Genomic DNA, 144,179 nt, shown 5'->3' on the forward strand with positions numbered 1-144,179 from the left:
CTTCTAGCTACTTTTTATATAAATGTGGCAAAATTAAAACATTTCAGGCAGCTGGGAAGTAACTGAGAAGAAAATTCAAAAGATTCTGGCGCCTGCATATCACTTTGATCATGAGAGGGAGTTCAGGAAGGGTTAAACCAGTGTTCGGCCTTTACATGCACTGAGTAATGATGATTATGTCAGGGTCAGAAAGGAATTTTCCTCTAGGCGAGATTTTTTTTGCCTTTCTCTGGGTATAGGCCAGGGGTCATGGTGGGAAAGGTAGTTGTGAATTTCCTGCATTGTGTGAGGGGTTAGACATTACTCATGAGGTCCCTCCGAGTTTGCCCCCCAAGGTTGGAATAAAGAGTCAGACACAATGCATTGGAATAAAATTGGGCCACTTTATTAACTAACAGCATAAACAGCAAGGGTTCCCCACCAGCGGCCTGGTCAGGGCTAGGGGTCACCGCGACCACTCCCCTGCCATTAACGGGTGAGAGACCCAGCCCCCCAGCCAGAGCTGAGCGACTCAGCTCCCTCCAGGCAGGCCCAGCAGGGAGGCATGCACCAGAGGGCCCCAAACCCAGACGCACATCTCGCCAGAAAGGCACCCTCTAGCCAAGCCTCCTGGACAGTCTGCAATCTCCAAACCCGGGTCTCCAAACCCCAGGTTGTTCATGCCAGACCCCAAATTCCCCAAAAGGGGGATGCTTCACAGTCCTCCCCTAGCCGCATAGTGTCCTAAACCCCAAAAACCTGCCAACTAAAGTGACCAACTATTTAAAGGCACCTTCCCTGAGCCAATTCCACAATCCACCGCACTGCTATGCAGGGTAGGCGAAAAACACTCCCCAGCAACAGCCAATCAGCTGGGCGTAAAAAATTCCTACCCGGCTCCTCAAATGAGGCAACGAGCCAAGCCTACATAACAGACAGACAGGAGGGAGGGCCGATCAAGATGGAATGAACTGAGGGGAACGTGGAGCTAGCTGTTAAAGCGGCTAGCCCTGCCCCTCTCATTGCGTGCCCAAATGGGTGACTTCTGACTCCTCCCTCCCAGGGAAGCAAACAGCGCAGAAGCAGCCTAGCAGCTACACTGCAAGCTTCAAGCTTCCGATTGTATTACATTGTGCTTTAGTATGGAGCCTGGATTTGGATATTCAGTAAATTTTTCTTTAAAAAAAAAATAGCATCTGATAGTTGGCATTGAAATCGACATGTTACATTTGTTTCTTTCGGTTTTTGATCTGGAACATAAATCATTCTCTACTAGAACAAAATACAAGAGCTAAAACTCCTTCTGAAAACAAAAAAGGAAAATCTGAGTTTAGTAGATGATCTGGGTTTAAAAGAGACATTGATATGGACTGCATATGCCAGCCTCAGTTACCAAGCACACTATGTTCATGGAGTACTTTGCACACTAGAATGCTACTATTATTTCAGAAAATTTCCACAAGCAAATTTTAGATGGAATATCCTTTGACATGTGATAGAAAATGTATGCAGAAGCACTACAAGGACTACAACTGTGGAAAGAATGATTTTTTAAAAAATGGCTACAAGGAACATTTATAAAGGTGCAAGTTCCTATGTAGCCTACTTTGTTTTTGGCATCTCTGGGTCAATACAAATCAGTGTCCTGTTGTACAGTGCATGTTGAAATGCTATTGTGGGATAAAAAACCTAAATTTGATACAAACATTATGATGATGGTAGGCAACCTAAAGCTACAGAGTTGTACAGATCAAGGAACATAGCATAGTAGTTTCTCTTGGAGTCTGCATTACAGCCAGATTTTCAAGTGTCAGATGTGGCCAGTGATGCCTTATTTTCAGATGGGACTGTTTTGCCTTTGGCAAATACTTGGTATCAGCCCCCCATATTCTGATAGCCCCCTATATTTCCACTCCCTACTCATCTAGGCACAATTCTCAGAATTGCATAGTACTGAAACTCAGGGTTAGGTGACCCAAGACTGTGTGGTGGTTTGAGAATTGGACTATGACCTGAAAGGCATAGTTTCAAATCCCCATGAAGAATGAAGCTCATTGAATGATGCTGAGTCAATCATCCTCTCACAGGAATTTGTCATGGCAGTAAATGGAGAAGTGAAGACTCATACATGCCGCTCTTTCTTACAAGTGGGCTAAAGTGCAATAGATACCCATTAACTCCAGAGGTGAGTATTACATTATTTTAATTGTTTATTCTGCCAGGATTGCTCTAAATCTCCAACTTGTTTCTCATAACATTTTTTAAAAAGTCTTTAAAAGTAATGCTATAGGCATTTTTTTTTTTTTTTACATAAACTGATCTGTGAGAGGCTGTTTGGACTATGTGGTGTTTTCATTCAATTCAGCGCCTTAATCCATTTATGTTGCACTTGATTTGTCAACATTAAAATCACAGATTTGGCAAGAATTAATATATGATGTGCACATAACACTCCATCATTAGGCAAACTTTTATTAAAGGAATCTGCAAGATTTACAAAGCATAGTCTTGAAAAGGTTATGTAAAAAAAATCATTTTCAGAAAATTAAAAAAGCAGCACCAAAATATACATTATCTAAGGCATACATTGTTTTAAACACAGCAATGAATTAGTTACATATCTTTTGAAGCAATTTGGTTATAATCAGTACCAAAAATAAAAGCTACAACTAGGTTGATCTTTTGAGTTTGTGTGCCTATTTAGTAGTGTTGCTCCTTCATCTTTTCCTCACAGCTTGAAGTCTAGTACTCTTAAAAGAAATAACTCTTTAAACAATTTATGTTGTAAACACTTGGGAGGCAATCCCTGTAATAAATGTGGTCTACTTTACCATCTATCCTTCAGACTCTAAGAGACAATAATGACAAAAAACACACAGTACTTCATTTGTTCCGTAACTTGAAATTCATGATCTATATCCTGTTTCTTCAAGCTTATACCACTGTTATGTCACCCATCCTGTTTCCGATGTCATACTACAAGAAAATAAAGAGTAAACATATTATGTTTACTGGAATTATCAGTTTTAATGCCACATTAATTCCATGTTTAATTCAGAATGTAAAACCAATAAAATTGGAGAATGTATTAAAAATGTAAGTCAGAAAAGACTATTATTTATTCCAATGCAAAACTAATTTCTCCCCCCAGGTATGTAATCAAAAGAAAGAGTGAGAGACACATCTTAATTTATCTAAAGTTACAGTTATGTCCCCTTAAGACATGAATTCATTGCAGCTGAACTTTTCAATTAAACATTATTCACATAATTCAGTACAACACTGTAATTATTTTCCCCCCTCTCTCCTTTCTTCAATATATCTTTATTGCTACTTTTTATCAGGTTAACTTCATATGTAATAACATCCTCACAAGACTATTGGGATGAGAGAATGGGAGCTGCAACTGCTGAACACTTAAAATCACATCTAGTTAGGACCAATGTTTTTCCCTAAGCTGTGGAGTCTTGTGAACAAAAATTCTACTTTGTGAGCGACTGGCATTAAAGTTGTGAGCTACTGCATAAATTAGTTTGCTCTGGGACCATTTTTTTCTTTAGCTAAGATGAAAATGTTTGAACTAGAGACTAAAAAACTGTGAGCTAGCTCACACTAACTCAGCTTAGAAGGAACACTGGTTAGGACCTGATGTGTTTAAAAGATCCAACACCTTTATATGTTTAGGATCTAGGATCTGGAAATCTAGTCAACAAGGCACTACTAACATGTAATATGAAGACAAACTAATGTCTAAGCTACAAGGTCTTGCTAATCAGCCTCTGAGGGTGCTGAGTGATAACCAAATATTTGAGCCATGTCACACTTAATCAGAATCAGGAATATTAAATCCACTATTAATGGAATGAAATATCTGCCACTTTTTCTTTTTAGGAAGAAAAATCAGGCTATACTAAAAAACAAAATCAGGTTATTGCAATAAACAAATGCCAGATGAATACCCCCCCCCAAAAAAAATCCTGTTTATTTTGTACATAACTTCTAGTCTGCAAGAGAAACGTGCAAAGACAACTAATCCTTTCAATAATATGAAGGCTGATAGCATTCCCTGAAATTTCTCATAAAAAGCTGAACACTGCAAACAATTAGCACAATGCCAGGGTTGGCTAGATTTGCTAACAGATGGCCATATGGATTTTAACAGTATTTTTTCTAGCCATCTAAGCAATCTTTTTCATTTAAAGCAGATTATCAAGGAAACTAAGGCATGGTTAGTACCTCAATTTTGTGCAGGGTCAAGCATGATTGGAATGTACAATCTTGGCTCAGAGGAAACATACTTTTTTTTGCTGTAAAGGAATCTTCTCATGTGATGTCTTTAAGAGATGTCTCAGAGATTTCTCCTTCACTAGAAAGGCAGTGAACTAAGAACCATTTTCCAGCCCCATTCTAGAAACGCTTTTCAAATAGTAAACTTAACAGGGATACTTCAGTAGAATTCTGAGTAGGCTTGGTTAGGACTACACTGTCTGAAGAGTTCAGCCTTTTCTTTAGTTGAACTGACATGACAGTAAACTCTGACTGATCTCTGATCACTGAATAGAACCTTGGCCGTTTATAGCTACTACTGCTTCAGTTAAATTTATGCTGACAGTAAGGAGAATAATACGGTAATTGATTCCTAAACAAAGCATGAATTAACATTATTTCATATGATTTTAAATTGTTGGTGCATTGAGTTTCAACCACACTAATGAATGTGTGAAAAATGAAATCTATTTACATCACACTGTAAATTTTATACCTTCCACCAATATCCTTTAATTGCGCATCGTATTTTATGGGGAAAGGTATATGAACAAAACCTTACAGCAAATTAGTATAACAGAAAATAAATATATCATTTGATTAATTTACAGTATAATCAGTCAACTCCTACTAAATCCATTGATTTCAATGGATATAGAAAGATTAGGACTGTGCTATTAGTAAACTACATTTAAGTAGTACAGTTCTAAATTACTTAGAAGTTATATGAACTTTGTGAGGGATGCAAAAGAAAATTTGGTTGGGTGAATCTAATCAACATAGTTTTAAAAGTTCCATTTGCATTATCTAATACTGTAACTATAATTGTTAATATGAAATGGAAAAAAAAACATGCTAAATTAATCATGATCTGTCACAGTGAAAATGTTTGCAGAGCCCAGCTCCCTAGATAATGAGGGATAATCCGCGAGGAAATCATATTGTCCACAAGGGGGCATCTAGATTCTCTCTCTCTGACTCAAGGATATTTTTATTTTTTTGCATAGTAGTGCTATCCTATTTGAATAATGAGCATTGTTGTTTTAGGGTACTTTAATATATAAGCAAACACAGAGAAACATCAGACACTCAACTGGAAAATTGGGAAACACTGGAAATGAGGATGATTTTACTGGTGGCCCACTTTTTGTTGGTCTTCCGCGTTTAGTGAGAGGTTTCTGAAGACGCAAAGGAATCAAGTCTTGTACACAGCTGTGATTAGACTAGCTATATACATTTATTTACAACTATAATACAGACTAGCAAAATGCTCCGCACACAATTCACCATCCAACCTCCAACAAGTAGCAGAGTACTACTGTACATTTATACATGTCTTCTAGGTAAGTGACCAATCAGGCTTAGTGCTGAGTCATGGTCACATCACTCTGGCTGATGCAATCTGGCCGTATTCCAGATGCCCGTCAGCCAGATCATCTAATGTCAATTAGATCCTTTGCTGTCAGCAGTGGTCTGTCGCCTGCACATACACTGACACCCCTCCTCAGGTGCAGATCACTAGGTTTAACATATCTCTTAGTTTCAAAAACTTTTCCACAGTCACATTTTTAGTGAATACATCAGCAACATTACATTCAGATTTACAATGTGTCAACGTCACCAGTTCTTTATTTACTGCCTCTCTGAAATTCTGATAACGTATGTTGATATGCTTACTTCTGCAGTTTATTCCCTTTGCCATTGCTAAAGGTTGAGCTGCTGTGCTTTCGCAATCTATTTCTACAGGTGTTGGATCTGGTAACTTCAGATCTTTCATTAGTTGAGTTAACCATTCTAGTTGTATAATGGTGTCACTGATTGCCGAGTATTCTGCTTCACAGCTGCTTATGGTGATGTGAGTTTTAGTACTCTCCAGCTTATCAGTGCACCGTGCATGAACACTGCACTACCTGAGGTGGACCTTCCGTCTGGTCTTTCCCCCCAGCTGGAATCACTGTATGCCACCAGGACTTGATTGCTATCAGTACTCATTACTAATTTATGATCCATTGTACCCTTCAGTTACCTGAGTACTCTTTTGGCAGCTATCCAATCCTTCTGCTTCAGTTCTGCACAGTGCTGGCTTAACAGGTGGACCGCCATACAGATGTCGGGTCTAGTCCAATAAGCTAAATATAGCAATGACCCAACTAATGACTGGTATTCTTGGAGAGCCAGTTTGGTGTAGTGGTTAAGTGTGCGGACTCTTACCTGGAGAACTGAGTTTGATTCCCCACTCCTCCACTTGCACCTGCTAGCATGGCCTTGGGTCAGCCATAGCTCTGGCAGAGGTTGTCCTTGAAAGGGCAGCTGCTGTGAGAGCCCTCTCCAGCCCCACCCACCTCACAGGGTGTCTGTTGTGGGGGAGGAAGGTAAAGGAGATTGTGAGCCGCTCTGAGACTCTTCGGAGTGGAGGGCGGGATATAAATCCAATATCTTCTTCTTCTTCTTTTCTACTAAAGCGTCATCTTCCTCTTTTGCATAACCAATAGTCATGGGGCTCTGAACTACTTTGGCTTCAGTCATTCCATATATCTCTAATAGTTTCAGTATTTTTTTCTTTTTGGCTTACTTGATAGTGCCCTTCTGTATTCTTGGTAATTTCCATCCCAAGATAATGTTGTATTTCCCCCAAATATTTGATTTTAAATAGTGTTCGTGTTTCCTCCATAAACCATTCCAGTTGTTTATTGTTCTTACAAAGGAGGCACAAATCATCCACATGAAATAATATATAGCATTCCTGCCCATGTACCTTGTGGCTAAACAGACATAAATCTGCCACACTTTGCTTAAACCCTAAGCCCTCGAGTGCCGTACTCAGGCACTTGTTCCATTCATGGGCTGCCCGTCGAAGGCCATACAATGCTCTATTTATCTTAAGTACAGGCATATTATTTTTATTGGGGAACCCGGGGATTGGCTGCAGGTACAGCTCCTCTTTTATGGTGGCGTTAAGGTATGTGGTCACATCAAAATGATGTACTGCCATGCCACTGATATCATCCTTACATAGTGTTGCTTTTAGTGTTTCGAATCTGACCGTGGGGGCAAAATATTAATCAAAGTCCCTTCCTTCTAGTTGGGTAAATCCTCTAGCCACTAGCCTAGCTTTTTTCTGAAGCATCCCGTCTGTAAGCTGTTTAAGCTTATACAGCCATTTACATTTTTCCCAGCCGGCAGCTCTGCAGGTGTAAATACATTATTTTCAGTTAGTGAGTTGAACTCTTTCTGCATAGCTTGCAGCCAGCCGGCACGCTCTTTATCGTTTAGGACTAGCATGTCTTTGTAGCATTGTGGCTCTGTTGCGTGTACATAATTTATAGCTGTGTCAAACCCATGCCTCTTCAGAGGCACTCCCTTATTCTGGTTGACACTCTGATTTCAGGCTGAGTGCTCTGTGAACCATCAGAGCCTTCATGTTTTACATCCTCTGAACTGTCAGAGCTTTGAGTTCTCTGCTGCTCCTCTGTTGATGAAGTCTCTTGTTTAATATTCACATGCCCCTCCTCACTCTGCTGAGACACCAGTAACTACACCACTGGGCAATTCATTTGCATGTACCCCGCTCCAACTTTTGTCTTCACAGAATGAGGCAGACCTGCTAAATCGCAGCATATTATGCTCATCTGCGAATCTGTATGCCTTCATTCCATTTTGGTACCCCAAGAATAGCAATTTCCTTGCTCTGGCACCCCCTTTTCGTCTTTTATCTAAGGGTACATTGACCCAAGCCTTGGAGCTGAGGATTCTAAGGAAATCTAAGCATGGTTTCTTCCCATACAGCACCCTGTATGGAATATCATTTATTGCTTGAGTCCATAGCCTGTTTATTATAAAGCACGCTGTCTTCAGTGCTTCTCTCCAATCAGTTATTGTTAGCTCGCTATCCTTTAACATAGCGTGGAGCATTGTCTGAAGTACTGCCCCTTTTCTCTCTGCCACCCCATTTTCTGCTGGGGCAGAAACATTAGCAATCCTGTTTTATTCCCTGCTCTCTGAGCCAGAAGGCAAATTGTTTTCCTACAAACTCTCCCCCCCATATCTGTCTGCAAAGCACTTATCTTGCAATTTAGTTGCCTTTGCACATGGTTAGCCCAGTATCTGAATGTTGAACACACTTCTGACTTTTGTTTTATGGCATACACTCAAGTGAAACGACTGTGGTCGTCAACCAAGATTAAAGCATATTTGTTTTTAGATACACTGGGGGCATAAGGGCCGATCACGTCGGCATGAATTAGCTGCAGGGGCCTCTCAGAGACTCTGTTGCTTACTTTGGCCACCGAGTAGGCCTTAGATTTTGCTTGCTTACATACATTACAATCAAGATAGGCACTGCAGGACTTGACCTTTTCATCTTGTAGAATGGCAAGGGTCTTATTAATAGTGTTGTAACTTGCATGCCCCAGCCTTCTATGCAACCTATGAATACATTTGTGATGAGGCTGCTTGTTACATTCAGCTCGTGCTTTCACTCCATTCTGGTCTAGCACATACATATTTTCTCTCAATACACCTCTGGCCAATAGTTTACATGCCTTAAATATTTTATAGTTACTTACATCAAAGGATACAGTAAAGCCTGCCTTTGCCAATGCTGAGACACTTAGTAGGCTTGTCTCCAGACTAGGTACACAAAGCACGTTCACAAATTTGTGCTTTAGTTCAGAAAAGTACACAGTTCCTTGGCAGAGGACCTTGGCCTTTCTGCCATCAGATAGACTCAAGAACCGAAGACTTGCAGGCTCAGTGTCCTCTAGCAGTCTCTCCTCGCAGCAGAACATCTGGGTGGCCCTGGAGTCGATAATCCACGGTGCTCTCTGCAGACCCGAGTCAGTCCTCATCAGTGTCACTTGCTGGTTCTGCGAAGACTTCTGCCTGCCTATCCGTAGCTCAGGGCAACTCCTTCTCAGATGTTTTTCGCTGCCGCAAAAGAAACATTTTTTCTTTACTTGCGAAGCTCTCTCCTTCGGTGACTGCTGCCAGCTAGAGGCACCTCCCACACTCTCCGGCTCTTGCTTCTGCTGGCTTTGACGAGCGTGGGCTGCCTGCTCTCTTAACTCTTGCTGCCTTTGGTCTTCTGTGAGGAGCTTCCCAGTTATGTAGTTTAAAGTAAGTTTATCAGTGTCCTTGCTCTCCAATGCCATCAACAACATATCAAATCTCTCGTGCAGAGAGCTCAGGATTATACACACCTTATCTTCTTCCAGAATTGTTTTACTTCGCTGTTCTAGCTCTTGGAAGCATGCAGATAAGCTGTTGAGATGGTCTCTCACCGTCTCCCTGGCCAGCATTCTCTTCCGATACAGCTTCTTCATCAATGCTATCAGTGAGCCAGCTTTGTCTGCACATAGACGGCCTTGAGCGTGTCCCAGGCCTCCTTCGCCTGCTGGTTTCCTCCGACGTGCACCAAGTGATCATCAGATATATTTAGTATTATGGTTGCGAGAGCCTTCTGATCCCGGACGGCATCTTCAGGTGTGGGGTCCGCAGGAGGAGCTGATACACAATTCCACAGCCCCTCTCGCTTAAGAAAATGTTCTATATGCAACGCCCACACGTTGTAATTAGTAGGAGTCAGCTTATCTATCAGCACCATAGCCGCCACTGTAGCCATCCTGCTCAGCACCTGCTTCTCTGCTACTGCTGTTCTCCTCCACTGAGACAGCTTTCTCCTCACTTCTGAAGCACTTCTGCGTCTTTCTCCAACACACACCTCCTCTACTCACGGCACTCAGGCGCACCGGAAGCGTGCTGGGTCCATAACTCTGTTGGTCTTCCACGTTTAGTGAGAGAGATTTCTGAAGACGCAAAGGAATCAAGTTTTGTACACAGCTGCGATTAGACTAGCTATATACATTTATTTACAACAATAATACAGACTAGCAAAATGCTCCGCACATAATTCACCATCCAACCTCCAACAAGTAGCAGAGTACTACTGTACATTTATACATGTCTTCTAGGTAAGTGACCAATCAGGCTTAGTGCTGAGTCATGGTCACATCACTCTGGCTGATGCAATCTGGCCGTGTTCCAGATGCCCCTGTCAGCCAGATCATCTAATGTAAAAAATTTGCTGTCAGCAGTGGTCTGTCGCCTGCACACACACTGACACTTATTGGTACTAATCAGTGGCTAGGATCCCACTGATCCATTTTTCTAATGATGATACTTTTCTCTGGTATAAGAAGCTTTCCCTTGATACAAGAGGGTCTTTTGAGAGCCAGTTAAGTGTGCTGACTCTTATCTGGGAGAACTGGGTTTGATTCCCCACTCCTCCACTTGCACCTGCTGGAATGGCCTTGGGTTAGTCATAGCTATCACAGGAGTTGTCCTTGAAAGGGCAGCTGCTTTGAGAGCCCTCTGTCCCACCCACCTCACAGGGTGTCTCTTGTGGGGGGAGAAGATATAGGCGATGGTAAGATATAGGCGCTCTGAGTCTCTAATTTAGAGAGAAGGGCAGGGTATAAATCTGCAGTCGTCTTCTTTTTTTGGCAGTGGGAGTCTCTTTGCCTGAGCAAAACTCTGCAGCTAGTACACCAGATCCACAGGATTCACACCAATATTAAAATAATGATGAGCTTTTGCTTTAAAACGCCTTGTTTCATGGCCTAAAAAAGGAAAATTTTCAACAAAGTTAACCAAAGTCAAAAGATATTTGAACAGGAGGTTGAAAAACTCTATTTCAAAGATCAACTGGTATTTCAGCAATATTTTTTATGCTAGCTTGTTATGGTGCAGTTTTTGTTCAGTACCAACATAATACTGTGGTTTATGTTGAACTGACACAGCAGTCAGTCATTTACATCCTCAGAGTTTATTGCTTGGCTCAGCAGGTTGTGGCTCAGCAGACTGCATAAACACAGCACTCAAGCTAATGGGAAATGTTCTCAAAGAGTCTCTGCAGCCCACTGTGATAATTCACTCATAAAATTATGGAACCAGTTCTGATTACAACATACATCGATGATCAAATCATGAAGGAGTAAAATGGATGCTACGGATTAATATTTTAAAATCTAAAAGACATACAACCAAAAGAACATTCTGAATTGTACCTACAGCAAACCAAGTGTGCTTCTACCTAAATCATAGCCTCATTTGGGACAGTTGCTCTCTCCCTAGAACTTCAGACTACATGTGATTATTCTCCAGGAAATATACAGTTCCTATTATTATGAGGCATAAAATAAAGTAACCAAAAGTGCTTCTAATAGATTCCAGAACTTTTGAAATACTTTGAGTTATTTTGTATGAATCTTCCCTCACAATCTCCCCATTCTTTTCTTACAAACCTAAATGATATCCTTCTTCTTTAGCAGTATCTAAAACTCAATTAAAGAATTCAGAGGTGTACACTTGTTATTTTCAAAGATTTTGAAAATGTGTGAGCATAGTTAGCAAACATAACATCATTCAAATTTTCCAAAATACAATTGTTGCAAACCAGCATATAGGACTGACGGGGGGAATCAACCATACCATATTGGTCAAACATCTGTTTAATGTTTTATTTAGACCACACCGTTCTAAAAACAGGTACCTGTCAGACTGCATTCTTATAAAGCAAAGCAGCATCCCCCACCCCCAGTTTGGTTCAGTACAAGACTGGAGCTGGCTGTGAACCCTAGGCCCAGTTCCTAGCCTGAAGAATTATTTGTGACACTGGTGAACACTATGTCTAGGATGAAAGAACTGGAAGAATTCCTCCATCTTAAACCCTTGCCTTTTGAACCAGTTGTTTTTATTCTGCTCTTTATAGAACAAATATGAACCTCAATAAATCAATAATTTATTATGGTCATTGACTAGAAGAATGAAACATACGTTAACAGAGTGTTTATGAGTGCATGCATGTGTGATATATATTTTAACCTCAGTTTAGATGCCTCTCTACAAAACCAAGCACAAGCTTTGAATTGTAATTACTTTTAAAGGGTTCATTACCTACTGTAATTATAAAATACAGCAAAAATAACATTAAAAACATTGTGTTAAGCAGTTTAACAATTAATGACTGTATAAAGGATATTTATTTCCCCAGAAACACTGATAAAAGACAGTGTTTGCTCGCCTTTACAACTTTTCTCCAATGCTGCAACATCAATATACATGTTTATATGCTAATAAATATCTACTTGAACTTGAAAATACATGTTATTTATCCATATTTACAGATCCAAGTTACCTATGCATTTTCATTGACTAGATTTAACATGCTACCATCTGCACTCCTATTAGGATGATGATGATGATGATGATAATTATTATTACTTCCATCTAATTGTAGATTTTTATCCTTGCTCTGTTATCACAATTAAGACATTGGTTCATATATTTTTCTACCATAGATCCTACATACAGGCTTGCTTAGATTTACTGGATCCTCTGTTAGCTGACAAGAAAATGATCTCAGAGCAGGAAACTCTCAAAACCTTAGCAGCAGCGATTGATCAAAAAACTACTGTTTCTGTGATGTTCTGTATTCTACAATGAAAATTAGGGCTGTCCAGTGCATAATTTATTTAAATTCTAACCTTTTTAACTTTTAATAGGACAAATGATATATGGAGAGGTTTTATGTATTAATTTTACAATACTGTTTTTCTGTTTTGGTTTGCTCCGCTTCTGAATACTCTGTGGAACATAATAAAGACTGAACTGATTGATAATGAGGAACCCTTTTTCCCTCAAAAGAAACAGTTTACTGACAGTCTCCTTTCTTATAGGAAGAGCTAGAGCATAATCCAAAACATAATGAACCCTTGAACAAAAAAAGGGTGAGGAACTGGAAGAACTTCAACTCCTTGCTAGATAAATATGAACTACACTTATGATAAACAATAACAATTTGAATTTCTTCTTTAAATTTATCCTATTGTAATTTATTGTTTAGTATGCTGTAGCTCATTCACATCCAACTCCTTCCCTGTGTGAGCAGAAGCAGCACTTCTACAAACCCAGGGACATATTTTAACTGATTTCCCCTTCCCACTGCGGTCCATACTGCCCTAAGGATTCATCAAGCCCAAGATGCTTTTAAGGCAGGGGTGTTGAACTCATTTGTTATGAGGGCTGGATCTGATATAAATGAGATCTTGTTGGGTCGGGCCATGCCAGGTTGGGCCAGGCCATGTGTATGGTACTTTCATAAAGTTTATATCTCTCCTCCCTAATCTTAAATAGGTATTTAAGCTTAGGGAGGAGAGATATAAACTTTTTAAAAGTAGGTATTTAAGATTAGAGAGGAGAGATATAAACTTTATAAAGGACACAGACAAACAAAATAAAAGATGTTTTTTAAAAGACCTTAAAATAAAACATGCTTAAAATGTTAGCACTTGTTGGTCTTAAAAGTACTTTCTTTGTATTTCTTCCATGCAGTCCAGGGAACTGGGCAAAGGAAGCTGTGGTTTTTTCCTTCCTTCCCAAGGGGACCAGGAAGGGGAGGAGCCTTAGTCAACTGAAGGAAGAGAGGCTTGGCTCGGTAGATCTGTTGTGTGATTGAGAGAGCCTGGAAAAACAAGTTCTGCCTTCCTCCCCAAGGGATGAGGCTCAGCCAATGGAGAAAATAGAGGTTTTACTCTGTAGCTCCTATATAATTGAGCAAGCCTTGCAAAGCAAGCTGTGATGCAGAAGGGAGCAAGAGAGAGGGAGAAGGAAGCAGATGACAGTTAGTTGCTCGGGGGCCTGATAGGAGCCCTCCAGAGGCCTGATTCAGCCCCTGGGCTGTATGTTTGACACCCCCATTTTTAAGGAATGCAGAAAGGAGGAGGACACATGTAACATCTATTTAATAAGTGGAAATCAGCTTAGTAGTCTCTACATCTAAACCTCTAGTTTAACAGTGTGATGGCAAACAAGAGTTATAGCTTTCTAAGCCCATTAACATCAAGGGACTTAGAAACCGCTTAGGAACACACTATAATTTACATAAAATGCACAATTAAGTATATCAGATAACTGGATCTAAACCACACATCTGGATCTAAGATTTCTGGCACCTCACAGGAATCTGTTGTCTTTAATAGTAAGTTGCCAAAGAGAACTGTATGCTTTGCCTTTAAAATAACTGGGTGCTTTCGAAAGGATGTTTTGTATGTTATCTACCATTGTACATGCATAAGAATCACATATCATAATCCTGCAGCTGGAAAAAGTTATTTTTGCATCCTGCACTAGTATGTTTTGGTCTAGATGGTCATAACCTTGCTCTCCATTGGTAAATGAGTGGGCCTGCGTGGATTTCAGAATCTTTCATGTATTAGATTCAAAGACTCAAAATATGCTCGTCCTGCTTTCCACTATTTAGTTAAAGAAAATATCTTTGAAGTCTCACTTGGTCAAACTTTGCTGTGTACTGGAAAATTAATAAAACACCTACACTTATCATAGACTGTTTACCAGACTATTTTATTCTTAAAATGTCTCTGCTCTTCATATGGAATTGGAGGTGCTGGGAAAGACCATCACATTCACTTTCAGAAAGGGTAAAAGAAGGTTGGCAGCTACAACACAGGTGTTCAACAGTCTGTCACAAAATACAAGTTGTGCACATAAATATATTTAAATCTTGTGTATCTTTGGTGCTACACTTACCAAGAATCCAGCTTATTAAAGGCCAGTAGTTCATAAACTGAATTCCAACACCTGCATTGTTACTTTTTGTGTGCTGCAGGGGCAGAACCATCTACATTTTGTAAATTTTTCTTAGAACCTATTGTTGCCAGAAAGCCTTAGTTTCCGGCAGTAAACCCCCAACACCTACATAAGACTCTTAATGGACTGTATTCCAAATGCAAGATTGGTCTTTATTCCAAACCCATGATGGCCCTTAGGGTCTGATACAGTATTGGGCCAAGCCAGGCTCAGAGTACCCCTGCTTGGATTACTATACCACAGGTAGCTCCTGCTCACTTCAGAACGTGCTTTACCCCTGGCTGCCAAGCCACAGCAGACAGACAATTGCAGCCCTGTCTTCATGGAAAGAAGACCAGCAGCAGATGTAGAAGAAACCACACTCCTGGAGGGTTCCAAGAGGACAACCTGTTGGAAACCTCCAGGCTACCCAGTCTAATACAAAATAACTGTTGCAGCATTAACCAATGGACAAAAGAATCTTCCTGCACCTATTCAGGACATCTCTTCTGTCAATAGAACATTGTTGGACCAATCTTTCACCATCAGCCAGATTCTGTCACCCATCTCTCTTCCTGATTCCCTTGTTTTCCCTATGTTCCCCCAGAGGTGTCAAAATAACACACATTAGACCTTAAATTGCCTATTCTAGTTTTCTTATTTAGTATATGTTTTACTCAGAGATGTGGTAATCGCTCTCCAGATATCTTTTGTTAAATTTCCTGGGAACCATTAATCTGCCAGGAAGTCCCATCATGGGTTCCTGCCTCAGGTTATGAATTTGGCTATTTAAGGAAGATCCTTCTGCCATTAGGATGTGACTCTTTCCAGACCCTCACCTTGCTGGAAGAGCCATCTCCATTCCTGATCAGTTTGGGTCTGTTATTGCAGGTGATGCTGGTTGTCTCATGCTTCCCCTCTCCCTTCCCCATTTTTGCTGAACTACTGCTTCTCTTCAGGATAGTATTACCCCTCAGTGATACCTCCTGCTAATGCAAATGTCCCTATCTTTTAAATCTATTTTTCTTATTTCTGAACTCCTAGTCTGAGTGTGTGTTTATCTTGTATATTTACGAGTTTTCCCCAATAAAATATAAATTTATCAAAGATTTCAGGTTTTCACGGCTGGTAACTTCATTAGGGTTTTAGAATCTTTCGGGATCAAGTGCCGTGTTCTACTGGAGAAAGTTTTCCTTCCAGACGTTTCGTTCTCAGCTGCGGAGAACATCCTCAGTGGCGTTGCAGCCGGAGCAGGCGCTCTGACCTTCTTGGCTGCTGTGCATTGAGTGGGGCCAAGGCTGCTGGAGAGCTACTATTTCTAGGCTGGAGGGGGTGTGATGAAAGGGCAATTGGTTTGTGGATGCGCCCATTGTTTGGTGGGGCTTCCTGGAAGGGTAGTGATAAGGAAACTGGCTGTTGAATGTGACCATTGTTCTGTGTTAATTGCTGGGAGGGTTGGAAGGGGTTTGAAGATAAGATGGTTGTTGACTGTGCTGATTTTGCTGGTTGTTCTGAGACTTTCTGCAATGTATAGTCTGTAGGGTGTTTTGCAGAGCTGGGTACCAAGATTGGTGGATGAAAATGCCTTCTTCCTTTCTGTTAAAATTGTGCTGGTGTTTGTAAATCTCAATAGCTTCTCTGTTCAGGCGGGTATGATAATGTGAGACCGTAGAAAGGACTTCAGTTCTTTCAAAGTGGATGATGTGGTCTCCTTCTTGAAGTGCATGTTCAGCTACAGCTGATTTTTCTGGCTGAAACAAGCGACAGTGTCACTTGTGTTCGGTGAGACGGGTGTTGATACTGCGTTGGGTAGTGCCAATGTAGACTGCACCACAGGAGCAGGGTCCTTTCTACAGTCTCACATTATCATACCCGCCTGAACAGAGAAGCTATTAAGATTTACAAACACCAGCACAATTTTAACAGAAAGGAAGAAGGCATTTTCATCCACCAATCTTGGTACCCAGCTCTGCAAAACACCCTACAGACTATACATTGCAGAAAGTCTCAGAACAACCAGCAAAATCAGCACAGTCAGCAACCATCTTATCTTCAAACCCCTTCCAACCCTCCCAGCAATTAACACAGAACAATGGTCACATTCAACAGCCAGTTTCCTTATCACTACCCTTCCAGGAAGCCCCGCCAAACAATGGGCGCATCCACAAACCAATTGCCCTTTCATCACACCCCCTCCAGCCTAGAAATAGCAGCTCTCCAGCAGCCTTGGCCCCACTCAATGCACAGCAGCCAAGAAGGTCAGAGCGCCTGCTCCGGCTGCAACGCCACTGAGGATGTTCTCCGCAGCTGAGAACGAAACGTCTGGAAGGAAAACTTTCTCCAGTAGAACACGGCACTTGATCCCGAAAGATTCTACAAACCCTAAAAATATAAATTTGCTTTAGTTTCAAACTTTCATCATTGACTAAGAGGCTCCTGGTAAACATAGGTTATCAACCCCATGCTATTTATGCCAACTTGCCTAACTGACTAAAATTCCACAAATTAACATGAAAACGGCATTTTAGCTAACACTACGTGTAAGATGTAACAGAACGTTTGTTTCCTTTTTATGTGAGAACACTGTATACTTCTATAGGGTGCTTGTACCACTCATTAATTACTTACTAAATGTTTGAGCATATGTATGAGATAATTTTTCCCCACTGAAACAGAGAGTTCACCCCCACTCCTTAACAAAGCTGTTGGTGTACTAAGCTATCTGCCTTCTCATGGTAATGGACAGCAAAGTTTAGTTATTTCAGTATCATCAGTATTTCAATACTAGTTGCTTCCAAACCACAGCTGACAAAGAACAGAGTACTTTCTGGCAACCTTACATTCCATAAAGGAGAAAGGAATTCTTGTCCCTCCTACCTCAACTTTCAAGCTTCCACCCCAGGTCACCGGTTATTTCCCTACATTAATTACTTACTAAATGTTTGAGCATATGTATGAGATAATTTTTCCCCACTGAAACAGAGAGTTCACCCCCACTCCTTAACAAAGCTGTTGGTGTACTAAGCTATCTGCCTTCTCATGGTAATGGACAGCAAAGTTTAGTTATTTCAGTATCATCAGTATTTCAATACTAGTTGCTTCCAAACCACAGCTGACAAAGAACAGAGTACTTTCTGGCAACCTTACATTCCATAAAGGAGAAAGGAATTCTTGTCCCTCCTACCTCAACTTTCAAGCTTCCACCCCAGGTCACCGGTTATTTCCCTACAACATTAACAAGGCTAGCCACTTTCCCATTCATTCAGACCCTAAATATCTATGAGTGTATACAAAATAGGCTTCATATTGCCATGCTGAATTGTTTTGGGAGAATTTGCAGATTTGAATAGCATTTTCTCACAGTCAACTCTAGCAGATTACAGAGGAGGACTGGCCTTCTCCATGTTGTATTGGGGCTAGATGGAAGAATATAAAGTATGTGTATAATGGGTGTAATGTGAGCTATGAAGTTGCCTCTATGAACAGTCTACTTAGGTTTCTAGGCAGCACTACATCAAAGGGAATTGCTTGCTTTTCATTTTTGCTCAAGTCTCTATCATTTAAAGGTAAAGGCAGTCCCCTGTGCAAGCACCAGATGTTTCTGTGTGGTGACGTTGCATCACAATGTTTTCACGGCAGACTTTTTACAGGGTGGCTTGTCATTGCCTTCCCCAGTCATCTGCACTTTACCCCCAGCAAGCTGGGTACTCATTTTACTGACCTTGGAAGGATGGAAGGCTGAGTCAGCTTTGAGCTGGCTACCTGAACCCAGCTTCCACTGAGAATGAACTCAGGTCATGAGAAGCTTGGACTGCAATACTTCAGCTTACTGCTCTGCACTCATTTAGGTCAGCTTAAAAAATGCCAGATTTTTTCTTTGAGACTTGTGCCCAAGCCCAAGAATGTACAATGGGAAATGTAAGAAATTTAGTATTGCCACTAGAATTAACTATTTAGTCTTAACTATATTTAAGTTTAGTTCTGATACCATCTCACACGCCTGCTGTGTTCCTTCAGTAAACTTTGGGCATGATGTATATGATGGGTAAGCAAAACAAAATAGGTTTACTCAAAAATATTTTTGCTGTTTTTCCTAATATTTGTATGTTTCTCTAATATTGAGTTTTTAATTTTGCCTCTCCTGCCACAAGTTCTATGATTGCAGCTGTACAGTGAACAAAACAAAAAAGTCTAAAACTGTGGAAGTTAGGAAAATGGATGCATTTTGGTCTTTAATTTTAAAGGAAAAACAATGGCTAGTGGAAAGCACATTAAAGTTGAACACAAATCAATAAATATTATTTTACAATGCATTTCATGGATAGCTACAACTGAACAAACACACTTTAGAACCTGGCTTTATGTAACTTAGATTCTGAAATCAGAAACTTGAAACACTGCATATATAATTTAACTTGCATTCATAAGGCCTTATTACATTCAGGAACATCCTGGACAGATATAAATTCAAGAAGCCAGGTCAGGCTAACATATAGTCTTGCTTCCTTATTAGCTAAAGCAGAGTAAGTACTGAGGCATCTGTGATGGACTTAGCCCCAACAGAAAACAGTAATGTCCCTTTTTTCATGGCTAGCTGAACACATATTCTAACCCTTTGTTGGAATTTCTCGAAGATAAAAGGAGAATATTTTAAAAGTAAAAAGAACTGGAAAAGCAGCATAATGTCATAAATATGGCCAGGAATATAGGAGAATAAGTTGCTAGTCTTCACAAAAAGGAACTGGGAAAGGAGCATGTCACAAATATGGCCAGGAATATAGGAAAATAGTTGCTAGGCTTCACAAAAAGGATCATGGAGCATATTTTTGTATGTCAGAAACAGAGCTAGCCCTGTCTCTCAGATAAACATGCCGAATAGGGAGTCTACAGGCCCAGAATAGAAGGGTAAAAAACAAAAGAGTAAATCAATAACTTGGCCTTTTGTAGACAAGAAACAATCTAAGTCCTATCAAGGGATCATATATGTTTAAGTCTGAGCACAAAGTATATGAGAATGGCAAGAATGTCCAAACATCACAGTAATGTAGTTCAAAGGTAGAGTGTATTGGTATAGGTGCACTGATTTACAGCCAATAAATATTCATATGAGAAACTTGTAATCATTAATTACTAGACCATATTATAATGGTAGCAAGAATAGACTCTTTTTATATATTTTACAATGGTACTCAAGTATAGCTAAGTTTGTATGGTGCTTTATGGTAGAATTATTTAGCCATCCTTATTAAGTAGGACAGCTAGCTGAAAGATGGTTTTAAAAACCTATAGATATAAGAGTCTGAACTGATTAGGGGATTCTTCTTTTTTAATAATATTTTTATTTTAAAAGTTTTAAATTCACATACATATGCGGGATATACTGGACATAGTAGTGGCAATATAAAATTAATAGCACTATGAGTTCCCTCAGTACAGGAGGGAGAGAGCAAATGAGAACACTTCTTAATCTCCTATTTTGGAAAGAATATGACAAATCTCTTCTCTAACTGCATTCATGGCTACCCTCTTCCCAGCTTCTCACTTTTCCTATAGGAAGAGGCATGTATTTCTTAAGAACACAAATCTAGATAACGACTCTAGATAATTCCATTAGGACAAGCTGTTACTATATACTTCTATACTTCTGTACCCTCATATTCCCTGGGTCAGTTCTTCTTTTAATCATTATAAGTTCACTCAACCCTCCTTAGATCCCAGTTCTTTACATGTTTCTTCGGATGGATCCTGAAATATCTGATGAATCCTGTTGAGTTCTTCCTGACATGTTGCAGCAAACCTCTCCAATATCTCCCTGAGCTTCTTGCTCCATGCTTTCCTCCCAGCCTCTGATTTGCTCTCACAATCTACTACACTGGAACTTTCAAGGCTCAGCTGTTCCTCTGGGTCTTCCACAGAGATGCTTTGGTCTTTACTTTGTATAAAAGGAGGCTTCTGTGAGGGCTTGGTGGTCTTTACTTGAGATGCTCTACTGCCAGCTTTTGGTTCCCCCTTTGATGCATCAACTTTATAAGCAGCTGGTACAGTTGGAGTTAGCACCTTTGAAAGATCATGAAAGAGCTGCAAGCTGTTATCAATGTCATGGAAAGGGGAAGTCAAATCAGCGCTATAAACTTGAGTCTTGGGCTTGTTGGATGGTCGTCTCAGAGAGAATTAAATTAAAAGGCTTGGCTGCAGTATAAAGGTGCTGCAGTGAGTTCAGTTTCTCTAATGTAGAGGAAAGGTTTGTTTGTTCCCCCAACAGAGATATTCTTGGAGAATTTGCAGGATACAGCTGTTCTATTTTATTTGGCACCTTGATCTTGCTTGAGCTGATACAGAAACTTTTGTCTGCATTCTGGAGTAGGCTTGAGTCATTGCCAATTGTTTTGGTAAGGGCTCCAGATTCAAGACCGTAAGTGGTGGGTTTCCTACTTGTAGTCCCTTGAATTAATATCAAACAGTTTCATCTGTGAAGACTCTGGTTGTAAAGATTTCAAAGGAGGATAAAAACTTACACATTTTCAGAAGCACTGAAGGAATTGTTGGCTGGTTGAAAGTTAGGAGGATTCTCCTCTCAGAAGGTGTGTTTAGGAGTCTTTCAGCTCTCTCAAGGTCAATATAACAAGTTCCAGTTAAGACGGCATCAGAATAACAACTCTCTGGAAAGGTTCTTGTTTATTTTAACAGATGCTCCCTGATACCTAGTCTACTCAAATGAAAGAAACAAGTCCTAGATAAGCTGTTATGTAAGTTTCCCTTCCTGCTTAATTAGCAAAGAAACATCTAATATATGCTGCAGAAAATTCTGTGAGAAATCTATAAGAGAAAGAGGACAGTCTAAACCACCATTAAATCATCAGAGAAGAAAATAAAAGGACACGGATGCCTCAGTGAAACAGCCCACTGACCTGAACATAGGGAAGAAGAGGAGGAATGAGAAGAAAAGAATAAGGAGAAACTCAGAGGTTTGTTCTGTGTATAGATAATAATAATAATAATAATAATAATAATAATAATAATAATAATAATAATAATAATAATAATAATAATAATAATAAAATTTTATTTATACCCCGCCCCCCCCCCCGCCGGGGCAGGCTCAGGGCGGCTTACAGGGTGTGGCAAAAGCCATGTTGGACAATAAAACAATTATACATTTCTATACCATTTAAAATTTACCATTAAGTTTACATAATATAAAAGTCTAAAATCAATCTAAAATAATCTCATCTTATTGCTATCTCAATTATTGATGTTAGTGATGGCATGGTGTTTATTTCAAGTAACAACTTGCCAATGAAAGAAATAGTAAGTGATCTTTCCAATTTTCTCTCTCCCCAAAAATATAAGGCTCTGGACCCAGACAGTGAGCTAACCACCCAATTATACATAAATGGTCACCTCTTTAAAGCTGACGAACTTAAAAGGGAGACTAGATTAGCAGATTCAGAACCACCTTGTTCATATTCTTCAGAGATGAAAAACAATTCCTTTGCGAGTAGGTGGTACGAGCAAGACCCATGAAGAGATTCTCTGCTTAAATTTATAGGAGACCACTGCCTCTTTACTGGCAAGACTGTTGTGGCTGTTTTTGAATAATTAAACTGCACTGCTGATAAATTCAACTGCCTTAGGTAAAACTTCAGTGCCTTAACTTCAGAGTGTTGATGCGCCAGTGTTTAGTGAGGGTGGTCTTTAGTGATGCAAAGAATGAAGGCTTGCACACAGCAGTGGTAAAACTACTATATACTATTTATTTACACCTCCACTCTCCAAACCGACAGAATGCTCCGCTGCAACACCACCATACATAACCCACACATAGTAAAGTGTCTCTGTACATTTATACAATTCATCTCCCCAGGTGACCAATCAGCTTGCTGCTGAGTCATGCTGACATTGTCCAGGCTGATGCAATCTGGCAAGTAGCCACCCCCTGTCACCTAGATGATCTACCTGGCAGATCAGTTACTTTCACTTTCCCAGCATGTGCTTAGAAACTGTCATTGTCTTCCATAATACTGACACAGAGAACCTGCACCCCCTCCATCCTTCAACCATAAGAGGGAGAGAGACCTTAATTATACCAAAAATAAACAAACCTCCTGGCTTAAGAACACAGGACATACAGCTTCCCACTGCATGGAGAATGATATAAAAGCTGGGTTGCAGATTTCAAAACCATCAAATTGCATTGTTTATTAAATGTAATTTTGTGAACCATGGGCACTGGATAAATAAAGGAGCAATTCTCTACTTCCTGAGTCAACTTCTGTGTTTAGAAATCTATTATATTGACCCCGAAGAGCTTCTTAAGAGTCTCTTTGCTTGTGACCTTTTTTACTTTGGGTCAGATACTTTTATGGACTCAAATAATTGCATTCCTTTATCTATGCAGCAGTACTGGATGATAAAATATTTTGAGTTAGTCAGTATTAACGATGCATACAGTTACATAGTAATAAAAGATAAAATAAATGCTAAGATTCTCTAGTAGTATTATTTGTGTGATTATAACCATAACGAACCAAATGTTGTTAATATGTACCTCTTGCAGGGAATTAAGTGATCAAATATGTTTATTGCATGTGGCCAAAGAACACTACAAAGTTGATCTAAATAAAGCATATGGACAATAAAAACAACCATAAAGATGCCACACAAAACGGGTTACAAACCTAAAAGATTTTAAGTTTCAAGCTCTGCTTTTGCATGTATTCTCTTGGTGTGTAGTGAGGAAGACCATCAATCTCTACCATATCAAAAAGATGCTGAGCAACCTGTTGACATAAATAATGTCCTGTTAACTTGACAGATTGCATTGTTTGAAAGTGCATGGCTGTAATGGCTGATCTTAGGTTGTAAAGATTTTAGACAAGTAATGTGCTCTATTGTGATCCACTTTGATACATTTGTACCAGGGAGAGAATTTGCAGCCTATTATTATATGTCTATCCATCAAATCATCAAAGGTGCATATCCATTCACAGAGTTTGGAGCCAAGTTTGGAAACCTCCTGGAAGTCAACTAGAAAAGATTATCATTTAAAAATACTCTTATATCTAGTGACCCAGATGCTATCATTATAGATAAGGATAAACCGCAGCATCGGGAGATAGAGAGGCTGAGGCTTTCATCTGTTTACTCCAAAATTAAAGCAACAAGTATGCAAGTCCTTACTGAAGAAAGGCCAAGTCTGGCCCATATCAAGACAACTGGAGTAATCCAATATAGGGAAATTAACTAGATACCTAGAGTTTAATCACAGAATCATAGAGCTGAAAAGAGTCAGAGATCATCTAGCCCAACGCCTTGCTCAATGCAGGATCAACATAAAACACTCCTGACAAGTGTTTGTCCAGCCACTGCTTGAAGACTGCCATTGAATGTTACTCAAGGACACACCTGTACCTGAATCTGGTCTGGGCAGAGTCATCTAGAAAAATTAACATTATGGAAGTACAGCACATTAATATAACTGCCACCCATACCAGTCTCTCTGCCATCTGGCACATCTGGCTGCTTTTCCACAGTGCAACATTATGGCAGCAACCCACCCCAAGACAGAACCATCATCCATATGCTCAATAATCTGGACTAACATTTCTCAAATCTCATTTTCACCAGTTCCTTTTGTATTAACCCAAGAATAGTATTGCAGAAAGTAATTATCAGCTACAGGTTTCATTTGATCACAGTCACAAATATTACCCCATCTTTTAAATATGTATTAATGAACTATGATAGCCATCTATAACCCATCCAGTCCCCTCCCCCCATACTTAGTACAGCCTTCATGGTTTGAGAAAACTGTACTAGGATCTCTAGTGAGTCCATTATCTTTTATTTAGTCCAATTTGAGTAAGCAGAAGATAACAGAGGAAGACCGCAACAAGTAAAAGTCATTCCCCCATAAGACACACACACACAAAACTATGCATCGAAATAACAGCGTAATAGTTTTCACTAATCATTTTATTTCAAGTAGCATACAAATCATGCAACTACAGCAATGTGGAACTGTCCTACAAATGTCAGTGCTTTTTTTAAAAAAACAAAAACAAAAACCACCAGTAAACAACAGCACTAGTTCCAAAGCCAATTCTGCATCAATGCATAATTAAGGCCCTGTATCATTGCTCTAGTAAGTGAGTTGCATGTTAACACTTGAGGCTTAATGGCCCCCAGTAGTTATTGGAATATGAAGCTCTTTATGATCCTTTCAGAATTTTTATTCTGTTGTCTATAAAGAGATGCACCAATCAGAAGAGATAAATATGTGTTAGTAAAAAGAATGAAATGACAACATGAGCAATGGCATGTATCCAACTATCCATGGACTTTGCAGACCAGGACATTCCCACTTTCTCCTGCAGTTGCTACAGTTCCTGTGATCAGCGCACTCTCAGAACAAGAACAGGAGGCAAAATGGGGGTCCTACAGTGAAATAATGGAATTAGTGAAATCACTAGCCTTGTCTTCTGCCTTGCTTCATTCCAGTGAAGAAACTGGATGGTTCAATACAAATGAACACATTTAGAGGCATGGTCCAAAATGTCAAAAAAAGATGCTTTTAAAACTTATCTGCTTTGTTACTAGAAATTATTTTTGTATTAAATGTCCACTTAGTTCTTTTCCCCAATGTAAATATAAAGGCCACATCTTAAAAAGAGAGCATTATCTTGGCATATGTTAGTTTATAGATTACAAAATAGCAGCACATTAAAATCCTCATACTAAATTTTCTATGTAGCACTACTGAAAGCACAGAGAACAGATAAAGCAAGTACTCCTTCACCCAAAGAGTAATTAACAAATGGAATTCATTGCCACAGGAAGCTGTGGTGGCTCCACCACAGACAGCTTCAAGAGGGGATTAAATAAATATATGGAGCAAAGGTCCATCAGTGACTATTCGCCACAAAGTACAGGTAGAACACTAAGGGGGGCAGTGATGATCTGTATTCTTGGTGCTTGGGGGGTAGCAACAGTGGGAAGGCTTCTGGAGTGTTAGTCCACTGATGGACTTCCTGATGACATCAGGTTTTTTTGGTCACTGTGTGGCAGAGAGTGTTGGACTGGATGGACCATTAGCCAGATCCAACATGGCTTCGCTTATGTTTTTATGTTCACATAGTATTTCAGAAAAAAACACAGATTCATGTGGATATAGATTAGATCATGTGGACAGATATACTGCTTCTTGCTTTGGGGGATTCAATCACTTTTTTTTAAGCTAATGGACTCAAACACATGAAAGTGAACTTAAAACTTGCAAAGGGCCACTAAGGTATTTTTAAAATTTAACTGCTTGCTACCTTTAACTAAGAATAGGGATGAGACGATTCCTTCAGGACTACTCCCATTAGAATTTATTTCATCTGTATTTCACAGGTTTTGCTCCAATAATCTTCTGCAAAATGTTGTGGAACTGTGCAAATCCAAGGCTTAGAAAGAACTCTCACCCGGGGTGGAATTCTAGCAGGAGCTCCTTTGCATATTAGGCCACATCCCTAATGGCTCTTTTTTGTAAGCTCTTGGAGGATTGGCTACATCAGGGGTGTGTGGCCTTATATGCAAAGGAGCTCCTGCTAGAATTCCACCCCTGCTCTCACCACATGTCCTTACTGTCTGTGGAGAACACGGACAATGGTGGTGAGGAAGTTGCATGGGTGAACTCTTTGTAATTCAAAAATTGGGGACCCTAGGAAAATTCCCCCTTTAGAACTAGCCCTTTGTGTGTCAACCATACTAAATAAAATTTATGTATCATTTATTAAATTTTGTTGTATCACCTTTCTCTGCAAAACTACAGGCTAAAGGAATGTTTTCCAGCACACAAAAGAACTACAATGAAGGCCTAATTTTTGTGCATGTTGTACAATATCTCAATCTCCAACAACTGACACTTAAATTATCCAAGTGCATTTGTCCATGTTACAACCACACCGTTAACTCTTCCCTAAAGACTTAATCAAATGGCTATTTTTAAAATGTCTGCTAATTGTAGTAAAATGGCCATAATGAAGGAAATATCTTTTCACTGGATTTTTTTCACCTCACAAACTGTTTACAGAACTCCTGTGCCACAACTTCAGTGATCTGAACTCTCAGCTGGAGCCATGATAATGGGTCCAGATAGTGGAATTACATAAATAACTGACCATTTTGATATTGGGGGTGGTGGGAGGGAGCAGTCTTTCAGAAGACAGTATCATTTTCTGAGTGTTCAAAGTACCCTTAACGCTGTTCTCTGGTGTGTTAAACCTCTAACAGCATGTGGGTATAGACAGCCTAAAGAAAATCCATTTACCAAAAGTGTCATTTTGAGAGCTTATAAACTTTATAACTGCAGTGTCCTTCAGACTAGAATTTAAGTCATTCAGAAGGGCCTAGAAGTTAAGTGCTTGGAGCAAAGCCTGTCCCAAATCAGTCTTTACCTAAAACATATAGATCTGCTATGTCAGTTCTTATTAATGTTATTTCCATGCATTTTTATAAACAAGCAGACATCACCAAGCCTACTAAACCCAAGAGCTGAGTTTTAAGGGCATATCATGCTACCCTTCATTCTACCCATTTATATCTTTCATGCAGGTTGACAAATTATTGAATATGCTGAAATTATTCTGATTGTTGTGGCATTATACATTTATATGATATGCTTTGTCTGTTTACATTATACATTTTGTAAAATTCTGAATGGGCAAACACATTTAAACATTACTCTTAATTAAGTTAAATAGCAACAGGAATTCAATGTCTTTTTATTACTCTTTTATTATTGTCCTCATTTAAAAATGAATAGGATACAAAATAAAATCCTATTCATTTGTCTACCTGATAACATTGGGGAAATAAGGATTTCATTATAAAGGGTATCAAATGCTGTAAGTACTATAAACAAGCAAAAAAGGATCTATTTTGAAATACAGGACACTGTTCAGAAGCTACATCCTAAATACCAGCAGGAAAGATCAGAATCAAGTAAAATGGAATGAAGTCAAACAGTGCTGTACTTCCAGAATGATACCTTTTTCTTGTAGCACCCTTTAAGAAAAGCAGTCAGGCACTAGTAAATATTATAACAGGAACCCAATTTAAAATCAAGCATAAAAGTTTATTGGAAAGGCACAGATGAAAAAAGTATCTTTGACAGCATCAGATAATATAAAAAAGAAAACTTTTCAGTATAACAAAAGCTATTTACAACCTTAAGATCCAATTCTGTATATAAACTTAGGAAAAAGACCTTAAGCAGTCTGGTCCTGAATACTAGCTATACTAATATATGAAACCCTCAGAACAAACTTAAAGATATTTGCAGCACAGATTCTTAACTAATCCTTTCAAAGCTATACAGATAAATTATATTTAAACTAGAATAAGTAAGCATTATCAGACCTTGTACTTCACTAGAAGTAGAGTGAATTATATACACAAATGTTGTAATGCTTGTGTCAATTTAAGCATCTACAGCTGACATACTGTATTTATGAAATGAGAAGGGAATGCCAATAAGGCTTTAAATTACAAATTTCTAGTAATTCATCAGTTTATAAAGGACAGATAAAACCCAAGATTAATTTGAGAATTCCCTTAACCTTCCAGATTCTCCCCCACCCCCACATATAGTAATAAAAATAATGTAATACCACAAACAGAAATAATTTTAAATATTTGGTTGGAAAGAGGCATTGAAGATACCAGTGTTTTAACAATTTAAGAAGAAAGCCAAGAGACAAAATACCCTTCTTCCATTTGTACAAAACAGTTACATGTATAAAATTAGCATTAAACACTACACATACACACAAACACCTTTTTAAAATATAAATCCAAATAAAATTTCAAATCCCAAGTACATGCTTGGTTGCTGAGTGGGCAAAATTGCTTATGTGATGCAAAATATTAATTCAGTAATTAAACTTAAACCTGCCTTTTCTTCTTTGCAGAGGAACAATTAAATATACCTATTTTGTGCAGATATGTAAATCTGCTATTTGGTCACGAAAGAAAGAGATAGGTTAACAGCTGTAGGGCCAGCAAGCACAATATCAACCTAGCAGATCATCTGCACGGTCATAAGAAATTAGCATCTTCAATAAGTGAGAAACATCACTATTGGTACATGGTTAAGCAATTAAAATCACGTTGAAATTCATACAGAGTTAATTGCATCTAATTAACTGCAACTGACAACCATAAAAAAAAGTTTGAGGGGAAAAGTTCATAGTCTATATTACAAGAATTCAAACCCAAATTTTCCAGACTTTTACACAAATTATATCAGTCACTATAACAGGGATTAATTATTCACTTCAAAAACTTACAATCACTAAACCACTTACTTCATGTTGACAGGTGTCTCCTAATCAACCAAAACTCACAGCTGTAAGCATTTAGTAAATACCCACTTGGAATTAATGTCACTGTTTCATGCTTAGTCACAGACGTCAAATCCTTCTCAAAGTTTCAGAATTTAGTGCACATGGTCAAAACACAATACAAAGCTGATGAACCAAGCACACTTGTTGATGCTCAGAGATCAATTCTATGTTTAAAAGTGTAGAACTGGAACAAGTTACCGCTTGAACTGAACTGCTGAGGGTCTAAATTAATGCAACACTATACAATTGAGCCATCTTTGCTTTGCGCTGGAATCATCACAGGAATAGCTCCCATTCTACTTAGATTAGGTGCAGCTACCTTTGGTGGTTGAAAGTTTGGAGTTTGAACAGGAAGACGTTCAAACTCTTCATTTGGAACTTTGTTGTACTGCGTCTTGGCATACCCATCCATATTGGAAGGAGACATTGAACCCAGAGAAGAACGATTGCTTCCTATGTAACTACGGGCTGTTGAAGCACGACTCTTTGGAGGAGGAACATCCTCTCTGGAGGGAAAAAGCACATTTGTAAGTTTACTACTTAAATAAAAACCCAGCTTAAAGCCTTTCCACATATAACAGCCCCCTCCCAGATGTTATTCTTAAGGTCATGTTGATATAAGATTCAATCCATCACAAGTGAAACTATATTGTCTCACAAATATGGAGATGTACATGTTGCTGAGGTGGGGGAAAAATTTATCACTCCCTTTTTTCAAGGAGAGACGTGAACTAACTCTGAAGAAGATTAGAAGGTGTTTTTTTCAAAAAGGATAACTGTCAAAAGGCTCACAAAACATCTGGAAATTTCTGCTGAGTAGTATCATGCTGGCATTGTTTCTACTTGCCTGCTTTTAAATGTGTAATGTTTTTTGTATCACAAACAACTGCTGTGGGTACAGAGGAAGACATGTGCCCAAATATTACTAGCAAAGTTTTCAGGTACTTAAATAGGTGTCTGTAATATGCAGCTACATTCCACAATCCATTATCCAACAGCCACAGAAGAATTCCATCTCCCAGCAACAAAATATTGCTGTTCTTTGCTAGAAAATATTCTCACAAATGTGCCAATTTTTTCAAGGAAGATGTCTGATCTCTCAACAAGCGATCAAAATTACAAAGCACTATTCAAAAGTGTCTGACCAATACAAAAGTACTAGACATTCCTAAATGTGAAGGACAAGGAATAAAAAATGCTTGTCAATACCTGTATGCTTGGGGGTAGTTCAACTCTAAGTACTAGTTGCTTGAACAGACAGCAACAAATCATTCTATGTTTCTAGAACTGTCTCTCAAGGACAGCTTGTTAGATTCCAGTTTTAGAACATTCTTAGACACTAGCTTTTGCTTAGAAAGGGTTTTACTGGTCAAGATTCTCCCCCCCCCCCCCAGTCAAGTAGTACCAACATGTCAGAACTACTTTTATTTCTACATAATAACTTTATATTAAGTAGTTTCCTTAACCTTATAAAGTGTCCATAAATCTTTCAAGCTCTACTGACAGCATTTTATTTTTATAAGCAGTTTTGAACTTTCATTTCCCCTCGCGGACAGTGAAGAGAGAGAAAAATGAAATTATGAACAGATCTCAAAATAGCCAATTTGTCTATATTTTTTGAAGTGTCATTTGAAATTATGAGGTCATGTCCTTAGGTACTCATAATGACATACCTGATATCATGATGTACTTCTTTTTCATATTTCTTTTCTCTTTGTTTCTTGAGGCAACAGAAGATGAAAAAAGCCAGTAACAAGAGACCCAGCAAAGTGCCTATGATTGCTCCAGCAATTCTACCAGCTCTATTTGTAGCTAGAAACAGATAAGGCAGACACTACTTGGACATGTTTTATTTTTCTTCATATACTTAAAACAAATACATGCACTTAGTTTAAACTTCAAAAGACTCGATTTTTTCATATATTATGAAAACTTCTCATGTAACTAGTATAATGAAAAACAAATGCATCAAAACATACAAGGTGGCAAACGGAATTTTACAGTTTAATGGTAAATTCTTTTTTACTGCTTGAGCATTGTTATTACTTCTTCATAATCTTCTAATACTTACGAGGGGTCACGTTCAGCTCAAGAGAACATTCATCTGTACCAACTCTGTTTGAAGCTGTACATATGTACATGCCAGAGTAAATCTGAGAAGCATTCTTCACCAAAAGATCACCTGTATCTGTATCTGTATCTAAAAGTACATATGCAAAATAGTAATCAGAAATTTATGGAAAAAACACTGCTTTGTAGAACCAACTTTAAAAAAAATATATATTTCTTTAAAAAAATGGGGGACAAGAGGAAAAAATTCAAAATCCAGCATCTAAGATAGAATCTAAAAAGAAGGAAAAAAGAGGAAAAAATATAACAGTGGTGGCGGCAGATCTACACAATAAGTTTCTTCAAAAGGTTTCCAAATATCTACAAGTCCATACTCAATTGTCATCAGGCTCAAGGTGATGGTGTTGACCTTTGAAGCCTTGAGCAGCCTGGGATTGGCATATCTGAGGGACCATCTCTCCTCATACACCCCCAGAGAGACTTGCACTCCACTGATCAACATCTACTCACTGTCCTTGGGCCAAAGAAATTCCACTAAGCCTCAACCAGGGCCAGGGCTTTTTCTGTCCTGGCCAAGACCTGGTGGAACAAGCTCCCACCTGAAATCAGGGCCCTGTAGATCTTGTTGTGGTTCCTCAAGGCCTGCAAAATGGGAGTTGTTCTGCCAGGCTTTCAGTTGAGATGGTGGGCAATTAACAGGGTTGCCAAGTCCAATTCAAGAACTATCTGGGGACTTTGGGGGTGGAGCCAGGAGCAAGGATGTGACAAGCATAATTGAACTCCAAAGCGAGTTCTGGCCATCACATTTAAAGGAACCTCACACCTTTTTAAATGCCTTTTTCCCCGTAGGAAATAATGAAGGATAGGGGCACCTTCTTTTGGGGCTCATAGAATTGGGCCCCAAAAGAACTGAAACTTGGAGGGTATTTTGGGAACAGGCACTGGATGCTATTCTGAAAATTTGGTGCCTCTACCTCAAAAAACAGCTTCCCTCAGAGCCCCAGATACCCGTGGATCAATTCTCTATTATTTCCTATGGAAATAAGTCTCCATAGGGAATAATAGAGTTCCCAGCAGACATTTCCCTCCCCCCACTTTCTGATGACCCTGAAGCGGAAGGAGAGCCTCCAAACCAGAGGATTCCCTGCCACCACCTAGGGACTGGCAACCCTAGCAATTAATCATCTGGCCTCTCTGCTCAAAGAGTTCCATTTTCTGTTCACAGGAGCACTAGAACTAAGGAAATTGAACATTTAATCCCTCTTTATTCCAGCCATGGGGCTGCACAAGGATGAATATTTTATGCTCACCAACTGATTTTTTTTGAATTTGTGAAATTTTAATTGGTACATTTAATTGTTCATTTGGTAATTTATGTCATTGTTTTCTTAATTATTGTTCTGATTGTTTTTAATCTGATCTGTTGTTACCTGCCCTGAGCCCACTTGGGGGATGGTGGGTTAAAAAAATCCCAAAGTAAATAAATAAATAAAATAAGCAAGCAAGTTATGTTTTCAAATACTGATAAAATCCTCAGCCCATTGATTTACCAGAAGTGGGCATTTAACTCTCCAATGTTCTAATAAAAGGCTTTTAGCTGTGAATAAGGGTATGGAGCCCCGTGGCACAGAGTGGTAAAGCTGAAGTACTGCAGTCCAAACTCTCTGCTCACGACCTGAGTGCGATCCCGGCGGAAGCTGGGTTCAGGTAGCCAGCTCCAGGTTGACTCAGCTTCCATCCTTCCAAGGTCGGTAAAACGAGTACCCAGCTTGCTGGGGGAAAAGGTGCAGATGATTGGAGAAGGCAATGGCAAACCATCCTGTAAAAAGTCTGCCATGAAAACGTGATGCAATGTCACCCTAGAGTCGGAAATGACTGGTGCTTGCACAGGGGACTACCTTTACCTTTTTTTAAGGGCATGGAGGGTCCACAGAATCAATATTTTTTAAAATGCATGGCCACTGCATATGCTGTTTATACTAAACAAACTGATAAACCAGTGATTTAACATTAGAAAATGGAAAAGTAATAAACTCTGGAAAAGCATGTGGAAACTGCTAATGAAGCATCAAGTACAGATCTCTGCCAAATCATTCTTCATTAGGGTTATCTCTATTCCCTTTTGATTGAAATCAGATGCAAAATCCCTGGCATTTTCCTGATACCTCCTATTTTTCCAATCAAAAGGGCTTTTACTTCCACCCACACATTCCATCTATTCTGGGCCTCAAGCAAGGTCTATTATCAGTTGGTCCCCCCACCTCCAATTGTCTAAGGCATATTCTGCTATGGTCCAAAATCAGGCTTTGTCAACAGCTGCCTCCATACCTCAGTGACAGCATTCCAGAACATGTCAGGGGAAGAAGCTTCTACCCTTTTAGCAAGGGTAAAAAAACCCGTTTTCCTACCTGTAACTGATGATCTTCGAGTGTTCATCTGTGCATTCACACTCATGGGATGAAGCACCAGAGCCAATCCCTGATTGGTAATACCAAAGTCTGGGATTTTTCGCCGCCCAACCCCGGTGGGCATGTGCGACAGCCCCACTGCGCATGCTCACCCGGTGGGCGCAAACATCCCACCAGTTCCTTCCCACTGCCGCCTAGCTAAAGTACCCATTACTGGCAGCAGAGGGGACGGAGGGTGGGGAGTGTGAATGCACAGATGACCACTCGAAGATCATCAGTTACAGGTAGGCAACCTGTTTATCTTCTTCGTGGTCTGTGCTTCACACTCATGGGAGATTAGCAAGCTAGGCTTACCTGGTGGCGGGAGCTGGCAGTTATGCAAAAGTAGCGGCTTGAAGGACCAGGGTACCCAGCTGTGCTCTGCGACGCTTCTGGACATCCAAGGCATAATGTCGCATGAAGACATGAGGAGATGCCCAGGTTGCAGCCAAACAGATGTCCGCCAAGGAAGCACCCTTCAGGAATGCTGTAGCCATAGCTCTAGTGGAGTGGCCCTGGCAAGGGATGCTTCTCCAACAGGTAGCAGAGTCTAATGGCCTCCATGATCCACTTAGAAAGTCTCTGCGCAGAGATCATGAAACCCAACCTAGGAGCCGCATAGGAGACAGATTGGGATCCTTTCTAAACGGCTTAGTGCGATGCACGAAAAACAACACCCTCTTAACATCTAGGGCCTGCAAACGTCTCTCTTCTGCAGAAGACAGAGAAGGATAAAATGTAGGCAAAAACACCTCTAGATTAAGCTGGAAACTAGACACCACTTTAGGAAGGAACAAGATGTCCGGAGCCAAAGAAACTCCATCATCATGGAATGAAATGAATGGAGCATCACACCGCAGAGTCACCAATTCACCTGCTCTCCTGGCCATAGTGATGGCCACTAAAAAGGCAGTCTTCCAGACGAGAAGATGCAGTGGGCAGGTAGCCAAGGGTTCAAAGGGCTGCCTCAATAGCCGTTCTAGGACCAACCGTAGATCCCAAGCAGGAGGAGGACTCTTTGACGGCGGTTGAAGCCACAGAAGACCTTTCAGGAAGAAGAAGAAGAAGAAGAAGAAGAAGAAGAAGAAGAAGAAGAAGAAGAAGAAGAAGAAGAAGAAGAAGAAGAAGAAGAAGAAGAAGAAGAAGAAGAAGAAGAAGAAGAAGAAGAAGAAGAAGAAGAAGAAGAAATTGGATTTATATCCCGCCCTCCACTCCAAAGAGTCTCAGAGTGGCTCACAATCTCCTTTACCTTCCTCCCCCACAACAGACACCCTGTGAGGTGGGTGGGGCTAGAGAGGGCTCTCACAGCAGCTGCCCTTTCAAGGACAACCTCTGCCAGGGCTATGGCTGACCCAAGGCCATGCTAGCAGGTGCAAGTGGAGGAGTGGGGAATCAAACCCGGTTCTCCCAGATAAAGAGTCCGCACACTTAACCACTACACCAAACTGGCTCTCCAGTTTGAAGCGTTTTGTATGAGGATGTGTGAAAACCAAAACGCCATCCACGGGATCGTGATGCGCCGAGATTGCAGCTAGATACACTCGAATTGAGGAGTGATTAGGCCCAGCATCCACAAGAGTCAGTATGAACTCAAACACAAGCTCCAGACTAGTATTATGGGCACTGACGCCCTTGTCCTCCAGAAATGCAAGGAACTTAGACCACTTTCCCTCATAGGAGCGGCGAGTTGATAGCTTTCTACTGTTCAACATTACATGCTTCACTCGGTTCGAGAATTCTGGAAGCTGACCCTCCAAGCTGTCAGTTTGAGATGAGGGATGTCATGGTGAAACAGGCAGCCTCTGTGAGCCAATAGGAGGTCCGGCTCCGAAGGAAACTTGTGGTGACACCCTCCCGCCCTGGCCAGAAGGATAGGGAGCCAGTTCTGTATCGGCTACCATGGAGTAATCAAGATGCACTCTGGACGCTCTTGGGCCAGTTTGTGAATCACTTTGGTGAGAAGAAGCATGGGCAGAAACAGGTAGAGGAACTTGTTCGCCCATGAGAGTAGAAGACCATCCCCCAGGGACCCTGGGTCCATTCCCCCTCTGGAACAGAATAGCTCGCATTTCCGATTGCTTGCCGTGGCAAACACATCTTTCCTGGGATGACCCCAGTCCAGGAAAAGAGGTTCTAGAGAAATCCAGTTTACCTCCCATTCATGATGGGAAACCTCCCCCCTGCTCAAGGAGTCCACTTGCAAACTGAGCTCCCCCAGCAGGTAGGTGGCCACAACAAAGGTCTGGGCAGCTATGCAGGACTCCCAAAGCTGCATCACCAGCACACATAGCTTCCTGGACACAGTTCCCCCTTTATGATTTATACAGCTTACAGCTGTCATGTTGTCGGACATCACAGCCACAGTCTGACCATTGATCAGGGGTAGGAATGATCTTAAGGCTAAGTGAACCGCCATGAACTCCAAGAAATTGATGTGATGATGTGCCATTGATGGGGGCCATGGGCCGCCTATGCGGCGATCGTCTAAGTGTGCCCCCCACCCCCATAGTGAGGCATCCATAGTCACCTTGACTGAAGGGAGCGGAACATGAAATGGTGCCCCTTCGCAGAGATTGGACTTCACCTTTCATCAGTCCAGAGAGCGGAGCACCTCCGAAGGGATTTGAAGAACCTTGGACAAGAGATCCCTCACAGGGTTGTATATCCTGATAAACCAAAGCTGGAGGATTCGCATCCGCAATCTTGCGAACCTCAAGACATTGGTTGTAGCCACCATGAGGCCCAAGAAATGTTGGATCTGCAGAACGGAAGCACATCTCACTGTTTGCAGGAGCTGAACCAGGGAGATGATATCCAGCGCCCGCAACACTGTTAGGAACGCCAGATGCCAAGCAGTGTCCAGAACCGCTCCTATAAACTGAACTCTCCTTGCTGGAACTAGGTGAGACTTCTTCTCATTCACCAGAAGCCCTAACTCGCCCAGGAGGTTGAGAATCACTTGCAGATGAGCCCATAGAGATGATTCAGACAACGCAACCACCAACAAATTGTCTATATAAGGAAAAAGGATGATACCCTGGAGATGAAGATAAGCTACCATGACCACCATGGTCTTCGTGAAAACCCTGGGGGCAGTGGAAAGTCCAAAGGGGAGCACCCGGTATTGGAAATGGTTCGTCCCAATTGCAAAACAAAGAAACCTCCTGTGACTGGGAAGGATGCTGATGTGGAAATAGGCATCCTTCAGGTCCAGGGTAGCCATCCAATCTTCTTTGTTGATGAGTGGAAGAATGCTCTGTAGAGTCAGCATTCTGAACTTTTGATAAGCGATGAATTTGTTCAGTCCCCTCAGATCCATAATCAGACGAAGTCCTCCGCCCCGCTTGGGGACCGTGAAGTATCTGGAATAAAAACCCTGACCCCTGTGATGGTTGGGGACGGGTTCTCTTGCTTGCTTGCTGAGAAGATTTTGAACTTCCTCCAGTAGAACAGCTGTTGGATGTGTGATTACCAATCTGGGATGAGAAGGGGGCTGAACAAATTCTATTGCATAACCCTCCTCTATGATGGATAAGACCCACTTGTCGGTGGTAATCCGCCGCCATGCTTGCAAAAATCTGTGGAGATGGATGGGCCCTGAGGAGGGGGGGGTGGAGAAGGGGGAATACCAAAGTCAAAGTCCCTGCTTGGGATTCCTGGTATTCTTAGGCTTTCCCATGTGAGAGGAGAAGGAAGAAAACTTGGCTTTGCCTCCTGCAGTGAAAGAGCTCTTGGCATCGCACTGTCCCGTGCACGGCTTCCAAGATATCTCAGGGGATCTGGTCTGATAGGACTTCTTAGGCCACTGCTTGGACCAGGGACGAGGCTTGCTGGAGCATGAGGAAGAAGCAGGTATCCCCAGGTTACGCAACGTATTAATGCTCTTGTCCATTTCTTGTAGGACTGAGTCAGCAGTGGAACTGAAGAGACCCTCTCCTTCAAAGGGGAGGTCCTCAACCCAGGATCTAGTGTCTATCTGGAGGGCAGTGGCACAAAGCCAAGAGTGACGACGCAGCGTGATGGCAGAGGTAAGCGTTTTCGCTGCAGTGTCCACCATGTGCTTAGAGGCCTGAAGCTGTTGTTTTGCTAGTAGCATCCCCTCCCTCTAGAGGCCTGAAGCTGTTGTTTTGCTAGTAGCATCCCCTCCCTTTAAGAGGTGAAAACTGCTCCCAGAGGGAATATTGATATCTCACCATATAAGCAGAGTAGTTGGAAATCTTTATTCCGAGTGTACCCGCAGAATAGAATCGCCTGCTGAACGTATCAATTCTCTTTGCTTCCTTATCTGGAGGCGAGGAGTGGGTTTTCTTAGCCTTGGAAGAGGACAATACTACCACAGAGTTGGGACATGGGTGGTTAAAAAGAAATTCTGTGCCCTGTTCCTGGATTCTATACATGTGGTCCATATGTTTGGAGGAAATTGGGGTTGAAGCGGGCTTGGCCCAAGGGTCTTTAATGGCCTGCAGGATCACCTTCGTGATAGGAAGGGCTACAGCTGTTGACGTGTCTTTCTGCATAATATCAAAAACCATATCGTCGATGACCATTTGAGACAAAGAGCTCGCCATCCTTTTAATCAATTCCCCATATGATTTTAAGTCTTCAAAAGGAGAGATTGGGCGATCTTCAGCTATCCTGGATTCTGGTGAAGACCCTTCCTGCTGTTGAACTGAGTTGTCCTCTGCCTCATCATCCGAGGTCGACGGAGAGGATGGGGCACTGTCTTCAGATGGTAAGTCTGGTGTGTCTACCATAATCCTAGCAGAGGGAGTCCGCTCGAGGTCAGGGACGCTGGGAAGTGTCTGATTCCTGACTAACTTCGGTGCTGAAGTCAGCATCGATGAGTCCTGTTGACCAGGTGGAGAGTGCGCCGAGACTCTGGAGCAATGAGAAGCTTCAGAATGCTGGTCCCAGTCTGGGTTCTGAGGGGGGTACCATGGGTATGGAGCATGAAAGGGATAGCCCCCAAATGGATATGCCCATGGGTATGGGTCCTAGCTGGGCAAAGGATGCAGCTGCTGAAAGAGGTCTGGAGTCTCACCAAACCGATCAGGCTGAGGTATCAGTGGCAGTTTTGGTGTCGAGCGGTCCTTCGGCTGAGAAACTTCGAGGTCCGACGCCAAACACGGATTGCCACCTTCCTTTGAGTATGCCGACCACTGTGTAAGATCAATCTCCAGATCAGAGCCAGGCAGAGGAGAGTGTTGAACATATGTCGGACCCGAGGGGCTTTTTGGTCGTATCGGTGAGGCAAGGATCTTTTCCGGAGGCTCTCCCGAAACGATCGCCAGGTCCTTCGGTGGCGGAGAAGGGGTCTGCCGATCTTGGCGCCGCTTCTCCTTCCTATGCTTCTTGGACTCAGCAGAGCGAGAGTCCCGATCTCCTTTGGCCTTCTTGGCCGGAGTCAAGGGTTCGGACTGGGATACCGAGCCCGCATACTTGTGGGGGCGGTCGGCTCCCTGGAGTGGCTGAGTCGGTTGGCTCGACAGCAAGACTGGAACCGATGCTGATGTGGCCATCGAAGTGCTGGTTGACGCAGATGTCGACATCTGCGGTGCGAGAGCCGATTTCAACAGTGCCGATAGTCTTGCCACTCGTTTTTTTCTGGTCTGCTTAGAAAACTTCGAGCAATTATGGCAGGATTCCACTCAGTGACCTTCCCCAAGACACAACAAACAGAGAGAATGTCCGTCGGGAGGAAGAATCTTGCTCCCGCACTTAAGACACCACTTGAAAACCCCCCAACACTTTTCCATAGACAAGGGATGGCAGGAGGAGAGGGGGAAGAAAACCCCCAAAGGGTAGCAACAATAAACTAACAGTCTCTTCTACTTCTTTTTTTAAAATAGAACAAGAATGAGAATGAGGAGAAACCTGGAGAGGAAAAAAGGCAAGTGAACTACCGATCAGAGCAACCACGAACGTGTCTATCTGATGTGGTGGTAAAGAAGGAACTGGTGGGATGTTGGCTCCCACTGGGTGAGTATGCGCCAGTGGGGCTGTTGCGAATGCCCACCGGGGTCAGGCGGAGAAAAATCCCGGACTTTGGTATTACCGATCGGTGATCGGCGCTGTCACTTTATCCCATGAGTGTGAAGCACAGAGACCACGAAGAAGATCTGAGCTGTTCCAGAAAGGGTGATTAACATGCGGAATTCACTGCCACAGGAGGTGGTGGCGGCCACAAGCATAGCCACCTTCAAGAGGAGGTTAGATAAAAATATGGAGCAGAGGTCCGTCAGTGGCTATTAGCCACAGTGTGTGTGTGTGTGTGTGTGTATGGCCGCTGTGTGACACAGAATGTTGGACTGGATGGGCCATTGGCCTGATCTAACATGGCTTCTCTTATGTTCTTAAAGCTTTGTGGTAGCAAGAGTTCAGTCTCTGCTGGTTAGGGCATAAATTGTTTTAGCTTTTAATGCTTTATGTGAATTTTATCAAATTATTTATACAGTTTTTATGCTGTTACCTGCCTGAGGTTCTGGGGGAACCATTTCTTATATCCATAGACAGACTATAGCGCTAAAAAGCAATGCCAGAATACAGACTACAGCAACTGCTTTCTATGTCACTGAACAATGTCACTGAAATGTACTGAGATGAAGAAGCTATCCCTTTTCTTAGACAGTTGGCAGCAAAGAAATGTTACACTTACTGCATGTTCTTCGTTCAAGAAGAGGAAGAAGCATTTTGATTCTTCTTCCACTTCATGACAAATGCCCAGTCTTTGACATCAACTACTGAAAAAATATAGTATAGACATTTGTATTCTTATCAGCTACAACAATAAGCATACTTGATATTGAGGTGGCTGGAAGTTCCTCAGTACCAGTGCCTTTCTTCCAATAGTAGGAAATGATGGGAGACCCTTCTTTAGATCTACATTTCAGAGTAAGATCAGTTCCAATCTCCTGAGATCCTTCAACGTAACATTCAGTATTTGTTGGTTTCACTAAGAAAGAAAGTGCATTATTATTTCTTTATTTTTCGCATTTATATCTCGCCCTCCCCACTGAAGCAGGCTCAGCTTATTAATTCTTCTATTAATAAGCTCAAAGCTAGGAATTAATTAACTAACATTGATATTAATCTCAGAAACTGTATGTACACCACAGACCTGCTGTATAAAAGAATTTTCATGTCCTGTAGAATTTCAGTAGTGGCTTATCTATCAGCTGTTAATGTCTTCAAAAGAGATTAAGCTTACTCCCTCATCAACAATATGAGTGCAACTCCACCATCATTTCTGGCATTAGAAGTATCACTTATCTAAGCCTACTCACTACTCATAAAGCTTCTTTTAAAATGCTTATAAATACTGACCAAAGATTAAAATGAGCATTTATCCTAGCAACACTAACTACTCCACTATTAACAGAAGTATCTGAAAGGACAGGTTTCTTACCTGTAACTGGTGATCTTCGAGTGGTCATCTGTGCAGTCACACATATGGGTAATCCGCAGGATTGGCCCTGACCTCGGAGAATTCAAAGCAATCTTGATCGTAGATTTGGCGCGCCTCCCTCTCGTCCTGGGGAGGAGGCATCGTCTGCGCATGCCTGGACGAGGGGGAGGTGCCTAGCCACTCAGTTTCTTCCCGCCGCCGAACAGGTGGAAAAATCTGCTAGATGAGTCTCCAGCAGCGGGGAAGACTGGGTGGGTTTGTGTGACTGCACAGATGACCACTCGAAGATCACCAGTTACAGGTAAGAAACCTGTCCATCTTCTTCGTGGTCTCTGTGCAGTCACACATATGGGTGATTAGCGAGCTATTCCCTTAGGTGGAGGGTGCTGGATCTGCAAGAATATGCGTGGTTAGGCAAGAAACGTAACGAGAGTAGTACTCATGGGCAGTCAGTCGAAGATGGAGCGCAGTACAGCCTGTCCGAAGGACGAATCACGCTGGGCACCAACGTCAAGGGCGTAGTGCGAGGCGAAGGTAGACGGAGAGGACCAGACCGCAGCGGCACAGATGTCCTCTATTGGGATGCCTTTCATGAATGCTGATGAGGTAGCGACGGCTCTGGTAGAGTGAGCTCGTATGTGCTGTGGGACTGGCTGTTTTGCCAGTTGGTAGCAGAGTTCAATGGCGGCAACGAGCCACTTGGAAAGTCTCTGGGTAGATATTTTGCTGCCCATGTTGTGAGTAGCGTAAGTGACAAAGAGTCTCGAATCTTTACGGAATTGCCGAGTTCTGTCTATGTAGAAGGCAAGGGCTCTGCGGACGTCTAGGTTGTGTAGCGCTCTCTGGCCTGCATCCGCAGGGTGCTGGAAGAAGGCCGGTATGGTTGAAGGCTTCCCAAGGTGGAAGGGTGAGACAACCTTTGGCAGGAAGGTAGCGTCGGGGCGGAGGACCACTCTGTCGTTATGAAAGATTGTGTATGGTGGGTCTGCCCTGAACACACAGATGTCGCTGGCTCTCTTACTTGTGGTGAGTGCCGTGAGTAGTGCTGTCTTCCAGGACAGCAGGTGAAGTTGAATGGAAGCCATGGGTTCAAAGGGTGGCTTCATGAGCTGGCTTAGGACGAGAGAGAGGCTCCACGTCGGTAGAATTTGCCGGATTGGAGGATGTAGGCGAATGATACCCTTGAGGAAGGCCTTGGTAGCATGGTGAGAGAAAACTGTCACGCCTTCAATGCGGGGGTGGAAGGCAGAGATGGCTGCCAGGTGTACCTTCAAGGAGGAGTAGGAAAGTCCCATCCTAGAGAGCGCTAGGGTGTAAGACAGAACTTGGGAGATGCTAGCGCAGCTGGGGTTAAAGTTGTGTTGTGAGGCGTAGTGTGCAAAGCGTTTCCACTTGAGTGAATAGGATTTTCTGGTGGATGGCTTCCTGGAGTTCACAAGGACCTGACGGACCTCAGGGGAGAATTCTAAAAACTGATCCTCCAGGTCGTCAGTTTGAATGACGCTGGGTTGTGATGTAGGACCTTGCCGTGTTGTTGGGAGAGGAGGTCCTGCGCTTGCGGGAGTTGAAGGAATGTGTTGTTGGACAGGAGCAGCAAGGTGGTAAACCAGGGTTGACGTGGCCACCATGGAGTTATTAGGATGCAGTTCGTGCGGTCCACCTGTATCTTCTGTAGGACTCTGGTGATGAGTGGAATTGGAGGGAAGAGGTAGTGGAGCGTCCCCTTCCAAGATTAGAGGAATGCGTCCCCTCTGGAGAGTTGGGATGGGGGCCCCCTCATGTAGAAGCGGGTGCACTGGGCATTTGACGGTGAAGCAAATACATCTATCTTCGGAGTACCGAAGACCTTGAAGACCTGTCGTATGTATTGGCTGTTGATGGACCACTCGTGGTTGTTGGTTGAGTGGCGGCTCAGGGCATCTGCCTGCACGTTCTCGATCCCCGGTAGGTGGACGGCCGTGAGAAAGATGCCCTGGCTGATGCTCCAATGTCATAGTGCTAGTGTCCAAAGTCTGGTGGAGGCGGTGCCCCCCTGCCTGTTGATGTAGAAGACCGTGGCGATGTTGTCGGAAGTGACCTGGAAATGCCGGTTCTGTAGCGACGGGAGGAAGGACCTTAGGGCTTTGTGGACTGCAAGTAGCTCTAGGCAGTTGATGTGGAGGGAGCGTTCGTAGTCCGACCATTGGCCTTGAACCGTGAGGGCTCCCAAGTGGGCTCCCCATCCCCACTTGGAGGCATCTGTGGTGACGATCACGGAGGGGGGTGCCTGTTTGAATGGCATTCCCATACGGAGATGATGCTCCATCGTCCACCATCTCAGGGATGTAATGATGTGTGACGGGAGGGTCAGTAGTGTGGATTGGTGCTGTGTGTGAGGGTGAAAGACCCTGACGAACCACATTTGTAGAGGTCGCATGTGCAGCTTTGCGAAGCATAGGACTGCAAGGGTCGCTGCCATTAGGCCCAACATTCTTTGAAATGTGAGCGCTGGTTGGGAGCGGTGACCAATAATTGTGTTGGCTAGAGATTGGATGCTGAGTACTCTGTCCTGTGGTAGGGAAGCTGTTTGGGAGACCGTGGAGATGTCTGCTCCTATGAATTGAATCGTCTGGGTAGGAGTCAGTTTGGACTTTGATAAGTTGACTTGGAGGCCGAGTGTGGCCAGAAGGGAAAGGGTAGTGGAGACGTCCAGTTGAAGTTGTTCTCTTGAGTGAGCGACGATCAGCCAGTCGTCTATGTACGGGTAGACTGATATCTTTTGCTGACGCAGTGTTGTGGCCACCACCGCCATACATTTGGTGAAGACTCTTGGTGCCGTCGAGAGACCGAATGGGAGGGAGCAGAATTGGAAGTGTTGATCCCCGATGGCGAACCTGAGGAATCTTCTGTGATGATGATTGATGGTAATGTGGAAGTAGGCATCCTGCAGGTCTATGGATGCCATCCAGGATTGTTCTGGAATGAGCGGCAAGATTGACTGGAGGGTGATCATGCGGAATTTCTTGTAGGTGATATGAAGGTTGCGTTTGCGGAGATCGAGGATGGGGCGGAGTCCTCCGTCTTTTTTCGGCACCAAGAAGTAACGGGAGTAGAACCCGGTACGATGGTACTGTGGTGGAACCGGTTCTATCGCGCCCTTCTCCAGCAAGGTCGTGATTTCTGTTTGTAGGGGTGCGGATGGCGGTGTGGTGAGAAATCTGTGATGTTTCGGGGTGGATGTGAATTCTATTAGGTAGCCCCTTTGTATGATGGCCAGGACCCATGAGTCCGATGTTATGGCCTTCCAGGCGGGGTAGAAAGGTTGCAGTCGGGTGTGTGAATGAGGGTTTGGCTGAGGGGGGGTATCTGGACGTCTTGGGGCAGGATGGTCAAAGGGACGGTTTGGTGGTAGCTGTGGCCTTCTTGGATGTTTGAGGGCGTGCCCTGTGCTGAAAGGGCTGTTTAGACTGTGGAGGTTTTCGTCTCCATGCTTCCTGTTGTCTTGGGGACCTAGAACTTTTGTAGTAGCTCGGTCTCCAGTTTCTCTGTCTGTTGAGCTGGGGTTGGTGTTGGGAGACCCCTAATCTCTTCGCTCTCTTCCTGCTATCGTCTACGGACGTGAGAATGTCATCAGTAGTCGCGTTGAACAGGCCGAGGCCATCAAAGGGTAGGTCCTCAATCTTGTACTTGATGTCAGGTTGGAGGGATGAGGATCTAAGCCACGCGTGTCTACGTAGGGCTATGGCTGAAGCGAGGGTTCTGGAAGAACACTGTGCAGCGTGGCGCGCTGTGTTGATCTGCTGCTTGCTTACCCTGGCCAGCTCCTGTAGGGCATTAGTGGCTGATTTCTGGGATGCCTCGGGTAGAGAGGGGACCAAGGTATTGAGGTAGTTTGTCAGGTTGTATGCGTAGGCCGAAAAGTATGCCATGTAGTTATATATTTTAGTCGTGGCCGTAGTGAGTGAGTATATCTTTCTGCCAATAGTGTCGAGCTTCTTGCCTTCCCTCTCTGGGGGCACTGGGTGCCTGGTTTGCTTCGATTTCGAGGAGGAATGCACAATCATCGAGTTCGGAGCCGGGTGGCTGAATAGAAACTTTGACTCGGGTGCATGAACCTTGTAGAGGGCTTCCACCTTTTTGGAGGTTGGCGGTACTGATGCCGGTTTGTCCCATGCTTCCTTGAGGGTTTCGAGATGGACGGGGAGCATAGGGAAGGAGGAGCTTGAAGGAAGGTCTGCGTGTACTAAGTCATACACGACGTCCGAGACCCTGGGTGCGTCGGTGTTGAGTTTAATATTCAGTGAGTTTGCCATGTTCGAGAGGAGGTCGAGGTACGATCTAGGACCTTCTGATGGTGATAAGTCCGCTGGTTTGGCTATATCAGAGGCCGGGGAGTGTAGATCTGAAGCAGAAGAATGAGCGGAGTCAGAGAGTTCCGCTTCGGAGTCGTCATCGGTTTCGTGTGGCAGTTCAGTCGGAGGCTCCAAGGGTGGAGGCTGTTTGATGGAAGCGGCCGATGCGGACCTGGTCGGTGATGTTGGTTTCGGTTCGAAGCTAAGGCGAGCGTGTTCGTCACGGTACCGAGGGAGTCCCTCGTAGTCGAGGTGGTGCCTACGTGGGGACGCGTCACGGTATCGAATCCGATCAAATCTGTCGGTGCGGTCCCGGTAGCGAGGAGAGTCGTGATGACTGTGGTAGGAGCGGATTCTCGGGTCCGGGTGGTGGTATGTGTTGAAGGAGGGAGATCGTCGGTGCCTTCTTCGGTCCCGAGGAGACGGTGATCTGGACCTCGAGGGGGAGTAGTAATGGTATCTCTCTCTCCGGCGGCTGTGAGATCGTTGGCGGCTGCGAGATCTTGGTGTGCGAAGCCGGGATGGTATGTCCCTCGGGGTTGAGGGTTCTCTGGTTAGAGAGTGAGCTTCCAATAGTTGAGGTGGGACATCTTGGAAGGCGCGTGAGTCCAGTGTATGGCGATGTTGACTCCTGATGGAGGTGGGTGAGTCGACGTCGAGTATCTGGTCGGGTGGAGAGTTGGGTACTGAAGGAGATTTGGAAGAGATACGCACGATCTCTAGTGGTGTAATAGCCGGCGTCGATGTCGACTTCGACGTTGGTGTCTTAGGGATCGAGCTGGAGCTCACGATCGGGTTCGATGCCGTAGGTCTTGCTGTTCTCGAGCTCGTGGTCGGGTTCGAACTCGCGAGTTGCGCAGATGGGTCGGAGGACTTATGTCCCGTTTTAGGCTTCTTCGGGGCCTTGTTGCCCGTCGGATCTGCGTGAGCGGAGTCAGAGCGGCGGCGCTTCTTGGCATCATCAGACTTTTTGGTGCGCTTGCCGGACTTAAGTTTTCAGGGACCTTGAGCCACGGAAGCTACCGGCTGCGCCATTCCCGCGAGAGGTGGGGAAGATGGCGAGAGTTGTTGTTGTGCCCCGTGGGGCATGGTCAGTTGGAGGGAGGACTCCATAAGATGGCTCCTGAGCCTCGCGGCGCGGTTTTTGCGGGCCTGTTTGCCAAATTGGCTGCAGTGCACGCAGGTGTCCGTGCGATGAGTCTCCCTGAGGCAGAAAAGGCACAGGGAATGGCCGTCCGACGAGGGGATCTTGGAGGAGCAGCGGATGCACCGTTTAAAAGTTATTTTGTCCCTTCCTTCCATCCGCCCGGGGGGGGGGAGGACGGGGAAAAGTCCGAAAAGCAGTAAGAAGGTTTGTTTTTTTTTAATACGATACCAGGAGATGGGAGAAGGATGAAGATCGAAGAAAGGGAACGTTGGAGGAGATTGCAATGAAGAAGTCAGGAGAATCAACGAGGTAGGTGTGATCCGGTCGGCGGTAAAGAAGAAACTGAGTGGCTAGGCGCCTCCCCCTCGTCCAGGCATGCGCAGACGATGCCTCCTCCCCAGGACGAGAGGGAGGCGTGCCAAATCTACGATCAAGATTGCTTTGAATTCTCCGAGGTCAGGGCCAATCCTGCAGATTACCCATATGTGTGACTGCACAGAGACCACGAAGAAGATCAATATTATCAAGTAGCTCAGAAATGTATGTGTGTGTATGTGTGTATGTATGTGTATATGTGTGTATATAAATATATGTGCATGTAGGTATGTATATATTTTGACAGGAGGAGGCAAGGATAAGGGATGGGAATGAACCATGGGTTCATGTGCATGAACCATGAAAATGGAGGTTTGTCTCAGTTCATGGGGTCTCTCAAACCTCTATGAACTTTTCCATGTACCAAACCAGTTTTTTTGTGAGGTTTGTGATGTGGTAGAAAAGCCCCCTCTACGGACTAGAGATGCAACAAGTCTCCAGTTGACTCTCTTCTACCTGCAAAAACAGAGATTAGGGGCAAGCACAGCAAGGGCAGCTGATGATGTCCAGAGGTGCAGAAGTTGAGGATCCTATTGTCCCAAGTGCAAAATGGGGGGACCCAGCCAGAGGCCGAGAGTGGGTGGGTAAAAAACTGGAAAACCAAGACAAGAGGCAAGCAGAGCAAAGACAGCTGATGATTTTAAACCTGTTGGGCTGGTGCCCAGAGGTGCAGAAGTTGAGGAGCCAAGGGTCCAAACAGCAAAAGGAAGGGGAGAAATTGAGGGGAAGTTCCTCAGCTAAGGAACCCACTGGCTGAGTCCCTCCTCTGCTTGAGCAGAAGCACAGGTTCTTCAAAGCACTGAGTAAGCACCAAACAATCCCAACCCCAGTGTTTTCACACTGAGGAATGACTTTCAGTTCCCTTTCTTCTCTGCCTCTAACTCTTCTGTTTGTCTGCTGCAAAGTAAAAACAGCCGCGTTATACCCATTCTGCTCCCTTAAAGAAGAATGGGAGTTCTCTTGTTGGCTGACAGAACCACCTGTTCAGATTTGGAGGCTGCTACTGGTGTTTCTAGGGCTGCAGAAGTCCATTCCCCTATTGCTTTGACAATTAACTGATTGGTGCCAGAGTGTCTGCAACACAAATTGTTGATATGAACCACATAAACTTCCATAAAAACCATGGAGGTTTGTGAAAGGTTCATTGCAGACGTGATCACACGACCCTTGGCTCACAAACCATGAACCGTGTGATTTTCGTGACAAATTTAAGTTCATGCCCATCCCTATCAGGGATAATCCCAGTAGTGTAGCTTTGTCTCAATTAGGCAAAACTTCATCTAGACCAGGGGTGACCAATGGTAGCTCTCCAGATGTTTTTTGCCTACAACTCCCATCAGTCCCAGCCATTGGCCATGCTGGCTGGGGCTGATGGGAGTTGTAGGCAAAAAACATCTGGAGAGCTACCGTTGGCTACCCTTGATCTAGACTATCAGAATCAACTACTCAGAATAAAAGTGCACCAGGAGTGAATGATGTAAATGAATCACATGATATAATTTGTGTAGATTCAGGATAGGAAAAACCAAAGTGGAGAATGAAGTCTGAGCTACAGAAGGATATCTCTAAACTGGGTGAGTGGTAAACATGTGGCAAATAGCTTCAACACGGGCAAGTGTAAAGTGATGCATAATGGAACAAAAACAAATCCTAATTTTAAACATACAGTGCTGGGATCTGAACTGCCTGAGACTGAAAGATCTTGGAAAGCTCAAAGAAAATGTTGATCTAGTATGCGGCAGGGGTGAAAGAGGTAAACTCCATGTTAGGAATTATTCGGAAAATGATTGAACATATAACAGCAATACTGTAATAGCATAGAAAGCTATGGATTAGCCTCATTTGGCACAGTGCCAACATTCATTTCTGGTTGTCATAGCGCTAAAAGGCTACTACAGAGCTAGAAAAGTACAAAAAAAAGTGGCAAACATGATTAGGGGGTTGGAGCACTTTCCATTTGAGACAGGGCTGAAATGTCAGTCTAGAAAAAAGATGGCTAAGGGGAGACATGACAGTTTTATAACATTATGAATGGGGTAGAAAAAGAAGACAGAATCCTTCCTCTCTCTGTCCTTCCATAATATCAGAATCCAGGAGCTCCCAATGAAATTGCTGGGAAACAGGTTTAGGACAGACAAACAGAAGTATTTCTATATTGAATGAGTATTTAAATTGTGAAGTTCACTGTCAGTGGAAGTAGTGATTGCCATGGATATAGATAACTTCAAAAGGGGGTTAGACAGACCCATGGGAGAGAGGTCTACCAAAGCTATTAACTATGGTAACCTGAAAATAGCATCCATGTACAGAGGCAGCAGACCTCTGGATTCCAGTGCTGCGAACCAAAAGCAGGGGATGACCTTAGTCTCAACACCCTGTTTGGCTGTCTAAGGCAGTTGGTGGGCTGGGTTATGAAACAGTATGCTGAACAGGATGGGCCAGTGATCTGATCCAGAAGGCTCTTATGTTCTTATGATGCAAATGAATAACGTGAATTTATTTTTAATACTACAGTTAAGACCTCTATAGTAAAATTTGAGCAGTACATTTACCATGATCTCCCACCTATCTAGATTGTCATTTACACAGTTATCCATTCAACTTACTTGACAAGATAAAATATAAATAGGCAATCTTGTTATTTATAAATATGTGTTCATGGCTCCAGTCCACTGAAGAATAGCAATCTATCCAGTTATTCAGTACTCAACACTTTTATGATGCTTTTGCAACAAAAAATAAAATTAAGCCAAAACAACAACAATAGTGTATGTACATATGTACACTGGTATTATACAAAAGATTCTACCCCCCTCAAAAAAATTGGATGGCCAGGCTAGCCTGATCTTGTCAGAACACAGAAGCTAAACTGCGTTGACCCTGATTAGATGGGAGGCCACCAAGGAAGTCAAGAGTTGCTACACAGAAGCAGGCAATAGCAAACCACCTGTCATGGACGATGATGAAGAGGAACTGTCAGTTGCAGGAGAACCAGCAGCTCCTCTTCATCATCGCCCATGACACCACCACTGTTCATCTCTTGCCTTGAAAACCCTTCAGGCTTGCTCTAAGTCATCTTGGACATAAGTCTACCATATTCAAAAGTCTCAACAAAATCATCTTACCAAGTACTGTCAGCTGAATTCTTTGGGTCTGAACACTAGGAGGTTTCTTCACTTTACACTGATATGTACCAGTGTCAGTTGCCTTTAAATTCAGGATATCAATAGTACCATCTCCAGAAGCTGGATTTGGATTAACAAACTGTACTCGTCCATCCATTTTATACTTATCATAAATTCTGTCTCCATTGTACATAATGACCTGAAAGAAAAGACAATTTTCTTCAAGCCAGTCAAATATATTCATTAATTCAGATCCAAGGTTTTATCTAATTAATATACTCTGAATAGTTTCCTCTATGCCAGAGGTCCCCAACCTGCTAAAGCCTATAAGCCCCTTTGGAACTTTGACACAGGGTGGTGGGGGCAACCACAAAATAGCTGCTGTAGGAGGCAGAGACAACCACAAAACATCAGGGAATGAAGTTAGATATAACTCTAATAGTAATCCTTCAACAATTCAGGCAGAAGCACTGTTTAACAGGGTGTGTTTTTATCTACCCAGGAAATCAGAAGCATTACTGGGTAGAAGCCCCACATTACTCCACCCACTTCTAAAAGCACCTGATGAGTGTCAGAAAAAGGTGCTGGTGGGTGTCATGGCCGCTATATGTTTGGGACCCCTGCTCTATACAGCAGCAGCTATACCCAGACATGACTGGGATACACAGCTGTATTCAATTATTTATATAACTATTACAAATATAAAAAAAAATTATCCTGGTGCTATCTTTGTGAGAAAATTATTTTTATTGACTATTTGACATTATGGCTGTTAACAAGCATATTATAGCAAATAACAAATACTTGTACCTGATGAAGACAGCTTTGACTTTTGAAAACTTATACCCTGGAAAACTTCCTTGGTCTTTAAGGTGCTACTGGACTTATATCAAGCATGTCAAAGGGCCTAGATGAAATCATTTAAATCTAACATGGAAAATGAGATCTACATGACAGCTGAAAATTAAAACTTTTACTCACTGTTTGCTCATCATTTGGTTGCAGTAAGACCCATTCTATGTCTAGTGAGCCTGTATCTTGTGGACCAAAAGTGAATGTACATGGCAACGTGACCTTCTCTCCTTGGGCTCTTGTTATCATGGTTTGTTCTGCTGAAGTTATTGTTACACCTTCACTCAGATCTAACAAGAAAGGTTGTAAAAACAAAAATATTATAATTTATGGTGTCAAATAAAATTACATTACATTATACTAGTCAGTTCCTTGTGTTTCAGTAGATGCCTAAACAAAACGTTATTCTTCTGAGCATGCATATTGCAAACTTCTTGCTTATAGAGGTGTTTTCTGGAGAACGCGAAGAAGATTTTATCTCTTTCCTTCTCCCCAACTACATTAAATAGTTTTCTAATTAGAAATTCTTATCATAAAGTCACAGTTACATGTATCCTTCAACATGTAAAAGGCCAAGTTTATGAATTAATGAAACCCATCAAGTACAAAATTTGGCAAGTTGTATCTTACCACTTTGTTCTGCCAATGACAACATGTCTCCCCAGTGGAAGGTGCCTTGCACTGCTGGGAGACACTACCATTAGCTGAAAGGAGTTGTAGAAAAACCCCCCAATGAAAGTCAGTAAATACTAATACTATATACTGGTATATTACTATCAGCTGAAAGGACTAAAAGCAAGGGTCATTGCGCTGGTGTAATAATGTGCACTGGGTTGTAACAGTAAAGATTACGCCAAAAACTATCAGAAGATGTTTTTTATCTGTTTAAAAAAGTCAACACAGAATGAAGTTCCATCAGCACTTAAACCATTTGGAAGACAGAAATGGAAAAGAGCTGTTAAAAATGGAACAAAGATTCTGTATGCAGGCAAGACACCTTATTGATTTATTTAGCCACCACGACTCCAAACATTTAGGATCTTGCACATGGGATATAAGATTCTTTGGGTTCTAAGAAGGAATCTGCCTGTTTTATTTTTTGATCTATGTATGGCAAGGTGTGTACAAGTCTAGTCAAGCATAACTGTACTGGACTGAAATGCAAAGGCCACATTCAGAGGTCATAATAAATCACACTTTACAATTCACATTTGATCAAAATCTGATTTGGTATGGTATCTATATGTAAGCTCTCTAATAAATTGAGGGTTGTTCATAGATACAGTAGTGTGATGCTAAACTATGAGTGTATTCACACATAATAAACACCACACTTTGCAAATGGATTTTTATTGTTAAGAATGACAAAATCCACTTGCAAACAGTTGCCATATGAAAGCACCCCATGTTTATTTTGGCTGATTAAGTTTGGTTGTTCCAAATGTGATTTGCCATGACGAAAACTGAAATGTTGTTCAATAGCATTATCCCCTGAGCCTTGTATCATTCACCAATGGAAGTATAACAAGGGAATCAAGCTCTTCCATTAGCATTCAGCTATCCTTCCCAGTTTCCACACTTACTGTCTCCTTCACAGTGATGACCATCTAAGCAGGAATGTAAAAGATCTATTTTGTTCTAGAGTACAGTTTAGGGCAATGGGTCTCAAGTTGGGTGGTACTGCCACCTGAAGGACAGTCTGATTACCTAGGGGGCATTTAGAGACAAGATGAGAGGTGTGCTGGAGGTGGGCCCCTTTAACTGTGCTGTTTGTTTATTTACGACTGATAGGACGACAGCACCATGCTGGCAAATGGCACTCTAAGTTTCTGTCTCTGCATAGTGCTAAAATCTGGTGGAAAATATTCAAATATTTAGAAAATACATCACCAGAACCCACTGGTTTAGGGGATATATTAAAGTGGCTAGACAGAAAAGGCCCTTTACCTGTAACTGATGTTCTTTGAGTGCTCATCTCGAAATCAAGTATGTGCAGATTCGAATCAGGGAAATTTCTAGAGCTACACTTAAAAAGATTTTTTGGTACTGACTCCAACCTCTTGGGACAAAGCGTAGCAAAACGTATGTTCAGATAGAATGGAACTGCGTATCTGTTTTGGATAAGATGGGGATATGATGTGACTATACAGATGACAACTTGATGAACGTCAGTTACAGGTAACTAACCAGTTCTTCCCAGTGATGAGTTAAGAGCAGCAGGCTGCACCTATAGGTAGGGACAGACGAGTTTTACCGGAACAAAGCTCAAGAGAAAGCCACAACCTGTCAGGCTGAAACATCAAAGCATAGTGATATACAAAGGTCAAAGGCTGTGACCAGGTTACTGCTTTGCAGACATCTGGAACAGGTATGTTTTGTGCAAAGACCATACATCTCATCATGTCTCTAGTAAATTTACCATCAGGATGATCTTGTAATCTGGGACCAGAATGCAGCTGCGTGAGTCCTGACAGAAATGCCAAGGACAGCACATATCCAATCAGTGCTGCACTGGCTCCCAGTAGAATACCAAGTCAGATTCAAGGTTTTGGTTCTGATCTTTAGGCCTGGAGTTGTCTGGGACCAACATATGTGCAGGACCATCTCTTCCACTATGCCACTGCAAGAGCACCACACTCTACTGGTAACAACTCTCTGGTGATCCCCAGTCTTAAGGAGGTCTGGCTGTCTTCCATCAGGGCCAGGGCCTTTTTGGTTCTGTCTTATATTTATTTCTTCTCAAGAAGACACACTAGGGCTTATTTTCAGGGGATGTCTTATTTTTATTACCGTAAGTATACCTACGCCCGCCTCTCTGTCCAGGCGCTCCCCTTGGGGAGCCGGCTGGCTCCCTCCTCCCCTCCCTATTCCCAACCCCTGGGCAGTCCAAGCCGCGGCCGGCCGGGGGAGCTCTCTCTCTCTCCCTCCCTCCCTCCCCGCAGGGCTTCGGGCGCGCCTTTCGACGGCAGCGGCGACGCGGGCCTTTCCTGCCTGCCTGACGCGAAAGCTGGAAGAAGCGGTGGAGGGGCATGGAGCACAGGGGTCTTTCCCAGCTCCGCCAGCGGCTGTCCTTCTCCTTGGAAAGCGGCCCTGGAAAGCAAGCCCGACGGCGCCACCAGCCAGCCAGCCCGAGCAAGCTGCCTCCGAGGCCGGGCACAGAGGGAGGGGGGGCGATGACCTACTGCGGCCGCAGGGCAGGGCTGGCCAGGTGGCCTGATGGGCTCCCATCGAAGCCGCTCCTTCCCCTGCAGCACCGCAGGGCCCAGGATGGGCGGGGGGCGGCCCCTGGGAGGCAGCCGGACGTGGAGCCCCTCCCTCCCTGCCTCCCCCCACCCTCCGGTGGGTGCCAGGTGAGCGCAGGGGCGCTATAAGGTCAAGCAGGCGGGGATGAGTGCGGGCTGCTACCGACTGCAGCCCCCTGACGGCAGCGGCGGCGGCCCTGCAACTTGGCTGCCCAGCAGCAGGGCCCGCGAGGCACCCCCTCCTCTGGCCGTCTACTGCAGCGAGGCCCTAGGCGCTGCTGCCGTCTACTCTCCTGCTGTGGCGCCGTCGCCATCAGGGGTCTACGGGCTGGACTGCGGGCCGGCGGCAGGCTACTTGTGGGGGCAGCAGGGGGCGGGCTTCCTGCCCTAAGGGGGGTCCCGGCGGCGACGGGGCTGGGGGAGGCGGGCGGGGGCTGGCCGGGCCGGTGGAGGAGCTGCTGCGGCTGATGCAGCCGCCCTACTCGTACTCGGCGCAGATTGCCATGGCGCTGCAGAGCGCGCCTGGCCGCCGCCTCACCCTGGCCCGCATCTACCGTGTTTCCCCGAAAATACCTACTCAAAAAATAAGCCCATCACTAGGTCTTATTATCGGGGTAGGGCTTATATTAACAAATGCATAGAAATGCTGCTAGGGCTTATTTTTTGGGTAGGTCTTATTTTCGGGAAACACGGTATTATGTATATTGCCCAGAGCCTGGCGTGAGCCAGGATGGGCAATTCATTAAATGTAATAATAATAATGTCTACTTTGTCAGCCAGTAACAAACGAGATATGAGAAAGCATCCATTCGCACTTTGTAGAGACACTAAGCACCTTTCTCTCGCCACTGTGGCATACAAAGAGATGGAGGTCTTTACAAAAAGTTAATCTGTTAACATTGGGTATGCAGGGCCTTATCTCCTTTGGAATAATTTTTGAAGAGGACTGGCAGAATGTAAGTTGACCGAGGTGAAAAAAAATGAGCACATTTGGAAAGTGTGGGATCAAGGCACAAGACTACTTTAATCTGGTTGAAACTGAAGCCAGGAATAGATGGCCCAGAGACCACAAAGTTCACTTGCATGCTGGGGCAGAAATTATAAGGACTAAGAAAGCTGTTTTCAACTACAGTAATTGAAGACTGTAAGCTGCCAATATAGGGGTGTGCACAAAAAATGTATTTTTTTCAGATTTGGGTCCACTGGACCCCAAAAATATTGGTATTTCTTGATATTCCCAGATCCCAACATCTGTATGATATTGGGATTTGGGTAAATAATTAGTTTTAATTTACTTTATTTGATTTATATCCCGCCCTTCCCGCCAAAACAGGCTCAGGGTGGCTCACAATACATAATAGAATAACAAAATAAACAGTTAAATTAAACATTACATTAAATCATTTTGGTGCTAATTTCCATACAATTTAAGGATGGCATTCAGTGATCTTAAACATCCTTTTAGATCTAATATCTTGACAGTGGGAAACCCAGATTTATTTAGCAGTTAAAAATACCTTCCCTTCACCCATGGAGTTGCACCACTACTGTAGCTGGCCTCCACAAATGAAGGGAAGGCATTTAAACATTAAGCACCTTCCCTTCACTTGCGGAGGCATGCTGCTGAGGCTGTGCAACTCCACAAGTGAAGGAAAGACATTTTAAAATGCTTTCCCTTCACTCTCTGAAGTCAAACTGCCTTGGCTGCCGTAGCACAACTTGGGAAAATAGCTGGCCTGAATAAAAGCTGAATGATATCGGCTTTTATTTGGGCTAGCTATATCAGTAGCCAGATCAGACTGCCTAATCTGCATCAGTTAATAAATAATTATATAGTGAATACAGTGAATATAAATATGTTTATACTGAACACACACTCCTATGCCAAGGGGCCAAATCAACATTTTATTAACTGTAACAACATAACCTGAAGGATTCACAGGCGAAGAACCTTAGGGTTAAGCAAACTTTAAAAAAACACTGTTTAAGAGTTTTTAAAGGGGGGGGGCACAGCAAGTGAAGAACAGTGAACACAATTTGCTGCCACTTCTTGAACTCTCTTGATGGTATCATCCATTTTGGAGCTGAAAAGACCTTCTCAAAATCGAATTAAACATAAACATTCTCCATAAAAAAGGAATTCCTGTGTATGAGCTCTAGCTTCCACAGATAGTGACAAGAAATGCAGCCAGCCATGACTTACATTGACTTGGCTCTGCAGAATGGAAAGTAGTGCTGAGCTGCTGTTTCATTAACAGCCATGACTTAGGGTACATTGACTTGGCTCTGCAGAATGGAGAGTAGTGCTGAGCTGCTGTTTCATTAATCTGACAACGTTAGTTATTACTGAGTTCATTAATCTGTTTTGTTAATACTGCTAAGGCACATGTAATGTGACGTCTGGTGAGATGGTTCTGGTCAGACTGTTCATGTAAAATTGTGGTGGAGAGATGCTTTGAATCTGGAACCTTCTGCATGCAAAGCAGAGTCTCTTACATAGAGCCACTCTCTGGTTCAATGCTTCTGAAGCAGCCTCCCAAAAGATGACAGGGAGACTCCTACCCTAGGAAAAAAGGGAAATACCCCATTGGTTGGGATGCAAGTTTTTAGTTTTGGATTTAATTACTGTTTCATACTGCTTTTACACTGTTGTTGCCTATCTTGCATCCGTCAATGCCTGGAAGAAAGGCATAGTTTTCTGGTTGACAGTTAATGATCGGTTTTGGAAGAAAGATGGGTGTATAAATATTTTAAATGAATGAATACACAAATAAATATACTCTGGCTATTTCTCTTTTATTTCAAATAGCAGTATAGTGTTGGTATCTGAGTAAGATACCATAGTTCTCTGCCATTGAGAGTCACATAAATGCACTGTCTTTTTCACATAAATAGCACATCCTCAAGCTGTTTTTCAACAGCAGCTTAAAATCAATCTATGCTCTAACTCAAATATTTTAAGCATTAATTATTTTATGGTCATTCTAAACATCTATGACAGAACTATTTATGCTACTGTTGAATTACCTACTCTCACAACATGCTCACAGAAAACAGAATGTATCATTACAGAGAAAACGGTTCTAAGTAGACAGCTATTACCAGAATTGCTCATATACTTTAGGCATCCCACACGATGTAATCAAATCTAGACAGTTAATGTAGACTAAAACTGACAATTGGTGGGGTGTTGTTGAATAGATGCTAGCATCAGGAAGCAGTCACATCCTTCCTTATTTACCCAATAAAAGGTTAGACTTCAAAGGTCAGCTAAAAACATCTGTACATGATACTCTTCGTATCAACCAGAGAACATATGACAGTTTGCTGGGTCATGGAATTCTGTTTTTAGACAAAAGCAGTTTAATATTACAGCAATCTGTGGGTTAATGTTTTCCTAAAATCTAACTGAGTTCCGAGCTCTAATTCTTTTGACAGCTTTTTCTGCTTCATCTCCTCCTAGAACATCAGTATAATCCACATTTGCATGCTGTGTTCAAAAGGATGATATATTAGCAAGATACACTTTTAGTCAAGCCAATTATTAGAACACATCTGTACAATGACCAAAGTGCTTGAGGAGATATTCAATAGGGATATGAAAATATGCACAAATTTTGAAATCCTAAATTTACATTTACAACTCGTGTGCATTTTAAAGAGATTTTAAAAGTGTAACAATCACTATGAAGATATTCTGTAAAGCAAAAATATGCAGTTCTGCATTGATCAATTAGATTTTGATAGTCATCTTGACAAAAGCACAGTCATGTACTCTGCATATTATTTAGCATGTTCCCATGAGAATCAAAACTGATCATTAACTATCAACCAGAAAACTATGCCTACCCCCAGTCCCTCCCTAACGATGGTGCTGAAATAAGTCTTCTCATCAGGATATTTGGCATCCGTCAAGTCCCAGGGATAAAGTTTGTATCACTGGATATGAAACCCTGTAATTCACAAGAACTCAAATACTTTAATACCAGACCTTAAATAGCGCTAAGTAGGAACCATGGAGGGAGCACTCATTTATAGGTACAAACAAGAATGCTGAGTAGGACAGTGCATTTGGGTCTACCAAAAAAAAAATATATACCACCACCCCCCAAAAAACATATGGCTATTTTTGGGTTATATTTTGGCATCCCAAATATATTCAAGTTTTCTTGAGAATTTTTTTTTAAATCCGCCCCTCCCCCCCAAATATATATATATATATCTTGGATATATTTGGAAATTACTGGTAGGTCCAAAAACAGAGAAGAGGAAGGATCATATTGCTCCTACCTCTCAGCTGTTTGTCAAGCTTCTACTGCAGGCCCTTTAAAGTTTAAAGCAGGGGTGTCAAACATGCGGCCTACAGGACACGTCTGACCCATGCAGGGTTCCTATCTGTTCCTTGAGCAACTGGATGGTTCCTGCTTTCTTCTCCAGTTCTGCTTCTGCTGCATCACAGCTTGCTTTGCTAGACTCTCTCAATCACACAGAAGAGATAGATAAGCAAGATTCTGTTCTCTGCATTGGCTGAGACTCCCCCCCCCTCCTCCAAGGAGGTGGGAGAGAACAAGACAGAGCTTGCTTCCTGGTCAGGTTCCTTCAATCATACAAGAGAAAAATGCAAGCCTTTCTTCCCTTCCATTGGCCGAGGCTCCTCCTCTTCCTTCCCTTTGCTTGGCTGTCTCAATTACACTAGAGAAATACAGAGCACCTTTAAGATCAACACAGTTTTATTCAAGCTATGAGCTTCTTTGTGTTTGCATATATTTTATTAGGCTCATTATGCTGTGGCTTCCTAGGTGCAACTGGATTAACCCCCCCCCCCTTTTCATTGTATTCATGCCCTCATAAATCCAGTCTTTTTCAGTAGGAAATCAATGTTTAGATGAGGAATACCAACAAGCCAATGACATGGATGAGGCTGAAAGTGCGTGTCCAGATCAAGTTCACCCAGCACATTTCCTTTGTAGACTGGGGGTTTTGAACCTAGGCTTCTCAGACAGCAGGCTCATACTGATCACTATAGATGGCTGTCTAATTTTTTCACTGCCTCATAGGAGTTGCATTTTTTTTTCCTGGGAAGACTATAGTTTTGTAGACAAACAAATAGCCATCACTCTGTGTCATGATGCCTTCACATGTTCTTGACCAGCTTACAAAGCAATTTACGTACAAAAGCTTGCAAAGACCAGCCATCTCATGTTTCCCCCTCAGTCCTAGGCTCGAAGTACTGAGCATGACATCCTGTAACGAATGTCAGTAAATCAAAAGTAGGTTTGCAGCTTACAGGTACACACCTATACAGCATATTCAAGATTGCTACAGCACAGACATTTTGATGCATTAATTCAGAGCAGAGGTGTCAGTTATCAGAGACTGTTAAATAAATAAAATATGGCAAGAGTTATAAGGAAAAATATATTTAATTGTGCTTGTTTGTCCTTTATAAAGTTTATATATCTGCTACCTGGCATTACATTTTATTACACACATGACCTAGCTCAACGAGGTCTCATTTATGTCAGATCCAGCTCTCATAACAAATCAGTTTGACACCCCCGGTTTAAAGGGACTGCAGAAGACAGCCCAAGGAGCAGGATCATCTGTTCTTAGGAGAGATGGCTCAGCATGGGGCTGGCTTATTGCATGCCCTGGTTTAAACTGGGATGCAGGAAAAGCCATCCCAACCAGGATCTGCTTGCCTCAGGGAGTGATCTTCCCAAGGCATGCAGATCCTGGATCTGGCTACTTCTGGAACATGGTTTAAACCAGGCTGAAGGAAAAACAAAGCCAGCCCCAGGATAAGGCTGGTTTTTTAAAAAATCAGTATTTTTCTTCTCAGGTCTATTGGACCCCCCTAAAATGTTTGGTTTTCAAAAAAAAAAATCCTCCTGGATCTGAATACCATGCTGGTATTGGAACCTCAAATTGTTCAGAAACACACACACACAAAATTTGGGTTCAGTAAACTCATACCAAAAATACTGAATTTAAGAAACTTTTTTGTTGTTCAGTTACATAGTCGAGTTCAACTCTTTGCGACCCCATGGACAAAGTCATGCCAGGCCCTCCTGTCTTCTACCATCCTCCGAAGTCTGCTCAAATTATTGCTAGTTACATCAGTAACGCTGTCCAGCCATCTCATCTTTTGCCGTCCCCTTCTTAGAATCATAGAGTTGGAAGGGGCCTCCAGGGTCATTTGTCCAACCCCCTGCACAATGCAGGAAACTCACGAACACCTCCCCCTAAATTCACAGGACCTTCATTGCTGTCGGCCATCTAGCCTCTGTTTAGAAACCTCCAAGGAAGGAGAGCCCACCACCTCCCAAGGAAGCCTGTTCCACTAAGTTCTTCCTAATATTGAGCCAGAAACTCTTTTGATTTAATTTCAACCCACTGGTTCTAGTCCTACTTTCTGGGGCCACAGAAAACAGTTCCATGTCCTCCTCTATATGACAGCCCTTCAAGTACTTGAAGATGGTGATCATATCACCTCTCAGCTGTCTCCTCTCCAGGCTAAACATCCCCAGCTCCTTCAACTTTTCCTCATAGGACTTGGTCTCCAGACCCCTCACCATCTTCGTCGCCCTCCTCTGGACCCATTCCAGCTTATCTATATCCTTCTTAAAATGTGGTGCCCAAAACTGAACACAATACTCCAGGTGAGGTCTTACCAGAGCAGAGTAAAGCGATACCATCACATCATGTGATCTGGACACTATACATCTGTTGATACAGCCCAAATTGCATTTGCCTTTTTAGCCACCATATCATACTGTTGACTCATGTTCAGCATATTATCCACTGAGACCCCTAGATCCTTTTCGCACATACTACTGCTAAGACAAGTCTCCCCCATCCTATAACTATGCATTGGGTTTTTCCTACCAAAATACAGAACTTTACATTTATCCCTGTTAAAATTCATTTTATTGGTTTTAGCCCAGTTTTCCAGCCTGTCAAGGTCATCCTGTATCCTGTTTCTGTCTTCTACTATATTTGCAACCCCTCCCAATTTAGTATCATCTGCAAATTTAATAAGCATTCCCTCTATTCCTTCATCCAAATCATTTATAAAGATGTTGAACAAAACAGGTCCCAGGACAGATCCTTGAAGCACTCCACTTGTCACTCTTCTCCAAGAGGATGAAAAACCATTCACAAGCACTCTTTGGGTGCGATCTGTCAATCAGTTACAGATCCACCTAACCGTAACAGGACCCAAACCACATTTTACCAACTTGTCAACAAGGATAGTATGTGGAACCCAATCAAAATAAATGATGTCTACAGCAATCACCTGATCCAGCAAGGTAGTCACTTTCTCAAAAAAAAGAGATCAGGTTAGTCTGACATGACTTGTTCTTGAGAAACCCATGCTGGCTCTTCTTTTGCCTTCTGTCTTTCCCAGCATCAGGGTCTTCTCCAGTGAGTGCTCCCTTCTCATTTGGTGGCCAAAGTATTTGAGCTTCAGCATCTGACCTTCCAGGGAACAGTCAGGGTTGATTTCCCTTAGGACTGACTGATTTGATATTCTTGCAGTCCAAGAGACTCTCAAGATTCTTCTCCAGCACCACAGTTCGAAAGCATCTATTCTTCTGCGTTCGGCCTTCCTTATGGTCCAACTCTCACAGTGATACATTATTACTGGGAATACCATTGCTTTGACTAGATGGACTTTTGTTGGCAGGGTGATGTCTCTACTTTTTATTATACTGCCTAGGTATAGGAGAACCATTTGTGCAAGCTGCAAAGTAACATTGTATTGTAATGTGTGAATAATTGCCTTTAGCACGGGTTCCAAAGCTAAAAGAAAAGCGGCCAGTGGAAGGTGAACGAAACACAGAACTGAACCTAGGACCTGTGTAGCCACCGCACCTGCCAGACTTCGATCTGCTACCTGTCATGGGTGCTGGGGACCCTGCAGAAGAAGCTGAGCCTGCAGAAGAAACTGTGCCCCTGCCACCTGCACCAGTGCCCCTGCCTCCTGCTGGAGAAGATCCAAGCCCCCCTGCCTCGCCCTCTCGGGTGGCTCGTGTGCATGACCGCCTTCGTCAGGACCTCAGGGATCGGAGGAGGGCGGCACGCTCACGAGCAAGACACTCCCTGAGCCCTGAGTTTTGAAAGGATTCTGGCCCTTCTGGAGTGAGGATGCTTGAGTCTCAGCAGGATCCTGGCTGCCTCTCTGAGCCAGCAATTAGCCCAAATGGGCAACAGCCAGCAGAGGGCTATATAGCTGTGGGCTTTGGGAGGAGGCTTTGTGGAAGCAACTAGTCACTTACCTGACGTTCTAGCATCCACTTCGGCTTTTGACTTTGGCTTCTGGACCCCCTGACTTTGGCTTTGACTTCTGGACCCCCTGACTTTGGTTTCTGAACCTCTGACCTGCGATACCTGGACTGTGATTCGGTTTTGGCACCTTGGACCCTCTTTGCCCACCAGCTACAGACCTTGGACTGCCCCTGGACTTTGCCTGACCCGGCCTCAGCCCGTGACACTACCCATAGGAGGAATCATATACAAATGTGGTACTGTCTACGTCTTTCAAGCAAAGGAGAACTGAGACAGTGGACTGTAAAGTACTAACTCACAAGAGTGATATGAAATAACATTCTGATTTTGAAAGTACTACCTTACAAGAGTGGTGTGAAATAACATTTTGATTTTTCTATGAACATTTAATGAATTTTGGTTTGTAATGATAATAATATAATTGCACCATTACGAAAGAAATTGCTTAAGCATTTATTTGCAACATAAAAATGCAGTGGTTTATTTATAGTGTTTGCTAATCAGTACACTGCAATTTCTGGTTTGCCCAATCCCCAGGTGGGGGCAGGGGATCTCCTGGTTTGGATACCCTCCCCCCGCTTCAGTGTCATCAGAAAGCAGGGGAGGAGGAGGGAAATGTCTGCTGGGCACTCTATTATTCCCTATGAAGATCGATTCTCATAGGGTATAATGGAAAATTGATCCATGGGTAACTGGGGCTCTGGGGGGCTGTTTTTTGAGGTTGAGGCATCAAAATTTCAGCATAGCATCTGGTGATTCTCCTCAAAACACCCTCCAAGTTTCAAAACTATTGGACCAGGGGATCCAAATCTATGAGCCCCAAAAGCAGGTGCCCCTATCCATTATTCCAAATGAAGGGAAGGAATTTAAAAGGAGTGTGGTCCCTTTAAATGTGATAGTCAGAATTCCCTTTGGAGTTCCATTGTGCTTGCCACACCCTTGGTCTTGGATCCGCCCTCAAAGTCCCCAAATATTTATTGTGTCGGACTTGGCAACCCTAACTGTGGTTGAGTCACTGCTAAATAATGCTAACCTGTTTGGACCAGCAAGTACAGTCACAGTTCCTATCAATATAGCGTTCTCTTACTAAAGAATTAGTTATTGCTTTGGAAGCCATATGGATACCACTCATGAGCTACACAATTCATAAGGGACAGTGCTGAGCAGAAACCTGGGGTTTTTTGGCACCTGTTTGTGGGGGTTTTTGCCACTGCGTGACACAGAGTGTTGGACTCGATGGGCCATTGGCCTGATCTAACATGGCTTCTCTTATATTCTTATGTTAACCATGGAGGAAGCACCTCATTTATAGCTACAAACCTGCATGCTGAGTCAAATGTGCACACTGCCAGATGATATTTCCACAGAATAAGAGGATGGCAGGCTGCATAAAGTTAGTTTAAGCCAAGTTATCCCTTGCTCAAGATTATTTGATATAGTCCAACAATTTAAATAGTGTAATATAAGGTAAGAGCATATACATTTTTACTGTAAGATTCTTATAGTTCATACCCATTTTTCTCTTTTCAAAGAAATGAAGACACACATAACTTCCAAATATCCCTCTTATATATAAATAATGCCATTATATACACCAAATATATAAACATAAAAACTCACAAAGGGAATTTCACTCCTCCTATCCCATTTTCCATGCCTTTTCCTTACTTCCTTCTCTCTTTTCTTTTCTGACTTTTGCCCAGTCTTCAGCTTTCCTCTCTAAACCTCTTTTTTTTGTTGTCCCAGACAGCTTGTACAGTTTTTCCTTCATCAGCAAATTAATGCTGGTTTTGAAATGGGAATGTGAATACTGCTTCCTTTTATGCATATTAGAAGTTGATGGGAATTATAGGGCATTTACAGCTGCCAGAGAAAGAAAATATTCTCCAGGCTTTATTATCTCTGGAAAGAAGGCACAGCCATATTTCTGGTTTAACAATACCAATATACAAGTTTTACTACTAATGCACACTCTTCAAAAAGCCAAAAAAAAAAGGACTTGTAAAGCCAGTACCTAAAAAAAAGAGAGAATCTTCATAAGAATAGTCTGTCGTCTAAAAAGCTGAAATTTGGATTGTTGGATTGGACAATGAATAATTATTCTTTTTTCAATAGGCCAGGTATGCATCTAACATTTTACTTCCTTTTTTCTCATCACAACATAGGGTAGCCAAACCCCAGGTCGCAACAGGGAATTCCCTGAACCCTGTTCCAATTGCCCATCACTGCTCTGAAAAGAGGCGGGATAATTTTTTAAAAAGAAATTCATGGCACCAGCTGCAGCATCATGTCATGTCCAGTAAGAAACTCTAGGAATCACGAGAAACTTTGTGGTAGAGATTCCTAGAACTGTCTATGTAACTTCTGTTTGTTTGGGGGTTTTCTGCCCGACATCACATCAGCATCACACCCTTCTCATCTCCACCCACAGCCCTCTCACCAGTTGCTATGTTACTGGCAATGCTTTTAAGTCACTTATTTATAATGCAGAAATTAGCTAAGAGACTTGGTAGAGCAAATTAAGGAGCCAGGATCTTTGCTTTAAATAATACAGAGTTCGGATTTTCAGCCAAGAATAGTCCAAGCAATTGTATTTTATAATGTTTTACTCAAATAAATTTAGGTGTTGCGATACAATCATTCCTTTACATATAAATAATATAAGCACACACACGAGACCTAAGAAATAAAGAGGTGAGATGTAACAGAGTCAAAGGGAAGACACATAGGGCACACTACCTTTCCAGGTGTGCAGAAGTCCATTTGGGACCTTGAAAATGAAGGCATGCACGGCCATGTGCCATGACTGAGAGACCCCTCCTTACTTGGGGTAATGGAGAGGGAACAATCAGGTTACATGGTGTCCAAACAGGAAGAGAGAGCAAGCATGGATTGAAGTCCTGTATATAATATTTGGAGGGGGTGAGACCAACCCAGAAAAGGGTCTGGCTTGTGTGGTGGGCAGTGGTTAGTCTATTCTGGGTATTTGACTGGGTGCCCACCTTAAGCTAATGAGCAGACTCTGGTCACCTGGATGGATCTTCAGGTAACAATACTGGGGCTGATTTAGTATTGCCCTCCCAATATGTTACAAAAGGTCAGGATGTGTTAATGGGTTGAGCGGTTCAGCAAAGATACCCCTGGGGAGAGGCAAGCATAGAAAACAAAGAATCTGCCCAGATGTCAGACATTACCATAGCAGTAGACAAAGAGAAACTGAGTCACAGGAAGAGCCAAGGAGATGGCTGATTGATCGGTAGCTGAGGATTAGGGTGTGAACAATACTTACCAGCAGTTCCTCTCTTACTACGCATCCTGTTTGGGCGGAGGTGTTGGGGGGGGGGGGTGGAATAGGTGAGACTACACTGAGAGACAAAATTCAGCCACCAACCAGAACAAGCTCTCTGCAGGGTCCACGCCACCTTTTTAGATAGAGTGTTTTCTTTGCCTGTTTTTGGTCGGACTCCATTTTGTTTAACAGAAACAGGAGACCCACTCTCTCTTTAGGCACTGGGGTACTCCATTTTATTGGTTTCACTTACCGTTAAGCTTCCTTTCTTAGTGGTCCAGGAGTGGGGCAGTCCTCACTTCCGGGATAATATTCTGAAGGCATAGTCAGTCGAATGACTGATCCCAGAGGGGAGGGGCTTGTCCTAGTGATCCTCAGTAAGTTTCCAAGCCATGATTCCCCAAACATACCACAAAAGGAAGCCCCTTTTCATTCTTATCAGGCTGAAACATCACAAGATAAGGAACATAAATATCCAACTGCAAACATACCAACTCAAATTCTAGGTTATAAACTCCTAACATGATGGTCTGAAATCCCTCCTAATCCATTAAGGAAGTATGTGTCAAACTGCCATTAAGGCAAACAGTTCAAGGTCCTGAAAGCCCCCTCCAGGAAATCTCAGGTGGGTAGGACTGCCCCACTCCTGGACCACTGAGAAGCTCCATAGTAAGTGAAACAAATCTCCTGTTCTCCAGAGCTCCTGGAGTGGGGCAGTCTTCACTAGGATATAAAAAAGCAGTGTGCCTTGGGGTGGATTGTCTGGCTTTCGGGCCTAGATGGTGTGCTGGAGCGCCCTCTTGCCAAAAGCAGCTTCAGCAAAGGCAAGCTTGTCTACCCTATACTGTTTGGTAAATGAACGCACTGATTTCCAAGTAGTAGATTTACAGATGTAAGGAATTCAAGAACCAAGATTTATTTCTATTCCACTAAATAGTCAAGGTACCATAACTATATTGTTATAGCATAACAATATAGCATGCTATACCTAACTAGTATTTTTATTTCATCATATAATAACTGAATGTCTCTTTTATGTTCTGTATACTTACGACAGAATGTAACTAACATTTTTGACACTTGTTTAATGTATAACTTTGAATTCTTTAAAAAATAAAAAGACTTACAGGTTGTCCCTAAAGACAGAAAGGACCTGCAGATGGCTGATGTTGCTGCCCCCCTTAGGGAGGGTGCTGTGATGTGGTGGCTCTAAACTTCTGGTCTTGTATACCAGAATAATGCACCTCCTAAACCACCTGTTTAGAATGGCCATGGGCACTTTCTGCCTAAGGATGAACACTTTCTACCTAAATGACGCAAACAGAAATCAGTCATATAACTGCTTGGTTCTATTTAAGTAGAAACTCAGAGCCCTACGTAAATCAAGGCAGGGCCACTCCGTTTCTTTCTCATGCTTAGGGTTAGGACAAAAGGAGGACAGCACTATCTCCTCTGAAGCAAATACTGTAGTGCTAATTAAAAAGTGTAATTACATAATGTAAGTCAATGCAATCAACAGGATGAGACATCTAATAGGCAATGCAATATGACGAGGATTACAGAAAACTGAAAACATCATGTTAGACATGTTACACAATGCAGAAAATGGTACTACGTAAGTATAAAACAATGAAGTGAAAGCAAGATCACAGCAAACAGATAATGCACACTGAACACAGTGATACAGTTAAGAGTCCCAATATCTTCATTAAAGTACCTTGCAAAACCATTTTGTTAAAATATACCCTTCTATTTTATAAAAATGTCCTCCTGAAAAATTCTACTGACAAAGTGTGTTGCTTTCTTGACTACCTTAGGCAGGTTACTCTACAAGGCAGGGGGCACTACACAGAGTGTACACACACAGGCAGCTGTTGATATTCCCAATTGCAGAATGACATCTGTAAAAGGCCCTGCTCACATGAGCAAAGTTGTTGTGGTGAAGGATAAGGAAAGAGGTAGTCCTGCAGATAGGAGGACCCAATGCCACAAAAGGCTTTGCATGTGATAGTCAGAACCTTGAATTGTACCCGAAAACCCGAAAATCAGCAATCCAAGATATTGTGGTGACTGCATAATAGATGTAAAAATAGATGGGCAAGAACCAGTTCATACACTAAAATTTGGACAAAATTTGGATTGGTTTGGAGCTCAGGAACCAATATCTGGGAAAGGTGCCTTCTCCAAAGGTATACTGGACTTTTGGACAGTTCAGTTGTTCATGACCAGTCATTTAAACCTAATAGCTGAGACATTAAACCCTTCCATTTTACACACACTCTTTGAGGGAGGAAGCAAAATTGGAAGGAACCCTTTGGTTCCCCCCCTCCTTTGAAGCAGAAGGGAGAAAAACGAAATGCTTAAATGGATAGCCGCCATATAAATGGATGGCAGCCAGGGAAATCCCTGCCCCCTTTCTCCTGGCCATGGCAAGCCGTGGTAGGGAGAAAGAAGTCCTTTCCTGAGCAATTCCCTCCTTTTGTGCGCCCCAGTGAGCTGTGGCAGGAGAAAGGTGGAAGAAGTCCCTTCCAGGGTGGTTCCCACTACCTTTCTCCTGGCTATGGCTCGCCACACCAGAAGAAAGGGAGAACTGAACTCGCCAGACCAGCTCAGTCTGGATTGTGTCTTTTGGCTTGGTTCAGGGTTTGGTCCATAGGCCATCCCAAACAACCCCTTTTCATGCCCATCCCTAGATACATGCTCCACCCAGCTTCCATTGCTTCTTGTATTCTAGGGTAGGATGTATATACTTTTGCACTTTTAAAAATTTATTCTTTCACAGCACTGCATTAATATAGCTGAACAGATACACATTATGTTCTTAATTGTTTTTTTAAAACCATTTGAACTACGAGTTGACATACACTCCAGTCATCTTTGGAGGTCCTACTTTGGTTGTTCCTACTATCTGAAGTTAGATGAATGGCAAACCAAAGCTCGAAGCTAGATGAATGGCATACCAAAAATGGGTCTTCTCAGAACTCCCTGTCCATGGGGATCCATGAATACATGAAGCTGCCTTACATTGAATCAGACTAAAGTTAAAGTCCAGGGCACCTTTAAGACCAGTCAAGTTTTATTCAAGATATGAGCTTTTGTGTGCATGCTCATACCTTGAATAAAATTTTGTTTGCCTTAAAGGTGTCATTGGACTCTAATTTTATTCTGCTGCTTCAGATCAAAATGGCTACTCATTTAGATACCTGGATACTCAGGATGGCAGCAGGTACCCAATCCTTTTAACTGGAGATGCTGGGGATTGAGCCTGGGACTTTCTTCATGCCAAGCAGATGCCCTACCACTATCTATCTCCTTCTACTGATGTCTTTTGTAAGCAAGAGAGGACTTTTTGTTGTTTTGCTTTGTTTCACCTAGCATACTTCAAATAATAACCAGCCCTCCTTCTAATGTTATGTGTTTAAAATGGAATTTTTATTTTTTAAATGTATTTTTACTTAAGATTATTTTTATATACTAATCAAAAGTGTTTTGAATATTTTTATGTTTGCTGCCTTATGCACTCTGATCAGGTAGAAAGGAGGCATAAAAACATTTAAAATAAATTAAATAAATATAAGAACTATTTCAAACAGCACCCAAAGTAACACCACTTTCTAAAAATTAAGAAAGCAATTTTAAAACTAAATAATTAATACAGGTATATAAATCTTTAACAACTTTTACTTTAGAACTGTTTCTACAGCATTTTTGGAACATTCTTGAAACTCTGGTTCTTGAACTAATGTTAACTGAACAGGTTTCCTAGCAACAGCAGCTGATGACCTTGCTTTACAAAGACGAAGTTATCAAGTTCACAGACTATTTGTATTTCTGCTGCGGCAGGAAAGAAAATAACAGGCGGCAGCACAGACAAAAAGTTAACAAAAAGAAGAGAAGAACACAACTGCTACAATATAAATGATGACCACATGGAAAAGAAGTATCCATAGAGTAGGGATTAATTGGGTCTTTTAAAGATGAGTGCACTCCAGTCATACCAATGTGACTAAAGCAAGGGGGAAAGCAGCTGTTTGGAAAAGCTGCTTGCTTATTAGTACCAGTTCCAATAATCATCATCTTCAGTTTTCATTATTCTGTTTTAAGTGTGTGTGTACCTAGTTAGTCCAAAACTGTGACATCAAGACAAGTTTTGGTTACTCACAATGACTTACACATACTGCTACACACAAGCTTATTTATTCAAACTGCTTCCTTTTTAAAAGTCTGAAATGTTGTTCAGCTGAGGGCAGAGCTAACTGCTACAAGGACCAATCAGTACTCTGCACAGCTTCTTTGTTCAGATAGAACTGGTTGCTCCCCTTGAGGATTGCTCAGCACTTAGCCTATTACATGTAGGTTTCAGACCAAAATATTTTCTTTTTACTTTGCAAAAAACTTTACTTTTAAGGTTTACTTCTAGCCTGAGATTTGATAAGGACCGTTCCAGCATGGTTTCCAACCTCCAGGTGGGGGATGGAGATCAGACCACTAGTATTTAACACAATGGGTCCACCCTTCTCCTCTGAGATAAGGAGGACATCTTGATGGATGTTTCCCACCCTACCTATAGGGAGAGACAAACTAGACTTTCCATTTCCTGTCCTCTCAGCGGGAGATGCCCATCTCCTCAGTTCTGGAAACTCTCAGAAGCAGTAAAGCAAACTTAACCATGAACTAGCAAAACTTCTTTAGCCCAAAATTCAGGGGCTAACAACATAAAAACAAGGTAGTGAACAGGAGGAAACAGGACAAGAGAATTCAGCAAAAGAAGAGACAGCAAGAAGAGTGGAAATAGACAATGAAGTCAGGAGGACCAAGATGTCCTCCTCATCTCAGAGAAGAAAGACCCCTCACAGTAAGTACCCAATGATTAATTCTACATCTGAGAGGACATCTTGATGGGACCTTCCATACCAGTGTCCTTAGTTTCTGGGTGGGTCATCGTCTTTGTCTGTCAACATTTGCTGTAGAACTACTACTGCCAGCCTCTCCAGAAGATGTGTGTGTGTGTGTGTGTATGAAACACTGCCCCCCATTACTCTCCCAGCATAGGTCAATCAGTGTGTCCAAAGTCTTTTCTGTCCATAAAGCAGACATGAATTCAGATTCAAATCTGTTGAGATAATCCATCTCCTTCAAGATCGCCTCAAGCTGTGTATCCACCTTTTGCCCGAGAACCTTGCCCAAGAATGGAATATTAGCCACTTGGCAGGAGTTTTTCAAGTCACTGGGGTCCAGGGATGCCTTATTCAAAAAAGATCTCATAATCACCTCTTCCAGAGTGACTGGAACAATAACCACCATCAGATAGACATTTATTATCCTCCTGGTCCCAGTCCTCCAACCTAGTTCAGCATGATACTACTAGCAAAGAGGGGCAAATATCACCACTGGCATGATATCCTTGAACCACTTCCAGAGGCCTTACCAACCTAAAGTAATCGATACTACTAGGAACAGACTCAACAGAAGGCTTTGTCCATCCATTCACTTGTTACCGTAAACCAGCATTCATAGCTAGACTCATTATTGCTGCTGCCACCACTATGGCCAAGATTACCTGCTCCTGCCAAGTACTTTTCTTCTCCCTATAGCTTGAAGCCTTCTGTTCCCATGAGTCCTTAATATTGCTTCAGTGCTGTTGGGATTCCTTTTACCAGCTAGTGCAACTAATAGCACCCTAGGCAGGCACCTAGAGTTGCTTAGCAGCAATGATGTTCTTGCATCTTTTAAACGCAGCACAACAGTGTCTAGATTTTCCTTCCAAAGGCTTTCAAGTGTCTTTGAAAAGGCACCGAATATATCATTTTGTTGCAGAGTGATTCTTGGAACTGGACCTGTCAACATTCCACATTAGTTTGACTCTTCCTAGTATTCCAGTCTATACCTATGCTTAGGGTGGCCAGACCGTCCCGGTCTCCCGGGACTTTCCCGGTTCTGGCCACCAATTCCCGGCTCCCGGGCTGCCTATACCGGGACCATTACAAAGTCCCGGTATAGCCAGCGGGGAGCCGGCGGGCCGCGCGCGCGGGCCGGGAAGGCGGGGAGTGAGGCAGCCAGCGTCCCTGCGCGTGCGCACAGCTGTGTGCGCACGCGCAGGGACGCTGGCTGCCTCACTCCCCGCCTTCCCCGCCAGCGCGCGGGGTCCGGAGAGGCCGGCGCTGGTCCCTGGAGGCCTCCAGAGGCCAGCGGAGGCTTCGTGGAGAGGCCTCCGTTGGTCCCTGGAGGCCTCCAGAGGCCAGCGGAGGCTTCGTGGAGAGGCCTCCGCTGGTCCCTGGAGGCCTCCAGAGGCCAGCGGAGGCATCGTGGAGAGGCCTCCGCTGGTCCCTGGAGGCTTCCAGAGGCCAACGGAGGCATCGTGGAGAGGCCTCCGCTGGTCCCTGGAGGCCTCCAGAGGCCAGCGGAGGCTTCGTGGAGAGGCCTCCGCTGGTCCCTGGAGGCCTCCAGAGGCCAGCGGAGACATCGTGGAGAGGCCTCCGCTGGTCCCTGGAGGCCTCCAGAGGCCAGCGGAGGCTTCGTGGAGAGGCCTCCGCTGGTCCCTGGAGGCCTCCAGAGGCCAGCGGAGGCTTCGTGGAGAGGCCTCCGCTGGTCCCTGGAGGCCTCCAGAGGCCAGTGGAGGCAGCGTGGAGAGGCCTCCGCTGGTCCCTGGAGGCCTCCAGAGGCCAGCGGAGGCAGCGTGGAGAGGCCTCCGCTGGTCCCTGGAGGCCTCCAGAGGCCAGCGGAGGCTTCGTGGAGAGGCCTGCGCTGGTCCCTGGAGGCCTCCAGAGGCCAGCGGAGGCTTCGTGGAGAGGCCTGCGCTGGTCCCTGGAGGCCTCCAGCGACCAGCGGAGGCAGCGTGGAGAGGCCAGCGCTGGTCCCTGGAGGCCTCCAGAAACCAGCGCTGGCCTCTCCGGCCTCCGCAGCCGCCGCCAGCCCCGCCAGCAGCCCGGAGGAGAGGCCGCCACCGCCCTGGATCCAGGTAAGCCAAAAGCGGGGGGGGGGCGGCGGGGGGGGGCTGGCCTTCCTTCTTTCCTTCCTTCCCTCCCCCCTCCTTCCTCCCTCCTTCCTTTCTTCCTTCCCTCCCTCCTCCCTCCCTTCCCTCCCTCCTCCCTTCCTTCCTTCCCTCCCTCCTCCCTTCCTTCCTTCCCTCCCTCCTCCCTTCCTTCCCTTCCTTCCCTCCCCCCTTCCTTCCTTCCCTCCTTCCTTCCTTCCTTCCTTCCTTCCTTCCTTCCTTCCTTCCTTCCTTCCTTCCCTCCCTCCTCCGTTCCTGACTGAATGGGCCACTGGCCTGATCCAACAGGGCTTCTCTTATGTTCTTATGTGACACAGTGTGTTGGACTGGATGGGCCACTGGCCTGATCCAACAGGGCTTCTCATATGTTCTTATGTGACACAGTGTGTTGGACTGGATGGGCCACTGGCCTGATCCAACAGGGCTTCTCTTATGTTCTTATGTGACACAGTGTGTTGGACTGGATGGGCCACTGGCCTGATCCAACAGGGCTTCTCTTATGTTCTTATGTGACACAGTGTGTTGGACTGGATGGGCCACTGGCCTGATCCAACAGGGCTTCTCTTATGTTCTTATGTGACGCAGAGTGTTGGACTGGATGGGCCACTGGCCTGATCCAACAGGGCTTCTCTTATGTTCTTATGTGACAATACTGACTTTGGTGGACCCAAGCACTGATTCAGTGTAAGGGAGCTTTGTGTTTGTGACTGGAGTGGACAATACTGACTTTGGTGGACCCAAGCACTGATTCAGTGTAAGGGAGCTTTGTGTTTGTGACTGGAGTAGACAATACTGACTTTGGTGGACCCAAGCACTGATTCAGTGTAAGGGAGCTTTGTGTTTGTGTCTTCTGGTGCAATTTTGTTCTCAGATCCTGTATTTACTTCATCAGTATATGGGATAAGGCACTTTCTCAACTGTGCTGCATAATGCAGCCTATTTATTTTGTCCTGTTTGCTCTGTTGGCTCTATCTGTGCCACCTTCATCACTTTCGGGGTGTGGATCCCCCAGTGGGGTGGTCTCGCGACTCCCTCCGCCGGCTGTTTCTGATAGCCCTGTCGGTCACTTCCGGGTTCCTGTCCTGCATCTCGACCTGTGACAGGTTGCTTCGGCGTGCTGCTGCGCCGGCCCCCTGGGTCCCACAACGATGGGACCGATGCCACAGGGACGGGCTCGAAACACTCTATAACCCCTCAAAAGAACAGCAGTCTAGCTCGCTTCCCCCAAGCCCTGCCGCCATAAGCCTCAAGGGGGCTCATTTTGCGGCATCTCCTGGCGGGAGGGTGGCACCCGCACGGGACACATATCAAATGAAAGAGGGGGCGCAGGGCTATCAGAAACAGCCGGCGGAGGGAGTCGCGAGACCACCCCACTGGGGGATCCACACACCGAAAGTGATGAAGGTGGCGCAGATAGAGCCAACAGAGCAAACAGGACAAAATAAATAGGCTGCATTATGCAGCACAGTTGAGAAAGTGCCTTATCCCATATACTGATGAAGTATATACAGGATTTGAGAACAAAATTGTTTCCGGCGGTGATATTTGGGGGATTTTTGGGGACGTCACAGGAAGTGCTGTGAAGTCACTTCCTGTTTCCGGCAGTGGCATTTGGGGGAAATGATGTCATTTGGGGGAAGTGATGTCACAGGAAGTGATGTCACTTCCCGTTTCCGGCAGGTGACGCGGGGAAATGATGTCACAGGAAGTGGTGTCACTTCCTGTTTCCGGCGGTGGCATGACGACACCGGAAGTGACGTCACTTCCTGTTTCCGGCGGCGGGCCCACGCTTCGCGCACGCGCACCCCTACCTTCCACCCCCCCCCAAGGTGTCCCTGGCTGGCCTTCAGACATTATGGTCACCCTACCTATGCTTATAAGAAGTATTTGTGAAATGTAAACTTAATTAAAAGGAAAATTACCAAAACCTAAAATACTCTACAGGTTTCCTCACAATACATAATGCATGTATATTCAATACTGGGTGTTTTTTTTTTCCATTATATCCTTGAAACTTTAAACATTGCTTTTAGAAAAATAAGCCAGTTTGGTGTAGTGGTTAAGTGTGTGGAGTCTTTGGGAGAACCAGTTTTGATTCCCCATTCCTCCACTTACAACTGCTGGAATGGCCTTGGGTTAATCATAGCTATTGCATGAGATGTCCTTGAAAGGGCAGCTGCTGTGAGAGCCCTCTCAGCCCAACCCACCTCATAGGATGTCTGTGGAGGGGGGGGGGGGAGAGAAAATATAGGAGATTGTAAGCTGCTCTGAATCTCTGATTCAGAGAGAAGGGTGGGGTATAAATCTGCAGTCTTCCTCTTCTTCTGTGTGTGTACCAGGCAAGAAATAACAAGCACACAAAAGTTTCTAAGAACATATGTTCAATCGGACACTTTATAACCTCAAGGAAAGAGTTTGGGATTTTATTTCAGGAGATGTAATTTTCTTTATGAATTTAATCTGATATTTGGGACTTCTCATTAGGAGGCCTTCAATGAATTCGGAGAAGCAACAGAATGTGCTGTCAGCATTTATAGTCTTTGCTGTGATTATCTAGCACACATATATATATGAACATTACTTTGCTATTCTATTAAAACATGAACAAATACAAGTTCATTTCTATATTCTGCAAATACCTGATGATAATGGAACATATTTCACAATAATGAATGCTGAGTACATGCGTCTGTTGACTGTCTCATAACTTCACTTAAATTTATCCTACATGTGTAAACACATTTTCCTAATGCAGGCAATAATCAAAGCAGACATTTATTAGCATATGTGCAAGACTAGTTATAGCTCTTACTGCTAAAAGTATACAAGTTTACAAAATGCACATACACAAGAATCACACTGTTGAACTGTTCACATATTTTAGTTATGTGGCTGTATAAACATTTTGCCTCAAAAATTCACGCTCATATGGATTTAAATTCCTCATGCATCATCTAATAAACCAAATAAGGTGACAGACGAGGGTTGCCAAGTCCAATTCATGAAATATTTTGGGACTTTGGGGGTGGAGCCGGGAGACTTTGGGGTGGAGCCAGGAGCAAGGGTGTGACAAGCATAATTGAACTCCAAAGAGAGTTCTGGTCATCACATTTCAAGGGACCACACACCTTTTAAATGCCTTCCTTCCATAGGAAATAATGGAGAGGGGCACCTTCTTTGGTGGCTCATAGAATAGGACCCCCTAGTCCAATCTTTTTGAAACGTAGGGAGTATATTGGGGAGAGCCACTGGATGCTATACTGAAAATGTGATGCCTCTACCTCAAAAAACAGGGCCCCCAGAGCCCCAGATACCCGCGAATCAATTCTCCATTATTTTCTATGGGAAAAAGCCTCCATAGGGAATCATGAGTGCCCAGCAGACATTTCCCTCCCCTCCACACACACTTTCTGATTACCCTGAAGCGGGGTGAGGGCCTCCAAACTGGGGGATCCCCTGCCCCCACCTGGGGATTGGCAACCCTATAACAGACCCATACGGGAGCTAATAAAAACACAAGACTAGAGCTTGTTACTTAATACAGTAATTGTAACTAATCCAAACAGGAAAATTAACAACTTTCAGAAAGGATGGAACATTATTAATGACGTATAATTCACTAATGCTATTTTAGTCCTCTGAAGAAGTGAATGGGAGGGTTTGACTTGGCAAATATGTGCCTAACAAGGACATCACTCGACCAGAATATTTGCTGTGTTCATGATCACGCAGAGTTTAGACTTCTGCCAGTCTTTGGGGAAGGTCTTCTAATTCTATACAAAATACAGGTTGTATTTACATGAGTTATTTCACTGTGTGGGATTATGCTGGCAGCCAGCAGGGACCTGCAGCAAAGCTCTGCTTGCACCTTCTTATGAGCCAGGCCTGTAAAGTGGGAGAACCAAGATAGAGGCCAAGGCTTCCAGGCAATAGATAATTTTCCTATTTTATACCACAAACAGAAGAGACATCACAGAGCAAAGAGTGGGAGAGAAGTAGAGACCTAGGTTCCTTCCTCTTCTTCCCCCTCCCCCTGCAGCACTTGACAAAAGATGAAAGTTTTGCTTGCAGCAGCCAGCAAGAAAACTATACAAAAAGACTGGATGCAGGGATACAAGCAGGGAATGTGTCTTGCAAACGGAAAAGTTCAGTGATGATCTTCTCTGTATAAAAAAGACCTCCTGATTCAGGATCTCTCTCAATGTTTTAATTTTAGGTAAAAGTACTAAGCAACTGCAACTTTATTTCAATAAAAATTCCACTCCCCCCCCCCCCCACACACACACACCTTTGATGGTATCTCCAGCAGATGAAACAAGACAGGCAGCACTCTCTTCATGTGCAAAGAAATTGCTTGGGAGTATGGGGGTCTTTTTAAAAAACAAAAACAAAGCCCTTCTGTGCCTTCGTTTCTCTTGCGTTCCTCTCTCAGTCAGGCTCCAATATTAAATATCAGGTAAAGGGGAGGATACTGAATTCAGTCAAGTACAGAAACTGGGACAGAACGATTGAATATCTCTCACCTATATGCTCCATTTTTGTTTTTAAAAAAATTAAATTCCTCTTGAGAAAAATCTACTGACACGCAAATCCACACATGCCAATGCCTTATACAGCAAGAATGTAAATTGCTTAAAGAATAGAAATGCTTTCACTTACTTGCTTGCCTGCCTGAATTTTGCTAACTGTGGTTTAATACATCAAATTCAGTAGGGAAAAACAAGAAGTTACACACAAGTATGTCTGCAACTCAATTAAATAGAAATGAGCATAAAACAATCTAAACAGTATAGTTAATATTAAACCAAATACAGCTCAAATAGAATTTTTATGTACAACCCCAATAAGTAAGTCTTTCAGGACTATCAGGACAGCAGTTCCTGATGTCAGCAAGCATACGTTTGAGTGATTACATAATGGTGAATAACAATTTTACTTGTTACTGTTGCTGTATTTTAAAAGATCATATACATTTTTTAAAAAGATGACAACAACAGAAAACTGTAGTTTTCTTCTAGCACTACACTGTGCCTACTACAACCTTCATATTCTTACTACAACCTTCATACCCCATAAAATGTAATCCATTTTCTGTATTATCCCTTTTAAACAGGTTTTTGTTTGTATTGTGTTCTAATTATATAATCCTAGTCCTATCATATTGCTAACTGGCTGTTATATGTTGTTTGAATTGTTATATAAATGATTCACCTTGAGTCTCAGTATAAAAATGAAACTAAATGAAAGAAATAACTAAAATGAAAGAAATAACTAAATACCATATTCTGAGTTTTTATATGCTTATATAGGACATCACGGGTTGGCCCCAGCACTAACCTTCCTCTTCAACTAGAACACTTGTGGAAATAAAAGAAAAAGTCCATGGTAGCTACTGGAGCTAAATCAGACTTATTGAATGCCTACTCGTGCTTCCAGTTGTGCAAGTTCTTGTGCAACCAATTTCTGTGCACTATAATATACATGGAGGAAACTGCTAGGTATTGCACAAGAGGAATTGCATTAAGTCTGTTTATGTTTCCATTTGGCATCGCTGAATTCAAGTCAACATTATCCTTCCTGGACAGCCCACTGAAAACTCCTGGTGGGAAATTCATGCCTGAAAGCCATCCACCATGTACTGGGAGAAGCCACAAAACCAGTAAAAGGGCTTTAGACTAGCTTTCTTGATATTCTTATTTTTGTAATGTAGAGATTTTTAAAAATATATTGGATAACAGCCAACTATGTTACCATCTAACTGCAGTCTGAAGTGGTTCAGGATGGGCTACACTATATACCATTTCTATAAGCATAAATTAAGTCCCCATTTCTTGATTTATAAAAACAAATGACTATGTCAGTAAATTAAAGTTAACCAATAATATTTTCCCTCTATTTCCGAGATCTGTTTAAACTACTGAACTATAAAATTTGCTGCCTAAGGCATAATAGTATCTTTTACAACAGCTAATTATAGTTACCAGAATGGCTTCAGCTCAGAACTGGAAGCAAGAATCTTTGCCTAAAACAGAGACTTGGCCATGTAAAATACAGGATAGTATGCTAACAGAAAGAAATCTCAAGCTTGATATAATTTAATGATAAATGTCTTGATGTATTTTGTATAAGGTTCTTAAGTAACAGGATTATTTTCTAATTAAAATAAGCAAAAGATTGTTGGCTGTAGTACTCCATTACCATCATGCTATATGTCCAAAGTCATACATAAAGCTACAGCACAGGAAACACTCTTAAGATTTAAGACAGAACCATGGAGACAAGTTTCTTCATAGGTTTCAGACCAGCAGCTTACTGTCTATGGCATGCTTGCATTTTTTTTCAACTCACTTACTTAAAAGAAAACTAAAGGATAGATACAAGATGCTACTCTGCTTAAAGAAGTTCAACAAAGCATCATCTAAGTAAAATGTATCACACTTCTATTTCCAGAAATATTTTATTTAATAAAAATATAGAAATAATGGAGGATAGGGGCTCATAGAGAATTAAACCTCCTGGTCCAATCTTTTTGAAACTTTTTTTTTAGGAGAGGCACCAGATGCTATGCTGAAAATCTGGTGCTTCTACCTCAAAAAACACACACACCCCTCAGAGCCCCAGATATTCACAGATCAATTCTCCATTATATCCTATGGGAACTGGTCTCCATAAGGTATAACAGAGTGCCCAGCAGACATCCCTGTCACAGCTTTATGTTAACCCTGAAGCAGGTAGAGGGTCTGCAAAGCCGGGGATCCCCTGCCCTCAACTGGAGATTGGCAACCCTAAACTATTCAATTAACATTACAGCTCTCATGTGAAAACTGAAAACATACACTCATGTAGTAGCCATAAGCTTTCAACAGTTTTTAAAAATGCACAGGCTGTCTACATATGCAGGCTAATAATCAATAGAGTCAAGGCCTGATACTCTCTATACAACTGGGTCACTGCTTCTGGAATTTTCTCCAAAACAGCACTGCAAACTCTAGCATGGGACCACTACACTACCTCCACATTTCATGGCAACCTCTAGATAAGGTGGCTGGATCCAACAATCCACTGGTGAGAAGATCAAAGATCTTCCCGGTTTCCCTCCCTTAGCAATTGCATCTAACTGTGGGAAACCTGATTCCTTGGGTTGTGAATCAGGGGGCTGCACTGAAGCAGCAGCAGCTGAAGACAACGATGACTGCTGATTTATACCCCACCCTTCTCTCTGAATCAAAGAATCAGAGCAGCTTACAATCTCCTGTATCTTCTCCCCCCCACAACAGACACCCTGTGAGGTGGGTTGGGCTGAGAGGGCTCTCATAGCAGCTGCCCTTTCAAGGACAACTCCTGTGATACCTATGGCTAACCCAAGGCCATTCCAGCAGTTGTAAGTGGAGGAGTGGGGAATCAAACCCAGTTCTCCCAGATAAGAATCCGCAAACTTAACCACTACACGAAACTGGCTCTCAAGGAGGAAAACTACCAATTCCTTCTTTCTCTTCAGCACAACTCAATCATTCAGTTATTAGAATGGGTCAACTTTCCAAGGGTCAGAGGAAACTGCTTGGGGGATGGATTAGCACCATCTGCTGCTAAATCTCTTGATACAACTCAGGGACTATGTATAACATGATTACAAATTCTAGAGCTTTCTCTAAAGAGAGAAATTCATTGCTCAGATTTATTCTAATTAGCTGCTTTTTGGGGGGGGGAGCATGTGGAAGAGATAAAAGGACACAGTAATTACAAGTCGATTTATCTTTCTGTAAAATATGTAACTTACTTTCAAACTGCTCATTAAGGAAGCTGTTTTTTTATGAACAGGTTCCCCTGGAACAAAAAGAAAAGTGAACAATATCCATGACAGTTTAATATAGCAACTTACTCTCCATGGAAAGACATCACAGGGACAATAAAAATGTTCAACATCAGTCCTTTGTTAGGATAAGCAAACACTCCTCCCAACAAGACAACACTGCTTAAAGTACCTAGAGGGCAGGGATGTAGAGGAAGACAGAAATGTGTAGCTCAAGCAATAATTTAATGATCATCCATCCCAACTGCAATGGTACCTCTAAAAATCAACACACTGCGCTGTTTGTCAGGCTTGTTTTTACTATCAGTATGAACATTACTGTGCCTAATTATGCATCTAAATAGCATACACCCTCCACAAACATTCCTTAATTTAGTCTAGTCTAAAGCTAAACTAAAGCTATCTTTGGGAACAGCAGCAGCACCCTTCACCAGACTCATGAATTCAACACTCCACCCAAACTGGTACAACTTGATGGGTGTTAACAAGGAGATAGTAAGGTAGATTACCAAGAACATTTAAAAAAATACCTATCCACCTCTTTGGAACCTTGAAGACCAACCTCTCTGTTTCATTTGTACACAACCAAATTCTACTGGTGACAACACTTTAAGAGTTGTTCAGAACACTCTAGCTCTCTGTGTCTATAAATATTAGGATATAAAGGAATTGCTTAAACTATTACAAATATTGTTTAAACATTAACAAACTCACAGTGTAACAGTTCTTACATGTCAGTTGTACTACTCATTTATTTTTAAAAGGTGACAAGCTATTGTGCTCTGGACTGGTTCCAGTATTCTATATAGAAGATTAAAGATAAGGCCACCACTGGAAAACACACATTCCATAGGTGCAACCAATCCAGCTAATCCTTTCCTAGTTTTTCAAGCCCTGGAATACATTTAAAAGTTAACAACTATATACAAATGTTAAACAAATCCTTATTGTTTAAATTTTTAATGCTCTCTATATCCCCACAATGACAGAGCCCTTTGAATGTTCTACAAAACTGTGTACATACAGTCTCCCACAAGAACACAGAAAAATGCCGAAATATGATTCATCAAGAGATTCAACAGTAGCCTGGGAGAAGGCACAAGTGCACCAACTTCATGCCTACATAATCGCCAGCTTGTAAGTACAGGATCCACAAACAGAAGAAATCTATGCACATAGGCTCCCTTCCTTCCCCACATTTCAGAACATTCAATCTTGGAGACACCATCTACACATGTACACTTCCTTCAGGTGTAGGCATTGTGCTCATGAACTGCCAATCACATGAAGGTGGGGTCAGCATGCTCATGCCCAATTCCACTTTACATGGTTTGACTGAACACACAAACAACTTGCATGAAAATGGCTTCAGTCTCTTTCCCGGCTTGAACAGGACTTTGGGTTTCCCCACTGACTACAGGTGCTAACACCGCAGCATGATCCATCCCTTATAGATGTTAATGAGTTCAGCTTATCTGTTCATCAACATTATCAACACTTGGGACTGATCTTCTTCTACTATGAATGGACTGATTTCTCTGATTAGTTATTGCTTCAAACTGGTTCTCTTTCTGTATCATCTGCCCACTTCTACCTTTCTGTTGCTTGTAACTTTAAGTATACATTTATCTGCTACACTTCATGCATCTGATGAAGTGACCTCTGACTCAGGAAAGGTTGTGTTGGGACATACCTTAAAATAAACCATTAATGCTTCCCTTTGGTGCAACTAATAAACAGAGCTATAGTCTTGGAAATGTTTTCATCCTAACCAGTGCCATTAACAGATTCAAAACATTAGGCTTGAAAACAAAAGTTAACTGCAATTTCATCAGACTCTATTTCCCTTTCCACACTAATATACCCTCATCCAGAAAAAGGGGCAAAGGGTTAGAAAAAGATAAAGTGTTTAGCATTGGTATAAAATGTGCCCATCTAGTAATTAAGAACACAAGGTGCATGTGTATGTGTGCTTAAAAAAATTAAGAGGATATTTGCTACTGATTTCTATGAAAAAGTTATTCCAACAGGTTTCAATGATGTTCTGTCTGATGATGATGATGATTGGATTTATACCCTGCCCTTCACTATCAACAGAGCAGATTACCTTTCTATTCCCCTCCCCACAACAGACACCCGGTGGGGCTGAGAGAGCTCTAACAAAAACTGATCGTGAGAGGACAGCTCTGAGAGAGTTATGACTTACCCAAGGTCACACCAGCAGGTGCATGTGGAAAACTGGGAAATGGAACCCTGCTCTCCAAGATTACAGTCCTCACACTTAAACACTACACCAAACTGGCTCTCTCATATGTATACATAAATAAATCCTATTAGCTTAATAAGGCTTATCGTAAAGCAGCCATATATAGGACTACAACCTTAAGTATATCTACCTACTAATAGCCAAATCAGCCAAATCTGTGGATACTTAATTTCAGTGAGATCTTTCCACAAACCTGAAAAATGCACTAAGTTTGCAAAAAAATGTGAAACCTAAAAAAAAAAAAACCATACACACACATTGGGAGGGTTTAAAAATCCCAAAATAGTAAAAGCAGCATCTGTAACTTTGGAAAACAGATTCCTTCAGCGGCTGTTACTAAGCAAACACAGTATTCCAGGCTGGGTTTTACAAGTAAAAAGGCAAGGGGAGAAGAAAGGGTCTCCTTTCAGGCTTGTTTTGGCCTAAAAGGGAGATCATATTGGGGCTGGGCCTGACTAGGATTGGGACTGACTAGGCTGGAAAATTCCTGGAGATTTCAGGGTGGAGCCAGGAGACTTTGGGGGCGGAGCCAGGAGATATTGGGGGTGGAGCCAGGAGCAAGGGTGTGACAAGCATAATTGAACTTCAAGGGAGTTCTGACCATCACATTTAAAGGGACCACACACTTTCTTAAATGCCTTCCTTTCATAGGAAATAATGAAGGATAGGGGCACCTTCTTTTGAGGCTCATAGAATTGGACCCCCTGGTCCAATCATTTGGAAACTTGGAAGGTATTTTGGGGAGAGGCACTAGATGCTATACTGAAAATTTGGTGCCTCAAAAGACAGCCCCCCCAGAGCCCCTGATACCCATGGATCAATTCCCCATCATTCCCTATGGGAATCATTCATGGAGGTGCATGGTGGCTGTGGGAGCGGGGTTTCTCCCCTGCAGCTAGCTAGCTGGGGGAGGGGAGAAGCCTGTAAAACTGGGGGATCCCCTGCTAGGACCTGGGGATTGGGAAGCCTAATCTGAGAAGAGCAGGATTTGTGGAGGAATGAGGCCTCAGCTGGATATGCCGCAGATTTTCCCTCCAAAGCAGTCATTTTGGTGGACTCTCCCATCAAATCTGTTGATTTTTATGCCCAAAGCGTTATTCTGCTGTGTGTTGAGCTTTTAGTTGAATTTTACTTAAATTATGATTTTGTTGTTATTGTATTCTTATGTTGTTCGTCACCCAAAGTCCCATTCCTGCCCTCCCAAGGTTCCACTCCCAAAATCTCCAGTAATTTCCCTAACTGGAGCTGGCAACCTGAAGGAAGAATTTGGGTGCTCTGTTGTGATTCCTGGAGGCTGGGAATCTTAGAAGGAGAGATGGAAGCAAGGAAAGGGGAGAGGCTATTGGGGATTTCAGAAAAGGGAAAGAGAAAATAGTAGGGGAGGGGAAAATGAGATTGGACTAGATGGCCTGTATGGCCCCTTCCAACTCTGAGATTCTATATTTCTATGAGATACCTTCTGCAAGTCCTTGCAGATTCCTGACTGTATTCCAAATAATATCAGACCATAAATCCAGCCAGCCTAGCACTGCTTACTCTGACTGGCAAAGGACATCACGGTCTCAACTACAGATCATTCACAGACTTGGAGGGAAGATGGGAAAGCACAGCCTGAGTCACCATAACTGATGGCACCTCTCCCACACATACACACACACACACACACAGATATCTATTTAACTGTATTTAAGTTGGGGACCTGCAAGCAAAGCATATGCTTTTCAAACTGCCCTGTATTCCATTTTAGTAACTGGTTGCTAATGGATTTGTTTTGTTATTTCAGATATACTTGTTTTAGTAACTGGCTGCTAGCAGTATTCTGTTCATGCAAACCTGCCTGCAGCAGGTTAGCAAAGCATGGTTGAGCTGCTTTTCAGGGGAACTGCTTTTTTGCCATTTTCAACCCCTTTTCTGCATTTCTGAATTGCTATAGTGTGCTATCTAAAATGTCCATAGTGCTTCCTACAAAGCCACTCCCCCACACACACCTTTTTCACCATATGATCTTTCTTGGACTTTTTGATGTTCTAAGTCACAGGGGTGGGGAAACATTTTTTCTGCCAAGGGCCATTTGGATATTTATAAGATCACTTGCGGCCATACAAAATTACCAACTTAAAAAACAGTGCTCCACCAAGGGAGGATTCAGGCTGACCCACCACCCTAGGGAAATGCCTAGGTCCAGGGCTTTTTTAATACAAAAAGCCCAGCAGGAAGTCATTAGCATATTAGACCACATCCCCTAATATTAGCATATTAGGTAACACACTCATTAGCATATTAGGTTACACCATCTGGGATAATCAAGTGCAAATTGAACTGGTGGTAGCTGGCTCCCCCACCCCTGCCACTCCTCCCTCCCTCACTTCATGTGGAAACTGCAGCTGTTCCCAGCAGACCTTTAAAGGTGCCAACATACCCCAGTGGCAGTCCTTCACAATGCCCACCACTCAGGCTCCACAGAGAGAGGGGTGGGGAGGAGAATAGGGGAAAGAAAGAGAAATGAAGAGAAATAAAGAAATTGGGGAAGGGGAAGAAAGTGAAATAAAGAAATGGGGTGAAGAAAGAGGGAAATAAAGAAAGAGGGAAATGGAAATAAAGGGGAGAAGAAATGGAAATAAAGGGGAGAAGAAATGGAAAGAAAGAGAAATAAATGGAAAGAAAGAAAGAAAGAAAGAAAGAAAGAAAGAAAGAAAGAAAGAAAGAAAGAAAGAAAGAAAGAAAGAAAGAAAGAAAGAAAGAAAGAAAGAAAGAAAGAAAGAAAGAAAGAAAAGGGGAAAGAAATGGAAAGAAAGGGGAGAAGGGGGAAAAAGAAATGTGGGGAAGAAATGGAAAGAAAGGGAAAGAGAAATGGAATAAAGGAGAATAAAGGAAAATAAAGGGGGGAAGAAAGAGAAACTAAGGAAAATAAAGAAATGGGGAGAAGAAATTGAAAGAAAGGGAAAGAAAGAACTGAGGTGGAAACTTATCTGAACTGTGACAGTGACTTTTCCAGGCTCTGCAGTGATCCTGGTCGACCAGCCAGGCCCCAGGGAGGCCACTGTGCAGCACAGCTGGCCCCGCAATCCCTGCTGGCCAGCTAGGCCACAGGGAGGCCACTGCACAGTGCGGCTGGGCCCTATGATCCTCACCAGCCACCTGGGTCCCAGGGAGGCCGCCACGTGGCTTGGCTTGGCCCAGCAATCCCCGAGGACCAGATCAAGTGATGTCGAGGATCATCAAGTGATGTCGAGAATCATGGGACTCCCATGCCTGTTATATTGTTTATTGTTTAATGTGAATCATGGGACCCCATGTCTGTTAGCCGCCCTGAGCCCGCCTGGCGGGGAGGGCGGGATATAAAAATAAAATATTATTATTATTATTATTATAAATGGCCCTCAGGCCAGAGGTTCCCCATTCCTGTTCTAAGATGAGCCCCATCATCACAGATTTGCAGCTCTCACAGTCAACACAGGAAATACGTCAAACATTGCGAGATCCTTTTACTAGTGAAAATGGGATTTGGTGGCAAGAAAAGCAGGAAGTGTCGGATGGAAAAGGGAAATCATTGAAGCAGCTAGCCTACTCTAGGACTATAATATCGTAGAAAAACATCGCCAGCCATTGCTAGGAGATCAAAATTTAAACAAAGTTTTTAAAGTGTTCGGGACATTAAAAATTGGTGAAGCTGACAGAGGTGACAATTATAAGGTAAATACTATTGGACATTATCGCTGATAATTATTTTAGAAGCCTTTTGAAGGAAATTTTTTTTAAAGGGAAGCAGAAAGTCACGACCACCATTTTGGAAGAAATAAAAACTTTTAAAATTAATATCTGAGCCCAGGAGGCTCTGAGGATGGCGAAATTAGGCTTATTGTAAAGGGCAAGCCTGATAAAAATTTAATTTGGAGAGGTCAAATTTTTCAGTGTTTTTTTAAATGTCAGAGCATAAATTAACCCATACAAGGACTGCCTCAATGGAGAAAATGCAAGAGAAGCAATGGAAGCCAGGTTGATGAAAGGGGTGAGAGGCATAACTGCTTCTAAATAAGAAATTAGAAAAGACATTGAAGAGCTAAGGAAAGATATAGAAGATCTCAGAAATGAGACTGTGGTAACATCAAAGAAAGTGGAAGAGAGAGTGAAAGTACATGATTCCACCTTGCTAAAAATGCAAGAAAAGGTGGCAATTCATGACTGCAAATTGATGGAAACCCAGATACATCTGAGAGGAGTACCTGAGGATGAAGAGACTGATTTGAAAGGATATATAATAAGAATAATTGCAGAATTTTTGGAGGAAGATCCTGAAGGAACTAGAAGCATGTATGACTATATGTATAGAGTGAACTCACTATATGCCAAGAAAAATAATCTACCAAGAGATGTGGTTATAAGATATATGACAAAAGAAATGGTGGGAAAAAGCTTGAATAAAAATTTTGAAAAGACATTGATAGTGGGAGGCAGCAGAGTAAGAATCATGAAAGAATTGCCAAGACAAGTGATAAATGACAGAAAAGCATACAAAAAATTGACAGAAAAACTACGTGACAATGAAATGAGGTATAGATGGATAATACCTGAAGGTCTGAGCTTTGAGCTGCAAGGAAAAAGCATTACAATTATAAGCACACAGGAACAATGTAGGTTTTATGAAGAACATAAAGAACTTGCACCATGATGGATTACAAATTATTATCTTGGAATGTAAATGGACTAAATTCACCACAAAAAAGAAAGGCAACGTTTTATTGGATTAAAAAGCAGAATTGTAATATAGTTTGTTTACAAGAAGTCTCTCTCTCTCGGCTTGGCTTCGCAAACGAAGATTTAAGAAGGGTGCAATAGTCCACGTCTGCTGCAGGCTCGCTGGTGGCTGACAAGACCAATGCGGGACAGGCAGGTCCGGCCACAGTGGCTGCAGGGAAAAGTCTGATTTAGGGTTGGTGCTGTAGCAGTGCGATTCTTCCTCAATCTCCTTTTGTCCTCAAGACCAGCTATGCGTGCGTTCTCAAAGGAAGAGACAGCCTGGTGGATGGTGTGCCTCCATGCTTTGCGATCTGAGGCTAGGTCAGACCACTGGTGATGGTTGATGTGACAGGTGCCAAGGGATTTCTTCAAGGAGTCCTTGTACCTCTTCTTTGGTGCCCCTTTATTTCGATGGCCGGTGGAGAGTTCGCCATACAGGGCAATCTTGGGAAGGCGGTGGTTTTCCATCCTAGAAATATGCCCTGCCCAGCGCAGCTGCGTCTTCAACAGCAGTGCCTCGATGCTGGTAACCTCCGCCCGCTTGAGAACTTCAGTGTTCGTCACAAAGTCACTCCAGTGGATGTTGAGGATGGTGCGAAGGCAGCGCTGATGAAAGCGCTCGAGGAGTCGCAGGTGATGACGGTATAAAACCCATGATTCGGAGCCGTAGATGAGGATTGTCATCACAACCGCTTTGTAAACATTGATCTTTGTGCCTTTTTTCAGATGCTTGTTGCTCCACACTCTTTTGTGCAGTCGGCCAAATGCACGGTTTGCCTTTGCCAGCCTGTTGTCAATCTCCTTGTCGATCTTGGCATCTGAGGAGATGATGCACCCCAGGTAGCTGAACTGCTGGACTGTCTTCAGAACTGATTCACCCACAGTGATGCAGGGAGGGTGATAATCTTCCTGGGGTGCAGGCTGGTGGAGAACTTCTGTCTTCTTCAGACTAACTTCTAGGCCGAATACCTTGGCAGCCTCTGCAAAGCAGGACGTCATATGCTGCAGAGCTGATACCGAGTGGGAGACGAGTGCAGCATCATCAGCAAACAGTAGCTCTCAGATGAGTTTTTCCATTGTCTTGGAGTGGGCCTTTAGTCGCCTCAGGTTGAACAGGCTGCCATCGGTGCGATAGCGGATGTAGACACCATCGTCATCATCTAGATCTACTGCGGCTCTTTGAAGCATCATGCTAAAGAAGATCGTAAAGAGAGTTGGCGCGAGAACGCAGCCTTGCTTTACACCTGTGCCTATTGGGAAGGGCTCCGAGAGGTCGTTGCAGTGTCTGACTTGGCCTCGCTGGTCTTCGTGTAGCTGGATGATCATGCTGAGGAACCTTGGGGGACATCCTAAACGTTCCAAGATTTGCCACAGGCCCTTCCTGCTAACGGTATGGAAAGCTTTGGTAAGGTCGACAAAAGTCACATACAGAGCCTTGTTCTGTTCCCTGCATTTCTCTTGGAGCTGCCTGAGAACAAATACCATGTCGGTGGTGCTCCTGTTAGCTCTGAAGCCGCACTGGCTCTCTGGGAGGAGTTCTTCTGCAATGGTGGGCACCAGTCTGTTCAGGAGTATTCTGGCAAGGATTTTGCCTGCGATGGAGAGCAGGGTTATCCCCCGGTAGTTGGAGCAGTCTGACTTTTCCCCTTTGTTCTTGTATAGGGTGGTGATGATTGCATCGCGAAAGTCCTGTGGTAATTTGCCTTGTTCCCAGCAGGTGACAAGTACTTTGTGAAGTGAGCTATGTAGTACTGTGCCCCCATGCTTCCAGATCTCTGGTGGAATTCCATCAACTCCTGCTGCCTTGCCACTTTTCAGTTGCTTGATGGCTTTAACAGTCTCTTCTAGAGTGGGGATCTCATCCAACTCTGTTTTCACTGGTTGAAGTGGGGTGAGGTGGATTGCTGAATCTTGAACTACGCGGTTGGCACTGAAGAGAACCTGAAAATACTCCGACCACCGGTTCAATATGGATGCCTTGTCTGTGAGGAGCACTTGGCCGTCTGCACTACGCAAGGGACTCTGAGTCTGATATGATGGAACATATACTGCCTTCAGGGCTTTGTAGAACCCTCTTAAATCACCAGTGTCTGCACACAGCTGGGTTCTCTCAGCAAGCTTGGTCCACCACTCGTTCTGAATGTCTCGAAGCTTGCGCTGGAGGTTGCTACATACAGCGCGAAAGGTTGCTTTTTTCCCAGGACAGGAGGGCTGAGCAAGATGTGCTTGGTAGGCAGATCTCTTTTTCGCCAGTAAATCTTGGATCTCTTGATTGTTCTCATCAAACCAGTCCTTGTTCTTCCTTGTGGAGAACCTGAGGACTTCTTCAGAGATCTGCAGGACGATAGTTTTTAGGTGTTCCCAGAGTGCTTCTGGAGAAGGGTCTGTGGGGCAACTGGGGTCCTCAATTCTTGACTGGAGTTTTGCCTGGAAGGCAGCTTTAACTTCGGCTGACTGGAGACTGCCAACCTGAAACTTCCTCCGAGGGATACCTCCTCTCCTGGGTGTGGGTTTAAAGTGAAGACGGAGATTGCAGCGTACAAGACGATGATCCGTATGACATTCAGCACTGGGCATTACTCGGGTGTGTAAGACATCTCGAAGGTCTCTCTGGCGCACCAGAATGTAGTCGATAAGGTGCCAGTGCTTGGACCGTGGGTGCATCCAGGTTGTCTTCAGACTGTTCTTCTGCTGGAAGATAGTGTTGGTGATGGTGAGCTGGTGCTCCATGCAGAATTCTAGCAGGAGGCGCCCGTTGTCATTTCAGTTGCCAATGCCGTGTTTGCCAAGTACTCCTTTCCAGGCTTCCGAGTCTTTACCTACTCTGGCATTGAAGTCGCCAAGGATGATCACCTTGTCCTCTGTAGGGGTCTTCCATACGAGGTTGTGTAGATCAGCATAGAACTTGTTCTTTTCTGCAGGATCTGCTTGAAGGGTTGGGGCATACACACTGAAGAGTGTTGCATGCTGCTGGTTTTGAAGTGGGAGGCACATGGACATGATCTGAGTGACCTGTTGGCAGGTTTTCGAGTTTGGAGGCAATGGAGTTCCTGACCATGAAGCCAACGCCAGAAAGGCGGCTCTCAGCCTTTGACTTACCTGACCAGTAGAGGGTATAGCCAGCACCGTGTTCTTGAAGACTACCTTCCTCAGGAAAACGGACCTCACTGAGAGCTGCTATGTCGATATTCAACCTGAGAAGTTCGTGGGCAACTAGAGCAGAGCGTCGTTCAGGGCGACCACTGTCTACTGTGTCGAGCATGGTTCTGATGTTCCAACACGCAAGCTTTAGTCTTTGCACACTTTGTGAGGCAGGTGCATGCCTTTTCTTTGTTGTTATTTTTTGACCACAAGAAAGGATGCCCGTTGACCGCGGCTAGCCAACTGGGGTGGAGGAGACGAGCTTTGTTTAGGCCACCTTTTCTAGGCCCCTCTCCATGTGGAGCAAGCAGTGCTGTCCCTAGATAAGGCTGCTTGGTCGTTCAGGGTGCTGCCGAAAAATGCTTTCGTCTCCGGGTTAGCATCAGGCGACCAATACCCTGAACCGCCTACATGCAGGATCGGGACTGCGGCTTCCAGTGGCACCTTCCACCTGCCGTTTCACCCCTTGCCCATCGCTGCAGGACTTGATGCGTTTTGGGTTGTGTATGTGGATATGCCCTTCAGGCCTGTGCAGAGGAATTTTTTAGGTGAAGCCCAGTGTGCGTGGTACTGGCTCCACCCTTTCACCTGGGGGTCATCTGCCATGGCCCAGTAAGCCGGGACGCCGGCAGCGAGTCCTCCAGGTGGTAGGTGTTACATTAACAAGCTCTATCTGCCCGGGTTTGATGTTAGAGTTTTCCTTCTCGTAGGCTGGCGAGGTTGGTGGGCCCAGCCTGCCCATCCGGTTATACCGCCGGACAATTCGGTCGCACCATGACGTAGCAAACTCTGTGAAAAAGGGCATGTCAAACAAAAGGATTACAAATTTTTATGGAATAAACAACTGGGACTAGAATTTTATTCATTGGCTGAACAGAAGAAAAGGGGAGTGATTTTCTATATTAAACAAGAATTGGAGCTGAAATTAGTGCTTAAAGATAAAGATGCAAGATTTGTAGCGGTAGAAATAATATTAAATGCAAAAAACCCGTTGTTATTGGGACTGTATGCACCAAATGGTGCAAAGGATGCTTTTTAAAAAGACATTATACAACAATTTGATGAACTGACTTATGACCAAGTTTTGATAATGGAACAATGGAACTTTAATGGAAAAATTAAGAACATACTGGATAGGTCTGGGGGTAAAAAAAATAATAAAGAAGGAAAATTGCCAAGGTCTTTTTTTGAATTAGTCAAACAAGAACATTTGGAGGACATAGAGGAAATTTAATCCTGAAGTGTGGGACTATACCTTTTTTTCAGCAAGACATAAAACTTTTTACAGAATTGACATATTGTGGGGCACTAAAGACTTAGGTTAGGCCTTATAACAAAGAAAATAGAGATTTTACCTAAAATTGGGGCTGACCATAACCCAATAATGTGGATTACAAAATTGTCTAAGAAGTTGAGAAGATGGAGATTGAATGAAGATTTATTACAGAATAAAGAAACAGTGACATCTCTAGAAAATGAAACTAAAGCTTTCTTCCAAATAAATGATAAAGAGGATATAGAATTTCAGATGGTCTGGGATACTTATAAAGCAGTAATGAGAGGAATATTGATTACATTGAATAACAAAAATAAGAGGGCAAAAGAAAAATAGATGTTCGACATTCAAAATGAAATAAAGAAAAAAGAAGGGGAACTGAGAAAAAGGCCAGGGAAAAAGAAAATTATAAGGGAGATTACAATATTACAAATGCAAATGAGACATTTGTTAAATAAAGAACTGGAATGGAATCTGAAAAGATTGCAGTAGAAATCTTTCGAGGGAGCAAACAAACCCGGAAAATATTTGGCCTGGCAACTGAAGAAAACAAGAGAAAGTAAAATTATTAATAAAATTGTGGTGGATGGAAGAGAGGTGGTAGATCAAGAAGGAATAAAAAGGGTACCCACTTCTCTTCCATCTACCACAATTTTATTAATAATTTTATTTTCCCTCTTTTTTTTCATTTGCCAAGCCAAATACTTTCCCTGTTTATTTGCTCCCTCAAAGGTTTTCTGCCGCAATCTTTTCAAACTCCATTCCACTTCTTTATTTAACAAATGTCTCATTTGAGTTTGTAATATTGTAATTTCCTTTATAATTTTCTTTTTCCTTGGTCTTTTTCTCAACTCCCCTTCTTTTTTCTTTATTTCATTTTGAATGTCCAACAACTGTTTCTCTTTCACTCTCCTGTCCTTATTATTCAAAGTAATCAACATTCCTCTCATTACTGCTTTATAAGCATCCCAGACCATCTGAAAGTCTATATCCTCTTTGTCATTCACTTGGAAAAAGCTTTAGTTTCATTTTCTAGGTATGTCACTGTTTCTTTATTCTGTAGCAAATCTTCATTCAATCTCCATCTTCTCAACTTCTTGGACAATTTTGTAATCCACATTATTGGGTTATGATCAGCCCCAATTTTAGGTAAAATCTCTATTTTCCTTGTTATAAGACCTAAATCTTTAGTTCCCCACAACATGTCAATTCTAGAAAATCGGGTGCCTGAAGCCCGCTGCGCAGCGGCTGGGCTGCAAAGGCATGGGTTTGCCTCCCTGAACAGGGAGAGACAGTGGGTGCCCGTTCCGACACGCAGGCTGGAGAGCGAGGTCTGGTTGATTGACAGCCAGACCTGCGCTCCTCTCAGTCTGCATCGGGCGCATCTTCGGCTGGGGACGTTTTTGAGGCTCCGTGCTCGGGGAAGGCTTTCTGGTCGGCTGGGACACTGTTTGGAGGCTCTGTGGTCGGCTGGCTGTTTCCTTGGCGGGACAGGCTTGCGTCGGGAGGATTTTCGTCGCTGATCTGCGTCTTGGCTGCGTCCTTCTGAGTGCTCCCTTTTAAACAATCCTGCTCCTTGGGGTTATAAGCTCTGCTCACGACCAGAGTTATGCCCCAGTAGAGGCTGAGTTTTGGGGGTTGTTAAGAAGGCTGGATAGGCCCCTTTGAGGCAGCTCCTGAGGTTTGGCTGGGTGGTGCTGCTGGGGCCCATTGAGCAGCCATGTGGCCCAGGAGGGGTCGTGTTTAGGCTGCATTACTGCAGTCATTGGCTCTGCTCACGACTGGAGTTATAGACCCACGGGAAGCAGGGTTTTGGGGGTTGCTAGGGGGGCTGGATTGTGCCCCTTTTAAGAGGCTCCAGGTCATAAGCTCTGCTCACGTCCCGAGTTATATCCCCAACAGAGGCTGAGTTTTGGGGTAGTTAAAGGGGCCGATAGTTCACTTCGAAGCTGCTCCTCGGGTGGTGCTGCTGGGGAGCTGGTGGGCTGCCATTATACGGTTCACTTTCTGCCCAGTAACAGGGCTGTCAGCCATTTTAGATTTTGTCAACAGAAGGGGCGGCGGTGGCCATTTTTAGGCAGCAATTCTTGCCCGATAACAGGGCTATCGTTCAATTTGAGTGTATTTAGCAGAGGGGGCGGCGGCGACCATTTTAGGATCATTTTTGCCCGGTAACAGGGCTGTCGGCCATTTTGTGAGTAGTCAACAGTGGGGGCGGTGGCCATTTTAGGCTCCAATTTTGCCCGGTAACAGGGCTGTTGGCCGGTAGCAAACTCGTCGGCCATTTTGGGGATCGTCCTTGTGTAGAATTCTTTAAGACTGTTCTATTGCCATCATGGCCAGTGGTAAGGGGTCTGGAAAGGCTAAGGGTAAGAAGCCGGCACCCAAGACACCTCAGGCACCACCTAAAAGGCCTCCACCTCCTGCATCTTTCTCTGATGAGGAGGGAGATGGGGTGGTGGAGGCTAATATTATGTGCAGACTGAGGGCGCTTGAGCAAGCGTCAGGTCTGCCTTGTCCTGGGGGGCTGGACAGTGCTGGGACATCCAGGAGGGGTCGCCAAGCCAACATTTTAACTAGACTTTCTCTCCTTGAGGGCAGGTCTGCTGGGGCATCTACGGATGCTGGGTCCAGTGGGGCAGATGCGGCAGCGGCTGCTGGAGCGTTTGGTCTGGGGCTGGCGGTCTTTCCTTCTGGATGGTCTGGTAACTGGCCGGAAATTTACAGGTTGGTAGTGGTCAGGCTTGGCCATGGGGTCCTTGTAGTCCTACATTATTGACTGGACAGGGTTGCCTCTTGTCTAGTTCAGGCATGCCTTCTGCCTCTGGGTTTGGGTCCCATGTTACCTGGCCTGGGTTTAGTGGGCAAGGGGGGCCTTGCGGGGCTTGTTCAGGTGCTGGTCATTTGGGTATGGCTAGCCCCTTCATCGGGGTGCCTTCCCTTTATGGGATGGTGCCTTTCACTTCTTTGCCCTTTGGAGATGTTGCTCTACCATTGGGTGACCACCTACTCCCCGCAACGCATGAGAAAATATTAAAAGGGGAGTATGTAGATGTATTTTCCTTGCTCTTTAGGGAATTGGAGAAAAAAGATGAGGATTTAGACGAAAAGGAGAAGGAAAAATTGAAGAAGCGTAAGGTGGACAGAACCTGGGCCAATTGGCTTCCAGGGTTTTGTATCTGCGCAGGGGTGATCGCCCGGGCCCAGCCTTGGAGGGCTGCAGCCCTTTTTCAGTATTTAGATATTATATATAAGGGCTATACGGCCTTTAGTGGCCTGGTGTGGCTACAGTATGATGAAACATTTCGGATGAGGGTTGCCATTTATCCGTCTCTTCCATGGGACAGGATCCACCAGCAGCTTTGGCTGCAGGTCATGTCCCCTGCTAGGCCTAATCTTGGCAACCGCTCCGACAGCGGCCATTTGGTAAATAGGTCCTCCTCCGCTGTGTCGGCTTCGTCAGGCTCTCCCCGCGGCGCTGCAGGGCAGGCGGTTCAACCCCGCTTGCTCTGCTGGGAGTTGGGTTCCCTCGGGATTTGCAACAGGAAAGCGTGTCAGTTTCCAGCTAAAAAAGGGCCCTAGCTCGATAAGGGTGGGGCCTCTTGAACGGTGGCTGGCAAAGTATCCCAAAAGGACCGATGGTTTGTATTTGTTGGAGGGGTTTAGGTTTGGTTTTAGGATCCCGTTTCATGGGCCTAGAGTTTCATTTCTTTCAGGTAATCTTAAGTCAGTGCTGGGTTTGGAGCACATGGTTAGAGATAAAATTGCTAAGGAGCTGGTTGAAGGAAGGGTGCTGGGCCCCTTTTCATGTCCGCCAGTGCGTACTCTTAGAGTTTCTCCTCTGGGGGTGGTACCCAAAAAGACGCCTGGTGAATTTCATTTGATTCACCATTTGTCTTTTCCTAAAGGAACGTCGGTGAATGATGGGATCCCTGAGCATTTATGATCGGTTAGGTATTCCAGTTTTGACCAGGCCATTGCCGTGGTGCGGCGTTGTGGGATTGGGGCTGAGATGGCGAAATGCGACATTAAGTCAGCCTTTCGCCTTTTGCCTATTCACCCTGATGATTTTGAGCTTTTCGGGTTTTGTTTTGAGGGGCAATTTTACATGGACAGAGCATTGCCAATGGGCTGCTCTGTATCATGTTCGGCTTTTGAACGTTTCAGCACATTTTTAGAATGGGCTGTGCGGGCAAAAGTGGGTTTGCAGGACATCGTTCATTATTTGGACGACTACCTCTTTGTGGGTCCTTTAGGATCAGGGCGTTGTGCTCAGCTGCTGTCTGGCTTCGTTGAGCTGGTGGAGGAGCTTGGGGTTCCACCAGCACATGAGAAGACTGAGGGACCAACCCAGAGTTTGACTTTTTTTGGGATTGAGATTGACACTGTTGCACAGTTGTCGAGGGTGCCCCTTCAGAAATTAGTTGAGCTAAAGGCTAGGATTTCTACCTTTCTTCTTAAGAGGAAAGTCACGTTGTTGGAATTGCAGCAGCTGGTCAGGAACCTCAACTTTGCTTGCAAGGTGGTTGCTCTTGGTAGGGCTTTTCTTAGACGGCTGTGCGATGCTATGGCAGGGTTACGCTTGCCTCATCATAGAACTAGGGTCACACGCAGCATGATGGATGATCTGGATGTTTGGCAGGAATTTTTGGAGTCCTTTAACGGAGTCTCTTTTTGGAGGGATGATTTGAGGCTTGAAGCTGAGCTCCAGTTCATGTCTGATGCTGCGGGATCGTTAGGTTTTGGGGTCAACTTTCGTGGGCATTGGTGTGCGGATAGTTGGCCTGACTCCTGGGCGATGATGGGTGTGAACCGAGATCTTATGTTTCTTGAGTTCTTTCCCATTTTAGTTGCGGTTTGGCTGTGGGGGAAGGATATGGCCAATCACACGGTGCATTTTTGGTGCGATAATATGACGGTTGTCCACGTCATTAATTCCCTTACATCCAAATCCATGCGGGTTATGCGGTTGGTGAGGGCCTTCACTCTGCGCTGTTTGAGGCTTAACATTTTGTTTTTAGCCAGGCATGTTCCGGGTGTGAGTAACGAAGTGGCTGATGCTCTATCTCGTAAACAGATGGAGAGGTTTCGTCAGCTGGCCCCGGAGGCCGACAGAGAGCCAGTTGCAATGCCCCAGGAGCTATGGCTGATTGGAGAGCCCAGGCGTGCAGAGCAATAGGTCTAGCCATTGCGCCTAGCACTCGGAAGTCTTATGAACGGGCTGTGCGGCAATTTGAGGACTTTCGGGCAGAGGTAGGGTATCGCAGGGTCTGGCTTCTCCCAGTGGAGCATTTGCTCCATTACTGTGTCGCTGCGAGGTAAGGGGTTAGCGGTGCGATCTGTTAGGGGGTGCCTGTCGGCGCTGGCCTTTTGCCAGCAAGGCGCTAGGTTATAGGGCGTTCATCGACCTATAAGGCCTATGTGCGGCCTTTGTTTAGGCTGTGAATTGAATGAGTTGGGTTTTGGGAATGTTTGTTCGGTTGGTGTTTAACTGTTTTTTCTTTTTAGATGCTGCTGTTCCTGGCCAGAGGAGCCGGAGCCGAGTTCTCATCTGCGGCCATAGCCACGTGTTTTGGGCCGCTCTGCAAGCATGGAGAACTGCGGTGGGCTCTCAGCTGGGACTCAGCCAGCACACTGTTATTGAGTGGCAGAGGCGCCGTGGCCTTCAATGGGCGGGCCTGCTGTCTTTATTGTTTCATGATAGAGTGGGTCCTCCTCCTCCGGTCTTAACAGTTCACCTGGGAGGTAATGATCTGGGGTTACTGAAGGGCAAGGCCTTGGTTTGGCAGGCCCGTGATGATTTCTTGCACATAAGGGAGCGATGGCCGGAGACCATCATTGTGTGGTCAGCCATGCTGCCCCACCTGGTATGGCATTGTGCTTTGGACCCCGCAGCTGTAGAAAGGGTGCTTTCTGGCGAGACGTGCGTCTGGGTTTGGGCCCTCTGGTGCGGGCCTCCCTGCTGGGCCTGCCCGGAGGGAGCTGAGGCGCTCAGTTCTGGCCGGGGGGCTGGGTCTCTCGCCCGATATGGCAGGGGAGCGGTCGCGGTGACCCCTAGCCCTGGCCAGGCCGCCGCTGGTGGGGTACCCTTGCTGTTTATGAAGTTAATTAATAAAGTGGCCCAATTTTATTCCAACACTTGGTGTCCTTTGGGGGCAAAGTTTTGTGTCTTGCTGAAAAAAAAGTATAGTCCTGAACTTCAGGGTTAAATTTCCTCCATATATCTTCTAGATTTTCTTGTTTAACCAATTCAAATAAAAGACTTTGGGAGTTTTCCTTCTTTACTATTGTTTTTTCCCCCTCCAGACCTGTCCAATGAGTTCATAACTTTTCCATTAAAATCTCCCATTATCAAAACTTGGTCATAGGTCAGTTCATCAAGCTATTGTATAATGTCTTTTAAAAAGGAATCCTTTGCACCATTAGGCGCATACAATCCCAATAACAACGTTTTCTTTCCATTTAATATTGTTTCTACTGCTACAAATCTCCCATCTACTTACTTACAAATACAGAGCATTTGCAGATGATATAATGTTTATAAATGAAAACTCCATACAAGTTACACCTTTGTTGTTAGCCAAAATACAAGAATATGGGGAGTTGGTGGGACTTTATTTTAAGAAAAATCAAAACTTCTATGTAAAAATATGCAAATAAATAAGCAACCAGAATTGCAGAGACTAACGGGCTGTGAAGTTACCTCCAAGGTAAAATATTTGGGTGTGAAGATAACAATGAAGAATATTGATTTGTTCAAAAATAATTATGAGAAGCTATGGCGTAAAATGAATGAAGATATGTTAAAGTGGAATAAACTTAATTTGTCACTGTTGGGTAGAATAGCCACAATTAAAATGAATATTCTACCAAGAATAATGTATTTGTTTCAAACTATTCCGATTGTGAAAGACAGTAAAAAATTTAATAGATGGCAAAGAAACATTTCAGAGTTTGTGTGGGCAGGGAAGAAACCAAGAATTAAAATGAAAATTTTAACAGATGCAAAAGAGGTGGATTTCAATTACCAGACTTAAAATTATATCATTAAGCAGTTTGCTTAGTATGGATAAAAGAATGGATAATGTTGTTAAAAAAAAACTCTTAGCGTTGGAAGATTATGGAAATAAATTTGGCTGGCACACTTATATGTATTATGGGGGGAAAAAGATGGCTTTTTCTCTCACCATTATATAAGAAACAGCTTGCTAAATATATGGATGAAATATAAGAAATATGGAGATGAGAGAAAACCGTTATGGATAGTGCCAGCCGAAGTGATAAAAATAACAGCTGAGAAGGGTGAAGAAAAGTGGTTGTCATATAATCAACTATTAAAAATACAAAGTGGCAAAATAGAATTGAAAACTGCTGAAAGCTGAAAAAATATGATTGGGTTCAAATGCAACAAATAAAGAGCTTGGTGGAGAATGACATTAAAACTGAAGGAATAAGAAAAGAGCAAACAGAAATGGAAAAAGTTCTGCTTGGAGACAATGAAAAATTAATTTCAAAATTATATAAATTACTTTTAAAATGGTCTATGGAAGATAAAGTAGTGAAATCTCAAATGATTAAGTGGGCAATTAATGTAAATAAAGAAATACAGATGGAAACTTGGGAATATTTTTGTGAAAGAACTCTATAAAGCTTTCGACGTGTCATAGTATTAAAGAGAACTTTTAAAATGATGTATAGATGGTATATGACTCCTAAGAAGTTGGCAAAGATAAATAATAAGATGCCAGACAGATGTTGGAAATGTAAAAAACATGAAGGTTCTTTCTACCATATGTGAAAGAGCAAAAAATTATTGGGAGATGATTCAACAAAAAATTTCTAGGATTTTGGGATATGAATTTAAGAAAGTTGCAGAGACTTTTCTGTCGGGGTTACAAATGGAAAAATTTCCAAAAGAAGATTGAACTATAATTTGGTACTTGCTTTGGGCTGCTAGGAAATTATATGCGCAGTTGTGGAAGCAAGAAAAAATACCAGAGAAATGGGATTGGATTGTAAAAGTTATGACATGGAGTGAAATGAACAAATTAACAAGAATTTTAAAAGACTATGATTTAGAAGTTTTTAAGATGGAGTGAAAAAAGTTCAGAATATATGCAGAAAAAGAGTGGAAAATAAAAGGACATTGGACAATTTTTGATAAGGGGGTTAAGTAACGGGGGGAGGGGTGGGTAGAAAGTAATATATGGGATAGATAAAAGAAGTTATTAATGATGCAAGAAATATAATTTGTTACCATATGTTACCAAATAAAAATTGTTTTAACCAGACATTAGCCCTGTTAACAGCAGGTGCACAGTTTGTAACAAAGCACTGCGCTGCCCACTATGTGCTTCAGAAAAGTAGGTGGGGATATTGTAAAGACAGAACCAATGACTATCTACCTTTTTACAAACAAATTTCAGAATTTTCTGTAAGCTTGGGACTTCACCAAGATTTTTTTTTAAATTATCCTGAGGTCTCCAGCCATATGGTGTAGATTTTTTTGAACTCTAGGACCACATTTGAAATAAATGATGTAGACTGAAGATATTGAGTCCTGAAGATGATAGCTTTCCTTTTTTATGTAAAAAATCATTTCCCTTTTAGTAATCAGGAAATATAAGGTCTGACCATTTTATGAATTATATTATTAGAGGTAACATTGTAGCAGAATTGATTTTCCAGCTGGCTAGTAAAAAAACAGAACACCAGTCACAATTTGTAGACAACCATTATAGCAAGTAAACACACAAGCACTTTATTATATGTGTTCCTGCAGCTAGAGAAAGAGGTGCACAGCAGACTAACAACAGGTCAGTGGAAAACAAGGCCTTAATATGCAGGGTTTCTTTTTCCTGAGACTCATGGCATTTTAGAGTACCTCACACCAAGATACAGCCTTTCTTTCATCCTTAGAGAAAGTTTTTCTTCTGTCTTTCAATCTGCTTGACAGTTTAATGGGTTCACTAAAGATTGTTCTAACCTTCTACAGCTCTTCTACAGCAGGTGGCAGAACACCTGCCTTAAGAGAACTGAGAAAGCTCAACTGCATTTCTGGGTATTGCTGAAAAAAGAATGTTTGCTTAGTATTTGTGCTGAATACTAACAAGAATTCCTCTTTTGCACACCTGTGAAAGAAAATCTGGTTGGAAAAATGAATTGGAAAAGTGAATTAGGAGACACTTTGCAAGTTTATAGGTTCCTTTGCTGAGTACTGATCCAATGAGAGTTTAAATATCAACTTTACCAAGGTTCTCCTCTTCAGCAAAAAACGAAGGGTAAAGGAATACAAATGGGCAGTAGCAAATCAACCTATGGAACAGGCGGTCTATTTCAAATATTTAGGATTTACTCTTCAAGCAAACCTTTCTCGGAAGGCCCACCTGAACTCCTTTGCAAAAGCTGCTTTGAATACTGAGAAACAGTGTTCCCTCTAAGCTGAGTTAGTGTGAGCTAGCTCACAAATTTTTAGCCTCCAGCTCACAGATTTTTGTCTTAACTCAGAAAGGATGACCCCAGAGCACAATAATTTATGCAGTAGCTCACAACTTTAATGACACTAGCTCACAACTTTAGTGCCAACAGCTCACAAAGTAGAATTGTTGCTCACAAGACTTTGCGGCTTAAAGGGAACATTGCTGAGAAGGCCATCTCAAGATTCTACTATTCCTTTGGGGGCCAATATATTCAGTATTCACCACTAGAGTCATTGGGCAGATGCTGTATGCTGCTAGGGTCTGGATTGTAGCCATATAAAACAATATTGAAAACTGCTACTAAGATTCCTGCACAATATCCTAGGAGCCCCTCAGTGCGTTTCTGGAATAGTTGAGTTGGGGAGATGCCCTTTGAAGCAAAGGCCTGGGGAAGAGAGTTTAAGATACTAAAATCAAATCTAGAATGAAGTTCCCTTGGATTAGTTAACTTGGACAACCATTCAAGTGACTGGGATAGACTACTGGATCATAAACTGTCATGTCTGCGTATTACTCAGGATGCAATGGAAACAATGAGTAGTTAAGAACTGCTCAGCTCACTAGAAGCAGTTCAGTCACTCTCAGCTTCTGGAGTCTGTGACAGGGGAAACTGAGAGTAGCTGAGCAGTGGGAGAGAGTACCTGAAGGCACTCTGTAGGCGAGGTGGAACCTGAGACAGCCACCTATCTTGCTGACTCCCACCCGCCAGCCCTGGTAGCCTGTGTAGAGAGGATTATAGCAATCTTACCTGGAAGTGGCAACTGCATGGATCACCATGGCTAGATCCTGGGCAAAGAGATAAGGAGCAAGTTGCCTGAACTGCTATAGATGATAAACGGCAAACATGGCAACCATGGTGACCTGGGCCTCCATAGAGAGTAAGACATCCAGTATCACCCCAAGGCTCCTAACCCTTGGCGCAGGCACCAACAGCAACCTGACAAGGGTCAGGCATTTGATTCCTAAAGCAGCCCCACCCTGGCCAAGCCACAGGACCTCCATCTTTAATGGATTAAGTTTCAGCTGGCTCTGTTGCAGCCACCCAGCCACAGTCTCCAAAGCCCCACCCAGGTTTCCTGGGGCAGAGTTCAGGCAGCCTTCCATCAAGAGATAGAGCTGGGCATCACCAGCATACTGGTCACAATTCAGCCCATACCTCTGTACCAACTGGGCAAGGGGGTACACATAAATGCTAAACAACACTGGTAAAAAGATCACCCCTTGCGGTACTCCTAATTGGTATCACTGGGAGACCATCTCACTGAGCAGCACCCTCTGTCCCCATGACCATGGTGGAAGGAGGGAAACCTAAAACATTATTTTAGAGATAGTTCTAAAACATTTAATTTAATTTTACTTCATTTATTTACTTCGTTTTTAGAAATATTTCAAAAATATTTAATTTTCTTTTACTTCATTTATAACCTGCCTTTCCCCTCAGTGAAGAACCAAAGTGGGTAACATTGTTCTCCACTCCTCCATTTTATCCAGACAATAACTCTGTGTGGTAGGTTAGGCTGAGAGTGTGTGACTGCATCAAGGTCATCCAACAAGCTTCCATGGCAGAGTAGGGATCTGAACATAGTTCTTTCAGATCCCAGTTTGACACTCTACCACACTGGGTCTCAAAATATATTTGAAGACTAACAATAGTCATCACTGTTACTATTAAACTTCCAACCAAAAATGTACTGACTGTGAAAAATATTATTTTTCCTCTCAAATCTGCTTATACATTTTAGTTAGGATCTGATATGCTACAACCACAGAGGAAGTAGAGGGGCAGATTCCATTCATGGCAACATCCGAATGAGCCCAAAGTGAAACCATAACCATTCATAATTTGTTATGTATCATCTGCTACCAAGTCTGAACTTCTGTCTCTAACAGAATTTTCTTTTAACTCCTAGGCTTGGTACAGAAATAACAGGCAGAGAATTTGGACATGATGAAGCAGCAAAAGAAGGAAGGGTGGTGGCTTGCACCTCATCTCCTTACTGCTCAGGAAATAGTACCCCCCCCCCCATTAAAACAACTGTGCTTCCTATTTCATTCACTAGCATCTTCTTCATCACACTTCAACTGCTTTAGGGTATAGGAATAGGAAAAAGGATGTGTGACAGTCTATATGATCATGTGCAATTAAATCAACATAAAAGGCAAACATAAGAACATAAGAGCAGCCATGTTAGATCAGGCCAATGGCCCATCCAGTCCAACACTCTGTGTCACACAGTGGCAAAAAAAAAAACCCACGTACCTTCTCTTCCATTTCTCTGTACATCACAAAGGGAATGAGGATGAGAAGGATCCAATGGTTCAAAAAAGGAAAAACTTACAGAATAATGAATACACAAAACCTTTCCCAATCTTGACTGCTCTTGATGACCATTCAGCACACCAATTACATTAAGGATATCATTGTTGGGGTTTAAACATAAGTATTAATTGATCAGGGCCAGCCAGAAACTAAGTGACAGATGAAATATCCTCTCCCCCTGCCCAGAAAGTGACCAGTTGGTCCAGAATCGGGATGTAATTTCTAGGGATGCCATCTTGGATCATTTAAAAAAACCCTGGTCTTCTTTAACTTTCTATTTAATTTTGTTATATTTGAATTTTAATGGCTTCTATATTTATGGCTTTATGCCTTTTATGTTTTATGGCTTTATGCCTTTTATGGCTTTATGCCTTTTGCTGTACATTATGGCTTTATGCCTTTTGGTGTACATTACCCAGAGCCCAGCACAAGCAGAGACAGGTGATTAACAAATCATATTATCATCATTATCATTATTAACAATAATAATATTAAGCTGTCACATTTTCAAATAAAATCTTATTTGAAACTATGTTTGACTCCAGTGGCACCTTTAAGACAAAGTCTAATTCTGGGTATAGGCTTTAGTGTGCATGCACACTTCTTCAGATACAGTGTGCACGCAGAAAAAAAGCTTATACCCGGAATTAGACTTTGTTGGTCTAGTGCCACTGGAACAGGTAATAATAAATTGTAGATTACACCAAATTGGAAAAAGCAGCAAACACACCAGAAGATAAGGATAGAATTCAACATCTGTACATGCTGGAAAAGTGGGCAGCTGTGAACAAAACGCAATTAAACAAGGGTAAGTCCCAAGCCAAGTTCTACATCTGGGTAACAAAAATGAGCAACATGCATATTGCATGAGGGATACACTTCTGGGTAGCAGTGTGTATGAACAAGATCTTGGTCCATAAGTTAAATATGCACAGCCACTGTGATGCAGTGATAAGAAAAACTAATGCGATCTTGGGGTGTATCAAACAGAGGCATAACATCCAAATCACAAGATGTCATAGTCCCATTGTACACTGCATTGTTCAGGCTGCATGTGGAGTATTGTGTGCAGTTCTGGAGGCCTCATTTCAAAAAAGATGCAGACAGAATGGAGACTGATAAGGATGATTGGGGGCCATGGAGACTAAGCCTGTGAAGAAAGGCTGAATGACTTGGGAATATTCAGTATGGATAAGAGGAAGTTGAGGGGGGACATGATTGCTCTCTTTAAGTATTTGAAGCGCTGTCACTTAGAGGAGGGCAGGGAGCTGTTCCTGTTGGCAGCAGTGGAGAGGACTCAATAATGACTACAAATTAAGGGCAGGAAGGTACCAGCTGGTTATTAAGAAAAACTTTTTTACAGTAAGAGTTGTTCAACAGTGGAATCAGCTACTGAGGAAGGTGGTGAGCTCCCTGTCACTGGCAGCAGCTGGGCAAACATTTGTCAGGGCTGCTCTAGGCTGATCCTGCACTGAGCAGGGGTTGGACTAGATGGCCATTTTGGCCCCTCCCAACTCTGTGATTTTCAAACTCTGTTCTGCTGGCTTCAGACTAACAGTTACCCATCTGAATCTTATTTGAACTAAGTACTTTGTCCTCTGAAAGCACATACTGGTCTCTAGAGCAAGTGATAACATGACAGTATCACAGCAGAGTTAATTATGCCCTTTAAAAAAAAAATCTCTCTGTGGCACAATAATCATTTTAATTATTAGAAAGTCATGGGTTTGTTTGTTTTTTAAATTTAGAAGTTCCTTTCTGACTTGTGTCCTGTGCCCTTTGAAGCAAAATACTGTTTTATGACCCAACATTTTTTTTATCCCATGAGTAATGTTCCATCCAGACTCTTCTGTCAACAACAGAATGAAACACTTCAACAGGAAACAAAAAGCTATCCCAATAGTGCTGAAAAGCATTTATTTTATATAACTTAACCACACAGGTGTTTTGGGCATTGTATCCTGACAACTGATGCAATTTAACAGCAAAGTTGTACAATAACATTACAAACTAAAGAGATCCTGTTTTCTAAAACCGAATAGTCTCACTCAACAAATTTTAAGCAAGAACAATTTGCCATTTGTATAATTGCCAAGATAGTGAACTTACACTTTATAGTTTAGTTGTATGTCATTAAAAAGTTACAAGTCCAAAGAGACATGAACATGATGTAATGGTGAACATCTGCAGTACACATTTTATCAGTATTCCTTTCCTATCTTCATTAACACTCTGGTCTCAGCCCTTGGGACAAGGCATAATATCATTGGCAAAAAACACTGCATCACCATACCTGTCCAAGCAAACTCATTGAAATAAGTTTTAGACAGTAATCATGTTAGTCTATCGGAGAACAAATAGACTTGAGCACCTTAGAGACCAACAATATTTTTGGGGTATAAGCTTTCAAGAATCAAAGCTACTTTGTCAGATACAAGTTGGAATGGAGATCTTGGAGTCCTCAGAAGCCAAAAGACATCTCTCCAATGCAACTTTCTATGAATGACTATCCTCAGCCCCCACTCGGGAATACCAAAAACAACAGGATTATGAAAGAATTACCCACATGCATACAGCAAAAGACTGTATGGAAACACCACAATAACCTTTGACGACACATTTTTTAAAAATCTTCTGCCCAAAATACACAAGCCTGGCAACCTGGGATGCCCTATTGTCTCAGGCATAGGTACCATCACAGTTAGGGGTGTCTGTATATGTGAGCTCTGTTCTCAGACCCGATGCTATCAATGCCCCCAGTAATGCATGAGATGCCACAGACTTCCTGAGAAAAATGCAATCTGTTAACAATCATCCAGGAAACACTATTTCGGCCACCATGGATGCTGAATTTTACTGTCATTTTCATAATTTGGACCAATGACAAAGAAGCACTGGAGAAATTTTATGAGGCCTTCAGCAACTTCCACCCCACCACAAATTTAAATATGAAACAATCCACACAATAAGTACATTTTCTAGATGCCATTGTACAAATACAATGTTAGCAGAAAAACCACTTTATATCAGAAATCTACTGGTTGCCAAACATATCTACACACCTTCAGCCACCATCCTTTATGCACAAATCTAACCATCATCTACAGCTAAGCTGTACACTAAATTCCATCTGTTCTAATCCCTCAGAACGTTTCACCTACAGGACACACAACATACATTTCTGGAACTGCAATAACTTGTAGTATGGAAACAGACCAACACCAACAATACCATCCCAGTTTCATTCACAAGTTCATCTTTCAATATTATATACTAGGAAATAAGGCCCATTGTGGGGGAAATACAACAGGCTCTAGAAAGAGGCTTTGGGCAAGTGCCCTCCCACCCTTGCCATCTTCCCACCCACCCACCCAAGTGAAGGCATTCTGCCCCCCCACCGTTGGTGTCTTCCCACCCAACCCACCCAACTTCCCACCCAACCCACCCAACTTCCCACCCAACCCACCCAACTTCCCACCAATTACCAACCACACCCCCAACCACCTCTTCCTCTCTACTTCCCATGCAAGCCACTACTTTTCCCACCCATGACATTCACTCACCTCACCCTTGCTGTCTTCCCATCCATTCACTAACCCCCCCTTGCTGTCTTCCCACCCACGCCGCAGCTGAAACAGATGCTGTCCCCTCCACATGTGTGTGTGTCCCCGTGTATATGATGTCTCGCCCTGAAAAAGGCCCAGAATGGAGGTAAGGAAGAATAATTATGGGGGGCACAGGGAGTGTTCCCTCTAAGCTGAGTTAGTATAAGATTTATTTATTATTTTATTTATTTTTCGCATTTATATCTCGCCCTCCCTGCCGAAGCAGGCTCAGGGCGGCTAACAAGATCATTAAATATCCACAACAAAACAATAAAACCATAAAGCAATAAAAACAATTACAGTAAGATCAATTAAAATTAACAATTACACTTTAAATATGATGGCTTGAAGCCCTGAAAGAGGCCCAGAATGGAGATAAGGAAGAATAATTATGGGGGGCACAGGGAGTGTTCCCTCTAAGCTGAGTTAGTGTGAGCTAGCTCACAGTTTTTTAGCCTCTGACTCACACATTTTTGTCTTAGCTCAGGAAAAATGGCCCTAGAGCAAACTAATTTATGCAGTAGCTCACAACTTTAATGCTAGTAGCTCATGATGTAGAATTTTAGCTCACAAGTCACTACTGCTTAGAGGGAGTATTGGGCACAGGGGGTCATGACAACAGTCATACAAATGCTGAAACTCAGCATTCCTTTTGTTTGCAGTGCATTTTTGCCACCTTTTCCTGTCATAGTCAGCCTTTAGCATCAACATGAGTTTGTGGTGTGATCTGGTTTTTGCCTGGCTTGGCTTTGTTATGATATACCATAGAGTATGTGCCTCAAGGTGGCAGTTTTCTGTAGGGAAACTGATCTGACAAGCTTTCTATCCCCCCCACTACAGCCTCTATCTAGGAAAAGTACAGTCCTTCTTCACAGTGTGGACCAAAGCTGGAGGGAAATGATGACAGAGTCCACCATGCAAAGTGGCCATTTTCTGGAGAGCAGATGTAATTCTGAGTGATCTCCAGCCGTCACCTGGAAATTGGCAACAATGTCTCCCCAGGAGGAAATGGATGGTTTGGAGGGGGGAGTCTGTGGCACTTTACCTAAGGTCCCACCTCTCCTCAAACTCCACCATCTCCAGGCTCCACTCCTCAAATCTCCAGGAATTTTCCAACCTGGAGTTGGCAGCCCAATCTCCTTCCCAGCAGCAGTAGCATGCATCCAGGCCAAGGGTAGCCAGCATCCAGGTGAAAAAATTGAAGAGAGGTCACCACTGGACAATATAAAAAAACAACCAAGATGTTATAGTGACCAAATAACTATGCTACTATTATAACAATAAAAGTGTAATAACAATATACAGCAGGTATCAAAATTCTTGTAGGAGTCCTGATGAACAGAAAGTCAACTTGACTGGTCCTGCTTTGATTATTCTTCTAGCATAGGGTGCTCCATAATAAACTTGTTGGTAAAAGACATAAAAGTTCAGTGTCAATTACATTTAAGTCTTACTTGTGTTCCAGAAACTGCGGGAAAATTTCACCAATCCAAAAGGGACTGAAAAGTCTTCAAGTAGATTTTAACTGGCATTACGCTGGCCTTGAGCCATTTTTTTATCTACTTGGAGACTTTTCAGTCCCTTTTGGATTGGTGAAATTTTCCTGCAATTTCTGGAACTGAAGTAAGACTTACATGTAATTGACACTGAAGTTTTATGTCTTTTACCAACATGTTTATTATGAAGCACCCTATGCTAGAAGAATAATTGAAGCAGGACTGTACAAGTTGACTTCCTGTACATCGGGACTCCTCTGACAAGAATTTTGATACTTGTATATTGTTATTTCACTATTATTGTTATAATTATAGCATAGTTATTTGGTCACTATAACCTCTTGGTTGTTTTTTTAATAACATCCAGGTGGAGCCTGAAGATCTCCTGGGATCACAACTGAACTCCTGACAACAGATCTCTCTCCGCCTGGACAAAATAACTATTTTGGATGGTGGGCTCTATGGCATTCTATTCAGTTGAGGTCTTTCCCTTTACTGACAGAAGTAGCCTTTGATCCCATTGGTTGCCTAGTAATGGTCTCTGGCTAGCAGCTTCCCCAGTGGTCCAGTCCTCGTCTGTCCTGGAGCAAGGCTGAGGGGAAAGTGAAGAGAGGAGTGACAGGAAAGAGGCAGCAGCCATGGCCTCTGAGGGAACGCTCCTGGCAGGGTCATACCTTGCTGCCTAGTCGAATTATGACAGTGGCTCCCTGGCTATTTTGGCAGCCTTCAGAGGCTACATGTGCTGGGGCATTGTTGGTGTATGTCGTTGCTATGGCAACAGAGATCTATTGATGGTGGGCACAATGCCTTTTGTGAGGCCACGGTAGAGTAGCAGCCCTTTCTGAGGCCGTTTGACAGAGAGGACACAGAGAAGCGGTTTTGGCAGTTTGTTCAACATTCCCAGGCCTGCACTAGGTGGGGACAGGGGAGTCGGCCAATGGGAGGCCAGAGATGCTGACTGAGCCGTGATGGGCCAATGACTTATGGGATGCATGGGATGCACCCCTCAGACACTGGAAGACCTGGATTTAGCCACCTCACATGGCTTTTATTATAGAGAGGATGCCAACAATGCCCTTCCGCTGCCTACAATCAACAAACAAGTCAGTCTCTAAGCAAAAGAATAGACATAATTCCCACATTAAAAACCACAAGCCTTAAAAATCAGTGGGAGAATGTTTTAATCTTGCAGGTAATTCCACTGCTGACCTAAAAGAGGCAATCATCAAACAGGGAGGGACGGTGGCTCAGTGGTAGAGCATCTGCTTGGGAAGCAGAAGGTCCCAGGTTCAATCCCTGGCATCTCCAAAAAAAGGGTCCAGGCAAATAGGTGTGGAAAACCTCAGCTTGAGACCCTGGAGAGCCGCTGCCAGTCTGAGAAGACAATACTGACTTTGATGGACCAAAGGTCTGATTCAGTATAAGGCAGCTTCATATGTTCTTCAACAGAGAAGCTTCAAAGACAGACAGCTTAAAAAGTAATAGATTTACTATGGCTTGAGAGGATCCTGAGATGCAACCTCAGTGTATTATATTACATGCTCACAAGGAAATGCAAGAGGCACGTCCTGTGAAATTTTCTGCAAAGCTCCAAGATGAAAAAAAACGATGCTTGTCCTTCACATGGAAATATCACAAACTGAGCCTCTCTTTTTGTGTGACTATTTTCATGTGTGCGTGCATACATGCCAGGAAGTCATGGTTGACTTCTGGTGACCCCTAGCAGGGCTTCTGGCAACCCTTAGAGAGGTAGCTTGCTATTTCTGCCTCTGTGTCCTTGCCCTGGTATTCCTTGAGAGGCCTCCTATCCAAGCTGCCAGGATTGGCTCTGCTTAGCTTCCAAAACTGAGTTTACCTGGGCTATCCAGGTCAGAGCACAGACTAAGCCTCTTGAACTTCACTGGCTTTTGATCCCATTGCTTACTATTTTTCTTTTTCACTCTCAATATATGAACATTCTGTCAAAAAAGACACACTGTAGACACATGATGAAGTGGACTCTATAAAAGCTTTTGGTACAATAAGACATTTACCCAGGAATAAACCCCACTGAAGAGCCCTGTGGCGCAGAGTGGTAAAGCTGCAATACTGCAGTCTTAAGCTCTGTTCACGACCTGAGTTTGATCCTGGCGGAAGCTGGGTTCAGGTAGCCGGCTCGAGGTTGACTCAGTCTTCCATCCTTCCAAGGTCGGTAAAATGAGTACCCACCTTGCTGGGGGGAAGGTGTAGATGACTGGGGAATACAATGGCAAAGCACCCCGTAAAAAGTCTGCCGCAACGTCACCCCAGAGTCTGAAACGACTGGTGCTTGCGCAGGGGATTACCTTTTTAAACCCCACTAAGGACAACGGAATAAACATGTTTAAGATCACACTGTAACTCTACTAGAATTTAAAGGTGTCACAAGATCAGACTTGATTATCTTTTAAATATTTATTTAATTAGATATTTAACTACTACATTTCTCCCCAATGGGGATCAAAGTGACTTACACTATAGGTCTAGCCTGCTCCATTTTATCCATCTAGTAAGGCTGAGAGAGAATGGCTGGCTCAAGGTTGCACAACAAACATCTGTGGCACAGTGGGAATCTGAACATGAATCCCCAGATTCTAGTCCCACAGTCTAACCATCCTTCCACACTGGCTCTTAGAGAAGATAGGATATAACAGAGATTGCAAAGACGTTTTCTCTTTTCCCCCAGTTCTTTTTGAGACGTGCAGGCACTATCACCTTTACTATTCTCCATACAATCAAAACATTGTTAAGCCTTCTTTTGAGTACATTTGGTATTGAAGAGAAACAGGACACCATTCTAACCCGGACACTTCTTTACTGTGCTTTAGCCTATCCACCGCTTTACATGGATTTTAAAAGAAAGGAACAGATTGGGCAGGGGGGCTAACACTTCTTCCCTTTTAGGTTAACAAAGCCATCCTTCACAAAGAGCACGCAACAAAGCCAGCCTGACTGACGAGTCCAGAGAGATAAGGACTGTGATATGGGCCAGCGGGAAAAGGCGGCTCAGCTACTCCAATCGCACAAAACAAAGCACCCGACCTCAACCCGGGTGAATCACTGGAGAGGGACCAGGATGCCACCGCTCCTCCCCTCCCCCCACCAGGGAGAGCAGAGCATTCACAAAGGGTCGCGATTCCTCTTTTGCGACTTCTCTCCCTTGGCGGGGCTGGGGAGGAGCGGTCGCATCCTGGGATTCAATTATTAAGGGGTCGGGGAGGAACCAAATAGAAGTCGCACCTCAGATTTTAAATCAAACTCACTACCAGCCAGAGCCACGAGGAACATTTTCGCCTCCATCACTATCACCCACCCGATGGAGGAGGGGGGGGGAGCCCCATTTGCATTACTTTTCAGAATACAGAAGCTTTTGAGCTTTCTAATCGTACAGTGGTTCCAAGGAAGCCACATTCACACAGAGACCCTCTCCCACCACCACCCCTTTGTTCAAAAGCCTTCCGTGGTGTTCAAGAGAAGGTGCTCAGAAACCAAAGGGGAGAACGGCAGGAGAAGCAAATACTACCCACGAGTAAACGGGGACTGAGCTTAGAAAGGGCCGGGGGAGAGAACGGGACTTGGAGTTAGAGGCCCCCGCCAACAACAACAAAACTCCACTTACCTGCACGGAACAGCAGGAGAGTCCAGAGCAAGCGCAGCAGTGGCGACGACTCCATGGCGAGCAGAGCAACCGTCGGCGGCCACCTAGACACCAGCAGCTCCTGAGTGACTAATTCCCAACGGACACTCTCCGCCTCCTTCCCCGCACAGCCCAGCAGGTGAAACGACCGTCACTTCCGCCCGGCCACAGCCTGCCGCCCTCTCAGCTGTAAGTTACACACAGAAAGAAAAAGAAAGAACCGTCCAACTCTACCCCAAAGACAAACTCTGCTTGCCTGCCCAACACCGGCAGAGAAACTCCCAGCCTACCGAATCGTAGGAAACACTAGCTCGGCAAACGCACCCTGCCACCCCCGGAGCATTTTCTCCCGCTTCATAAAAACATTATGAACAAATGGTGTAGGCATACAAATACGAAGCGCTTACTCCGGGTCGAAGCGATTATTCCAACTAGCTTTATATTCAGCTTCCGTAGATTTTTCTTTTAAAAAGTACCACCCTCTTCTGTTCTTTTCAGTTTTTGTATTAATTGGACATTGAATGTGGCTTAATTCAGGCAAAATACCAGGAAGTGTTTGGGTGCGGGCGGCACACACTATTAAACAACTAGGTGTATGCCCACGTCAGCGCTCCCAAGTTGTCGCACAAAGACACACGAGGCTTGCTTAAACACACGTACTCGTGTGCAGTCCTTAAACAAGTTCCTCGATTTGTCTGCTTTCTTCCCGGAGAGTAGGCAAGCGAAGACAACGCAGCCATAGGCAATCTCGGAGACCCGCCTAACCCCGCTCGCAATTACACCCCTCGAGGGCCACGCCTTTCTATGCCAAGTGGAAAATTTGCATATGCACAATCCCAGCTCCCCTGAAGGAAAAAAGATCGCTGAGACCGGGGGAAAACATGCCCTTGCAGAGGTATTCCTTCATGTAGAGCCGTGTTACTTACAGAGTAAACCTAAAAATAGTTACACTAGGCTTAGAAGGCTATAACTGTGGCTGCTGTAACGTTCACTTAACTTCGCTCCAAACTATTTCATTCACAACGTTCAGTGTCAAAAGAGGGGCAGCCTTTGAAGTGTGACTGAGACAACCCTACCTGAAGGTCTAGAACCCCATTCAGGCCTACATGTTTCCCACCGGCTGGCTTTACTTGGAGAAGAGAAAAGATGCTTCAAACATGATCTACGATTTCAATAACCTGTGTTTCCTAGCTGAATTTGTCTTTGAAATACAAGTTCCACGGGTAAACATTGCTCATATCTAGTGCCTTTCCACAACACCCCACACAAGTCACACAGGCAATGTATTTGCAGGCCACTGCTATACATGCATAAAACTAACAATATTGTTTAATGCTGTTTTATATATGCTCTGCTCATTTTTAATAAGCATTAATTTTTTATGATTGCATTATTTTTATTTTGGGAGTCACCTTGAGCAGGTATAGAGAGATGGCATGTAAATTTTATTAATAAATAAGTCTAGTCACTACACCCAGCACTAACAAAACTGGTAGACAGTGACTTACTTGCAGAGTCCTTTTGCATATATGCTCATAGTGCATACCTCTCAGCAGGGAAAGTGAATTGGTAATTTTGCTGACAAATAGAAATACTAAATCTGCATTGTTGGAAAGCATCAGTGTTTTAAAAATGTGAGAAGGCTCAATTTGAATTTGCAGACAAAGAGTTGACGTGTTTGTGTTAATGTGTGGAAGTCATATTTTTATTCGGTCTATAACAGCAGTGGCCCCCAACCTTTTTGGCACCAGGGACCAGTGGCATGAAAGACATTTTTTCCATGGACCACTGAGGAAGGGCAGCGCTGGGGTTTTTACTACCCCAGGCTGGCCCCCCACCCTCAACCCATCGCTGCATACATGGGAGTCTTTAAATGGGGTGGGGAGACTAGGGTTGTTTCTGCCACCTCCCCACTAGGTGGCAGGGCAGCAGAAGGCGGAGCTGCCTTCTTTTCCCATTTAAAGACTCCCACTGGTAAGCTGATTGGGTGTCAGGCAGGCAGAAGGGGCGGTGGGGCTACTCTGCCTTGCTCTGAGGCTGCCTCCCTGCTTCAGAGCAAGGCCATGCTGCCTCTTTTGCCCACCTGGGTCCTGGTTGGGTGGGGGTCCAGTGAATGGGGACCCCGTATAACTGGATACCTATTACTGTTATATAACCATGCTATGTTTTGAGAAGTCATACAATCTGTGTGGGAATGTCACAGTTAAATTTTAAAGATAAATGCTTATTCAGTGTTACAACATACTTTGGGGGCTTCACCAAGCCAAATATGAAGAAAGTACTGTTATATAATAATATACAACAATATATATTGATATATAACAACCCACACACACCAGGCTGGGCACACGCTAGATCTGATATTTGAGACGGGAGTTGTACGGACCGGATTTTTTGCGGATGTAGCATCATGGTCGGACCACTATGCCCTGAGGGCCAGTGTGAATATCCCATTTCCGCCCTGTTTAGATGGCGAGCAGGTTTTTAGCTCACCCTCGAAGTCAGATGGACTCCATGCGGTTTCAGATGGCTTTGCAGAATCCCTGGCAACTCATTGAATGATCTTGCGGAGACCTGGAATAACTGGCTCTCCGCAGCTATCGACAGGATAGCTGGCTCACGATTGGCATCATGGTATACTAATAATATATTTATATGTATATATATATTATTTATATCCCGCCCTTCCCACCGAAGCAGGCTCAGGGCAGTTCACAACATATAACAAGTACAAATTGCAATATAAAACATTATCTCAGTACAATACATATAATTTGCTAATTAAAACCATTATAATTAAAACCATCAAAATTACAATTAAAACTAACATTTACAGTGCTATGTTCTAGATGTTCTCCTCAGTAGTTTATGATGGCTATATATAGTAGACTAAAATCCACATTAAACGAAGGCCATTTGGAAAAGGGTAGTCTTGCAGGCCCTATGGAATTGATCAAGACTCCGCAGGGCCTGCACTTCATCCGGTAGTTGGTTCCACCAGTGTGGAGCTGGGATCGAAAAGGCCCTTTCTCGTGTACTCTTCAGTTTGGCCTCCTTCGGCCCGGGGATTGTCAACCGATTTTGTGCACCTGATCTCAGTACTCTCTGGGGCACATATGGGGAGAGACGGTCCCTAAGGTAGGCAGGTCCTCAGCCATATAGGGCTTTAAAGGTAATGATCAGCACTTTGTAAAGAATCTGGTATACAACTGGCAGCCAGCGCAGCTCGCACAGCCCTGGCTGTATGTGCTCCCACTTAGGGAGCCCTAGTAATAGCCTGGCCACCGCATTCTGCACCAGCTGCAACTTCCAGGTTTGGCACAAGGGCAGCCCCATGTAGAGGTCATTACAGTAATCCAATCTCGAGGTGACCATTGCATGTATCACTGTTGCCAAGTTGTGACGCTCTAGGAAGGGGGCCAACTTCCTCGCCCGCCTAAGATGGAAAAAAGCGGATTTAGCAGTGGCTGCTATCTGGGCCTCCATTGACAAGGAAGGCTCCAGGGACTTCCGGTGTGAGTTTCCAACAGAGCTGACGTCCTCTGAATAAGGGGGAAACTGAATCCTTTGTTCAGGGTAGTAAAGAGCCTTTTCAGGGTCTCTGCCTGCATTTCTCAGTTAGAGATTTGCCCAGGATGACGCCATAAATACTTTGAGACGTTGATCTCAGCTAAAGATTGATGCCGGAGGGCATCTTTCTGAGGCTTTGTAGAGCCGGCAAGGAAAAGGAGCGTTGTCCAGCATCTACAAAGGATTAAGAGCCATTCAATTGGCTTAAGCATGTTTGGATCTCACTCTCTTTTGGGACTGATAAACATTTGAATGACCAGGAAGACCAAAGTTTAAAGAACATAGCCGCTACGGTACTTTGATCATTATCTATCACTCCAGGACATTTCTAAACTAATCTAAATAACAGTAGAAGGTGGAAAAGCCTGAACAGGAATGAAAGTGAGCGGAGCAGGAGAGTCTGTGAAATTTGGACTTTGTTAAATTAAAGGCTTTGATAGAATTTGGGAAAGAAGAAAATTGTTTTGAATACCTGTGGTCAGTGAAGTAGGCTTCTGTGTTTTGGCTCTGTACTTGCAATCAACATAACAAGCATTCAAAGTCTGTGATATTTGGAGAATGAGAGCTGAGCTCAGTGATCCAGGAAGCAAAAGCTGAAGGTGTACTGACAGCCAATGTAACAAGGATTACAAAGATCGCGATAGTTGGAAAACGTAAACCAGGAAGTAAAAGCTGAAGGAGAGAAGACTAAGAAGAAGGTTCTTGCTAGGAATTTTTAACCATAGAGAAAGTACGATTGCCATTTTGAAAGAGGGGAAATTGCCAAAAACTGTTAAAAATCAATATCTCAGCCCAGGAAGGTAGGAGAAAGACGAAATTAGTCTTATTTTAAACAGCAAGTTCTAAGCTATTGGACTTGGTGCTGGATTTAGATTTGGAGCCCCCTGAGTCTTCGGGGGATTTTTTTATGTCAGAAGGAAGATTAACTCGTGCAAGATCTCATTCTTTGGACAAAATGCAAAGCCAGTTTGATACCATGGAAGCCAGGATTATGAAGGGCATGGAGAAGATGATAACCGCTAGTAAAAAAGAGCTTAAGAAAAATATTGGAGATCTTAAAAAAGAAGTTGAAGATTTTAAAGATGAACTAGGTATGGTTAAAATCAGGGTCAAGGAGGTTGAAGAGAAAGTTGATATACATGCTTCCACCTTATTAAAACTTCAAGAGAAGGTAACAACCCATGACTGTAGATTAATGGAAACTCAAGTGCGTCTGAGAGGAATACCTGAAGAGGAGGGAACTGATTTAATGGACTATATGGTGAAAATAATTGCTGACTATTTAGAAGATCCTGAAAAATTTAGAAATATGCTAGACAGTGTCTATAGAGTTAATTCATCATATGCAAAGGACAAAGGCCTACCAAGAGACATAGTTATAAGACTAAGGTCCAAGGATATGGCTGGGAAAATTCTAAATAAAGGTTTTCAAAAAGCCCTGATAATAGAAGGGAGTAGAGTAGAGCTGCCAAGACAAGTGATAAATGACAGGAAGAAATATAAGAGATTAACAGAGAAGTTTTAAGGAAGTTTTGAGATTAACAGAGAAGTATTGAGGAAGACTCAGCATGGGTTCTGCAAGGGAAGATCTTGCCTCACTAACCTGTTACATTTCTTTGAGGGGGTGAACAAACATGTGGACAAAGGAGACCCTATAGATGTTGTTTACTTTGACTTCCAGAAAGCTTTTGATAAAGTTCCTCATCAAAGGCTCCTTAGAAAGCTTGAGAGTCATGGAGTAAAAGGACAGGTCCTCTTGTGGATCAAAAACTGGCTGAGTAATAGGAAGCAGAGAGTGAGTATAAATGGGCAGTCTTCACAGTGGAGGACGGTAAGCAGTGGGGTGCCGCAGGGCTCGGTACTGGGTCCCATCCTCTTTAACTTGTTCATAAATGATTTAGAGTTGGGAGTGAGCAGTGAAGTGGCCAAATTTGCGGATGACACTAAATTGTTCAGGGTGGTGAGAACCAGAGAGGATTGTGAGGAACTCCAAAGGGATCTGTTGAGGCTGGGTGAGTGGGCGTCAACGTGGCAGATGCGGTTCAATGTGGCCAAGTGCAAAGTAATGCACATTGGGGCCAAGAATCCCAGCTACAAATACAAGTTGATGGGGTGTGAACTGGCAGAGACAGACCAAGAGAGAGATCTTGGGGTCATGGTAGATAATTCACTGAAAATGTCAAGACAGTGTGCGTTTGCAATAAAAAAGGCCAACGCCATGCTGGGAATTATTAGGAAGGGAATTGAAAACAAATCAGCCAGTATCATAATGCCTCTGTATAAATCGATGGTGCGGTCTCATTTGGAGTACTGTGTGCAGTTCTGGTCGCCGCACCTCAAAAAGGATATTATAGCATTGGAGAAAGTTCAGAAAAGGGCAACTAAAATGATTAAAGGGCTGGAACACCTTCCCTATGAAGAAAGGTTGAAACGCTTAGGGCTCTTTAGCTTGGAGAAACGTCGACTGAGGGGTGACATGATAGAAGTTTACAAGATAATGCATGGGATGGAGAAAGTAGAGAAAGAAGTACTTTTCTCCCTTTCTCACAATACAAGAACTCGTGGGCATTCGATGAAATTGCTGAGCAGACAGGTTAAAACGGATAAAAGGAAGTACTTCTTCACCCAAAGGGTGATTAACATGTGGAATTCACTGCCACAGGAGGTGGTGGCGTCCACAAGCATAGCCACCTTCAAGAAGGGGTTAGATAAAAATATGGAGCAGAGGTCCATCAGTGGCTATTAGCCACAGTGTGTGTGTGTGTGTGTGTATATATACATATATATATTTGGCCGCTGTGTGACACAGAATGTTGGACTGGATGGGCCATTGGCCTGATCTAACATGGCTTCTCTTATGTTCTTATGTTCTTAAGTTGCGTGCAGAGGGCACAAGATACAGATGGATACTACCCGAGGGTGTGGGCTTTGAACAACGTGGAAGAAGAGTTACAATAAGGAATGAGAAAGAGATGTACAGATTTTTTGGAGAGAATAAAGACTCTGCATCATAATGGAGTACAAGTTATTATCTTGGAATATAAATGGACTAAATTCACCACAAAAACGAAAAGCAACATTTCATTGGATTAAAAAGCAAAAATGTAATATAATTTGTTTACAGGAAGCTCATATACAACAAAAGGATTATAAATTTTTGTGGAATAAACAATTGGGATTGGGATTTTTTTCATTGGTGGATCAAAAGAAAAGGGGTGTGGTCTTTTATATCAAAGAACAATTAGAACCAAAATTGATATTTAAAGATAAAGATGGAAGATATATAGCAGTGGAAGTGATGATGGATGCAAAAAACCCGTTGTTACTAGGATTATATGCGCCCAATAGAGCAAAAGATTTTTTTTTATTACATTAATCGACAGTTGGACGAAATGTCATATGACCAGATCCTGATGATGGGTGATTTTAATGGAACAATACAAAATAATATAGATAGATCGGGCCAAAAGAGGAATGATAAAGAAGGAAGACTGCCAAAATCATTTTTTGAGCTGGTTAAACAAGAAAGTTTGGAAGATATTTGGAGAAAATTTAATCCTGAAGTAAAAGACTATACCTTCTTTTCAGCAAGACATAATTATTTTTCCAGAATAGATATGTTATGGGGCTCCAAAAGCTTGGGCCTCATAACTAAAAAAGTGGAGATTCTACTAAAGGTTTGTGCAGATCATAACCCAATATGTTGGATTACAAAATTGCAAAAGAAAACAAGAAAATGGAGAATAAATGAGGACTTGCTACAAGATAAAGATATTGTGATCTTTCTAGAAAAGGAAACTGCAGAGTTCTTTCAAATAAATGACACTGATGATATAGAATTCCAGACAGTTTGGGATACTTATAAAGCTGTTATGAGAGGACTATTAATCACATTGAATAATAAAGATAAGAGGGCCAAAGAAAAGCAGTTGTTAGGTTTACAAAATGAAATTAAGAAAAAAGAAGGGGAACTAAGAAAAAGACCAGGAAAAAAGAAATTAATAAAGGAAATTTCAATACTACAATCCCAAGTAAGGCATTTGTTGAATAAAGAACTGGAATGGAACTTAAAAAGTTTGCAACAAAAATCGTTTGAAGGTGCGAACAAACCTGGGAAGTATTTAGCCTGGCAACTGAAGAAAAAGAAAGAAAATAAAATTATTAACAAAATTGTGGCAAATGGAAAAGAGATAGTGGATCAAGAAGGAATCAAAAGAGAATTTTTTAAATATTATTCATATTTATTTAAAGGTGTGAAAATCAAAAAAGAAAAAATGGAAGAGTATCTACGAAATATTAAGATAGCACACTTGACTGAGTATATGAAAAAGATTTTGAATGACCCAATAGAAAAAAATGAAATTGAAGCAGCAATAAATGTAATGAAAGTAGGTAAGGCTCCCGGGCCAGATGGATATACAACTAAATTTTATAAAACTCTTAAAGATGAGATAATACCAAAAACTGCAAAAATTGTTGAATACGATAAGAATAAAAGGGGAAATTCCAAATACTTGGAAAGAAGCTGTAATTTCGCTGATCCCCAAGGAAGATAGAGATGTCACAAACGTAAAGAACTATAGACCAATTTCATTACTAAACAATGACTATAAGATTTACACAAGAATATTGGCAGAACGACTTAAGCAATATTTGATTAACTTTATAAAGGAAGATCAAGCGGGATTTCTCCCTAAAAGGCAAATAAGAGACAATGTAAGATCTGTTGTAAATATTGTAGAATATTATGAGAAACACCCAGAAAAAGAGGCGGCATTATTTTTTGTGGATGCAGAAAAAGCCTTTGATAATTTGAACTGGGACTTTATGCTTGCAGTAGTGGAAAAAATAAATCTGGGAGAACATTTTATAAGAATGACAAAAGCAATATACACGGATCAATATGCAAAACTGTATATAAAAGCAGATCTTACAAAAGAAATGAGCAAAGGTACAAGACAAGGATGTCCGCTTTCACCATTGCTGTTTATAATGACTCTTGAAATTTTGTTAGGGCAAGTACAAGATGGCAAAGAAATAGAAGGATTGAAAATTAGAGGATTTTCTTATAAGTATAAAGCATTTGCAGATGACATTGTGTTCATAACTGAGAATCCGATTCAAGTGATACCTTTGTTGATAGCTAAGATAAAAGAATACGGAGAAATGGCAGAATTATATATAAATAAAGAGAAGTCGAAATTTCTATGTAAAAATATGCAATCAAACAGACAGAAATAATTGCAGATTTTGACAGGATGTGAAGTTACTCCGAAAGTTAAATATCTAGGTCTAGAAATAACTATGAAGAATATCGATTTGTACAAAAATAATTATGAAAAGTTATGGTGCAAGATGGACAAAGATATGATGAAATGGAACAGACTTAATTTGTCTTTGCTGGGTAGGATTGCTGCAATCAAGATGAATATTTTGCCAAGAATAATGTATTTGTTCCAAACTATTCCGATTGTGAAAGATAGCAAACAATTCAATAAATGGCAAAGGAAGATTTCTGATTTTGTATGGGCTGGGAAGAAACCAAGGATTAAGATGAAAATTTTAACAGATGCAAAGGAGAGGGGAGGTTTTGAACTTCCAGACTTAAGACTGTACCATGATGCAGTTTGTTTGACATGGATAAAAGATTGGATAATGCTGTTAAATAAAAAACTTTTATTGTTAGAAGCTCATGGGAATAAATTCGGCTGGCATGCTTATATGTATTACGGGAAAAATAAGATGGACGGTCTTTTTTCTCACCACTATATTAGAAATAACTTACTAAATACATGGATTAAATATAAGAAATATGGTGATGAAAGAAAGCCGCTTTGGATAGTGCCAGCAGAAGTAATAAAAATAACAGCTGAATCTGATGAAGAGAGAGGGATGTCATATAACCAACTGTTAAAGATTCAAGGTGATAAAGCTGAATTAAAATCAGCAGAAGAGTTAAATAACAAGTATGACTGGTTTCAAATGCAACAAATAAAAAGCTTGATGGAAAATGATATTAAATCCGTTGGAATTAGACGTGAGCAAACGGAATTGGAAAAGGTTCTGCTTGGAGATAATGAAAAATTAATATCGAAAATATATAAATTATTGTTGAAATGGTCTACAGAAGAAGAAGTAGTAAAATCTCAAATGATTAAATGGGCAATTAATGTAAACAAGGAAATACAAATGAATACATGGGAGTATCTTTGGAAGAACTCGATGAAAATATCAACATGTCAGAGTATTAAAGAGAACTGTTTCAAGATGATGTATAGGTGGTATATGACTCCAAAAAAACTCGCAAAGATGAGTAAAAAGATGTCGGATAGATGTTGGAAATGTAAGAAACATGAGGGTTCTTTTTATTATATGTGGTGGACTTGTGAAAAAGCGAAAATGTTCTGGCAGATGATACAACAAGAAATATCTAAAATTCTGGGATATGATTTCAAGAAAGTAGCAGAGACCTTTCTGTTGGGATTACAAATGGAAAAATTTCCAAAAGAAGATAGAACTTTAATTTGGTACTTGCTCTCAGCTGCTAGGACATTGTATGCGCAGTTTTGGAAGCAAGAAAAAATACCAGAGAAATGGGATTGGATTGTGAAAATTTTATCGTTTTATCGAAAAAGTTTTGGCAGATGATACAACAAGAAATATCTAAAATTTTGGGATATGACTTTAAGAAAGTTGCAGAGACTTTTCTGTTGGGATTACAAATGGAAAAATTTCCAAAAGAAGATAGAACTCTAATTTGGTACTTGCTCTCAGCTGCTAGGACACTGTATGCTCAGTTGTGGAAGCAAGAAAAAATACCAGAGAAATGGAATTGGATCGTGAAAGTTTTATCGTGGCGTGAGATGGACAAACTAACAAGAACTTTAAGAGACTATGATTTGGAAGTGTTTAAAAGGGAGTGGAAGAAATTTAGAGGATATATAGAGAAAGAGTGGAATGTAAAAAGACATTGGACAATTTTTTAATAATGAGTATGAGAAAAGGGAGAAATTGAACTTTGATTGGTTAAGGGTACCTTTATAAGTGAACTTAAGTATATAATTTCGGTGGGAGTCTAGTAATGGAGGGAGGGGGGGATCAAAAAATATCATATGGGTTAGGGATAGTAATGATATAAACAGATATTGTTACCATATGTTATTAATAAAAATTGTTTAAGACAAGGAAGGCTCCAGTAGAACCCCCAAGCTCTTGATCTTGTGTGCCACTTTCAATGGCACACCATCAAAAACTGGAAGGGGGATTTCCCTTCCCAGACTGCCATGACCAAGGCAAAGGACCTCTGTCTTTGTTGGATTCAGCTTCAACCTACTCAGCCTGAGCCAACCTGCCACGGCTTGCAATGCTAGGTCCAGATTTTTTGGGACGCAGTCAGGCCGACCGTCCATTAGTAGATAGAGCTGGGTGTCATCTGCATATTGATGACACCCAAGCCCATATCTCCAGGCAATCTGGGCAAGGGGGCGCATATAGATGTTAAATAACATTGGAGAGAGCACAGCCCCTTGCAGCACCCCACTATCTAGTGAGTGCCTCTGGGACAGCTCTCCCTCAATTGCCACCCTTTGTCCTCATCCATCAAGGAAGGAGGAAAGCCATTGTAAGGCCAGCCCCCAAATCCCTGCGTCGGCGAAGCTAAGTGTGTCAAAGTGATCCAGAACTGAACGAGAAGACAGGCACGGAGCCTCGAGCTCTTGTACTGTATCCAATGTGGCAGGAAGGTCATCGTGGAGCGATGTGATTTTATCTGCAAAAAATTTCGCAAAAGCCTTGCAGCCAATCTCTAATTCCCTAGCATTTGGTCTGCCTTGAGACAGTGTTGTAAGGTTCCCAATTATCCTAAACAATTGTGCCAGGCACGAATTTGCAGACGCAATCTTAGCCACAAAATAACCCTTCTTAGAGGCTTTGACTGTCATGTCATAGGACCTCATAAACTCTCTATAAGATGTTCTTGTTGCTTCGTCTCGAGCACGCCTTTCTAACCGTCTGAGCCCTTGTTTCAGCTGTCGCAGCTCCGGGTATACCACAGAGCCAGTTTAACACGAGGGCGCAGAGGGTGTTGAGGTGCAATCTCATTGATGGCCCTGGATAGTCGGCCATGCCAAGACTCAACCAGGTCATCAAGGGAATCGCCAGGGATCCTGCAGAGCCATTTGGAACAGCTCAGGGTCCATCAGACTCCATAGGTGAGCCAAAATAGGCTCTCCACCCATACAGGGTTGGGATGGAGCATCCACACAAGCCTTGAGGGCAAAGTGGTCCAACCATGGTACCGCTTCAGTGATAATACCGTCCACCAAAACCCCAGCCACAAAGACCAAATCTAATATGTGTCCCGCCTGGTGAGTGGGTGTTGTAATAAACTGGGAGAGTCCCAGTGTCGCCATGGAGGACACTAGGTCCATCGCCTGACTGGAGGTCGCGTCATCGGCATGGACGTTGAAATCACCCAGTATCACAAGCCCAGTCTGTTACAGCTTCCATCAGGGATAGTAAGGCACTGACCGGTGCGTTAGGCAGATGGTACACCAGCCAGATCGCCAACCCCTCCCCCACATCCCATGCCAGACTGGCACATTCTATACCATTGATCGTTGGGACCGGGAGAGCCTGGAAGGAGTAATCCTCTCGTATGAATAGCGCGATCCCTCCCCCCCCCCCCCGCCTGCTAGTCCGTGATTGGTGAAAGACCGAGTATCCTTGGGGGGGTCATCTGGGAGAGAACCACAGTCTCCCCATCTCACACCCGAGTCTCAGTCATGCAAGCCAGGTCCACATCCTGCTTAAGCAGGAACTCCTTAAGGGTCGAGGTCTTATTATTTATGGACCTGGCATTACATAACACCAATGACAGATTCAAGCCATTCTGCTTGACCCCACTACCTGTCATCGTCAGGATCGGACGCAGACTGGAAGGGGGCCAAGCACTATTTTGTCTCGGCCTCCTTCCCTTATAATTCTGTCTGCTCCCACCATCATACCTTCCTCTCCCAGGAGTACTGGAATCCCCAGATCGGGCATCCTCACCGGTGTCCGGTATGGCCTTCGCCAACGTGGATATAACCTCCCTCACCGCCCTATATTAGATGTTAAACTTCCAACCCCGCCCTTCCCTAACTAATCAAATTTGACTAGCTCACTAATAATTTAATCTAATAGTTCATTAATTTAAAAATCCCAACCCTATAATCTCCCCTCTAATTGATTAGCTAAAAATTCTTAATTTAATCAATAGGTCCTTAATAGATAAAATCCTCCCAGTTAATATCCTCCATCAATTAATTTGCTAAAAATATATATAAAGTTCATCAAAGCCAAACAATTAACAATAATCCAATTAATTAACTAAAACAATTTTTCCCAATCAATTTAGAAGCCAGCAATATAATTCTATGTTCATCTTGGTGAGAAGGGAAGGTTAAAAGTCATTAGATAAGAGCGCTGTGGTATTAAAGTGCAAGGTGTTTTCCTTTTTATTATAGTGCAGATTGCTTTTAAAGTGCAGCTGTTTGTAAAGTGTTCTTGAAGTGCGGTCTTAGATGCAGTTTTTAAAGTGCGGTAGTGTTGTCTAAGGACTCAGCGGACCCCGGACAGCTCAGACGACCCGGGGGGGGGGTGAGACCTCCCCCATGTCCTCCCCAGCTGTCCGGATTGAACCCTTCCAATTCCCAGCTGGAGAATTGCCACAGGTTCCACAGCCGTCCCGGGGTTGCAGCCCAACCGCCCTGCAGTCCAGCACACCAGGCCTCCACATGCCACTCGGGCCCCAAACAGGGCCTCGCAGTTGTGGGGCTTCCGGCTGTCGACTCGACTGAACGTCTGCACCCTGTCACGGGCTGGGGCTGGGTCAGGCAAAGTCCAGGGGCAGTCCAAGGTCTGTAGCCGGTGAGCAAAGAGGGTCCAAGGCGCCAAAACCGAATCGCAGTCCAGGTATCGCAGGTCAGAGGTCCAGAAGTCAGAGCCAAAGTCAGGGGGTCCAGAAGCCAAAGTCAAAAGCCGGAGTGGATGCTAGAACGTCAGGTAAGTGACTAGTTGCTTCCACAAAGCCTTCTCCCAAAGCCCACAGCTATATAGCCCTCTGCTGTCTGTTACCCATTTGGGCTAATTGCTGGCTCAGAGAGGCAGCCAGGATCCTGCTGAGACTCAAGCATCCTCACTCCTAGAAGGGCCAGAATCCTTTCAAAACTCAGGGCTCAGGGAGCATCTTGCTCGTGAGCGTGCCGCCCTCCTCCGATCCCTGAGGTCCTGACGAAGGCGGTCACGCACATGAGCCACCCAAGAGGGCGAGGCAGGGGGGCTTGGATCTTCTCCAGCAGGAGGCAGGGGCACTGGTGCAGGTGGCAGGGGCACAGTTTCTTCTGCAGGCTCAGCTTCTCCTGCAGGGTCCCCAGTACCCATAACACTATCCCCCCCCAGGGCCCCCCTCCGTCGAGGGGCCTGGGAGGTCGGGGTGGTCGTTGTGGAACCGTTGCACCAAGTCCAGGGCATGAAGATTGTCCACGGGCTCCCAAGACCGGTCTTCCGGGCTGTATCCCTCCCAGTCCACAAGGTACTGGAGGCCTCCACGATGGTACCGGGAGTCCAGGATCTGGCGCACCTCATATTCTTCGTCATCCACCAGCACTGGTGGTGGCGGCGGTGGGGAAGGAGGCTGAGCTGGGTCAGGGGGTGCAGCCGGAACAAGGAGGGAGCGATGAAACACAGGGTGAATGCGGAGGTGGGGTGGCAACTGGAGCATGAAAGCGATGGGGTTTATTTGTTCCATGACGGGGTAGGGTCCAATGAACCGTGCATCTAGCTTGTGAGACCGGCCAGGCCGGCGCAGGTAGCAAGTTGAGAGCCACACATGATCCCCCGGCTGCACTGGAGGGCCTTCTTGCCTCTTCCGGTCCGCAGCCAGTTTATATGCGTCCTCCCAAAGCCCACAGCTATATAGCCCTCTGCTGTCTGTTGCCCATTTGGGCTAATTGCTGGCTCAGAGAGGCAGCCAGGATCCTGCTGAGACTCAAGCATCCTCACTCCTAGAAGGGCCAGAATCCTTTCAAAACTCAGGGCTCAGGGAGCGGCTTGCTCGTGAGCATGCCGCCCTCCTCCGATCCCTGATGTCCTGACGAAGGAGGTCACACACACGAGCCACCTGAGAGGGTGAGGCAGGGGGGCTTGGATCTTCTCCAGCAGGAGGCAGGGGCACTGGTGCAGGTGGCAGGGGCACAGTTTCTTCTGCAGGCTCAGCTTCTTCTGCAGGGTCCCCAGTACCCATGACACACCCCAGTAAACGCCGGTGGCGCGCAGGGAAGGTGCCCGCAGAGATGGAACGCCCCAGGAGAGAGGAAAACTCACCACTCCACCTGAACAGCCAGAGGGGAAGAACTCCACCGTAGCAATTGCCAGCCACACCGCACTGTGTCTTCATCACAGCCCGGCAGCCCCCAGCCACCTCCTTCAGCCGACTGGTCGTTGCCAACATCCTCAGCACCCCACGCTCGACTCCATGACTCAGTCTCATCGCACACTCCAGCCCGCAGCCGCACCCAACCTCCATGCAGGCTGGTAAGTAGCACTTTCGGTTTGTTTCAAAGTGCTTAGGACTATGAAGTTTTTGTTTTTAAAAGTCATACCCCGCCCTTCTCCAGCCACTTCTTATCGCCTTTGGCGTTTTCTTAGTAGTGTGGTGCTGTGATAGCTGCTAGGTTTTTCAGGAGCCCTAGCACCCGAGCTCCTGTCTCGTCGCCATCTTAAAACCTTCTCTGGAGCTGCGATCAATGAAATAGCGACTAAGACAACTAGAGAGGCAGTGGCAATGTACTCATGACAAAGCGACAAGAACATCCTATAGGTCATGTATGCGGAACTATGATAATAATAATAATAACAACAACAACATTTTATTTATATCCCGCCCTCCCCGCTGAAGCAGGCTCAGGGCGGCTAACAACATCTCAGTCCATACAATAAATTATACAACAGGTTTTAAAATCACATTCACTTAAAACATTCCACTTAAAATTAACATTCCTGGTGCTACTCAATTAGGTGTAAATATTATGGTGGAATCACTTAAGGCGAATCATCAGTCATTCAGTCAGGTAAAGGCCATCCTAGAAAGGATGGTCTTGCAGGCCCTGCAGAACTGCTCAAGGCTCCGCAGGGCCCGCACTTCTTCCGGGAGCTGGTTCCATAGGTGTGGAGCTGCAATGGAGAAGGCCCGTGTATGGGTATTCTTTAATTTTGCCTCCTTTGGCCCGGGGATAGTCAGCTGGTTCTTCCCTGCTGACCTCAGTGCTCTCTGGGGTTCATATGGGGAGAGACGGTCCTTCAGGTCGGCAGGTCCTCGACCATATAGGGCTTTAAAGGTGATAACCAGCACTTTGTAACGAACCCGGTATACAACTGGCAGCCAGTGCAGTCCGCGCAGCCCCGGCTGTATGTGCTCCCATTTTGGAAGCCCTAATAACAGCCTAGCCGCCGCGTTCTGCACCAGCTCCAGCTTCCAGGTTTGGCACAGAGGCAGCCCCATGTAGAGGGCATTACAGTAATCCAATCTTGAGGTGACTGTTGCATGGATCACTGTTGCTAGGTCCCGACAGATGGCAGTCTGGGCCACAAAGAAGGCTTTCTTTGCGACCCAGATTGCGTCTGCGACCTTGTGCTCGGCACAATTATTTAGCATAATTCAGTCATTAACAACCTTTTCACAAGGTAAACAAAATGTTACGAAATTGGAAATAGGCTGTGAGGCTTTTGGAAGTTTTTTCGCAGATAAGGTCTCGTCACTCCGACATGACCTGCCTGCCACACTTGATACAGTGAGCAAACTCGAGGCACCGAGCATGTCTTCTGGTCCATTTTTTTATTCCTTCACTCCATTCAGGCTGGACAAAGTCAACAGGACCCTCCTTACTGTGTGCCCTGCCACCTGCGGTTTGGATCTGTGTCGGTTTTGGATGCCCTCATAGATGGTCTCCTGCAACATCTGGATTGAGGCAGCTCCACGGTGCTACTATTATTAGATTTGTCAGCCACATTTGATATGGTTGACCACCAGCACTGTCTAGCCGCCTCACCTATGTGGAAATTCAGGGGTCCGCCTTGCAATTGCTGGCCTCTTTCTTTCAAGGTCAGGGACAAAGGGTGGTGATAGAGGAAGAATCATCCCAGAGGCACCCACTCACAAGGGGAGGTTCTGTCCCCGATGTTATTTAACATCTACATATGCCCCCTTGCCCAGATTGTCAGGAGGCATGGGCTGGGGTGCCATTGATATGCGGATGACACCCAGCTCTATTTATTGAGGTGGTCAATCTGGCTGTGCCCCAGACAACTTGGACCTGGCACTACAAGCTGTGACATTTTGGCTCATGCTGAGTCGATTGAAGTTGAATCCAATGAAGAAAGAGGTTCTCTATCTGAGTTGCAGAGGCTCGGGAAAGGAGATCCCCTTGCCGGCTTTTGACAGGGTGCCACTAATTCCAGTCCCAAAGGTCAAGAGCCTGAGAGTGCTCCTGGAGTCCTCCTTGTCAATAGAGGGCCAAATAGCAACCACTGCCAAATCTACCTTTTTCCATCTGTGGCAGGTATGTCAGTTGGCCCCTTTTCTAGAGCACCATGACTTAGCAATGGAGATCCACGCTATAGTCACTCTGAGAATAGACTACTGTAATGCCCTCTACATGGGGCTGCCCTTGACTCTGACTCAGAAACTGCAGCTAGTGCAGAATGCTGAGGCACGGTTGTTAATGGGGCTCCCTCAATGGGAGTACATTCAACCAGTGTTGAAAGAGCTGCACTGACTGCCTATTGTGTACCAAGTCCGTTTCAAAGTGCTGGTATTGACCTTTAAAGCCCTATATGGCCGAGGACCTGTCTATCTATGGGACTGCCTTTCCCCTATGTTTCCCAGAGAGCACTGCATTTGGGAACTCAAAATCTGTTGTCCATGCCTGGACCAATGGAGGCCAGACTAGGCTCTACACGGGCCAGGGCCTTCTCAGTGGCAACACCAATGCTGAGGAATGCTCTCCCTGAGGCCATAAGAGCCCTGCGGGATCTCTCCCAATTCCACAGGGCTTGTAAAACCAAACTTTTTCGACAGGCCTATAGTAACTAGTGGGAGAAGGCTATTGCTTCTGTGCTGCTGAGCAATACCATCAGAAGCACCACCAACAGATAAACAGAAGATCTAATAAAATATGATCCGCCTATGCTTCAAGATTTTGTATCGCACCTAATATATTGTTTTAAAATAGTTAATTGTTTATGTTTTATCGTTTTAAACTTGTAACTGAGATTGTTGGTTTTACTATGACTGTTAGCCACCCTAAGTTCACTTTTGGAATGGGCAGGATATAAATCAAAGGTAAATAAATAAAATTTAAAAGTTGCTGCAAACAAATAACTTTTGCTTTGGTTTCTATTCTCCTGGAAATTCTACCATTATTCAGCAACTATCCAATCTTAACTAGTTTTCCTATTACTCTCATAGCATATTAATGTTGTGGCTTAAACAATTGACTAACTCTGCCTTTGTCTGCCCACAGAACTACTTTAATGTTAACCAGTAGTAATTTATTATGAGTGCAGTGCAGTATTTAATAGTTCATTAAAGATGTTGCAATTCTGGGAGAAGGAACATGCCATGTATTCATATAAAGACAGTGTACATTCAAGCATTCACAAGGAGTGTTATAAGAACATAAGAGAAGCCATGTTAGATCAGGCCAATGGCCCATCCAGTCCAACACTCTGTGTCACACAGTGGCCAAAAAAATTTATATATATATATAAAATTATATATACATATACACACTGTAGTTGATAGCCACTGATGAACCTCTGCTCCATATTTTTATCTAAACCCCTCTTGAAGGTGGCTATGCTTGTGGCCGCCACCACCTCCTGTGGCAGTGAATTCCACATGTTAATCACCCTTTGGGTGAAGAGGTACTTCCTTTCATCCGTTTTAACCTGTCTGCTCAGCAATTTCATCGAATGCCCACGAGTTCTTGTATTGTGAGAAAGTGAGAAAAGTATTTCTTTCTCTACTTTCTCCATCCCATGCATTATCTTGTAAACCTCTATCATGTCACCCCACAGTCGACGTTTCTCCAAGCTAAAGAGTCCCAAGCGTTTCAACCTTTCTTCATAGGGAAAGTGTTCCAGCTCTTTAATCATTCTAGTTGCCCTTTTCTGGACTTTCTCCAATGCTATAATATCCTTTTTGAGGTGCGGCGACCAGAACTCCACACAGTACTCCAAATGAGACCGTACCATCAATTTATACAGGGGCATTAGGATACTGGCTGATTTGTTTTCAATTCCCTTCCTAATAATTCCCAGCATGGCGTTGGCCTTTTTTATTGCAAACGCACACTGTTGACATTTTCAGTGAGTTATCTACCATGACCACAAGATCTCTCTCTTGGTGAGTCTCTGCCAGTTCACACCCCATCAACTTGTATTTGTAGCTGGGATTCTTGGCCCCAATGTGCATTACTTTGCACTTGGCCACATTGAACCGCATCTGCCACGTTGACGCCCACTCACCCAGCCTCAACAGATCCCTTTGGAGTTCCTCACAATCCTCTCTGGTTCTCACCATCCTGAACAATTTAGTGTCATCCGCAAACTTGGCCACTTCACTGCTCACTCCCAACTCTAAATCATTTATGAACAAGTTAAAGAGCATGGGACCCAGTACCGAGCCCTGCGGCACCCCACTGCTTACCGTCCTCCACTGCGAAGACTGCCCATTTATACTCACTCTCTTATAGGCAAATCTCTCACACTTATAGGCAAATCTACAGCTATTAGGGCAAAAATACAAAGCTGAAATCAATATCACCTCTCTTCAATGTTTGATTTGCATGAATGATCTGCATTTATTGCTCCATAAGCAGTTTTAGAAAGTGCAGATGTATGTTGTGCATATTGTATTCTAGGTTGCATGGGCTTAGTTGCCAATCCCCAGCAGGGGGCAGAGGATCCCCCAATTTGGAGGTCTCCCCTCGCTTCAGGGTTATCAGAAAGCGGGGATGGGGGGGAGGGAAATGTCTGAATGGCACTGATTCCCATAGGGTATAATAAAGAATTGACCTGTAGGTATCTGGGGCTCTGGGGGGGGGCTGTTTTTTGAGGTAGAGACACCAAACTTTCAGCATTGCGTTCAGTGCCTCTCCTCAAAACACCCCACCAAATGTCAAAGAGATTGGACCAGGGGGTCCAATTCTATGAGCTCCCAAAGAAGGTGCCCCTATTCTTCATTATTTCCAAATGGAGGGAAGGTATTTAAAAGGAGCACGGTCCCTTTAAATGTGATTGCCAGAACTCCATACAGAGTTCAATGGTGCTTGTCACACCCTTGCTCCTGGCTCCACCCCCAAAGTCCCCAGATATTTCTTGAGTTGGATCTGGCAACCCTAAAAGGGGTAATCTTTAGAGGCCAAATTGTCTTCCTTTGGGGGAGAAATATTTTGGTGTCTTGCAGCTGTGATTGTACTAAGACACTAACCAGAATTTAATAAATAAAACTATTATGAGAAAAATTGGGAGTGGGAGGGATAGAAAAAGACAAAAGATCTAAATTAAAAACACATAAGCTGATAACAGATGGCTACTTTGGAGCGACTGGCAGCCGCCCCAAATACAGAAAACAAGTGTCCCAGAGCTTCTGGGCGGTGCTCAAGGAAAGGCGCAGGCCTTGAGTGGCTGGGGAGCGTCTAAAATTCTCACGCGTCCAGCTCGTGGCTCCCCGAACGTTCTTCAGGTGGTCTCCGGCCTTCCAGACAGCTGGGAGCCGCCTCAGAGCCGCCCTAGTGAAAAGGGACCACTTTTGCAGTGGTCCCTTTTTGAGCCAGGTGGATAGTCTTCCAGGACTGGGTGAGTACGGGATCTGGACAGCTGGCAGGTTGCCGTCCGGAAGGTTTTTTTGGGTTGATCTCAGAGGCGTCTCTGAGTCGACCCAAAGTACCGGTCTGTAATCAGCCAACAAGGCACAAAACCATGACAAAGGTAATACGTCATGAGTTTAGATTTAAGATAATATGGAAGTGAAATAACATTCTCTGAAAAAGTAAGAATGTCAGCAAGAGTATTAAACAGCATACCACAGGGGTGGCCAACAGTAGCTCTCCAGATGTTTTTTGCCTACAACTCCCATCAACTCCATGCTGGCTGGGGCTGATGGGAGTTGTAGGCAAAAAAACATCTGGAGAGCTACCGTTGGCCACCTCTGGCATACCAAAGAAAAACAAAGAAGGGAAAGAAACTTAACCCAAAAACTGGAGTAAGAAACCTAAAAGGTTAATATGCAATTAAAGGGCTGAACATTAAAAACAAAGTGTAAAGAAATCATAAATCAACATGCATGTATTTATTGTTGAAAGCTAAAACCATTTAAGGGCCCATCATAAGCCTCTATCTTATGTAAAATCATAAAACCTCAATGGCACATAGGCTCCGACTTTACTTGATCAATTCTGGACCACATGGCATACAAAAAAACACTGAATGCTATAGGTATGCTCTTGATTAAGACATAAGGCTATAGAACAAGAGGCCTCAAGAATATCTCTAAGCCTTTGTCACTTCACTAAATTTCCTTATGGTCCAGCATTGTTCTATTGTTTTATTCTGTTCTGTATTATGAGCTAATATGTGTACTTACCTTTCTGACCTCTGAAGAAGACCAATTTAGGCCAAAGTTGAGGTCAAGTTGAGTGAGTTCCCATTGAGGTTTTATGATTTTACATAGGATAGAGGCTTATGATGGGCCCTTAAATGGTTTTAGCTTTCAACAATAAATACATGCATGTTGATTTATGAGTTTTTTACACTTTGTTTTTAATGTTCGGCCCTTTAATAGCATATTAACCTTTTTAGGTTTCTCACTCCTGGCATACCACCATCTGAAAATATGTAAAATCAAACAAATAACAAGATTATCGTATTGGCTAGCCTTTCTACTCTAAAATGTGTGTTTAAAGATATACGTAAACGGATAATCTAGGACAGGCATATCCAACTTAGAACAGGTTGTGATCTATTTTTTCTGGACAAAAGTGCTGGTGATCTACCACCATGAAAATTAAGTTTCAATTAGTTTCGAATTAGATTTTAACCCACCAAAGTTGGGTTCCATCGCCCCCTTCCCCCCATTTACAATGCACCTTCTGTCATTTACTGGTAAACAAAATAAGCAAAAACAAAACAGAGAGATGAAGATTCAGAAAGAACTGCCTACAGTTTTTCTTAAATTTTTATTGTTATAACTTTCTTTAACTTTTATTGAGTAATTTGTGTTAAATGTAGGTCAAGTATTGAACCAGGATGATCTTGTGTAATCTTTAAAACTTCGCTCTTGCTAATTAGTGAGACGTCTGAGCCTGCATTTCATCCACCAGTTTTAAGTTGGGTGAATATTGTGTGAGAGTCAATCTCAGGGAATCCTGAAGATGTTCATCTGTCATGTTGGAATGCTGTGTCATTTTCAGATAGGACGCTTTGTCATTTCCAGATGGGAAAACGCAGATTCACACAAATAAGTTGAATCGAAACAGGAATGTTCAGCTTCACTGCGTCTTCTTAAGTTGGGAAATTTGTCTCTAGGCACTAGCTTTCAAAATGGTTCTTGCTCAGCACGGGTCTTAAGAAAAATGTCATTTTTAAGGGTTACTATTTCATTTTCAAGAGATGCCTTGTTCAATGAGTCATTTTTACTGATAGCAGATGCAGTTTCCTTAATGTCCATATCTGCTTTGAATGGATATGACAAGTATTCCACAACTTTTTCATTTCTTTGGAAGTTACAGAATCTTTTTTCGAATTCCTGGATATCAGAGCAGATTTCTGTCACATACTTCTCATTCTGAAAAACAAAATTTGGATATTGTCCCAGATGGTCCTGCGTATTAGGAAAATGATCAAAAGTGTTGTTTGCAATGTCAGTCATCATTAGCTCAAATTTGCTCTTGTAGGATGAAACTGTACTCATCATCTCGCCAATGCATTTGTTTTTACCTTGTAGTTCAATGTTCATATCACTTAGTTCACCTGTAAAGTCAGCGAGTAATGCCAGATCACATAACTACTCCTCATCTTCCAACTCTGCTTTGTCATCTCCCCTCTCCTTCAAAAACCTTCTTGTTTCATTCAGCAAATCATGAAATCTTTGCAGAAATTTGTGCCTACTTAGCCACCTTACATCTGTGTGCAAAATGATTTCTGCTGCCCCTTCATCAAGAGTATGATTGAAAAGCCGTCTTTGAAGTGATCTTCCACGAACTGAATTTACAATTTACAATGTCCATGACGGTCTTTGTATTGAGTCTCTTGCTTGCCAAAACTTGCTGGTGAATGATGCAGTGGTAAGAAAGGAAATGTGGAAAGTCGTCACGCTGTCTACAGAGGCCTATGAAACTGTTAACCTCACTTGTCATTGCTCTTGCTTCATCAGTAGTAATGGAAACAAGTTTATGCAATGGAAGATTACACTTTGTCACAAAATAATGGAAAGAGCTGAATATTTCCTGACTGGTAGTTCTCCCTTTTAAAGAAATCATTCCAAGTAGTTCTTCTTTAACACTAAAGTCTTCAAAAACCATCCGGATAAAGACTAGTAACTGGGCTATGTCTCTTATGTCTGTAGATTCATCCAGTCAGAGTGAGAAAGCAACACAAACTGAAACATCCTCCAACAATTGTTCAGTTGTGTCTCCATACATCTTTTCTATTCACCCCACGACGGTGTTCCTTGGCAATTGTACATCTTGAACAGCAGTTATGATTTCTTTCTTATTCGTAAATCCTTCAAAAAGATTGTCTGCTGCTTCAAGAAAACAATCTTTTACAAATTCTCCTTCATTGAAAGGTTTAAATTTCTTTGTGATCAGGTTGCTGACCTTGAAGGATGCAATGGTTGCATTGACCGAATGTGACCTTGGCTTCGCCATCAACTGTTGCTATGCAGCCAATTTAGATTTAAGTTCTTTGAGGTTCAGTTTACAAATTTTACTTTTGGGTGGAAAATCAGCATCAAACTTATTGCTATGCAGAGCCTTACAATGACGCTGCAGATTACCCTTTTTGGACAAGTAAACAGTGGTGTTACAAAGTCGACAACAACACTTGTCTTTCACCATGATGATGAAGTAGTCCATTTTCCATTCATCATGAAAGTGGTAGGTTTTGCTCTTCTTTGGAACACTCATCTTCATTATACTGGGGTGGCTGGGGTGCTAAGTTAACACTGGCTGAATCTGGTCCAAAACTGTCATTGTCCCAAAGTATTAAAGATCAACAGGAACTGAAGACCTCTGGATGATGCCAAACCACACATGCAGTTCTAAAAGTAAAAATAAGAATTCATCATACTGGCACCAATAATCAAATACTACTACACCGAACAATCATCAAAAAACGGCAAATGCCTGAGACCAAGTGGGGCTAGTGATCTACCTCTGACCCCTCTGTGATCTACTGGTAGATCGCGATCGACCTGTTGAACATACCTGATCTAGGATATTTGAGAAATGGGAGGGGAAAAAATCCTCACAATTGACTAATTCCATATATTCAAGTGGTCTTTTGCAACCACCATTTTAGTTTTCTTTGAAGTGAAAGGGACAGGGGTTGCCCTCAGGTAGGGGTTTGTTTCTTGTTTTTATTAAGATACATTGATAAAAAAGCAGCACTGGGGAAAAAATGGCCTGAAGTTATTAACATTAAAAGGTTAAAAGTAATCTTATAATTCCTGGGCAGATTGTGGTCTATCGATCCCATTCTACGAATGCCAAGTTTCTGTTCTCTTTTTGTGGCTACTCAGGTTGTAGTTCCAAGTGCCATCAAATTGCTTTTGATTTACTGCAACTGTATGAATGTCCTTCAGAATTTATGGTCATTAACAGCCATTCTCAGGTCTTGCAAACTGAAGCCATGATTTCCATCAAGTCAATCTCATTCCCTGCTGCCTTCAACTTTTCCTAGCATTATTGCCTTTTCCATTGACTCTTGTCTTCTTATAATGTGATCAAAGTATAATAGCCTTAGTTTAGTTATTTTAGCTTTTAAAGAGGGTTCAGGCTTGATTTGATCTAGAACCCACATATTTGTGTTTTTGGAAGTCCACAGTATTTAGGGTTGCCAAGTCCAATTCAAGAAATATCTGGAGACTTTGGGGGTGGAGCCAGGAGACATTGGAGGCGGAGTCAGGAACAAGGGTGTGACAAGCATAATTGAACTCCAAGGGAGTTCTGGCCATCACATTTAAAGGGACAGCACACCTTTTTAAATGTCTTCCTTTCATAGGAAATAATGAAGGATAGGGGCACCTTCTTTTGAGGCTTATAGAATTGGACCCACTGGTCCAATAGTTTTGAAACTTGGAGGGTAATTTGGGGAGAGGCACTAGATACTATACTGAAAATTTGGTGCCTCTACCTCAAAAAACAGCTCCCCCAGAGCCCCTGAAACCTCCAGATCAATTCCCCATTATACCCTATGAGAATCGATCTCCACATAGGGAATAATGAAGTGCTCAGCAGACGTTTCCCTCCTCCCCCTGTTTCTGATTACTTTGAAGCGAGGGACTGGCCTCTCTACTCACGAGTTGCTGCCAACTTCTTCAAAGTAGCAGACACACCATCCCAAGAGGAAGCCTTTCAATCGGAGACTGAAGCCTCCGGAGGTGGAAAGGCACGTGGTCCTCTGGGGGCAGGGCTTCCCCTCGCCGGCCAGCTGACTGGGGGTGGGAAGGAGCCTGGGAAAGCAGAAGAACCCCTGCTGGGACCTGGGGATTGGCAAGCCTAACAGTATCTGTAAAACTCTTCTCCAAAACCACATTTCAAAGGAATCTACTTTCTTTCTGTCAACTTTCTTTTTTGTCCAGCTTTCATATCCATATACTGAAATGGGAACTACTAAGACATGAATTAACTTGAACTTGGTTGCCAGATGTATTGAGACCAGAGGCAGCTGCTATAGCTCAACCATTTATTGTGCACATACTGATAACAGGAACAACTACAACAGGCCCCAACAGGTGGCTTCCTACTAACTCTCTAGCAGGTGGCTCCACCCCCAAGCCTACGGTAGCTCAAACAGTCCAAATACATAACACCCCTTCTCCATTATGTATAATAGTCCTGAAGGTATAGCAGCAAGGATCTGACACACTGTGACTGATGCAGGCCTTGGGCTAGGGTATCAAATGCCCCTAGATTTTGTTTATGTGGTCCTACACCCTCCAGTTTACCCCCTGCATCAGGCACAGTCCCCATTGGTCTTTGTTCTAGCCCTGAAGACCTTTTTGACTTCCTTGAATCTACTGGGGATTCAAGCAACGGTGCTCACTGTCATACTTGCATCAGAAGAAATTGGTCCTGGCAATCGCCTCCTAATTTGGTCCACGTGCCAGTGTAACTCATGGCCATCAGGAGTTTCTGCCCTGTAGGACACTGACCCTGTTGTTTGTGTGACCTCGGTGGGGATCCATGCTGGCCCAGTCCCATAGTTATGGATGAAAACTGGGTCCAATGGCGAGAATGAGGGAGGTGCCCCCTTGCTATTTTAGACAGTTTTGGAGCAAAATGTTCTTACAATGCAGCAAAAATGTCTCATAAGAAATTGTTGCCAATTTTGTGGGTGCCAGGAGAGCTTGTAGCAGGGCAAACGTGCTAGCCCCACATACACACAGGAGCACTGCTCTCTTCTTGGCAGATTTTGTAATTCCATTTGACAGTAGATAAATTCTAGTCATGCAGAGTAGTTTTCCCACTTCTCTGGGCAAGCAGGGTCAAATTCCTCTATGTGGCCCTGAGTGCTCATGATTCCCTCTGCATGTATGGTTGCAGCTGCTCCATCTTAGCCTTTGACAATTCTGCAGTTGCCTGGCCTCAGTATCCCATCCTCACTGCCAGTAAAATGTATCGAGATCAGAGGCAACTGCTATTTATTGTGCACATACTGATAACAGCAACAATACTACAACAGGCCACAAATAGGCTGGAACTGGCTGCCTAACTAACATTCCAACAGGTGGCTCCACCCCCAAACCTACAGTGGCTCAAACAATCCAAATTCATAGCAACATCCATACACTTAAGGGTCTTTTCTAGCTCTTTCATGGCTGTCCGCCCGTTTCAATCTCCTTCTGATTTCTTGGGTGCAGTCTTCCTTTCGGTGGATGATGAAGCCAAAGTATAGAAAATCCTGAACTATTTAAATTTCTTCATTGTCAGCCTTAGAGATGTGTTAATTCCCCAGCAGTAGTTCATATTTATTATTAACAAAAAGACAACATCCATCACTTGCCGTGGTTGATAGATTTACCTGATGACAACCAGAATGCCTCCATTTCTGCTGAAATACTAAGTGAATGTGTCCTGGCATCTTTGTGAAATCATTGGTTACTGTAAATAAAGCTGCTGCTTTTACCTGCCAAATCTGAGGTTCTGTTTTCCTGATTACAGTGGGAACAGTAGATGTCTGTCATTTTCTCCAAGAGTACAACTGAAGGTACAATTTATCCTTTACAAAGGCACTCACTCAACAGCTTCTTTTTAGCTTATTTTCCTCAGTCAGACAAAACAAATGCCTGTATAAGGTTTTATTTATATTTTTAACATTGTGTTTGAAAAAACTTTTTTTCCCAACAAAACACTCGTAGATCACGGTAACTATTTGTGGCTTGTTAAATTAGATTAGTAATCAGTTCTAGTTATAAAACTTTCATCCTGTGTAATTTGTTCATTTTATGGGCTCTTATGGGTTCAGAATTAGCTTGAACAATCATACCACTAGAAAGCAAAGCATTTCCTGAGTAAATTATGTTTTGACATCTTGTCAATTTATATCAGTTATAAATTTCTTTATTACATGGAGTTTCATATACAGTATATTGATAAATACACTGAGATGTAAATACACTGAGATGAGGAGTAAATACACTGAGATGAGGAGGCATGTGAGGAGGAAACTGAAAGGAAAGGTAAATACAGTCAAAACCCTTGGGGAAGCTTGGAGGCTATTTAAAACCACAATCCTAGAAGCTCAGATAAAATATATACCACAAGTTAGGAAAAGCACAAACAGGTATAAGAAAAGGCCTTCATGGTTAACAAACAAAGTAATGGAAGCTGTAAAAGGTAAGAAGGACTCCTTTAAGCGGTGGAAAACCAGTCCAAGTGAGATTAGTAAAACGGAACACAGGCTGTGGCAAATCAAATGCAAGACTGTGATCAGGCAGGCAAAAAGGGACTATGAGGAGCATATTGCAAAAAACATAAAGACCAACAATAAAACTTTCTTCAAATATATTAGAAGTAGGAAACCAGCCAGGGAGGCAGTGGGGCCCTTGGATGACCATGGGGTAAAAGGATTACTGAAGGAGGATAGGGAAATGGCTGAGAAGCTAAATGAATTTTTTGCCTCCATCTTCACTGTAGAAGACGAGAACTTTTTGCCCACCCCAGAACCACTAATTTTGGAAGGGGTGTTGAAAGACCTGAGTCAGATTGAGGTGACAAATGAGGAGGTCCTACAACTGATAGACAAATTAAAAACTAATAAGTCACCGGGTCCGGATGGCATACATCCGAGAGTTCTGAAAGAACTCAAACTTGAACTTGTGGATCTTCTAACAAAAATCTGTAATCTTTCATTGAAATCTGCCTCCGTTCCTGAGGACTGGAAGGTAGCAAATGTCACCCCCATCTTTAAAAAGGGTTCCAGAGGAGATCCGGGAAATTACAGGCCAGTCAGTCTGACTTCAATACCGGGAAAGTTGGTAGAAACCATTATCAAGGACAGAATGAGTAGGCACATTGATGAACACGGGATATTGAGGAAGACGCAGCATGGGTTCTGCAAGGGAAGATCTTGCCTCACTAACCTGTTGCATTTCTTTGAGGGGGTGAACAAACATGTGGACAAAGGAGACCCGATAGATGTTGTTTACCTTGACTTCCAGAAAGCTTTTGATAAAGTTCCTCATCAAAGGCTCCTTAGAAAGCTTGAGAGCCATGGAGTAAAAGGACAGGTCCTCTTGTGGATCAAAAACTGGCTGAGTAATAGGAAGCAGAGATTGAGTATAAATGGGCAGTCTTCGCAGTGGAGGACGGTAAGCAGTGGGGTGCCGCAGGGCTCGGTACTGGGTCCCATGCTCTTTAAATTGTTCATAAATGATTTAGAGTTGGGAGTGAGCAGTGAAGTGGCCAAGTTTGCGGATGACACTAAATTGTTCAGGGTGGTAAGAACCAGAGAGGATTGTGAGGAACTCCAAAGGGATCTGTTGAGGCTGGGTGAGTGGGCGTCAACGTGGCAGATGCGGTTCAATGTGGCCAAGTGCAAAGTAATGCACATTGGGGCTAAGAATCCCAGCTACAAATACAAGTTGATGGGGTGTGAACTGGCTGACCAAGAGAGAGATCTTGGGGTCATGATAGATAACTCACTGAAAGTGTCAAGACAGTGTGCGTTTGCAATAAAAAAGGCCAACGCCATGCTGGGAATTATTAGGAAGGGAATTGAAAACAAATCAGCCAGTATCATAATGCCCCTGTATAAATCGATGGTGCGGTCTCATTTGGAGTACTGTGTGCAGTTCTGGTCGCCGCACCTCAAAAAGGATATTATAGCATTAGAGAAGGTGCAGAGAAGGGCAACTAGAATGATTAAAGGGCTGGAGCACTTTCCCTATGAAGAAAGGTTGAAACGCTTGGGACTCTTTAGCTTGGAGAAACGTCGACTGCGGGGTGACATGATAGAGGTTTACAAGATAATGCATGGGATGGAGAAAGTAGAGAAAGAAGTACTTTTCTCCCTTTCTCACAATACAAGAACTCGTGGGCATTCGATGAAATTGCTGAGCAGACAGGTTAAAACGGATAAAAGGAAGTACTTCTTCACCCAAAGGGTGATTAACATGTGGAATTCACTGCCACAGGAGGTGGTGGCGGCCACAAGTATAGCCACCTTCAAGAGGGGTTTAGATAAAAATATGGAGCACAGGTCCATCAGTGGCTATTAGCCACAGTGTATGTGTGTATATTACATTTTTGCCACTGTGTGACACAGAGTGTTGGACTTGATGGGCCGTTGGCCTGATCCAGCATTGCTTCTCTTATGTTCTTATGTTCTTATGATATTTAAACATCATTTTATGTAGCAAATTGCAATTTTCCATATGATTATGCTCAGGGCTTTTTTTGAGCAGGAATGCAACCCCGGCTGGCTTGGCTTCAGGGGGTGTGGCCTAATATGCAAGTGAGTTCATGCTGGGCTTTTTTGATTATGTTTCTTCCCAATATTCTGAGGGCCAGTAGCCTATGTTAAGCATATTTTACTTCTCACAATTTGGATGAGCATCCTTCTTGATTGTGTGTTCTTCTGTTTACATTAATTATACATGATGAGATGGTTAATGAGCTAATTATACCCATGCAGAAAGAGAAAATGTATCTTTGTTAAGATTGGTAGTCTTCATGCTTTGCAATATACCACTACCTAGCAATTTTATGAAATAATGTGTAGCATCTGAGAAATCTAAAATCCATATTTCTTAGATGGTATGGGTCCCATGAATGAATGGCAGATTGCCATCTGACTTCAGGGTCTGTAAACCCAGCTCCTAAATCTTTTCACTCAAAAGCACTTGAATGAGAGATAGCAGAAAAGCTTGATGTATTCTGTGCCATCTTCTTGTTTACAATATAATTTTCACAAGCCACACTACACTGGCCCGATGACATCCAGTGTCTGGATGGAACCCATTTGCCATTTTTTCCTTGTTTTCCAGCTGCGACAGAAAGTGAAAGTGAGTGACAGGGACCACAGTGTTATTTGAATAAAGACAAATCTACACTGCATATTTTAGGGATTGGATTTGCTCATATACTGCCATTTATACTGCATAGCTTTTATGAGTTCCCTGTTCAATCACACAGAGGATAGAAATTACTACAGGAATTGTATAGCTTGCATGTACATTGTCCATTTTTTCAGGGTAGGAATTTGGGTTTGGGGCAGGGCCAGTGCTAAAGTTTTTGGTTCCCTAGGCAAGCTGCCTACTAGTGCTGCCCCCAGAAATTTTTAAAAAACAGAGAATTGTAAGAGAAACTTGAAAATATTTACATTTTTAATTTATAGTTTTTTAATTTTATTTTTTTTAAAAAAAAAAAATCTGAGATAAAAATTGTGAGAATACTACTTGATCCTTTTGGCTGGAGGTGCCGGGGGCAAGACCTTCATGAACATTTCTACTTGTTCCTTTTAGTTGGAGGTGCAAGTGACAAGACCTTGTGCATGTGAGAAAGATGCTATACCATTGAGCTATGGCTCCCACCCCATGGCTTTGTTAAAGTAGAGTAGGAACAATGAGTGACAGCATACAACTTCAACAGGAGCCAATTTTTTGAAATTGTAATTGGCTCTTCTTCTGCTTTTACAATTGATTCATTTATCCCTGCTGAGCTCCAAGGAGCACACTGTGCAGGCACAGAGGTCTGAGAAAGGGCAGAACAGAGCAGAGCAGCTCTGATAGCTGAGACAGCTGGAGAAGTTGCTGAGAATTTCTGAGTTTTGAAAGACTTCATTCTGAGCTTTGTGGGACAGCTTAAAATTCTGAGTTGTGATAGCTGGGGAACTGCTGTTTGTTTGGTTGAGTGGGCTAAAGGTGAAAGTGATTGAGAGTGATTGCCTGTGGCTCTTCGCCTAGGGGCTCTCTAAGGACCAGGATCCCAGATCCCTAATTTCCTAGTTCTCCCAATAAGGTAAGTTGACCCTACAGAAGGGGAGCCACTTAAACAAACAGCATTTAAAGAGGACTGAAGATAGAATGCCAGCAGGGGGGTGGGGGCTTTCCAGTGTTTTGCACTGAGTGTCACATGTATGACTATCTGCCCAAAGGACAGAAGTCTTGGGTGTGTGCTTGATGCAAGGAACTCCTGGTCCTCAGGGAATGAGT

General features: G+C 43.2%; 1 protein-coding gene across 2 annotated transcripts; it reads right to left on the reverse strand.

The window, feature by feature from the left end:
* Nucleotides 1-2,435: 2,435 nt before the first annotated feature.
* On the reverse strand, nucleotides 2,436-112,877 carry CXADR (CXADR Ig-like cell adhesion molecule). 2 transcript variants are annotated; one of them, XM_060234400.1, is made up of 8 exons: nucleotides 112,613-112,812; nucleotides 51,161-51,321; nucleotides 50,180-50,378; nucleotides 40,593-40,748; nucleotides 31,351-31,473; nucleotides 30,953-31,091; nucleotides 29,599-29,785; nucleotides 2,436-2,955 (listed from the first exon to the last, which is right to left on the reverse strand). In XM_060234400.1, exons 1-8 carry the CDS (start codon nucleotides 112,665-112,667, stop codon nucleotides 2,914-2,916), a joined length of 1,062 nt encoding a protein of 353 aa, XP_060090383.1. In that variant the 5' UTR covers nucleotides 112,668-112,812; the 3' UTR covers nucleotides 2,436-2,913. The 2 variants fall into 2 exon arrangements, with proteins under 2 accessions (XP_060090383.1, XP_060090382.1); XM_060234399.1 differs by lacking the exon at nucleotides 2,436-2,955 and having other exon boundaries at nucleotides 27,989-29,785; nucleotides 112,613-112,877.
* Between the last annotated feature and the right edge of the window lie 31,302 nt (nucleotides 112,878-144,179).

The sequence above is a fragment of the Heteronotia binoei genome, chromosome 3 (assembly GCF_032191835.1).
Source record: "Heteronotia binoei isolate CCM8104 ecotype False Entrance Well chromosome 3, APGP_CSIRO_Hbin_v1, whole genome shotgun sequence".
NCBI lineage: Eukaryota > Metazoa > Chordata > Lepidosauria > Squamata > Gekkonidae > Heteronotia > Heteronotia binoei.

Excerpts from the sequence above, each read along its gene's own strand:
- CXADR (XM_060234399.1), bottom strand. The coding sequence starts at position 112,667 with ATGGAGTCGTCGCCACTGCTGCGCTTGCTCTGGACTCTCCTGCTGTTC. Across the intron at positions 50,379-51,160 it reads AACCAAATGATGAGCAAACA|GTCATTATGTACAATGGAGA; the intron begins GTGAGTAAAAGT and ends CTTTTCTTTCAG. Across the intron at positions 31,474-40,592 it reads TCCAGCCACCTCAATATCAA|ATACAGATACAGGTGATCTT; the intron begins GTATGCTTATTG and ends TTTTAGATACAG.